Genomic DNA, 144179 nt, shown 5'->3' on the forward strand with positions numbered 1-144179 from the left:
TATTTAGAGAGAGGGAAAAAGAGGGAGAAAGAGACAGAGAAAAACATCGATCGGTTACCTCTCATAAATGCCCTGTCTGGCAACCCAGACATGTACCCTGATGTGGAATTGAACCAGCAACCTTTTGCTTTTCATGACAACACCCAACCAACCAAATGAGAAACACCAGTCAGGGCTAGGAAGACTCTTAATATTTTATGCTTTCCTTCCCGGTTGTGCCTTAATTATATTTACTTTTAAAAATCCTTGTGACTTCTGGCCAAGATGGAGGTGTAGACAGACACTCTGTGTCTCCCTCTACAATTAAGAAGGAATACAACTACCTCAAAACTAGAAATAACAAGAAGTTCCAGAAAATCAAACTGCATGGAGGTCCAGCAAACAAAGATATAAAGAAGAAATACTCATCCAGATGGGGGGCTCGGAAAGGATGCAATGTGGTGGTGGCAGGAGCGGTGGCAGCAGCGGCAGGCCAGCAGAAAGCACAGCCACACATTTTAAAAAGTCAGGAGGGACACCTGGGGAGTGTTCTCAGCTCCTCACTGGACCTTGCAGCTCACAGTCCCAGTACCCAGGAAAATCAAGCCTCATTGCTTCTGACTGTGCAGACCAGTAGGGGTTGAGGTGGAGGCAGAAACTGCAGGTCTCAGCAGAGTTCTCTTGTTTAAGGGACCCACTGCCCTAGAACTTCCGCAAACCCACCCACTCTGGGAACGACAGCCAGGGCAGCAGCTAGAGGGGCGCCAGTCCAGTGTGGAAGTGGGAGAGGTGCCTGGAAAAGGGGTGAGTGCTGAGCGGGCGGCATTGTTCCCTCTCGGACCCTTCCCCCACATACAGCGCCGCAACGTGGTGAAACAGGTTGTCCTATACTGACGAATCCCTAAGGCTCTGCCTCTTACAACGTAACAGGAGTGATAGCTCTATCTGGGATGCAGAGGCAAACAAACACAGGAGCCTGTCAAGATGAGGAGACAGAGAAGTATGGCCCAAAAGAGGGAATGGATCAAGGTTCCAGCGTGAGAACTAAGCGACAAGGAGATAGCGGAGGGTCCCGGGCAAGCTGGATCCAGAGGGGACCACACCAGGATGCATCATGACTGAGATGCCAAAGGTGAAAGATAAAGACAGAATCCTGGGGGCAGCAAGAGAGAGGCAGAGAGTTGCCTACAAGGGGATGCCTATAGGACTATCAGCTGATTTCTCAGAAGACACTGCAGGCAGAAAGTGACTGGCAAGCAGTATTCAAAGTGATGAAAAGCAAGATCCTACAACCAAGATTACTCTATCCAGCAAAACTATCATTTGGAATGGAAGGGCAGATGAAGTGCTTCCCAGACAAGGTAAAGCTAAAGGAGTTCATCATCACCAAGCCATTATTATATGAAATGTCAAAGGGACTTAAGAAAAAGATCAAAACTATGAACACTAAAATGACAACAAACTCACAACTATCAACAACTGAATCTAAAAAATAAAAACAAAATCCAACTAAGCAAACCAGAATAGGAACAGAATCATAGGCATGGGGATCATTTGGAGGGTTATCAGCTGGGAGGGGAAGGGGGAGAAATGGGGAAATGGTGCAGGGACTAAGAAACATAATCGCTTGGTGCAGAATAGGCAGGGGGATGTTAAGAATAATATAGGAAAAGGTGAAGCCAAAGAACTTACATGCATGACCCATGGGCATGAACTAAGGGGGATGGGACTGCTGGAGGTAAGGGAGGTACTAGACAGGGGAGCAAATGGGAAAAAAATGTAACTACTGTAACAAACAACATAATCGATAAAATATACTTAAAAAAATTCTGTAAGATAGATCAAACATCAGCAAGTATAAAAGCAAAACATGATATTTGAGAGAATTAGCCAACACATGCAGGGAAATTATTAGTAAAAACAAATATTGTCAGTGAATTACAGTTTACTAAAAGTAAGTGAAAAATCCATTCTTTTTACATCAAAAAGAGGAGAAAAAAAGAAATTTCCTTAATTCTAAGATGTAACTACTACCAACAAAGAAAAGCCATAAAGAATAACATATATTGTGGTTAACTGATTTTTAATCCAAGTTTTTAGTTGATTATTAAGAGAATAATGTCCCAACCTCTGAACTCCACCTTTGCTCAATCAATATAAGATTTATTTGATGAAATGTTTTAAAAAAGAAAATGGATATGATGATGATGAAATTGATAGCAGGATTTAGATTGAGTTAATGCAAAATGATTTATTGTGCTCCCCATTTCTTCATGACTATAATAGCACATGTAAATGCAGAGACTATTTTCTCCTATCTTGAAAATGGCCGCTAGGTACTAAAATCTCTCTATTGATCCTATTTTTCATCTTCTCTACACTGACAAGCTTTTCTAAAGAGTGACCCACACCTGCTCTTGCATTTATCTGGCAGCTGATATATTTTTTAACCCACAGAAATCTGATAACTAAAAAGTACTTATGAAGGTCACTAGTGACCTTCACTAAATTTTCCTGATTTATGGCAGGACTTGTCACCTGGAACCTTTCCACATGGAGCTTCTCTGACATTGTGCTTATTCTGATGTCTCTGGTTATTCCTCACTGTCCCCTTTGTAAGAACCCTCTTCCTCTTTATGGTCCCTATATATGATCATTCTTGGCAGGCCAATCCTTGACACCCTATTACTAGTAAGGAACACATGTGACAGACCTAACAATGAATCTTCACACACCACTGAGTTGTAAGTCTTGGTTGAGAATTGCTGACTATAAGATAAAGTGCTAACTCATTATCCAGCCTTCAGAGCTCACCACCTGCTTGGCCTGCTTTCCAACATTTTTACAAATACCGCTTTTGACGTATACAAGCCCTGGACCTTTACCTAGATGAGCCTGGTTGCTAGCCTCATAGATTCCCTGTACATCATATCTTCATGACTGGTGGAAGTGCTGAGACACAGGGAGGACCACAGCTCAGCTGTGCAATAAGTCACTTTAAAAAATTCTCCTCGGTATCTAACACAATTTACTTACTGCACAGTTTAGTTGTATTTAATGACTGGTTGGTGACTAGTATGACAGCATCAGGTTTATAAAATTGCCTCCTTTGATGAACTATTTTTTGTAAACTTTGCCAGTATAAGATAATTTGTGATAAGCCCTAGTTTTTATGTACTTATTTATTATTTTATTTTTTATTGTATTTCAATTACCATTTGTCCCCCTTATACCCCCACCCCCCTGTAATCACCACACTGTTGTCCATGTTCATGAGTCCTTTTTCATTTTTGCTCAATCCTTCCACCCCCTAAACCCGCCCCTAGAAAAATCATACCTTTTAAATTAAAGTAATACAAAAAAATCCATTTCCTGTAATGAGTCATTATCAAATGATTCCAGAAAAATGGTTCTTCGAAATTTATTCTACAAAAATAGTTTAAGAGTTGGAGAAACTAGGGTAGGCTTACATTATTGTGTACTAAATTTCACCCCCTCAGATTCAAAACAAATCACCTGAAAAAGGCGGGGGGAGTCAAAAGTGGGAAGTCCGGGGTCTGATTCAAGGCCATTGTGAAACTTCAGGATTCCTACTGAGGAACTCAGCTTGAAAGAGCTACAATTATTTGTCTTCTTTTAAATGAGTCTTTTTAAATTTTGGATTGTACTTGTATAAATTGGTATGATTGTTTTGAGAAGGAAATTAAAGTCAACCTAAACTGAAGGGTATATACAGATGACAATGGCCCCTCACCTCCCAGCTTCTCTCAGTAAAGCATCCAAGTCATGTTTTGAAGGCGTGCAGACGTAGCAGGAGGGAGTTGACTGTTTAATCAATGCTCTCCTCTGAGGAATATAAGGATCTGATCCACTGTTGCCCTCCTAGGAAGCCAGGAATGGGTGCCCTGAACTTCTGATTCAAGGGGGAGTGGCAGGATGGAGCTGGGACTTGGGGAGAGTGGAGTGGGAAGCAGAGAGGGGAAGTGAGACAGAGGGCTCTTTCATGTGTCCACCTGAGATGCACACCCTACATACTGGAAGGCATCCTGATTGGCGACAGGCAAGAAATATTGGAACTTTTCTCAGGACTCGATGATGGACTCTGTGTGAATGGACACTTCACCGTAACACCTGCACACCCTTCCAGACATAATGACAAGTTACATATGTTTGAAAATATATGTTCCATGCCAATAGTTACAGGGAAACTGAGTGATACTGTCATCACCATGACACAGGATTTCATTCAATATATGTATGTTTACCACGTGCATACCATGTGGCAGGCGGTGGGAACTAAGGGAAGAAAGGAAAGAATAATTAATCATTGTGCTAAAGGGATGCTTTTCCGTCCCATCTCCACATCATAGGTCTCAGAGTCGTGAACTCCTTAGTACAACGGCGGTTTCACATGTCTGTGATTACTTGATTAATGTGTCTCAGACTGTAGACTCTCTGAGAGCAGAGAGCAGCATCTTTTTCTTCTTCACCATTGTGTCTTAGCTTAGAGCTGGGCACAGTTTCTAGCATTTGGCAGGGATCCAATAAATATTGTTGACTAAATGAATGTCAGGGATACACGAACCTTTTGTAGGGGGGAAGTATTATCCCATTTTATAGGTGTGAAAACAGCCATAGAATACCCAAGTCCACACAGAAATAACTGCTGAAGAGAGGATTCCAAAACAACTCAGCCTGACACCCCTCCTCTACCATGTCACGCTCCTTCGCCTGGGTGGAGGGGCTCAGGCTGGTGAAGGAGACAGGTGGGAAAACCTACACTGGGTAAATAGAAGCAACACGGAAGAAGTATGAACCGGGGCTGTGAGGCGTGCAAAGATGGGGGTCCCCAACTCTGCTTAAATTAAATCCCGCCCACCGAGAGGAAGCAAAACTATGAGTGCATCAGCTCGTACACCCTGCTTAGATTCCAAATAGAGAGGAAGGTGAAAAGAGTTAGGACGCCCTGGGAGGGGGGATGAAGGGGAAGGGAGAAGGAAGGGGTGTGAGAAAGAGGGGCGGTAGCAGTTCTTCCCTGCGTCGTGTGTGTCGCGGGGAGGCACAATTCTGGTCCCAGTGGCGGGTATCAAGGTGTTTCATCAAATGGCACTTGGCAGCTGCGCGGGATAGTTCACCTACACAGGTGGGATGTCGACGCCGAGCTGTTTCCCAGACGGTGGCTTAAGAAAATAACCTCTCTCTCTTTGGAAGGGCGAGTGGAAATAACGTGTGTGTGGGGGGGAGGGGCGTCGTAAATAAGAGATGTTAGATCTCCGAAGAGAATTACAGTTCAACAACCATGGCTATTATTTTCATCGGGCACCATTTCGACACCTCTCCCTTCAAGTCACCCAACCCTACAACGAGATTTATTTTCCAATAAGCGAAATCCCCGCCCGCCAACTCCGGGCCTCTGGGATGAGAGCTCAGTGGGAAACAGCAGCTACGAGGAGAGGCTATTTTGGGTGTGGGAACACGGCGGGAGGAGGGGCAGCGCCGCCAGGCTGGGCGCGGGCGCGCGGGGAAAGCCTCCAGCTCCGGCTGCCACGGCAACCGCGTCCAGGCAACGCGCCTGGAAGCAGCTTGGGCGGCGCGCGGCGGCTCGCGCCCCTGGGAGCCGCGAACCCGGCCGGGCCGCGCGCCGGGCCAGGCGGCAGGCGCGCTCTGATTGGACTGCACTCCCCGCGGCGCGGGCTAGCAGCCGGGCACCCAGCACAGCCCGCGCCAGCGGCCACCGCACCCAGCCGCGCCCGCGAGGACCTGGGGAGCCGCGGCACGCCCGCCCCCCGCGAGGGTGAGTGCCTCGCCCGACTGGGCATCCTGCGATCCCCGGCGGTGGGAGATCCCCGGGATTGCCGTTGACCTTGGGGCAGCCCCCGGGAGATAGGCTTGGGGAAATAGAGACGCGCGTGGCCCATGTGACATGCTGCTGGCGAGAGGGTTAACTGCATACTGACGCGCAGGAATGAAGTTGGGCGCCGAGCGCAACTGGCATTGCATTTTTTGCGGGGGCTGGAGAGAGGTTGCATGCTAGCAAACGAACAGAAGCCCCGAGGGACTGTTTGGAGGAGCTGAAGTGGTGCATAGATTGCCAGGGGATAGTGGTTAAGTTAGCCGTCCCACTGCTCAGAGCTGACTGACCTTGGATAGGTCAAACTGCCCCCCCGGCCCCCACCATCGTTAAAAGGAGAGGCTTGGATTCTTTGCAGTTCCACAGTGCTGTTTTGCCATTGTACTATGAGAGGACAAAGGGCCCCTAAGTACTGGCTCTGCAGGTACAAGATAGACAGAGCTTAATCACGTATATTGCATAAGGATTTCCATTAATTGGCTCTTAAGTGACAAGAAATGTTATAGTTTTATGGAAGATTATGGAGAGAAAGCAGTTGGTGGTCCAGAGAGTAGCTTCTCAAGATGCCCGGGTTAAAACCTCTTGGGTGCTCTAAAGTCATAAACAAAATCAGGGTTAATACTCCTGAGTTCTTTCCTGTAGTTCATCTAACAGGAAACTTTGTGTTTGAACAAGTAAAATCAAAACCCAATAGTGGCAGGCAGCAGCAAATTAAGTGAGTCATTTCTTCAATGTGCATGAGGTTGTGTGTATGTGTGAGTGAATGGTGCTCGGGAGCGCCTGGCTGCGTGTGATCACACTCTCAGCTGATTGTCTGTGTATGTCAGTGTTAGAAATTATTGCATAGGAGTAACCAGAAATAATGCTGGAATAATTTCAGTTCACAGAAGTGCATCTTTGTCAGAAGCAGGGGCAAACATTTTGCAGCTCACTCTTAAATAACAGTTGGGTTTGTGAAAGTAAACATACTCTTTATTGAGATCTATCCCTAGGATTTGCATATGTCTTGGCCTTCAGGGCTCTCGCATGGAGTGTGTGTGTGTGTTTGTGTGTGTAGGTGCTCCTGAGACCCAGCAGGCTCTAATACTGCTTCTATTTTTAGCATGGGCTGGTGCTAAAAAGACACTCAGGCCCCTTTCTATATTTTCGGTTTATACACTTCCCTCTTGCAAGGAGAAAGAAGGGTGGAAATTCCTGGTCCCTCTCAGGGCTCCTCTTCTGGTTTTCTGCTCAAAGCTATCCTTAATAGTTGTTCCAGTCTGATTTCATCTGTATAAAAATGTGGGTGGGGAAGAAAACATTTTCAATGTTAATGAATAAGCTTCTGCAAGCTTGTTTACCTGAAGGTTTAATAATCTTTAATGGTTTACATGTTAGAAATCTGATAGCATCCAGAGAGAAAAATTCTTACTGCCCAGGAATTCCACCACTAAACCTACAAGCCCCTAATGAGTCACACGTCTTTGCACCAGGGACCCTCATGAACTAGTCCGCCTCCTTTCTGTGTAGGTCACTAACCTGTGTGTCTCCAACCTGCCTTTCAGTCTCTTGTTTCTTACATCCTGCAGCCGTACTCCTGTTTTTTTATTTTTCTGAGACCGAGTCCATCCAGCTCCTGCCTCTCCCTGAGCAAGAGCCCTCTCCAATTGCACCGGAGTATGGATTGGCTCCCCCTGCTTCTCAGTGCCACCTCCAAACTGTGAGCCCATTCCTAACAGTCTTCCCTTCAGCAGGTGATGCTGCCTACTTGAGCTCCACACCCTTCTTGTCTTCTGGATGAGTGCTTGCCACACCTGGCGGCTCCTCAGAGTCACCTGGAGCGTTTTGAGAAATGTGGGTCTTGAGACTCTCCCAAACATACCAAATTAGAATCATCAAGGCGGGCAAAGACATATGCATCCTTATTTAAAAAACAAACTCAAAAATAAGAAGGAAGAGGAGGGAAGCTGAGGAGAGAAAACAGTTCCCTCAGTGACTCTGATATACACCCAGGTTTGGGACTCACTTCACCTGATACTACAAAAAAAGTAACAAACAAACCAACATGAGCAACTAGGTTGGTTCTCTTTTCTTCCTTGTCTCTTGCCACGACTTTGGGGTTATGTTGAGGCTTTATTCATTGACCTTGAAATTCCTCAAGGTCCTCAACATCAGCTTTCATGACTTTAGTTTCTGCTTCCCTCACATCTTATTTAGTCTTGGGAGTTTTTCCACCTTTAAGATCTGGGCTTCAACTTGGATTTCAGCCTGGTTAGCTGATTTTTCTCCACCTACTGCACCTAATTTCAACCATCAGTGAGGACTCTGGTCCTTTAATTGCTAGCTGCTCACTCCCTTTATGACTCTATTTCTCTACTTGAAGCTTCTATGTTGCCAGCCATTTCAGTTCTGTCTGGAATCCCAGAATCTTTTGTCTTAACATGTTGGACTTCTCATATTCCAGTCCTCAATCCAAAATCACCCTCATTATCTGCTTTTTCTTCTCCCAGCCTGCCAAGTTATCTAGGAGAAAGTCACAAAGACCTTCAGACTGATTCCATTCAAAATGTATGCTGGCTCTATTCTAATTTCACCTGGCTCTACTCTAATTTCACCTAGGTCTTGCTTTTTTATGAAAAAAAAAAAATCCCTTTTTTAAAATTAATTCTGCACTGCATTTTTCAGAGGTTATGCGAGACTTTTCCATTCCTTAAATTTCTAGTCAGTTTCCTTTCAGGAGATAGCCTTTTTTTGTTGATAAGATTAAGGATGTCCACATCCCAGTTTACTGCCCCCTACCTCAGTAAAAGCGCCCAATGTACCCTCCTCACCACCCCAAGCATTTTTCTTTGTGCATTTTGTTCTTTATTTTCTTTCTCTAAGGAAGAAAATGTCTCTCATTTTCCTCCCCAAATTAACCCATATACACTCCACACTCTCCAGTCTCTGGAGTTCTTCCCTCCCTTCTTGCCTCTTGTAGAAACTTACTCCATTTGTCATTTCCTTTCTTCAGTTTCTTCTGTTCCTCCTTCCCCTGCTTCGACTCCCCCACACCATGTATTCAACTCATCATTCTCATAATAAAAGAAACTGTGCTGGAGTCCCAGCCCTGTCCAGTAGAACTTTCTGTGATGATGCAAATATTTTATGTCCCCGCTGTCCAATATGGGAATCTCCAGCCACAGGTAACTACCAAGCACGTGAAATGTGGCCAGTGTGACTGAGGAAGTGAATTTGTCTTTTTTGTCCATTTCAAATGAATTCAAATTCAGTTTAAATGGTCACACGGGGCTGAGGGCTACCGTGCAGGGCAGTGCAGTTCTGTGCTGTGCCCTGTGTTGAACTCTCCTTGGTCTCCCTCCTTGGACTGCCCACCCACTTCTCTGTCCTCACCCTCACCTTTCTGTTGAAACTGCTTTCTTGTAGGTCTCCAGCGGAGGGGTCCTGGTTGCAGAGCAGAGGCCTGTCCCTACCTTGATTTCTGCCCCTGTGCTGCTGGCAGTCACCTTCCTCCCAAGCTTCTCTCTTTTCTTGTCTCTGGTTCTCTGGGTGCAACTCAGACCTCATTCGTCTCCTTTAGCCTCCTGACTTCTGAACGTGGGATCCTGGGGAACCGTTTCTCTTCCATTGCTCTCAGCCAACATTAGTTGTTCATGGACACTTAGTTACCTGCTGCCATACCAAGCACTGTGGTGAACTTGTAGTATGTACTTTAATCCTCGCTCCAACTCTGTGAGACAGTCTTATCATTCCTGCTTATGTAGTTGAAGAAAGCGAGGCAGAGACAAATGAGAACAATTTAAGTAAGTTGCCAGTTGTTAAGAAGCAGACCTGAAAGTGGAATTTTGGCAATATGACCTTAGAGCCCCACTTTTCTCCAGGTTTCACTCAGGCTTTCCAGATACCTTCAAATCTACACATCTGGCTCTGCCCTCTCCCAAATTCCATTCAGAATCTGCTACCCAGAAGCCTGACTTTTTTGTCCTAGCTTCCTTAATCCTTTTTCCTTAAAAAATTTTAAAATTTGAAACAATTCCAATTTGCAGAAAAGTTGCAAGAATAACTTAAATAATTCCCATATATCTTTTGTCCAGACTCTACAAATATGAACTATTTACCACACTTGTGTTATCCTCTTATTTCTATCTCCACACACACATGCACATGTGTATACACACATGCACACATATATATGTTCTTGTAATTTTCTTGAACATTTCAGAGTTAGTTGTACATGGTCCCCTTTACCTCCTCACTTCAAATACTTCAGTGTAAATGTCCTAAAAAATAAGGACCAAGTATCCAAAATCAAGAAATTAACATGGATTCTGTACAATTATCTAATTTATAGACTTTAAGTGTTACCAATAGTCATAATAATGTCTTTTATAGCAAAAGGGGGGGTAAATTATTTTTTAAGTCTCTTCCTGGTCCAGGATGCAATCCAGGATCTTGTGTTGTGTTTGTTGTTGAACCTCTTTCGTTTCCTGTTATCTGGTGGCTTCCTTGGTTGTTCTTTGTCGTCTGTGACCTTGACGCTGTGGAAGGGTGCAGTCAGGTTATTCTGTGGAGCACCCTTCAGCCTGGGTATTTCCAGTGTTTTCTCACTATAGACCAAGGTAATCTGTTATTAGGGAGGCATTCTGCGCAGGAGACACCATGCTCTTCTCAGTGCGTCCTTAATGATTTTTGTGCTGTCGTTCTTCTCTCTGTCACCTGCGATTGATTACCTGGGTTATCGCGATCACTTTTCTCCTCTTCTTCACATTCCCACATCCAGCTGGTCGTTGGGTGTTGAGGTGCTATGCCCCTTGCACAGCCTCCCTCACAATGCCCCTTCCTTTCTTGTCCTACTGTCTCTCTCCTGTTTCAGTCTGAGTGCCGTCCCAGCCTTATCTTTCACTGCTTACCAATAGGAACCCATGTACCCAGTCATTTTCATTAGTCAATACTTCCTCTGCTTTGTCCACCCTCCACCCTTTCTCATCTGCCCTGCATTTCCCTAACCCAACCCCTGCTCCTCAAATGCTTTGATGGCCCCATTCAAACTGAGCCTGCCTTCCATCCAGAGGCAATGCTTGGCCTGTGACTCTCGTGGGCACGTACCAGCCTCTCCAAGCTTGCGATGTGGCCTGTTTTATTTTCCAATTGAATTGAAGCTCCTGAGTGCGGGGGCAGTGTCTTGTTCAGCCCTGCAAGAGGCTCAATGAATATTTGTTGACTGGACTAAGTTACTTGATTAAAATCATTGAGCGAAAGCACAGGATGACCATAGAGTTGTCTGCCAGCACCTGGTACGTGGTCGTGGCTGTGAGACCCATGCCTTCCTCCAAAGGAAGGAGGAAGAGAGGCTGGTGCTTCAAAACGGGCCTTTTCATGAAAGGAAGGGTGATTTGGAAAGGTATTTTCATGTTGCGAGCACATACTTTATTGTAAAGAAAAGAGTGGAGACATGTAACATAGCATATTAAAAATGGACTGTCTATTTCTTCACATCCCAAATGAGCAGCTGAATGTGTGAGGAGCTGTTTCTCAGGCTCACGTCCTCCCGTCTCTCTCCTCTTCATTGTGTGACCCACTACCCGCTTCCCCTGCTTGCCCTCCTACCCGCCTGCCCCCCCGCGGCTGCCATTCCTTCCTCCTTCCTCCTTCCTCCTGCACCTTTCTCCCCTTCTTCATCTTACTCTTCCTGCCTGTTTCTTTCTCTTAATACCATTTCCTCCCTCTCCTTATACTGATTATTTTATTTTTTGATGAATTAGATGTGGCTGTGTGTCCTGGGTTTTTAACATAAAAGCAGCTGAAAGAAGATAAGAAATCCATCGCTTTTTGTTAGTCTGTGGTTTTTTTGTTGATGGTCCCTCCCCCTTCCCAGGGCTCTATGGTTCTCAGTATTTTAAAAACATAGTTATCAGTGACAATAAAATGGTAATTTGATTACCTTTCTGGTACACCAGGAAAGTTACTGGGAATGTGCTGGCTGACAGACATCAAAAGGCCTGAATTTTTCAGTCTCTGTTCAGGCAAAATTGGCATCTGAGATCAGAAATCAGATTTGAGGGTGATGAGTTGCCAAGGTTATTAGAACAACAGTATTCCTTTCCAAGATGTGCCTGTACTTGCTGGCTGGTGGTCAGCTTTCTTCCCTTTTCGAATGCTTTGCGCAGATAACATCTTCTCTGGATGGAGTAGCTACAGAAGTGAAGGCAAGAGATTCTGCCGCTTAGCTGAGTGGAGCTTCGATAAAAAACGTGTTTGTGTGGGAGAGAGTGTGTGGGGGCTGCTTTTGCATTATGGAATTCTTAAAATTGTTTAACCAGGAAGATGTTATTCAGATACCCCTGGTGCGTTCAGCTTGTTTTTGTTTATTTCAGATTTCTTTTTCCCCCATTTTTAATTATCTCTGGAAGGGCTCTGTAGGCCTCCCCTGCTCCCTCTAAAATAGTTATAAAATTAATGCAATGGGCTCAAGCTGTTACTCCAAATAAAGAGTCTCTCATAGCCCATGTTCAGTGGAGAAGTTCAGCCCCTCCCACTGTGTATGAGGAAAAGGGCAGAGGCTGGAGGCTGGGTCTTTCTTCCAAACCCAGATCCTTAGCTTTTCAGTTAGAAATTCATATAGGGTATAACCCAGAAGTCACAATCAGCACTCTGTCTGCATGAGTATACAAAGTCATGCCTCCTCTCCTGTACATGATCCTTGGTGCGTCTGTGGGTATTGGTAGTTTGGTAGGTAGAGAGTGTGCATCAGCTTTTAATACTGTTTTTTCCCGTTTTAGCTGTTGCATTAGGCAAATTCCTTTTTTAACATTTAGTGTCTTCTCTGATGCTGGAAAGGAAAGTTGCCAAATATAGCTGTTGATCATAATAAAACACCCTAACAGTAATATTAAGGCACTGGTCTTTGGGTGAGGGTGCACACATGGGCCAGTGCCCTACAGGGCAACCTGAAGCAGGCTGCCTAGCTCACAGCTAGAGGGAACCTTGAGCCAGTCATCGATAAGCCATTTGAGCAGAGTAACTCCATAACTAAAATAATGAGCCTCACCAAATTAGAAAAACAAGCAAACAAACAAATATTCAGGAGTGTCTGTGAAGAGATGTTGTGCCGGGTTACATAGGGGTTATAGACTCATACGGCATGTGGTCCCTCCTGTCCTAAAGCAACTCAGTTGGGGGGCATAATCCATGAAATGTTCAAATAACAAGAGAAGATTGAAATAGCATTTTAAAAAATAGTTACTAATAGGTGGGAACAAAGACCAATCTGTTTTTGCAGGGGTTCTCTTAAAAACATTGATGTCATTCTAAGCTGTAGAGCAGATTAAAACATCAGTGGCCATTGGGTTCTATGGGTCTGGATGATTCCAGCCCTTTTGTGACTCCATCTGGGCCTGTCAGAGGCTTTATGTATGAAGCAGACTTGCCAGGTCCCATCAGTCATGCACTAGTCCCTGCACATGCAGTAGTCCCTCCACTGTCCATCTTGAGAGCAATTTGAAGTTGGTTTCTTTCTTTTTCATGGGTGAGAAATATAGCCATCCTTCATTTTTCTTCATTCAACAGAATTCCCCTTGTAAATGTGACAGAGTGGAGGAGAAGGAAGACAGGTCTTGCAAAGAGGAATTAAGGTCATTTTCACAGAAGGCATTAGACATCTGCCTTGGGATCCTAGAGAGGGATTCACACTGTCTTTCCCTGGCACCTCCGGCTTAGCGTGTGCAGGCAGGTGGCTGACACTGACAGCAGCCTGAGCCCCCAGGCCTGTACACGATATCTGATTCCCTGATTTGGGGGCAGTCCAGGGCTTCAGTGAGGCTGCTGGGCTCCAGTCTCATTATATGCCCAAGGAAATGGGTAGAAATTAACAGCAAACTGGGTGTCAGTCGTTCAATCAATAGAGTCTCAGTTTGGGAAGTCTTGAGATCTGTTGCACAACAATGTACATATAGTTAACACTACTGTACCATACACTTAAAATGTGTAAAATGGTAAATTTTATGGTATATATTTTTTCCCAAGCTTTATTTTTATTTATTTTTTAAATCCCATTTTTTTAAATTAAAAAAAATTGATTGATGTTAGGGAGAGAGAGGAAAGAGAGAGAAAACATTGATTTGTTGTTCCACTTACTTCTGCCTTCATTGGTTGATTCTTGTATGTTCCCTGAGTGGGAATCAAACCTGCGACCTTGGCATATGGGGGTGATGCTCTAACCAACTGAGCTAGGTGGCCAGGGCTGAGCTCCTTACCTTGGGGAGGAGGAGGAGGACGAGGACGAGGAAAGGGCATGACAAGGATGGAACTTAAAATTTTGCTGGGTTCTTTTAAATTCCTAAGTTACAATGTTTTCACCACCTAAATTGTGGTTTCATGGAGCAAAGGTTTGGTTTCCAGACTCTGATTATGGTTCTATATGGTACTATAAATCTCTCTTCAAATCTTGTTCTTTTAAGAAAACTTAACATTATAGCTAGCATGTAAATATTTTCTGTGTTACTTCATAGCCTTTGTAATCATTATTTCAAATAGCTATTGACATTCTTTTGAGTGAATGTGCCATGTTTTATTAACTACTCTTTTACTGTTGGACATTTAACCAATAGCCATTTATAGAAATACTACCATCTAGATAAGATCACATATTAAATACGGATAAAATGCTTTCAGGGTAAAGATTTGATGAAGATAAGTTACAATTGCCCTGTAATTCTGATTTTGTGGTCCCCAGAATGTCTTGGGCAAGATCGAGTTCTGAGCATGCCCTAGAGAGAATAACAATGTGACCAACTCCCTCTGAGCTCATGATCTTTACATATTTGTTGTTGTTGTTGTTTTATAACCCTGGCTGGTTTGGTTCAGTGGATTGAGCGTCGGCCTGCGAGCTAAGTGTCGCTGGTTCGATCTTCCAGTCAGGGCACATCAGAGAAGGAAAACTCTGATTCCAAAAAACCTCCGCTGCCTTGCGGCATACCTCTTCAGGGGAAAGGCTAAGGGAGTAAACCCCGACAGAAAATCCAGAGCCGGAGTCCCTAAGGCGGTTTGACGTTGTAGTCAACACCGGCAACTCCTGCGGCGCACCTGAAGCCAAGCTGTATTGACTCCGTCTTTCCCTTGGACCCTTCAGCTGAGAAGAGAGGGGGGGTCTGCTGCATGGGCAACAGCAGACCCTCCATATCACCCTGCCCAGGCTCTGTAGCTTCAGCTTCACTGGAGAGGACACTCCAGCGCCATCGCAAGATGTCGATTCAACACGGGAGGAGACAGATACCGTGTCACTCCCGAGTCGGACTGCACAGCCATTCTCGGCGGTGCAGATAGACTCTTAAGAAGCTACACCATCGTCTCTCGAGACGGACGGCTGCCGACGACGATGTTGTTTTATCCTCACCCGAGGATATGTTTATTGATCTTAGAGAGAGTGGAGAGACAGAGATGGGAGAAAGAGAGAGGAGGGGAGAGGAAGAGAGAGAAAGGGAGAGAGAGAGGGAGGAGGGAGTGAGAGAGAAGGAGATCAGTTGCCTCCCATACACACCGAGACTGGGGATCAAACCTGCAACCTTTCAGTGTATGGGACTATGCTTCAACCAACTGAGCCACCTGGCCAGGGCTATATATATATATTTTTTTTAAGTGGGGTAGGAAGAAGTAATTTTTTTCTCTGTCTTTTTAAGTGATATAATGAAAAATTAATTGAAGAAGTAAAACATACTTTTAGTTGAAGCCCCGTGTATTTTTCTGTATGATCCCCTCTATCTCCCACTCAGAGATTATACTCTGATTTGGTGTAGGTCATTTTCATATTCATCTTTAAATGTTACAGATTTGGCATATTATTGGCATAATTTAAACCTTTTTAAAATTTCATCATAGTGTCCATATCCTTCTTCAGCTTGTTTTACTTAATATATTTGTGAGATTCATTCACATTGGGACTTGTAATTCTAATTTATTTACTTCCACAACTGTTCTCTCATTGCATGACTATTTCACAGTTTATTCATCCATTTGCTTAATGTTGGGTGTTCAGTCCTCCCTAGCCCACTTTCACGCTCTTAGAAACAACACTGCCTTAAAGTATTCTTGTAAGTGTCTCCTTGTGAACAAGTTTGAGAAGGTTGGGGGGATTTCTTAGCACTGGAATCCATGGGTCATTGGATTTGTGCTCCTTTAGCTTTTCTAGATAGTGAAGATTGCTGTACAATGAGGTGGTGCCTATCCTCATTCCCATCTGGTGTTCCCATTGTTCCATATATTTTCCCATCAATACTTGGTCTTGCCATTCTTCATTTTTGCCAACCTGATGGGATGAAGTGGTATCCCTTGTGACAAATTAGATTCATTTTATAATTTGCTTCTCTGGGCCAGAATAGAGCCACTGTTGTTAGGAGAAAAAAGAGTTGTTAAAGTTCTTATTCTGTCTTCAATATTCTTTCTGATATGTTTTTCTAAGCAACACAATCATTTAGAAATCTATTAAATGACTCAAAAGTTAGATTATAAAATAAATAATTAAAAATACATTTAAGATATTTCTAGTAAGCAGAACTATATCCCATGTGATTTGGCATCAGAATCACAGCTGACACAAATGAAAACTGAGTACAGACGACTACCACTTGGCTGGTCTCTGCTGTATTTTGTTGGTTAAGGGTAAGTCACAGAGCCCTGGCTGGTGTGGCTCAGTTGGTTGGAGCATCATCCCATAACCGAAAAGTTGTGGTTTTGATTTCTGGTCAGGGCACATACCTATAGGTTGAGGATTTGGTCCCCTGTCCGGGTGTGTAGAGATCCCCGGTCCAGGCATGTATGAGAGGCAACCAATCAATGCTCCTCTCTTACATCAATGTTTTCCTCTCTCCCTTCCTCTCTCTCTAAAAAACAATGAAAAAAAAAGTCCTTAAGTGAGGATAAAAAAAAAAAAGAGTACATGACAGGTCATACCTAACTCAAAAGGGAGAGGATTAAACAAGATGTAAACTCCAGAAAGTGGAGGTCACATCGGAGTCTGTCCCCCATGACAGATACCACATTTCAGTGTCATTGTCATTTAGACATTCATCACTATCAGGACCAACAGAGATGATCAGATTTTGGGAGACCGGCTTACCCAAGCTGGGTTCCCATCGAAGGTGTACAGTATTCCCTCACTTACCACGGATATTACGTTCTAGATCCCCCCGCGATAGGTGAAAATCTGAGAACTAGAAACCTTACATTTAATTTAGTATTTATATATCTTTTAAGGCTTTTTAAACCCTTCCCACACACTTATAAACCATTCCCATCCCTTATTAACCTTTCCCACTCCCTTATTAACCTTTTCCACACTTTTATAAACACTACTTATGTTCTTAAACATATTCTACACCCTTAAACCTATGTAACTTTAACAACATACTTATACAGTACTGTAAAATCCCGTGATATAGCAAAAAATCCACGATAAATAATTAAATAAAATATTTTTAAAAATCTCGTGATACAGTGAGGCCGTGATAAGTGAACTGGGATATAGAGAGGGACTACTATAATTCCAGTTGTTAATTCATGATGAGAAAAGTAGCCAGCAGATAGAATGGTACTTGAGTTTGCTGACTCCCGCATATTTCCTTTTTATGCACATCCACATGGGAAGCAAAACGATGTGCTTGGTGAGTTTGGGCTAAGGGCAAGAGCTGTGAGTTGGATTATTTTAGGGTAATATCAATCGACCATGAGAGCTTATTCACCCCTCTCTATTACAGAACTCTTCCCGTTGCCCTGGATTCTTAGGTTCTTGGACACACTGATAAATTTTACGTCTTCAAACTCTGCTTTTACTCCACATGCTGTGCATACCATCCCTCTTTCTGGTGGCACATTCATTCTCTAGTCAGAATATAATTCAACTGATTAAGTTCAGCATTATGAAATGACTTCATTTCAGTCATGTATCCTTAAGATTCATTCATCCAGGAAACATTTATTGATCAGCTATCATTTGCTAGGTGTTTGGGATACAGCTGTGGACAATATAGCTCCTCATGGAGCTCACAGCATAGAGCCAGAGAATCACAAGTGTGCTGTTGCCTTGTTTTAGTTGTGAGTCCCAGCAGTATCTTGGAGTATTCTTAACACATATGCTGATCTCATCCTTTTTAATTCTTCATAGTTCATTGTCAGAGTCTCACCATCTGCCCCATTGACGTTTTATACCATCTGTGTCATTTCATAGAACAAAAGAAAAGAAACCAAAAAGTTGAACTAACCCAAGATTATAAGTAGTATTTCAGTGGAAATGTCTGTGAGTCAGGGGATGCCTAACAATCATGGTATATCCATTCAGTGTGATATTTTGCAGGCATTAAAGCTGTGATGTAATATTGACATGGAAAGATGTTTACAATATAGTGTCAATTAAGAAGTGCAGGGTATACATAGTATTGAGTATGGTTTCATTTTTTTCAAAAAAGAAAATCATAAGTGGTAGGGCAATGGATGAAAAAGATGAAGAGGAATGTAGTCAGTAATACTGTGATAAGTTTGCACAGTGACAGATGATTACTAAAATTAGTGGGGTGATCACATTATAAGGTATAAAAATTGGTTATATACCTGAAACGAATGCAACTAATATAATATTGTATACCAACTATACTTAAATTAAAAAAGAGAAAATTATATGTATCCTGAAGAGAGATGTTAAAAATGTAAATTGAAATAAACACCAGCAATTTCTGAATGGTGGTTTTCACTTTATTCTTTATATTTTTATGTACATCCTAAAACTTAATATATTACTTTATTAATCACAAAAGGCATTTTTAAGTTTAATAAAAGAAGTTTCTTAAAATATTCCAAATTTCTTCATATAAAATATATGTTGCAAATCTTTGCGGTTATGTTTTTTTTTTTTCCATGTATGTGCTCTAGTTTAAAAAATACAAGTGATGATAGCATTGCGTCAGTCCATCTGTCTCCTCAGCACACAGTGATGCTAGGAGGAGCAGCTTTGGTCAGACGAAAGGGTTACAACAAGTACCCCACACAGTAAACCATATAATAGCTCTTTAAACAAATGAGTACTACTTGCAGAACCTTCTATATAAAGTTTTATTTTTAAAAATAGATATATTTTCTATTATTAAGTGTGATGAAGGGACATTAACCCAGGAAGGGAAGGGAGCCAGCTCTTATGGAAACATATCCAGTGCCCCGAGGCCAGGCACTGTCTGGATACCCCTCAGCCTCCCTGTGGGTAATGCCTGGTGATGGTCCTTCTGGGACACATGATATTGGGCCAGTTGAACACTTCTAAGCCTCAGTTTGCTCTGGTTAAAAGGAGGTAATATTAGTAGTCCCTTCACAAATGATTGTGAGGATGAATTCAATCCATGCATGTAAATGGACTCCGTGAGTGCCTAACACAGGGTAAACACTCCACAAGAGTAAGCGGCTATTATTTATATGGTCCCCACCCCGACTCTCTGAAGCCAGCCTGCGAGGATCACACAGTTGATGGGGAACCCATGATTCAAATAAGTGCCTTTCTGACCCCACCACCCATGTTTTCCGAGATAGAATAGTATATTGGACTGAGGTTATGAAAAGAGATAGACGGAGGGAGAGGAAGGACAGTACCTGGAAGGGAAATGGATAGTGAAAATGGAAATGTAAGAAAAGGAAGCCAACAAAGGACAGTGAGTGGAGAGCAATTAGTGGTCGGCAAAGAAAAAGAAAATTGGAGAGGAGGTCAAGAAAGATTTGGGGAGAGAGAAATAAAGAAGCTCAGGGGACCCTTCAGCCCCCCCCCCCTTAGGCCCTGTCTCATCCCTCTGCCAGCTGAATCCCTCATTGAGGATCTGCTCTAGCCACCTCTCACCCCTTCTGACTTCTGCCTGCCCCAGATACTCTGGCAACGTGGGCCTTGAACTCCCTGATTGCTTCTCACGGCCTCAGGACAGAGCCCAAAGGCCTGGGCTTGGTGTTAGAGATAAGTTCAGACTCCCACCTGTCTTTCTAGACAAACTGTCAACTGTTCTCCGCCCTCCATCCTTTCACTCTATTTTTAAGTGTAAGGAAATAGGCTTTTTCTCCCCCATCACCAGAGTACAACCACTTTATTCATAAATGCTTCGCCTATTTTTTATTCTGACACTCATCAGAACACATCAGTGTTGTATTTTAATAGTAAACTGAAAAACTAACTTAATTTGTACATGGTTGGATTTAATTTTTCAGTAAGATTGCCATTTTAATATATTAAATTCATGTATCATTTACAATAAAATGATACTACAAGAATTTCTACCTAGTGTCATTTTACTTATATAATAACTGATTGGCATTAATGTCTCCTTTTGTCATTGAAGTATATTCATATATATATCAAAATCCTCATAATCATGAATAACATGGATAATAGCATTTCCCTGAAATTCTACTGATATATTGCATATTTAGGGCAATTATGATTTTTATTTATTTTTTATTTCTTTCATTTCTTTTCCCTGCTTTACCTACCTGTCTCTTCCCCAAATTTCCCCCAATTATTTAAACTCATCAACTGGAGATTAATATTATAACAGTGAAACACAGTACAATCAAAATAGTATGCAACCCAGAGATGCCTAATAATGTTGTAGATCCACTACTAGAGCCCAGATTTATAAATGTACAGGAGCTGATGGCCTCAGGCAGGTGATCCAGAATGGACAATGGGAGGATCTGGAAATGACCTTTGAGAAGTTATTTAATCCAGTGATTTAGTTATTTTTAATCCTTATCATCTATCGTAGAGATCCCATTGTTCTGGCCAAGAATCATAATACTAACCAATCAAGTGACCTAACATAAACATTCATGAAAAAGAGCACCAATTCTGAAAAGATCTGAGTGTGTGTCGTGAACTCATGCCATGCGGCATTTCCCCCCATAGAAAGCGCTTAACGCTTGGTAATAGGAAAGTTTGTTATTGAAAAGCAACCTCAGATAATGAATGGTGGATAGACTCCTTTGTCAGAAAGCCGATGTGGCTGGGCTTCTGTAGCTCATGCAGGTTAATTTCAGATGGATGAAAGGGGATTCCAAAAGTCTCCCTTTGTGCACAGATATTATATTCCATGTTAATGATTGGGGTGCAGTCTCAGGAAAGAACCACACTTTTAAACTAAGCCATGTTGTCTGATGCCTTTATTGCTGCAATTTCTGATCCTGGAACGCGAATCATGCTCTTACAAACCTGTGGGGTCCTTTAGGTCAGTTCTATGTCTATTAAGATTTGAAAGGTACCCTTAATGAGTATTTGGTTTAGTAAGAAAAACAGATCGCTGAACAGCTAAAAATGATGATGCATTATAAGTAGTATACAACAGACAAAATAAAGAGCTGAAGAAATGCAAACGAGGGAGCCATCTTACTGGGCTGAAGGGTGGGTGGGGCCTTAAAGGATGAATATGAGTTTTCCAGGCCAGGGAAGAGGGGAAGGGCGTTTCTGTTTGAGCACATAGGCAAAGGTCTGAGGATGGCAAAGTGCATGGCATGTTCAAGGACAGTGGTGGTGTTACAGAACCCCTGGGCTGCTCCAGTTGAAAACAAACCCACGGGCTCTTTAGTTAGGGGCCCGATTGCCCGCCGCCAAAATTATAACTCTCAATACCAGAGTTTGGTGAAAAGAAAAAGAATTGTTTATTTAACAGTTATATAGATTTAGTTATTTGCAGATTTCTGTTGTTAAGTCTTATGCTCTTTAAAATACCCACAAACACATATCCTTGCCTCCCCCACTTCCAAACCAGGCTAGTTTTAGAAAAGTTAGAGAAACCGCTTCCCTACTTTCCAAACACAGTTCAGCTTTACCAGCAGCTGCCAATCACTCAATTCTGATTGGGGAGGTCCTTTCTGTGCTGTGGTGCCCTCCAGCTCTCAATGCAGGACCGCCTGGATTCTCAGCCTCCTTGCAAACTGCCTTCTTCCTGCAAATCGCATGGATCTCCTCTCCTCAAAACCGCATGGCAAGAGCCTCTTAAAGCAGCCTGGAGACCCCTTCTCCGAGTCACATGGAGAAGGCCTCTTTACCAAGCCACGTGGAGGGAGCACACAAGAGAGCGAGAGAGCGAGAGCCCCAGACCGAGCGCGTGAGCGTGAAAGAGCGAGCTAAAATGTCCACAGCTGCTTATATATCCCTGACTGCGTCATCTGACGCAGTGGGCGTTGCAAACCGTTCTGACCATTCACAGACCCTTATGTAGGCTCTGTGTGCTTTCCATACCGTCCCCCGGTTCAAGACTCCTCCCATCTACCTGAGGCTTTGGATGCATTAAAGCCATTTTGCATAAAAAAAGACACTAGCCACTGGCCTCAGGCATGTGGAGGCATTCTGAAAAGCTGCTTCCTTCTCCCCATCCCCCAGCTGCAAACTCTGGGGATTTTTGGAACACCCCTGTTTCTGTAACAGTTTCCCCCCTCTCAGACTTAGACCCTTTATAATCTTATAAAGGACAATGGGCGAAGGTCTCATGCTCCTCTAACTGCTTCCTGCTGGACGTGGTCGTTGTCCTACCTACCCTTGGGTCTAGAAATCCCTAATAAGAGTGGGGATGTAGGGGAGGGTGGCCTTCCCACATGGGGAAGGATCTTGCAGAGTCCAGGTCAGTTGGCTGTTCCTGGGTAGCAGCATGCTCAGTTTCCAAGGGCTGGCACTGCTGGACAAGCTGGCATCCTTGTCGTATTCTGAGGGCAACAGATTTGGCAACAGGGTTAAAAAAAAACACAATTCAACCTACAACCACTATATACAAAAGGCAGGAGTTAATTTTTCAATGTCCCACATTAGAAAAAAGAAATGGCTTCTTTGGAGGAAGGTGTGCAGGGCATGTCACACCTGTCCAAAGCCTTTTTTGCCCACTATACTTAGCTTGGGCTGAGGGGTATAAATTTTGGATTTCCCCCCTCTCAGACCTCTGGGCCCTTTCTGTCCAAGCCATTAGGACAGAAAAGAAAGACCAGTTTTAAAGTGAAGCCCGCAGACCACCCCATACTTCACCAACTCAACCACTTAGTTCAGCCAAACCGTTGAGTCTCAGGAGGTGGCGATGCAGATGGGCTTCTTAGGTGAGGCCTATATGTACAGATAATCACTCAGGTAGAGATCATAGGCTTACGCCCTATGAAAACAGAAAGAACATGCATGTTAAATCACACAACACAATTGACAAACCAGTTTTCAAACTTGAGAGACTGTCTTATTGTTAAGACATCCACTTGCAAGGCGCCTGACATTCTTCTTGCCTGTAAATTAAGCATCCTTGATAATGTCACAGACTTGGTTTAACTTTCAAATGAAAAACAAACTTTATAGACAGCTGCACTGAGCATTGTGATTTTCCTTGAGTCACAATTTTTCTCCTTAAGATCACCCTCCTTGCCAGTAAAGGGACTACATTAAGTCCATTTATAATTTAGCCTGTTCATTTGCATAAAAACAACAAGAGCAGCAGTGTTTGATCACATATGATCCGTAAGTCTACTTTGCTGGACTTACGCAAGGAACCTTCATGTTGACTTTTGTCTGCCCATCAGGGCACAGAAGCTGAGCCACACACCTGCCATTCAGCCTTGCCTGCAAACACCTGCTTTCCCAAGTCCTTTGGGTTTCCCATTGTGCCTTAGGTTCTTTCTAGCCATCCTTCAGGAAAGCAACCTTCGTTCCTTCCCTGGAAAGACTGCCATGAACCGCAGAACCAACCAAGGTGTCAGGCCTTTTTCCTTCTGGGCTTCCCTTAGCTTCAAAAGTCAAGTCCAGTTCCTCAGGGCTTTCTGGTGACAACCAGAGCCCAAGCATGCCTCCTTCAGGCATGTCATTCCAGTCAAAGTCTTGGTTAACAATACCTTTATTAACAACTGGTCTTTTTAGTTTTATGCAAAGAAACCTAATGTAATTACTTACTCCTTTAAATTGCCAAATTCTGGAGGGATCAGATAGGGAGAAAAATACACAGTGTGAAGGAAAATCCTTGTCCTTCTAATATTCCCTAAAATTGCATTTTCATGCCTTATACTTTCTTTTGTTCACTTTTCTACATGTGAAGTTTTCTTAACTTTCTCTGGGAAACCTCAATTTTCCTTTCAGATTATATGGCCAGTACCAATACAGAGAATTCCAGACCTTCCATAGGTCCCCAAGAATTCTAGACCTTACATAGGTCTCCAGTGGCTAATGCCAAACCAATACAGGGAATTCCAAATGACCTTTCATAGGTCCCCAAAGGCTAAATGCCAATCCAGGGAATTCCAGACGACCTTTCCTAGGTCACCAATGGCTAATGCCAATCCCAACACAGGGAATTCCAAATGACCTTTCATAGGTCCCAAGGCTAAATGCCAATCCAGGGAATTCCAGATGACCTTTCCTAGGTCACCAATGGCTAATGCCAAACCAAAGAATTCCAGACCCTTCCAAGGCCTCAGAGAATTCTAGACCTTACATAGGTCTCCAGTGGCTAATGCCAAACCAATACAGGGAATTCCAAATGACCTTTCATAGGTCCCCAAAGGCTAATGCCAAACCAACACAGGGAATTCCAACTGACCTTTCCTAGGTCACCAATGGCTAATGCCAATCCCAACACAGGGAATTCCAAATGACCTTTCATAGGTCCCAAGGCTAAATGCCAATACAGAGGTACAGTAACCATACAATTAGACCACAAGTAGTTGAGGTTTCCCTTTTCCCAGGTTTAAAAACTTTCACAACCTTTCTATATGTTTACCCATTCAGATTTAACCATAGCCCATTTCCAATTCTTTTCCACACTGTAAAGGACTCTACCCAAACTCAGTATTTGGCAGCTAAAATTCCCTAGATTTGTAGATATTTTGCAGTTTTCTGAAGCTTAGACCTTGCAAATACCTCTCATGCAACAATGACTTGAATGTTTAGACATATACCATTTTGCAAACAAAGCACATCACCTTAAGAGCATACCTAACCCACCATTTTGCCCACTTCAAAGATGGTGGCAGCATTACATGCAGCATCTTTGAAGACAGTGGCACCCATAAGTACCACCCACAAGATGGTGGCAAACCCACGTGACTCATCCACCATGGTGGAGCACTCACGTGGCGTACCCAAAATGGCAGTATACCTATGAGGCTCAGTGTCCAAATCACAACCTTCATGCGGGCTCTGGAGGGAGAGACCCATTTCTCCTCCTGAAGAGGTGGAGTCATTGGCTTTGTAGTCACTTCAGAGGCCATAACCAAAAGGCGTGCTGAGAGGGAAGTCCCTTGAATCTGCAGACGGGTGGGCACTGCAGAAGCCACGCTCACCTGCAGAGGGGGCTGCGCCCCAGGAGCCTCCGATGCCTCTACCTGCGGAGGGGGTGGTGCCACAGGAGGCGCCTTTACCTGGGCGCAGTTTGGCGCCAAAACAGTTCCTTTGTCTCCCGGATTTAGAGAGTTAAAGAGGGCTACTTCTTCATTTTCCCTTTCTTCCGGCGTTTGACTCTCAGGAAAAGGCTTTTTGGCCTCTTCTTCCCTCTGCACCATTATTTGGCCCTCTATTTTTGCTAAGGTCTTATTATGCAACTCTACAAATGCATCTAGATAATAAACATCTTCCCAATTTCCCGATTGCAAACAGTACCTCTTTAATTGATTAATCACATGGTAATTCAGAGAACCATTCACAGGCCACCTTTTCTTACCATCCAGAATGTACTCAGGCCAAACAGTGTTACAATAATAAATTAACATTTTCTTAGTCATAGGATAACGACAGTACATATCCCAATTTTCCAAAATTCTCTTCAGTGGACTGCACTCAGGGGCTTGCCAAGAACTGCTTTTATTGACCCAGACATACATGACAATGGCTATAACCAGAAAAACCCCAAAGACCAGAAAGCATATATACCACTCAGGGATCCATAGTTCTGTTACTTCCAGGAATTCTCCTAATTGGACAAACAAATCTAGTATCCACGATGCCATTATTTCAGAAATACTTCAGAAATAAGTTTTAGCAAACAATCTTACTTCTCTAATCCCTTCTCAGTTCTATTTTCTTTTCACCACACTGGCGTGCTTAGGCGGTCGGCGTCCTCAGAGGGTGTCTCTCAAGGGGGTCGACCTGCCACGGGCAATTATTAACGTCCCGTCTGCGTCGCCAAATTGTTACAGAACCCCTGGGCTGCTCCAGTTGAAAACAAACCCACGGGCTCTTTAGTTAGGGGCCCGATTGCCCGCCGCCAAAATTATAACTCTCAATACCAGAGTTTGGTGAAAAGAAAAAGAATTGTTTATTTAACAGTTATATAGATTTAGTTATTTGCAGATTTCTGTTGTTAAGTCTTATGCTCTTTAAAATACCCACAAACACATATCCTTGCCTCCCCCACTTCCAAACCAGGCTAGTTTTAGAAAAGTTAGAGAAACCGCTTCCCTACTTTCCAAACACAGTTCAGCTTTACCAGCAGCTGCCAATCACTCAATTCTGATTGGGGAGGTCCTTTCTGTGCTGTGGTGCCCTCCAGCTCTCAATGCAGGACCGCCTGGATTCTCAGCCTCCTTGCAAACTGCCTTCTTCCTGCAAATCGCATGGATCTCCTCTCCTCAAAACCGCATGGCAAGAGCCTCTTAAAGCAGCCTGGAGACCCCTTCTCCGAGTCACATGGAGAAGGCCTCTTTACCAAGCCACGTGGAGGGAGCACACAAGAGAGCGAGAGAGCGAGAGCCCCAGACCGAGCGCGTGAGCGTGAAAGAGCGAGCTAAAATGTCCACAGCTGCTTATATATCCCTGACTGCGTCATCTGACGCAGTGGGCGTTGCAAACCGTTCTGACCATTCACAGACCCTTATGTAGGCTCTGTGTGCTTTCCATACCGTCCCCCGGTTCAAGACTCCTCCCATCTACCTGAGGCTTTGGATGCATTAAAGCCATTTTGCATAAAAAAGACACTAGCCACTGGCCTCAGGCATGTGGAGGCATTCTGAAAAGCTGCTTCCTTCTCCCCATCCCCCAGCTGCAAACTCTGGGGATTTTTGGAACACCCCTGTTTCTGTAACAGTGGGTAGAGTGGTGTGGAGGGGCGGTTAGAGTTGACTGGAGAAGGTGAATTGGTAAGAGTGGCCAAGGATGAGGCTGGAGCAGCAGGTTAGGTCAGGGCGTATTGAGAGTCACGCAAGTAGAGACAGTGTTGGAGTGTGGAGGAGAAAAGGTGTGGAACGATCTCTATTTTCTACTTTGAAAAATCTTACTCATTCTTCTCGGTGCTTCCCTGACATAGCTGCTAACCAAGAAAAATGAAGCCCTCTCTTTTTCTTCCCCATGTGTTTCTTAATGTTAATTTTTTTTAATTGAGATATAATTGACATATAATATTATATCAGTTTCAGGTGTACAACATAATGATTTCATAGTTGTATATATTGCAAAATCACCACAATAAATCTAGTTGACAACAGGCATTATTATTAAAGTGTTTTTTATATGATGAGAATTTTTAAGATTTACTTCCTTATCAACTTTCAAAAAACAATACAGTATTGTAAACTACAGTCACGTTGCTGTGTATTACATCCCCATGAATTACTTCTTTTAGGACTGGAAGTTCGTACCTTTTGACCACTTTCACCAATTTTGGACCCACCAAACCCTGCCTCTGGCAACCACCAACCTGTTCTCTGCACCTCTGAGCTTGGGGTTTTTCATTTGTTTGTTTTTAGATCCCACATAAAAGTGAGATCATATGGTAATTGTCTTTCTCTGCCTGACTATGTCACTTAGCCTAATGCCCTTGATGTCCCTTCATGTTGTCGCAAGTGGCAAGATTTCATTCTTTTTTATGGCTGAGTAAAATTTCACTGTATGTACACAGCACGTTTTCTTTATCCATTCACGTACAGATGGATGCTTAGGCTGCTTCCATTGTGAATAACACTGCACTAAACATGGGGTACATATGTCTCCTCCAGTTAGTGTTTCCTTCGCATGTTTGTTGTTGTCGTCACTTGGTTTCTAAGCCACTTAGCCCATTGTTTCTTGATTGGTTTAGATGGCTACCTGTCCCTGTAGGCTGTGAAGCCCTGGAGGGGATTTTGTCTTCCTTGTTTAGCTTACTCAGCTACATAATCTATGCCAAGTAAATGTATCTTAGGTTGGTTTAGTCTATAGATTAATATTTCAACTAAGGTATTTTATAGCTTAAAATTATAAAGATTATACAATCCTGAATATTAACATCTTCCACACTGTCCTAATTTTACGTAGTCTAAATAGCAGAAATCATTATCTTTACTGAAGAGCTTTTTTTGCATCATAGCTTGGTTAGCATGAATCACTTTTTTTTCTTAAATGTAATTTGTTTAATTTTAAAGTTCTGTGTCTAGAAAAGTGAAATGTTCACATTGCAAAACTAAAAATAACATACTGGAGAGATGATGCCAAAACAATTGTTTCAATCAGAAATGCTTTCTGAATCCAGAGTCTAAATGAGAACTAATTACTGAATCAGATCACAGTTACTAGGCATTCATTGTTTTAAGGCAATTAGCAACAGTACTGAGAAACCTAGGTAATGAAATATTTTTAAAGCCCTCCAGTTTTATTCAGATTTCTAATGCGTTGTGATGAGCAAATAAATGTTCCTTATATGTAAAATGCAATATGAATGATTATATCTTATAATAAGGTTTTAATGAAGGATATTATTCTCCTTCTCTTATTGAACAGATTCCCTCAAATCAGAGCCCACTGACCACAGATTGTTTTTATTTAAGATTAATTTAGAAACAAGTGCTTATATTTTGATGTATAATTTACTGAATTTGCTGAGATCAATTTACTAGGGAAGTGTTCTGTAATTTCTGTGGAGACGTACAAGATTGAATAAGCCTGTTATAGGAATTGTCGTGTTTCTGTAGAGATGATTTCTGAAGCCTGAAATACAGCTACGGGGTGAGGAAACCTCAGGAAATTACATGCAACAGTCCTGGTCGGTCTGTGTCTCACAAGGCTTAGCAATATTAATTTCAGGAGCAATTTGATTTTGCTTAATTCTTCTTTTTCTATTTAGAAACATTTTGTTTATTTCATATGTAAGACATAAGGGCTTTAATAATATAACTGATCGATGTGCCAGCATAATGTATGATTCACTTAGTAACTTAGTAATATGCTTTAGAGATCACTTAAGTTCTGGTTATAACTTGTTAAATAATTTAACACTTATTTTTTCAACAGATGTGAATTATTAAAAAGAAAAATGGCCCAACGGAGCACTGTACTTCCTTCTCTTGTCACCAAGGAAAGGTATAATATATGGAAAATATGCATCTAAGGTATACTTTTTCTTTTCACCAATCCCGTGAGGGCTGCTAGTGGGTGTGATGGCCATTAGAAATGAAGCCTTACTGCTGTTCCATTATCCAAGAATGATTTTGTTCATGAGCAAGAGCAGTATTGTTGCGTATCCTTTCCAGCTCTCAATTTATAGCATACTGTGCACCATTCTGTGACCATGAGAGCTGAAGATTTCACAGTAGCCCTGCAGCACAGGTGTTCTTTTGGGCAATGGTGAAGTATAATTCTGGAGACTTCAGGGGCTGATGTCCCTGCGAACCCTTTTAAATCAGAAGTTGCAAGTTGGGTGTCCATAAGCCAATATTGGCTCATGGAAGTACTACATTGTTTGAGCTGCACCATCTTAAATATTTTTTAGATGAGTTGTTAACATGAACAAAATCAGGTGATTTCACATACAAGTCTGGATTTCCTGGCTCTTCTTGAAATATCAGATGATCTGGAAAAATGGACCTCGCATTCCCAGATGGTCAGTCATGAGTGGAGCAGAACTTTGGGTCCCTTTAGTTGAGGGATGCCCTTTCCAGTTCTCCAAAGTCCCCACCATTCTCTATTGCATCATATGTGATGTGCTTCACTCATTTATGTCACCTGCCTGACCCTTGTAGATATTTGGGCCTGTAACCCTGCTTTAGGGAGAGGAAGAAGGAGGATATGTCAGGAGATTTTGTTCATAAGGTTCATCTTGATAACACAGCTTATATTGGGAAGACATCTCAGTGTGCCCAATTCCGCCAGCCTCTTGCTTTTGAAGGTCATGGAACCTGCTACCAGCACACTTTACTCTCTGGGTACAATTGTTTAAAGATGCTGCCTGGCTCACAAAGAAAACTCTTTGGGGCAGAAACCCTGCCTGAAACCTCTCATTTAGCTTGTCGGGATAGATGATTTGCATTTTCTTCTCTGGGAAGTCTTGAATCTGTCTTTAAACACGCCCTTTTCCCTGATTAATAACCTGGGAACATGGCTTCTTTCCACAGGCGAGTTAGAACCATGCCCCGACACAGCCAGTCCCTGACCATGGCGCCCTACTCCTCTGTGAGCCTCGTGGAGCAGCTGGAAGACAGGATCCTCTGCCACGAGAAAACAACAGCGGCCCTCGTGGAGCATGCCTTCCGAATTAAAGACGACATCGTCAACAGTTTGCAGAAAATGCAAAACAAAGGGGGAGGCGACCGCTTGGCCCGGCTTTTCTTGGAGGAGCACATCAGAAACATAACTGCCATAGTGAAGCAACTTAATCGGGATATCGAGGTAAGGTGTGTGCATCTGATGTACTGGGCTCCTTTCCACAGACTAGTTCCATGGCAGGAGGTCAGCCAGTCCAATTGCCACCTCCCAGGCGGTAATGCCTTTAGACCAAAGCTGTCTATCTTGTCTATTCTTAATTATCGCCAAGGAAACAGCTTGAACAAATATCCTAGTTAAATTTATTCCAGTATTTGATGGCATGTACTGTGAGCGTTATTTCTGTTTAATCTAAATTTGCCTTGCTGATTATTAAATCACTTTGTTTTGTTTGGCTCTGAATGGAGAGAGAGAAGAACTAGTCAAATGGTTTCAAAGCAAAAACCCTTCAAATTGTTGAAGACAGCTATTAAGGCAATTACTAGGTCAGCCTTTGCTCTTCTGATTAAATGTTTCCAGGTCATGATGATTACATAGTTTATTACTCAAACAACCTAGAGATTTGAATTGCTTTCAGACTTCTCTTTTATTGTGCTTTGTTTTTCTCTGCAATGAGCCCGATAAAAGGACAATATTGCCAATTTTTAGAATTTGTAAATTTACTGCTATTTATTGAGCAATCACAGGAATTGTTACTGAAAAGCAGTTGGGGTCTCACCTGCCATCACCTCAAAGCAAAATTCCAGAGGCACAGGTTTGGTGATAAAGGAAAGGAGTCTTTATTCAAAAGCAGTCACTTAAGCCTATCAAGTCATAGCTTTAATTACTTAAGCCTATCAGTTAAGGCTAAACTAACACCTAAGTTCTCCTTTCTTTTCTCCTGTTAGTTTCTATAGGGTTAGTATACAAACTAAAACAACATAATACACAAAAACTACACAATTCCAGAGTAATGGCGGACTTCTGCCTCAGAGCCTGTTCCCTCTAGAACACCCAAAGAACAAACCTGCCACCCTCTGCCAGGCCAGCCCAATGCTAGGCTGTGTCCGGAGTTCCTTCCCATACAAAATACCGTCCATTGGAAAATGCAGGCAGCTGCAGCACCGTTATCCAGCCATCCTCGAGGAAGAAGAGTCTGAGAGGGAGCTTGAGAGCAAGAGCCAGCCAGTCCAGGAGCCAGAGAGCCCAAGCCAGAGCCTGAGAGAGAGCCAACCCAGGAGCCAGAAAAGGTCGTGAGCCAAAGTGCCAGCCCTCTTTTTATTTCTCGTTTTTGGCTCATGTGTTATTTAGAAATCTGTTGTTTAATTTCCAAATGTTTGCAGGTCTTCCCAAATTTATTTCTGTTGTGGATTTCTAATTTCATGTTGGCAGAGAATATATTTTGCATATTTTTAATTTCTTTAAATTTATTTAGACTCTTGCTTTATCAGTTATCGAAATCTCCAACTCATGTAGAATTGTCTATTGCTTCTTTCAATTCTGTCAGCATTGGGGGCTCTGTTGTTAAGTGCATGAACAGGGTGGAGCAAAATTAGGTTTACAGTTGTTCATATAGAAAATAATACAATAATTAATAAGTAATAATACAAGAATAAACTGTTTTGCATACTCAACTGTTACCTACTTTTGCCCCACCCTGTACATTTATAATTGTATATATATCTTCCTGACATATTGGCGCTTTTATTATTATAAAATGTCTCTTTGTCTCTAGTACATTTTGTCTGATATTAATATAGCTACCCAGCTCTTTTATGGCTACTATTTGCATAGTTAGTTTCTTTTTTTGCTAATTTTTACTTAACTTATGTGTAAGTAAGGTCCTAGTCTACCACACGGTTGCTAACTTTCACTCTTTTTTTGAGATTCTTGCGTATTTTTAGTAAGGACTAAGATTCACTCAGAATTGAACCCTAACTGAAGTTCATTTGTCTTTCAGATTCTAAAATTTCTGGTCTATACTTCTTATGATCTTTAAAGGGCTATGTGTTTGCTGTTAAGGGGATGTAGCACATCTTTGTCTCATTGGAGACTGGTGGCATCCATTCCAATTTCTTCTGGCCACAGCAATTTGATTTCCTTTTGGGATTCATTTTTCTTTCATTGGATACAGACTGGATGGCTATTAGTCAGGGCGCCTTATCCCCTTTTTAGCTAACGAGCTTTGGAGTTCATAACTCAGGCTAGAGTGTTGAAACACTCCCATCCTAGAGCTTGAAACCGGAGCAGAGTGATCCAAGGCCTGGAAAGGACTGGGGCATCTTTGCTGCAGCAGCTGTGCCTGCGGGATACTGGCCCCTGGTTTTTGCTGCCTGGACCCTGGGAAGTGCCTTTTGTGCCTTCTCAGTCAGGATCCTCAGTGGCCTTGTTGATTGTGTGCACTCCTCCTCTGTATCCTTACAATAAATTGCATGTTCCCCCAGAGTTAGCCAGAGTCAGGTTCAATGGCGGGCAACCAAAGAGCTCTAACAACATCAGAGGGAGCATAGAAAATTTAAGAAATTGCCAGAGACAATTTACTTATTTTTGGAAGGTATGTGTCTATATTTAGAGTGCTCTTTCCAATTTTATATTTAAGTGCTAAAGCAATTTTATCCCAGAGGCTGAATCACTTGCCAACCCCAAGTTGGCCCCTTCACAAAATTAAAAAACTCCAAGTTAAACATTTCATCTTGAAAGGGGTTAGAGATAGTTTAGGAGGCTGACAGCCCTCCCACACCCAAATAAATCTAGAGAGGGAGATAGATAAAATCAAAGTGATTAGGGATAAATAATGATTCTGCTCTGGTCAGTGTGGCTCAGTTGGATCTTCGTTCCATAACCAAAGGGTTGCAGGTTTGATTCCCAGTCAGGGCACATGCGTAGGTTGGGGGTTAGATCCCCAACCCCCAGTCCAGGCACACATGCAGGAGGCAACCAATCAATGCTTCTCTCTTGCATCCATGTCTTTCTCTCTCTTTCTCTTTTCCTCTCTTCCTAAAAGCAATGAAAAAAATGTCCTCACCCTGGCTCATGGCTCAGTGGATTGAGCGCTGGCCTGTGAACCAAAAAGTCACTGGTTTGGTTCACGGTCAGGGCACATGCCTGGGTTGCAGACCAGGTCTGTGCAGGCAACACATCGATGTTTCTCTCCCTCTCTTTCTCCCTTCCTTCCCTTCTCTCTAGAAATAAATAAATAAAATCTTAAAAAACTAAAAGAAAAAAAAAAAGTCAAGTGAAGATAAAAAAATAAATAATGATTCTCACGTTTCCATCCTCTCAACCAATAGCAAAGAAGTGTGTCATAAAAAAATACAAACACCTCGATGTTTCATCTTAGAAAGTAGTGTGACCTGCCCATTCTGTCCATGCCCAGCACTTCCTGTGGGTGGTGGACAAACTAGAGACTGGAGCCAATCTATGCCGGCATTACAGACCTTGGGTAACAGCAGAGTGGAACTTACCCTTTCTACCCTTAGAAAAGCCTGGACTTGATTTTTTTCTGTCACTGTAAGAGGTGATAGTGCTTTAGCTACAACCATGGGATCTAGGGAATAATTACCCCTGTGGAAGCTACTATGTACTAATCCAACGATCAGAACTATTTTAAGTATGTAATTTCCATCTTCAGCTGAGCCGTCAATGCTGTTTGATAGTTCCTTCATTCTAGGAAGCCCTCCCTGCCAGTTCTTCCTTGTCTCAGTTCCCTTTCCTTTAATGTACTTATCACTGTTACCATAGCATTTACTGAATAGGACTGACATTGTTTCTTCATGGGTCTCTTTCCCTTGATAGATTGTGAGTTCCTCAAAAAGAAGGGGACATGTCTTACTTCTCTTTGTATCATCCAGCACAATGTAAATACCGTGAATGCTTATTAAGTGAATACATGCCCAATTCAGAGAGAGGCCAGTTGCGGATTTGCTGGTAGCTAAAAGGACTAGAAGGGACAGACCCTGAGGTCATCTATGCAACTGTGTGCCTTTGCAGATGAGGCATCAGAGACCCAGGCAAATGGAGGGACTTGTTTGAGGTCTCAAGGCCAGTAAGAGGCAGTGCTGAGTCTAAACCCAGATTATTAAATTTTAACGATATACTCTTTTCACTTTTTTGCTTTGCCTTCTGGAAGTTCTTCTAGAACCCTGAGCTTAGGTAACCAACTTCCAAGTGTGACAGGCAGTGCTATTCAGCCATTCTTTGCCTTCTGAGTATTTCTACCCCTTCAGGAAGAATTCCTTCACCCTAGGTAATGCTAGCTTTGGATCTCACCGAGTTCTTCCCTGCCCCATCATTGTTTTAATGTGAGTTCAATGAACAGCTTAGATGATTTGAGTCATTAGTGTGAGAAACTCTCACAATAAAACACTGGGACACAGGACTTGAGCAGCAAAGCGAGGCATTTATTCACGAGTCTGCAGAGTCAGGTGCACCACCAGCCAGGAGCATGTGAAAGTAGACAAAGAAAACTGGTTTTATACTAATGCAATTAGCTTCCCTTCCCCTCTCCTTCTCACCGTTTCTCCATTACTTGTTAATCTGGGTTCACAATCTAATGCAATTAACTACTTAACTCAGGGTGTGATTAACTAAAGGTAATCTAGTTATAGGTCTATCTTCAATTTATTTGCAAAGTTATCTAGCTACATCTTCCCATTTCTCTGTGTTTGATGATAACAATCTTCCTCCTTTTGATCCCAGAGATATGTGTGAGGAGCTGCAGAATGTCATTTCCTCACCCCTTTTCCATGATTCATCTGTTAATTATCTCCTACCGGTTTGAGAATCACTGACTTGCTTCTTTATCCCTAACATTAGCAAACATACCTAGAAATCCAAAGTCATCAGTTATTTAGGCTTTTGCTAATTATTTTTCTTTAAGTTGTGTTTTTTTTAAAGATGTTATTTATTTATTTTTAGAGATAGGGGAAGGGAGGGGAAAAGAGTGGGAGAGAAACATTGATTGGTTGCCTCTCATGCACGCACCAACCAGGGACAAAGCCGACAACCCAGGCATGTCTCCTGTCTGGGAATCAAATTGGCGACCTTTCACGTTATGGGATGATGCCCAACCAACTGAGCCACACCTGTCAGGGCTAATTGTGTTTTTAACATAATTTTCCTTTAATGTGTTTCTTTAAGATGACTTTTAAACAAGTTACAATGCAGTGAGTTTTAATTTCAAATCTGCTATTTTTCCATCTGAAACACATTTTATGTAATGGTCATTCTTGCCTTAACTAGACAACACCCTTCATTTACATAGAATTTTTGTGGTGAGCAATTTTACAAATGAAAAGGGGATTTCCATTGTAGAAAGGGAAACTGAGAAAAATATAACTCTGGTAAAAAATTTGCACATATGAGCATTTACTTTTATGACTGGTAATAACTATACACCATTATAATGTAACAAAAAGAAATTTGGAAGATTAGTGAACTCTGATGTGAAAAACTAATTGTATGATTTTATATATGTTATAAGCCTGAGTATGCTTACTCACACATAACCAAAATTAGGAGGTTTGATATAACATCAGAACTGCAACATTGTCTGTAGCCAAATTAAAAAAAAAAAAAAGAAATCATGGTGTAGATTAAAATCTTATTTATTGTAGAGTAAATTTTAAAAGTACTAGAAGTCTTTATTTATAAGTAATATAAAATTGGGAGGATGGGTGTTATGCAAATGTAATATTTATATATTCAAAGCAAAAAGGTGTGGTAATATTCAAACTGTATTTAAATAATGTGAAAAGTTTTTTTTGTTTTTTTTTTTTTTTTTGTCTGTAGATTCTTAATGAATTTCTTCTGAAAATTGCCTGGTTCTAAAATTATTTTTATTACTGGTTTACACATATTTTTTAGTTCACTCAGTAAAATTATACTGGGTATTTGTTTTATAAAAATCTGTCTGCAGGTGACTTTGTATTACAAAACTAAAACTTAAGCCAGTCATAACATATGAAGCTCACCCTAGGCTCCTGATAGAGCTAGTCCAATTAAGTTAATGTTAATACTACATCTTGGTAAATTTGCCTAGATAAGTCTTTCTAATTCTCTGCCATATGGCTCTGAACAGAGTTGTACACAGGAAGAAAAGAAAAATATATTGCCAAACTACTAGTCTGTGTGATCATCAAGAACTAAAACTGAGTATTAATTTTTCTGTTTTTAGCCCCTACCAGTACCTAGCTCATAGTGGGAGCTCAATAAATGTTGCATTAATCAGTGCCTCCAGGGTCCTTGGCCCTTCCAGAACCCTGTAATTATTGCCCATGTTCTATCAGCAGATTCCAATGTTAAAGCAGATGACTCTTTGTGTACTAGTACACCGTAGATGCTTGATAAATGTTTAATGTATATTGTTTAAATACATTCCCACCCATGGTCTCCATTGGCAGCTTGCCTTGTGATGTGAAGTATGTTATCAGTTATTCATTTCTCAGAAACTTTCTACAAATTATCATCATCATTATAAATTTAGAAGAGGTAATGTAGTTAACTATGTATTTTGCATGTCTGGATTATCCATACTGTTTTTGATTTAAGCTCTTATCAACCCCTGGAAGCCAGATCCTGGTAAGCAGTCAGTCCATGGCCCTTTTGTTGGTGGCAAGCTTCCCTCTCTATGCCAATTTGATGGTTTGGGAAGGGGTTGGGACTCTGTGTCCCCTTAGAGCTTTGACTGTGTCTTTGGGGAACTAGGCAGTGGGGTCTGCAACCTGGCTGGTTAGAATCTGAAGACCTACTCATGCTTTATAAGGGCCACTGGCTTGGGATGCTGGCTCTGACTTATTTGGGTTATGGGAAACTGTATCAAGCCTTCATCTAATTGATTAGATTATATGTAGTTTGTTAGTTTAATGATTTTCCAATGGGCTTTCTGAACTTAGGTGATGAGTGCAGAGCTGGGCTTTACTGATATGTCAAAGCAGAGGTGTGGACAAGGATGAACAGATGAGAACTTGTACATCTAGCAGTGTCAGGGAGGACAGAATCTTGGCTACTGGACTTCATGTATTTTATCTAAAAAGAGAATTTTGGCCTGCAGCTCAGTAGGTTAGTGATCTTGTCCCATGGGAACAGGTATATCAGCAGAGGGACTTCCATGATTGTCATCTGTATTAGTCAAGGTTTTCCAGAGAAACAGAACCAATTATGTGTGTGTGTGTGTGTGTGTGTGTGTGTGTGTGTATACGAGGTCTGTCCAGAAGATATCCAGCCATGTAATATGAAAAATAGAGACATTTATTAAAGAAGATAAAAGAAACATAGTACATAGGACAATGACACCTCAGTCCCCTTCAAAGTAGGCACCTTGGGACCTCACACAGTTTTCCCAATCGCCATCAGCTTCCCCATTGTATTTTCCTAAATCTCATTTGATGGTCGAAATCTCTGCCCTTTCAAAGGTGATTTTAGTTTTGGGAAAAGCCAGAAGTTGCAGGGCACCACATCTGGACTGTAGAGGGGCTGAATCACCTGGGTCATTTGACGTTTTGCCGAAAAACACTGCACGAGACGCAATGCATGAGTGGGGGCATTGTTGTGATGAAGCTGCCAATCATCAGTTGCCCACAGCTGTGGCCTTCTGAGTCATCCAAGTAGTTTCTGCAGAGGAATGCTCAAGCTTAATGCAAAATGTGATGCAGATTTGTTGCTCTATTCGCTCAGTCATTTTGAATGTAATGGCCACACAGTACACATGCTCACTCAGCAGCATCTACCACTCCCACTGACTAGTACAGTGAAGTCATCATTGTTCACACATGCGCATTTCAGTCCTCTCTCCTTGGCTGCCAGGTTACATCAATGTCATACAAACTGTTCTCGTTATATTAAAAATGGCTGGACTTTTTCCAGAAAGACTTTTTATATTTATACACACAGGTGTGTATATATGTATATGTATATATAATTATGTATATATGTATAAAATATTCATTATAAGGTATTGGCTCACATGATTATGGAGACTGAGAAGTCCTGCCATCTGCAAGCAGGAGACCCAGGAATAATTGTTCAAAGGCCTGAGAGCCAGAGTGCTGAGAGTGTAGATTCCAGCCCAGGTCTGAAGGCCTGAGAACCAGGAGTGCTGAGGGCGGGAGAAAATCCATGTCCCAGATCAGTCAGGCAGAAATCGAATTCCAACTTCTTCCTCTTGTTTGTTCTATTCAGACTCTATGCCTGCTCCCTTTGAGGAGGGCCCTCTACTTTACTTGTTCACTTATTCAAATGCTAATCTCTTCCAAAAACATCCTTACAGACATACTGTTTAATCAGCTATCTGAGCAAGCCATGGCTCAGCAAGTTGACTGTAATTAACCATCACAGTATCCAAAATCATTTTGTGTTAACTCTACCCACTAGACTTGGCTTGTCATGTGACTTGACTCTAGGGAGTGAAGACAGTGAATTGAATGGAATTTGAGTATTTGTTCAGTTCTATTGATAGAGTTTTTTCAGTGTATTGCAATACATGAACTAATTGGTATCAGCTCTCGTTTCCATACATTTTAGCTTATCTAAGTCCATTTTTGCAGAACTTGTCACCTCTAGGCACCAGCTAGCTACAGTCTCTGAGCCTTCAACGTAGAAAACCAAATCCTGGAATGTGGAGTTAAATTAATTGATAAGTTACTCAACCACCCATTGGGAGCCAGGCATTGTTCAAGGCACTGGGGCTATAGTAGAGACCCAGACATACAAGGCCGCTGCTCTTAGGCTTGCTATACATTCTAGCAGGTTTTACAAGAGTAAATGCTAAGTAACCAAGGTGATTTCAGCCTAAGTCAAGGGCTCTGCTAATACATGGAGAATGATTGTGTGGCTATTTTAGGAAGCATGGTGGGGATATAAGGTGATGTGAACTGAGACTAGGATGACAGAAGGGGCCAGCCAAGCCAGGGTGTTGGGGAGGAGACACACAGGGAAGAGAACATTCCAGGAAGAGGGAACTGCAGGTTTCAAGGCCATAGACAGGAAGAAGTTTGGCATGTGTGAGGAGCAGAAAGAGGACCAGTGGGACTGGGTGTCATGAGCCAGAAATAGAAATGGATCATTAGCCTTGAAGGCTATCGTGGGAAATTAGGAGTTTGGAAATGGGAAGCCATGATTTATTTTTAAGCAAAGGAATTGAATTCATTCACAATCTTGGTGCTGAGGAAGTAATCGTGGATAAAACAGATAAAATTTCTTGCCCTAGTGTTGCTTACAGACTGGTTTGTGTTTCAGAAAGCTCTAGCTACTTCATGAGAAGGGATTCTAGAGGAGCAAGAATGGAGGCAGGGAGTTGGATTGGGGGCTGCTATGGCTGTCCAGGGGTGAGGGGAGTGCAGCTTGGATTGAGGGAGTCTCCTGGGACATGGAGAGAAGTGGGTGGTTCTAGATCTGTTTTGCAGCTAGAGCTGACAGGACTTTTCCCCATGTTGGAGGTGGAAAGACTTTGTGTTTAGCTCTGGGCAAGTTCTAGGGTCCCATTGAATGTCCAGGTAAAAATGCCAAGAAGGCAATTTGATATATGTGGCTGGAACTCCAGGGTGTTTTAAGTCCCTGGGAAGATTAAAAAACCATGTAGGGAGATACTACCTTATGAGGCCCTTCCCTGCAGGAGCTGGGCCTTTCTCCAGCTAATATTAGAGTCATACTTTCATTCCTAAATCCTCTTATCTAGAAGTTGGAGAAGAAAGCTGTTTCTTTCCTGGTTGTTCCTAAGCAATGCTCACCTGCCTGGATGGGTGAGGTACCTGCGTGGATCCTTTGCATAAACAGCATGAGGTAGCGCTGTGGGGCTCACCCTGGGGATGCCATTCTCTACTGCCTTTGGGAAGGGAGCTTCTTTAAAGACAGGCCATATCTTAGAGAAAATAAATGAAGACTTAGGACATCCCTTTTTCAAGGTGGCTGGCCTCTCCTCTTTGCTGGTGTGAAATGTTACTGTAGGGGGTTAAGCCCCCCACTTACCATCCTGTAGTCTTTCCTGCTGCAGCTGAGCTCTCCGAAGGCAGGCCTGGTGCACAGCACAGAGTAGGCATGCAGAAAACAGTTTCTTGAATTGAACGGAAAATAATGGAGAGTGGATGATATACTGAGTAAACACATCATGATGATATATTGTTCCAAAATGACAAATTAGGGAACATTACTGGCTTTACAGAGGGATTGCTTTCTAAGGCTTCAATCATAGAATTCCTTTAAATAGTAAACTCTCTAATGCCTTCTATTTTCACAACTTTTCAGTAATGTGAATATTGTGTTAAGGTCAGATATAATTCTTTTTTGTATTATTCAAAGAAAGCACTTCTAATACAGTATCTTATTCATCTGAAAGTTATGTGGGTTTTTCTTACTTCTAAGCATTAAAACACACACACTTTTTTTTTCTGGTTATAAAAGTAAGGTAAGCTCACGATAGAAAAGTCAAAAAGGAGGAATTTACCATAATCCTACTTAGGGATAAACAAAATATTAATATTCTAGTATTATTTTCTATACATCTTATAAGAGCTGGAATATGCTGTATATTTTGTATCCTTTCTTTTTGCTTAATATTGTACACATTTTCCCTTGTTTTTTAAAGCCCTCCTTAACCAGTTACCAGTTGCATAATAATGTGCTGTGTAGATACCTTGTAAAATACAAGGTATTTGGATTGCACTTTAAAGGCATTTTCTTGTGTACATTTTTGTCATTTTTTCCTACTATTTCCTTTAAAATTAATTCCAAGAACTATTATTGTGGGGTCAAAGGTTATGAACATTGTGAATATATTTCGATGAGTCACACTACGGAAAAGTTGTATCAGGAGTGCATTTTCAATGTTTGAGAGACATTTTAGTATTATAAATTTAAAATATTTGCTTCTTTAAAAAAGATGAAAATGGTTTGTTTTTTCATTTTTAATTTTAAATAGACTTTATTTTTAGAGCAGTTTTAGGCTTATGGCAGACTTGAGCAGAAAGCACAGTTGCCGCATGCTCTGTCCCCATGCATGCACAGCCTCCCACAATCAACATCCACACCACAGTTGTGCGTGACAGGATATGGTTTTTATTTCCTGTTTCCTGGTTTACTAGAAAGTTTAAACTTAAAAAAAATGTTGTTTAATGATTTTTTTTTCTTCTCTGTTGTGAATTGCTGTTTATTTTCTTTGCTTAGCGGTTTTTTGATGAGAAACAACTCACATGAAATGATTGGTCAGAGCCTTTGTCATTTCTACCACTTCTAACGCATTGTTTCCCCACGAATGGTCTATGGACCATGACTTCCTGTCTGGGCCCATTCCCTGGCTTTGGTTCTCTGTGAGTGAGTCCTGCGAATGTGTGTGTTTAATAAGCCACCTCAGGATCCTTATGCACCCCAAGGCTATCTGAGAACTGCTGGTCTTAAGCCCAATGATAAACAAAGGTTTGAAGCATTACATACAAAAAAAATAAGTATTCCTTTTTATTAAGTATAACTACTGAATGTTACTGCCTATTAAAAGAGAGTGCACACCAGTGCCTTTTCGTCATGGGGAGAGTGTCGGAACCAGATTAGTCACATCTGAAGTTGTTTTGGAAGAATATATTGGGATGACTCACGTTTTGTCATTCACAGGTGATTGTAACTGGCTTGCATTCTTCTTAATAGAGTGGGTTCATTCAGAGAAAGCTGGAAACTATAGCAAATAGGTCTAGCAGTTCCAGATTTCTTTCAGTGAAATATTTTTTTTATTGTCATTGTCACTCCATCTATAGTGGCTCTACCCAGGTTTCCAACAAGGAAAACACAGAATCCTCACATGCCTAATTTCTGCTTTTCACCAGGAAGTTTGAAAACTCTAAATAGTGTATGTAAGTGTACTTTTCTGCATGTGTGTTGTATTTTAAAATAGTTAAGAAAAGTGAACACAAAAACAATTCATGCGAGCATAATTATATTGTCTAATAAGGACTTCCTGTTCATTTGCAAACTGGACTGCACATTTTCAGTATATCAGAAATCATCATATTTCTAGAATAAATAGTAATAAGTAGAGACACATGATTTACGCTAAAGAAACTCTAGATTGGTGTAGGAGGTAATGGGAAGGTGACTTACTGTGCCTTCCTTCACGGTTTCCGACTCCAGTGCCACCTTCCTGAACAGTTGGGCCAGACAGGCAGGAAGGCCTGGGGGAGCCAGCAGAGATCTACCCTGGGAGATCCTGGAAGCGAGGTCCTAGACGCTGTGGTTTAGGAGTCACGGAGGGCAGGCCAGTCTCACTGCCTTGCACCATGTGACTGAGCCAGTCTTCTCTGCTCACTGGAGGTGGAGGTGAAGGCGAGGAGGGGTTGTAGAGATGGGCTATGTGCTCACTCCCTCCAGGCTGGGAGGGCTGCAGAGGGCAGGACACCACCTGGCACCTCACCTGGACACAGGCTCACCCTGGCTGCTCTTCCAGTTCATAAGCTCCTTCCACTACACCCAGGACCACCTACTTCCTCTCATTCCAATGATCATAGAACAAAAAGAAACATCGCACCTAAGGAGGCCCAGCAGACAGAAGGAGGAAGAATAAGCACAAATAAAAGAGGAAACAGGTGGACCTTGAATGAGAAAGAATTAGGACATGATATGGATGGAATGTTTGTCTCACTCCCTAAATTCACTTGTTGAAGCCCCAGCTCCCGATACAATGGCATTTGGCAGTGGGGCCTTTAGGTGGTAATTAGGTTTAAATGATCAGGAGCATGGGTTCCCATGATGGGATTAGCGCTTTTCTAAGAAGAGAAGAGAGACCAGAGCTTTCTCTCTCTGCCATGTGAGGGCACAGCAAGAAGGCAGGTGTCTGCAAGCCAGGAAGAGGGCCCTCCTTAGAATGGGACCATCCCTGCATCCTGACTCAGACTTTGCAACCTTCAGAACTATGAGAAATGCGTGTGGTTGTTTATAACCCACTCAGTCCGGTATTTTGTAAAGCAGCCCCAGCTGTCTTAGACAAGGCACTTAAGGACACCCGGTATGGCATTGAATTTCTTCTGTAAACTTAAATCTTTAAGTCAGTAGATGAAGTAGAAACAAGAATAGTTACTTTTAAGAATTGAATTAGCCCTGGTTGGTGTGGCTCAGTGGATTGAGTGCCCACCTATGAACTGAAAAGTCACCGGTTCAATTCCCAGCCAGGGCGCATGCCTGGGTTGCAGACCAGGTTCCCTGTTGGGGGTGTGTGAAAAGCAACCAATCTGTGTTTCTCTCGCACATTGATGTTTCTCTTCCTCTTTTTCTCCTTTCCTTCCCCTCTCTCTAAAAATAAATAAAATCTTAAAAAAAAAAAAAAGAAAAGAATTGAATTAGTTGTCCATGAGACAAACTAGAAAATAAATGGTTGTAACACCAGAGCCAAATACAGAAAAAGAGGAGACATGAGGGAAAAGATACAAAACTTGATCGAGGACACCCAGCATAGGAATAACAGGAGCTCCAGAAGGAGACAAAGAAACAGATGGAGAAGAAAAAATAGTAACATAGAAGAGAATTTACCTGAGTTGAAAAAAATATCTGAGACTATAGATTGAAACGCTCACTGATATCCAGGTAGAATTGATCTTTTTTTTTTTAAAGAGAGAGAAAGAGAGCCACAATTAGGTACATTCTGACAAATGATCGCTGTATCATTTCATGTAACTGGATATTGAGATACGCTTGGGACTGAGTAACAAATGCTAAAAAATTATTGAAGGAAAAGTACCACTCTACAGGAAAAATCTTAATTATAGTCCAACTGTAAGTATCAAGTTATTTTAGCAAAACCTAGTAGGGTGGGGGAAGGGCAAGAGGGGAGAAAAATAAAATCCTTCCAAGTAAGTCCCATGGGGCAGTAGGGCGAAAGCGGCTGAGGGAGGGTGGACCCGAAGATGTGCTGAGTGTCTCAGGCTGAGGAGAGGGGGCGCCCTACAAGAACAGAGCCCGGAGTAGACATGTATGGGGTTATGAGTGTTACAGAAAGGAAGGCAACCAGTCATGGAATAGCAGCGCCCAGGCACATTTTCCAGCTTGCAAGGGAGGAAAGGCAATCAATGGTAATCTGCTCAAACCAGCCAAAGTAGGGAAAAGGAGAAAGGAAACAAGAACAACTAAAAACAACATAAACTGTAAATATAAAGTGAGGTGAAGGGACAAATGAAAACAAACAAAGCAGCCTAGTGTCATGATTGAGAGCACAGTCCTGGTTCAAATCCCAGCTCTATCACTTTTGGACTGGTTTTGGTCAAGTCACTTAGCTGCTTAGGGATTTCACCACCCGGGAAATGGGGATGATAATAGGACCTCCTTCATAGGGTGTTATGAGGATTAAATGAGTTAACATACCTAAAGCACTTAAAACAGTGTCTGGTGTACAATTAGATGAAGCAAGTGTTTGCTTTATAATTTATAAAGCATAGTAGCAATGTTGGCCCTGGCTGGTTTAGCTCAGTGGATTGAGCGTCGGCCTGCGAGCTAAGTGTCGCTGGTTCGATCTTCCAGTCAGGGCACATCAGAGAAGGAAAACTCTGACTCCAAAAAACCTCCGCTGCCTTGCGGCATACCTCTTCAGGGGAAAGGCTAAGGGAGTAAACCCCGACAGAAAATCCGGAGCCGGAGTCCCTAAGGCGGTTTGACATTGTAGTCAACACCGGCAACTCCTGCGGCGCACCTGAAGCCAAGCTGTATTGACTCCGTCTTTCCCTTGGACCCTTCAGCTGCGAAGAGAGGGGGGGTCTGCTTCATGGGCAACAGCAGACCCTCCATATCACCCTGCCCAGGCTCTGTAGCTTCAGCGTCATCGCAAGATGTCGATTCAACACGGGAGGAGACAGATACTACCATGTCACTCCCGAGTCGGACTGCACAGCCATTCTCGGCGGTGCAGATAGACTCTTAAGAAGCTACACCATCGTCTCTCGAGATGGACGGCTGCCGACGACGACGACGACGACGACGACGACGACGAGTAGCAATGTTACTGTTTGGTAAGATGAAACAATAGGAAAGGCACTAAATCATATAACGAAGGTTATTATATAATGGTTATGGCCACTTATTGTAACTGTATGTGTACCAAATAAAATGGCAGCTAAATATATATTAAAAGTATTAAAAGGGTGAGAAATTGATGAATTTGTAATACCTCTTTAAAGCTGCAGAGATCTAGTAGACAAAAACAAACAAGATATAGAAAAAATGGATGATATAATAGAATCAGCAAACTCAATCTAATAGACAATTTTGAAACTTCTGCTTCTCAAATAGTTTTTTGCATGGAACATTAAAAAAAATCAATCGTGCACAAAGCAAACTTTAATACAGAGGTCCCTCTCTATATCGTGGTTCACTTATTGCGGGCTCACTGTATCGTGGGATTTAAAAAAATATTATCTTTAATTATTTATCACGGGATTTTGCAGTACTGTATATGCATGTTGTTAAAGTTACGTAGGTTTGAGTGTAGAATATGTTTAAGAACATAAGGAGTGTTTATAAAAGTGTGGGAAAGGTTAATAAGGGACTGTGAACAGTTTATAAGTGTGTGGGAAGGGTTTATAAAGCCTTAAAATATATATAAATACTAAAATAAATGTAAGGGTCCTACTTCGTGGATTTTCCCTATGGTGGGGTGTGGGGGGTCTAGAACGTAATACCCACGATAAGTGAGGGAATACTGTACATTCAAAACATTAACTATATTACAGACCATATTTTTAATCATAATCCAATGCAATTAGAAATAAACACTAAAAACGATGAAAAAACTCTTAGCTTGAAAATGAAGAAACACAATTCTAACTAATCCTTAAATCAAAGAGGAATCCAAAACTGAAATTAAAACAATAAAAAAAGAAAACATGTTACACCCAAGCTATGGACACAGAAAATAATGTACTAAAAAAAAAAGTCTTCATTATTAAAGAAATAATAAAAATAAAGGAACATTGTACTAATCTTTTTAAATTATGAAAAAAGAATAAAATGGAAGAAAGAATAATAAATATTTAAGCTGACATCGAGCAAATAGAAAATGTTTATAAAAAGTTGGAAGGGAAAGGGAGGGGAGTGTGAAGGACAGAATATAGGAGAGGAAGGCCTGGGGTGGTGGGGGATGTGCCAAAGACTAAGGGAAATGGTCAAAAGAAACGTCTGATGTAACCTTGTGCTTTTGAGGGGTTTCCTGCTACATAGGACTCAGGTTTTCTAGTCGGTCTGTCTGCCTGCCTGTCTGCCATAGGGCTTCAGGTTCAGCTTCTTTCCTGTTTTGGGCAGGCAGCACTGCAGAGTCCTGGCTAGCCACTTGCTACCCATGTGATTTTTTTTTTTTTTTTTTTAATGTCTGATGTTTCTTTTTTCTTGCTTATTTACACATGTGACTTTGGACGCATCATTTCGCTGTTTGTGCCTCACTCCTGGTGGGTAACATGGGCATCCTGAGCTCCTCCCTCTAGGGGGCCAGTGTGGATTTGGTGCATGTCTGCTCCTCCCAGTACATGCACAGCAAACCCCAGGGGTGTCCTCATCTCCATCACTCCTTTGAAGAGCTCCCAAGGTGGATGCTCCATGAGGTCGTGCCTTTAGGTTGGTCACTTAACCTTCAGGCAGTTCTGCTTTCATTTCGTGTCTCCTATGGGGCACCATTCTGCCCTCCCAGCATAAATGTTGTCATCAAATAACTACTAGAAAGACTGGCACTTGCTGTATTTACCGTGTACTACTCATTGTGTTACAGAGCGAAATGGGCTTCTTTCACGTGGCGCCTTGGTGTAAAACCCAACAGCTAGTGTTGAGGAAAACAGGTCTTCGTTTACAATATTCCAACCTGGGGAGGGCAGTGAGCACTTCAGCTCAGAGCCCTGTTCTCCATGGCCCCCAGCACTTCCCTTGCTCCCCAAAAGGCTAGAAGCCAAAACCATGCCCAGAAGTTCCCCATCCCTTATCTGTCAGCTGTCTCCTTCAGGATCTGGGGTACGATGTCATCAACCTCCGCATAACAGTCCAGGAAAACATTTGTCTTGTTGCACTGGATCACACATGGTTCTCTCTTCACCCTTACAAAGCCACATGGTATTCTCCCTTCTCAAAACCGCATGGAGAACCCAGCTCAAATGTCTGCTGCCTATTTTTAAACCCCTGTGTCCTCTGACGCAGTGGGTGTGGTACCCAGTTCTGACCATTTACAGAACCCTGTGCAGGCCCTATATGTTTTCTGTACCATTCCCTGGTCCCAAAACCCCTCCCATCTTCTTGGGGCCTTGGAAGTATCAAAGCCATTTGTGTAACAAAGACACTAGCCACTAGCCACAGGCATGCGAAGGCATCTTAATAGCTGTTTCCTTTCCTCATCCCCCAACCTGCAGGCTCTGGGGATTTTCAGAGACCCCCATTCTGTAACAATTGTGCTAAGTGCTTTATATGTATCTTATGTAATATCCACAGTGGCCTTAAAATATAGTCACCGCCCTGGATGGTGTGGCTCAGTGGATTGAGCGCCGGCCTGCACACCAAAGGGTCGCCGGTTCGACTCCCAGTCAGGGCACATGCCTGGGTTGTGGGCCAGATCTCCAGCGAGGTCCCCGGTTGGGGTCACACAAGAGGCAACCATACACTGATGTTTCTCTCCCTCTCCTTCTCCTTCCCTTCCCCTCTCTAAAAATAATAAATAAAACATTAAAAAAATAAAAAGACTATAGTCATCATTCCTGTTTACAAATGAAGAAGAGGAAGCCCAGAGAACTGTACACAGTTGCCCAGGATCACACAGTGGAGGAACCAGAATTTGGACCCGTTTGCCTGAAGCCCACTCCCCTTCTTGCTCTTGATTTATTACTTCTTAATAAATATAAGGATTGTTCAACTAAAACAATGATTGTCAAAAACCATCCTAGAGCAGTAGAAGCACATTCCAAGAGTCCAAAGTCCTGGTCTGGGCTTTGCCTCTTCCTGCAGCTGGATCTCCATCAAGTCTTTTGACATTGAGTCTTGCGTTTTTATTGGTAAATTAAGGGACTTGGAGTGGGTGTGATCCCTAAGGTCTCTCTCTCTGTCTAAGCCCCTGGTTCTCTGTCTATATCAGGTAACTGTTAAAAAGGAGCCTCTTATGAAAGGCGTTAAACATTCTTACTTAAGATGGTTTTGTGGCGTCATGTAAATTCTCAAATGACTCCCTTGTGGTTTTGTGTTGCCCAGGTTCTCCAGGAGCAGATCCGTGCCCGGGACAATATTAGCTATGGAACTAATTCTGCCTTAAAGACTCTGGAGATGCGCCAGCTGTCCGGTCTGGGAGATCTTCGGGGAAGAGTGGCAAGGTAGGTGGTCAAATGTTTGGGACTCCACTCCTCAAAGGCTATTTTTTATAAACTTTATTTTCATGGGGAATATATTCATGAAACCCTAAAGCAAATTGTTTGCATTCTCATACATCCCCTCCTTTGCCTGTAAAATCGAGCAACGGAAGTTAGACCCGATGTGACTGTGCCATGATTTCTTGTGTGTTTGCGACTGCTCTTGTGGGGAGAAACGGTGGGAGAGCTCAGCGGGCCTGTGCCGTTTGGCAGGGTAAGGGTATCGTGTTTATTGAATCCAATAATATACAAAATTGGGGCTTAACATTTTGCATGTCTTTGTTAAAAATTGCATTTTTCTTATCATTCCTTTATTATCAAATTATTTCTAATCACAGTTGTTATACAATATTATATTAGTTTCATCTGTACAATATAATGATTAGACATTTATATTTCCCAATAAGTCTAGAACCCACCTGACACCAGACAGTTATTACAATATTATTGACTATATTTGTATTTTATTTTCTGAAAGTATTGGTCCATGGTAGATTGGGAATTTTAAAAAACAGCATGGAAAATGCTCTTCTAGCCCCTCACTACTCAAATGGTGCTCACCCCACAGCATCCATAGTACCTGGGAGCTTGTTAGAGGTGCCAACAGTCCCTAAGTATGACGGGCCTCTTCTGCCCTCTGCTGCTGTGAAGAGTCAAGCACAGGTCTACATGGGAGCTGTGGAGCTCACAGGCAATTTGAATCAGTATGAGGTAAAGTTGACAGTGGTCTGCCAGGGGTGAGAGTGGAAAAAGGGGCTCATAGGATCCAAAGCCTCTTTGGAGCAGAGAGTAGCAGTGTGAGGAGGTATTTGTGCGGACGACACCTGAAGGGCCTTGCATGGTGGGCGTGTGTATTTGGGTCTGCTGGATGAACATTAGTCTAACGGCTGAGATTAAATGGAGACCTGGTTGGCCACCCTTCTGTGGTTTTCTGTCCTAGTCTGAGTGAACTCCAATTTCCTTCATATGACCCTTTGGGACAGAAATCCTACTGACCTCATCACCCCTCTTTGCCCTTGCACTGTACTTTTCAGCAGTGATCAATTGCTTGTTATTTCCAGAATGGGCCACACTCTCCTTCTTTTCTAACTTCTTTTTCCCCCTTCTTTTCTTATAGTCAGCCTTTAAAATTCTGCTGAAATGTCTCCTCCTCCAGGAAGTCTCCCCTGATACCCTACTCTCCTGATCTTCCCTAGCATTCTTTGTTCTATTGAATCTCTCTCTTGTCTTTACTGTTTTAGGGTAGAGTACCATCTTTTATTTTTGTAGCTCAAGTGTCTGGGAATAGTCCCAGGAAAACAGTAGATACTCAATAAATGCTTGCTTAGATGAGTGATCTAGAAAAATCACTTTAATAGGGTGGAAAAACTTGAATCCTTTCTGTGGAGATTGGCTTAAAAGAAACCCCAGCTCTGTTATACCTCTCAGAACAGTGAGGAGTTAGAACTTCAGAGCTGCAGGGCAGAGTAGGTACTTCATGAGAACTTTGAGGATCTTCTTGGTCACTTGAGTTGCAGTTGAAGATTAAGTGAGGCAATATATGTAAGAGGCTTAGTGTAGTGTATGGGATGGCATGAACACAGAGCAAACGGGAGCTATAGTTGTTACCTCAGAGGCAGCAGCAGTGAAATTGTCCTCATGAAATTATCCTCAGCAATGAAATTATCCTGGTTCTAATTACAAAATGAAGAAATTATCTTGACATACTTTCAGAAATTTTACATTTTTTCCTGCAGTTTCTTATTAACTGCTCCACCCAGCTTGTTCCTTCTCTGTAACAAATACTTTTACTCCAAAACAATTAAAAAGGGTGCTGTGAGCACCACACGCTTCTGCTTTGTTTTATATTTGTCTTCCCCTTATAATGTTAATGGGACTTTTAATTGTTGAAATAAACTCATGTAGAATAAAAATTCTTTGGCAAAGTTTTGGCTTTCTTGCAATGGTTGTTATTGTATTGAAGGAATATGTATGAACTTTTTAAGTGATATTCTTAAATTAGTAGGCTGCTATATTATTTCAGATTTATTTCATAGTGTTTTGGATCCATTGGTGATGTGATGGAAGGAAACAGGCCCTGTTACCGTCCCTGTAGATCCAGCTTGGAGGGGCAAAGGCAAATTTGCCATGGAGGTGAGAGACACCCTTACTGCTTCTAAGCATAGCATACCCTGAAAAAGACTTTCTCAGAGTTTCCCATTTCTCCCTAACGCAGAGTATCTGGCATATTTGGTCCATTTTTTGCCCTGTCTTCTTCATTTTTCCAAGACTTAATGGACATATTCACTTTTCTCTATGAAGTCTGCTTGCATGGTGTCAGAGCCATAGAGAATTACCTGTCTACTAAGGCAGATGTGCAAGTTCCCGCAAGGTAAGCAAGCCCGGGTGCAAAGAAAAAAAAAAAAAAAAAGATAAAATTGGACATGATCAGATTAAAGATTTTTTTTTTTCAGATTTAATGTGTTTTATTGATTAAATTATTACATTTGTGCCAATTTCCCTTCCCTCTGCTCCCCTCCACCCGGTGGCCCCCCTCCCTCCAGTTGTCCCCCCCTTTTAGATTATGTCCATTAGTTGTGCATACAGTTCCTCCCAACCTCTCTCCGTCTATTCCATTCCCTCCTACCTTGATCCCCAATTCCTATATCATCTCCCTCCCTTTCCCCATTCCCCCTCCCTGTTGACCTCCCCCCAATATGCTTCCCGTACCCACAGTTCCTCTTCCACTCTCGTTGCCTATTTAGTTTGCCTTTGTTTCATCTCCCTAGCTTCTGTTTTTTTTTTTTAAACCAGTCCCTTTAACATCTCATATAATAGTGGTTTGGATCTAATGAACTCTTTCAGTTTTATTTTGTCCTGGAAACACTTTCTCTGTCCTTCTATTCTGAATGACAATTTCGCTGGATAGAGTATTCGTGGTTGTAGGTTTTGGATTTTCATTACTTTGAATATTTCTTGCCAGTCTCTTCTTGCCTGTAGGGTTTCCCTTGAGAAGTCAGCTGATAGTCTAATTGGGACCCCTTTGTACATAATTCTTTTCTTCTCTCTTGCTGCTTTTAAGATTCTCTCTTTATCTTTAATTTTTGACATTTTGATTATAATGTGTCTTGGAGTGGTTCTCCCTGGGTCCAGTCTCTTGGGAACTCTCCTTGCTTCCTGGACCTGCAGGTCTATTCCCTTTCCCAAGTCTGGGAAGTTCTCCTTTATTATATTTTCACTCAATTTTTCAAGTTCTAGTTCATCTTCCTCATTCTCTGGCAAACCAATGATTCTTATGTTGGGCCTTTTATAGCTGTCCCAGAGGTTTCTGATCCTTTCGTTGTTACTTCCCATTTCCTCTCTCTGCATTGGTTGACTGCTTGTTCCTTCTCCATATTCCAGTTTGTTGAAATGAACTCTGGATTTTATTTCCTTTCCTTCTGTCTCGTATGCTGTTTTGTTCCTTTCGTTATGAAAGTTTTTCGCTTCTTTCATATCTTTTTCCTGCTCTTTTGTGAATTCTGTAAGCCACCTGATAACAATGGCCCAGAACTGAGCCTCTGACAGGTTTCTTATCTGTTCATCTGTCAGGTTCTCTATCTGCTGCCTGGTGAGTTGTGTTACCGGTATTTCTAAAGTTGTCTGCCTCATTTTGACAGATGCGTTTTGTTTTCTTGGGCCGGCTGTCGGGGGCAGTGCCTGTGTACGCGTCACAAATTAGCGACCGGCGCCTGTCCGCGACCTATTTCGCAGCCCTGTGGTGCTTTCTTTGGGGGCGGGGGTCCAAGATGGTTTCACACAGTTATTCAGCTAGGAGACCGGGATCCGTCCTCCCGCCCCCCTGGGCCTCACTGTTCAAGGCGATGCGGCGGCCGCTCTCCCCAGCTCCGGAGTCGCGCACCGCCAGGGGCTTGGCCACCGGGACTCCTCGCCGGGGTCGAGCACCGCCAGGGGCTTGCGTAGCCCGGACTCCTCGCCGCCCGCCGCTCCGGGTGCGACCGCAAACAGCACTGCCCACTTTAACTCTTACCTGCCCAAATGGCACCGCTGGTTTATAACTTCATATGTTGGACTTCCGTGTAGTTTTATTTTCTGGAATTTCTAGTTATCCTTTGTTTTGAAGTAGTTGTATTCCTCTATGGTTGTAGAGGGAGACCTAGCGTGTCCGTCTAAGCCTCCATCTTGGCCGGAAGTCGCCTAAAGATTTTTGGCTATCATAAATAATGCTGCTCTGAACATTCACATGTTTTTTTCATTTCTCATATATATCTCCATGTGTGTATATATGTATGAGAAATGAGCGTAATTATTGAGTAATATGGAAACTCTATATTTAATCTTTTGGGGAGCAGAACAGCCAGGCTGATTTCCAAAGTGGCTGCACCATTTTCCATTGCCAGCAGCAGTGTATGAGGCCTCCAATCCCTCCACATCCTCTCCAGTACTTATGTGCCTTTTGATTATAGCCAAGCCAGTGGGCGGGAAGTGGCGGCTTGTTGTAGTATTGATTTGCATTTCCCTTAATGACTAATGGTGTTGAACATCATTTAATGTGCTTATTGGTGATTTGTATCTCCTCTTTGGAGAACTGTTTATTTAGATCCTTTTCCTATTTTTAAATTGGGTTATTTGTCCTTTTATTATTGAGTTGTAGGAGTTCTTTATATATTCCAGATGCAATTCTCTTATAGAATATTTGAAAAAAAATCCCCATTCTGTTTTCATTTTCTTAATTGGGTCCATTTAGTTTAAAAAAACATTTCTATCTCTTTATTCATATTCTCTATCTAATGAGACACTGTCATAAAACATTTCTTTACTTTTTAAAGCATGTTTCTTTTCTTTCCTTGATTATCCTATATTTATAGTGGCTGCCTTGAGTTTCTGTCTTTTAAATTTGACATCTGCTTTCTCACAGGCAGGTTCTTTTATCTGCCCCACCCCCCCCGGTATAGTTCACATTTGTCTGTTTCTTTGCATGTCTCAGAATTTTTGTTAATAAGTGGGCATTTGAGGTAATATGTTGTTGCAATCTGGTATACTGACACACACATTGGGGTTTGTTTTGTTGTTTGTTTGTTTGTTTGTTTGTTTAATGACTTGGCTGGACTATTTTAGTGCTGTTTCCTCCACAATGTGAAGAAGCCTCAGATGTCACTTCTCAGAAGGTACAAAGTCACCCTGCGATGATAGTGGGTTCAGCAAGGCTCTCTGTCTTTTTCCCTGATCTTTTATTAAGCTGCCTACCTCTGTTGGTGCCCCACCCAAATCTTAGGCTCCACTAATTGCTGGTATATTGCTACTACTGTTTTTGACAGTGCCCTAGAACATAAATTGCTCTATGATCTGATTCAGTTAAATTATTGCCAGCACTTAAGGGCTTAATGATGTATATATACAATAATTATGTGTGTATGTATATATATATAAGTACATGCATACACACACATACATGTGAATTATTATAATATGGAAGATGAGAAAATGTTTTAAATGTCATTGCCTTTGATGTGCTATGTCACAAGCTGTAAGAGAAGTTCCCCTTAAGCATGTTGCCCAAGTCATAACCTATTGCTAGACCTTTAGGACCCTGTTGGACTTTGACCACCTCCCTGGTATCCGAGAGCCTGTTGGCCAAGTGATAGAGTCATTCCGCCACCTGATGGTCACTGCTAGGAAATGCACCTGGGAGATAACTGCCCGAAAGACTGGAAAGGAAAAGTTGGAATCTGTAATATAAAATATCAAGGATGAAATAGGACAACTGATCAGATTCATTGCAAATTCTTGTTTAACTAAAGTTATTGAGCATGCATGCAGCTAAGTGAGAGTGCTGAGGCTGTCTTGTGTTTTTCTGAAAAGACAAGAATGATGTCTTTGATTCAGTGCTAGCTAAAGTAGCAATATTGCTTCCCCCTTCTTTATATGTATATTATATATGATTATATATGTAAATATATATTTATGTATATAATTTCCAAACATAAAAATATTCAGGATCCACCATTTGTTAACATTTTGTCTCATTTGTTTTTCTTTTTTAAAAATACTTTATTTATTTTTAGAGAAAGGGGAAGTGAGAAAGATAGGGAGAGAAACATTGATGTGAGAGAGAAACATCATTTGATTGCTTCTCATACTGCCCTGACTAGGACCTGAACCCACCACCCAGACATATGCCCTGACCAGGAATTGAATTGGCGACTTTCGCTTTGCAGGACGACACCCAACCAACGGAGCCACATGGGTCAGGGCAGCCCACATTTTGTGTCTCCATTTCCTCAACTTCTTTTATTCCCCACCAAATCTGAATTCCACTCCTATCATTCTATAGAAACTGCCCTTGCTAAGGTCACCAGTGGCTTTTTAATTGTCAAATAATTAAATGAATCTTTTCACCTGAACTGACCAATTTACATGACATGTGACCAGTTTCTGTAACTGCTCTTTAAAACTCTTGTTATTCCATTGGCATTTCTATTTTTCTTTTTACTTTTTAAAGTATATTTTATTGATTATGTTGTTACAGTAGTCCCAATTTTTTCCCCCTTTGCTCCCCTCCACCCAGTACCCTCCTTCTCTCCAGCAATCCCACCCCCCTTAGTTCATGTCCGTGGGTTGTGCATATAGGTTCTTTGGTTTTACTTTTTTCCTATACTATTCTTAACTTCCCCCTGTCTATTTTGTACTAATGAATCATGCTTCTTAATCCCTGTACCATTTCCCCATTTCTCCCCCTTCCCCCTCCCAGCCGATAACCCTCCAAATGACCCCCATACCTATAATTTTGTTGCTATTCTGATTTGCTTACCTGGATTTTTAAAAATTTTTAGATTCAGTTGTTGATAGTTGTAAGTTTGTTGTCATTTTTGTTGTTGTTGTCATTTTAATGTTCATAGTTTTGGTCTTTTCCTTAAATAAGTCCCTTTAACATTTCATATAATAATGGCTTGGTGATGATGAAATCCTTTAGCTTTACCTTGTCTGGGAAGCACTTTATCCGCCCTTCCATTCTAAATAATAGCTTTGCTGGATAGAGTAATCTTGGTTGTAGGTCCTTGCTTTTCATCACCTTGAATATTTCTTGCCAGTCCCTTCTTGCCTGCAGTTTCTTTTGAGAAATCAGCTGACAGTCTTATAGGCACCCCTTTGCAGGTAACTCTGTTTTTCTCTTACTGCTTTTAAGATTCTCTCTTTATCTTGAACCTTTGGCATTTTAATGATGACGTGTCTTGATGTGGTCCTCCTTGGTTCTAGCTTGTTTGGGACTCCCTGTGCTACCTGGACTTGTATGTCTATTTCCTTTGTCAAAGTTGGGAAGTTTTCCTTCATTATTTTTTCACATAAGCTTTTGATTTCTTGCTCTTCCTCTTCTCCTTTCGGCACCCCTATCATTCGGTTGTTGGCACGTTTAAAGTTTTCCCAGAGATTCTTAAGCCTCTCCTCATTTTTTTTCAATTCTTGTTTCCTCATTCTGTGCTGGTTGACTGTTTTTTTCCCCTTATATTCCAAATCATTTATTTGAACCCAGGTTTCCTTCCCTTTACCATTGGGTTTGTGAAGATTTTCCTTCGTTTCATTTATCATAGTCTTCACTTCTTCCCTTACACATTTGCTGTACTCGAGAATATTTGTCAAGTCTGTGAGCATCTTTATCGCCAGTGTTTTGAAATCTGTGTCTGTTAGCTTGGCTATCTCCCCATTTGTTAGGTTGGCTATCTTATTGTTGCTCAGTTCTCCCACTGGAACCTTGATCCGTTCCCTCTTTTGGACTATACTTCTCTGTCTCCTCATCTTGACAGGCTCTTGTATTTGTTTGCCTCTATGTATTAGGTACAGCTGTCACACCTGCTATGTTGTAAGGGGTGGAGCCTTAGGTGTTCGTCAGTGCAGGCTGACCTGTTTCACCACATTGTGGTGCTGTATGTGGGGGAGGTGTCTGAGAGGGAACAATGCTGCTTGGTCAGCACTTGCCCCTTTTCCAGGCACTTCTCCCACTTCCATATGGGACTGGCGCCTCTCTAGTGTTGCCGTGGCTGTCATTCCCAGAGTGGGTGGGCCTGAAGACGTTCTGGGACCATGGGGACCTCTAAACAAGTGAGCTCTGCTAAGAGACCAGCAGTTTCTTCCTCCTCCCCCACCCCCACTGTCTGCACAGTCAGAAGTAATGAGGTTTTATTTTCCCCGGCGCTGGAGCTGTGAGCTGTGGGGTCTGGTCTGGTGCTGGGAGCACTCCCCAGGTATCCCTTCCTACTTTTTAAAATGTATGACTGTGCTTTCCACTGGCCTGCCGCTGCCTCCGCTGCTGCCGCCACCACACTGCATCCTGTCTGCCCTGGCTCCGCCTCTCCTACCTGTCTGGATGAGCATTTCTTCTTTATATCTTTCTTGGATTTCCATACAGCTCGATTTTCTGGAACTTCTAGTTGTCTCTAGTTTTGAGGTAGTTGTATTCCTTCTTAGTTGTGGAGGGAAACACAAAGTGTCTGTTTATGCCTCCATCTTGACTAGAAGTCCTCCATGAGTATTTATAATGACTTGTTCAGCAAGGTCCCAATCTTCCGAGCACATTTGTCTGAATCAGATTATAATGAACAAGATGTCTAATGTAATCTCCATCAATAATAGCAAAATATACACATAAGCTGCATAAGCTTTTGGTAATGCTGGCATAAAAGTTTTTTAAAATTTCTAGATGGTGTAGTGTATGTACTGAAGAGCTCAAGTTCCCGCTATACTATATTTGAGACATTCTGCAAATAGTTACTGAGAGAATGAATGAATTGTGGGTGGGGTTCCAACCAGAGCTTCTTCACTTCTACTGTATATTACCTTGAATCTGACCTGACTTTCATGACAGTGATGTGAGCCCACATGTCTCCAGCTCTGGCTTCCTTGTACTCCAGCCTCATTTCTGCTTTATGACAGGTCCAGGCAAAGATAGTATGATAGTGCCTATTTCATAAAATTGTAACATTTTTGAACATGGATGTTGATCAAAATATTTTCTTTGTGTAATTGTTTTTTTCTGACTATAAAAATTATTTGTATTTATTGCAGGAAAGTTATACAATTTAGAAAAATGAAAAATAAAATAAAAATCACACATGGTTCAGAGATATTTTGCATGTTTTCTTGTGATATTTTAATGACTATCTGCATTAAGTTTCGCTCAAGAAAACAGAAAGCACTGTAAGTATTTTAGCAGGAAGGAATTTAATACAGAAAAATTACAGCTTGTAAAATCATCAGAAGATCCGAGGAAGCAACGTGCAGGAAACTTAATTGGTTTTCAGCAAAATAGGAAGTGTGAGGATCACAGAAAGGAGCCGTTGACCTCAGCTGCCCATAGCATGGAAGGAAATGATTTTCAGGAGTGGGCCTAGAAGTGGCTGCAACCTCACATCAGCAGTTTACCCATGTGTCTGTCTGTACTCTGCTGCCAGAGGAGAACAGGGCTTCCCCTTCTCTTCTACTTTCAAATCTTGCATCAGTGCTTTTCATCAGTGGAATCTAAATCAGAACCGTGCTAGTAAGGGAGTCTGGGAAGTGCAGTTTTGGGGCTTCTGCCCCAATGATATACAGAGAGCATTCACAAGAAGCAAAAAATGCTGTGTCAGTTCTGAGCGACCCTTTCATACAGCTGCTTTCCCTTGTATCTTCCAATATGTCTTTCTAGCTCTCTCATCATTAGTTAATCTTCATCTCTTATTCTAGGCAAAACGAACACCCAGATATATTGTTTGAAGTTCTGCCTACTGTGAGGGTTTCCCTCCTATAATACCCTTCGGACCACTCCTGACTGGGCTTTTAAGTGTCAGCTATTTTCTAGAAGATGCCAGCATATTGGGTGTGACCAGCTGCAAATCAGACCTGACTTTTTCTCCTTCAGTCCACTTGGTCATCAAAAACTCCTCAAGAGGCCACGGGTGTTGAAGGAAATCTAGTACAGTAGCAGCACTAGGTGCCTTGGGAGTCTGGACTTGTAATTTATTTATGCCTTTATGACCTGCTCAAACTTGATGTCTGGATGTACCCCTTCCCTTCGGAGATGGAGTGCTGCTTAGTGCCCACCTATAGGGCTTGGTGTTCATATGGACCGCCCAGATTGCATGGTCACTTCATGTCCCAGGACTGGGCGTGCTGTCTCTACCAGAGCCCAATAGCAAGCCAGCAGGCACTTCTCAAAGCAGGAATGATTGTATTGGAACAGGGATGACTTTGCTCTAAATCCCTCAGGGTCCATTCTGTGACTTTCCTATTAGGTCTAGATAGAGGCTAGTACACAGCTTTTCTGCCACTGATAGTTTGAGTACTATTGGAACTGCCGTTTTCTTCCCAAGGGGAAGAGCCGTTTTCTTTGCCCCTTGGACCAGCCGCAGGGCTTTCCCCTGCTCTGGACCCCCCTTAGAGTATACAGCCCTATACGTAATGTGGTAAAATGTTAAGAAGAGCACTTTCAAATATGGTAGAAATTGCCTCCAAAATTCAAAGGGGACCCAGACTTGAAAGGGCCGAGGTGGTTCTAGAGAACGACAGACCACATCTGGCCCATGCTATAAGCTTTTTGTAATTGGGCTCTCGCTGTGTAAACGATTTTGTCGTCGTGAGCATTGTAAAGCCTTGCCCCTTTCATGGTTACATCCCTTGTCTTATTAAGTACATCCCTGTGGTTTAACTGAAAAACCATAATGAGGGCAGCTCTCTGAGTTAATCTGAACCTCTGTTAAAAGAATGACTCATATGCAGTTTCTTTGAGTAGAGTCATTCATTTTATAGTATGTAAGGAAGTTTTGGCTCTTGTTTTTAAACTTTAATGAAAATCACCTGTTATTTGCCTGGACAGGTGTGACGCCAGCATAGCACGACTCTCTGCAGAGCACAAAACGACCTACGAGGGGCTTCAACACTTGAACAAGGAGCAGCAAGCTGCCAAACTTATCTTGGAAACAAAAATCAAAGACGCAGAGGGACAGGTACGACCCATTTCCAGTACCCAGTTAGAAGTGGTCATTGTTCTGAGCTAAGAATAACACGGCTAGCTATTTCTCACAGGAGAAACTAGCTAGGGCACCCAGAGGGAGCATCACCGCCTCCCTTTGCTTCATCCTTCCTTCTCCATCACCGGAGTGGCGCTTCCTGTGCATGGCAGCCAAACCACCGAGATTTTTTAGTGCAGTCCTAATTAAAAAATTCTTTCCTCTCATTTTTAAAACAATTAATGTATCCCAGACATTCTAAATCGTAACTCCAGAGCTACCTCTCGCACATGTAAGTGATCCGCATTCTCACATGCCAGTCGTCCCAGTTTGGGGTTCAGGAAAAGGGGGCTCTGTTCACCGGGATTCACAGGATGTGCTGCCTCATCCCATAGTCTGTGTGCGGGAAAGAATTAGGGCAGAGCCAGAGGACAGGCTGGCTAATGAAACTTTAGAGCGTTCCACCTTGAAATTTACAGAGTAATTTCACAAGGCAAAATTCTTGGCATTGTACTGTTTGTTTTTTGGCCAGTTAAAATGTTCCCTTTGCCAGAATGGGGCCTGTGTTTGTAGGACTTTGCCCACAGTATGTGCTGTACTTACTATTCTTCATTTAAAAAGGGACTATTCCAGTAAAATGGGGCACCTGGTCACCTTATTGAATTAAATCTACTTGTGTCTTAACTACATCCAATAAGTGTCTACATTTGCTTCTGTGAAAAACACAGGTATTATAAAACCATGAAAAGAAGAAGAAAATGACAAGTTCAATAATTTTCATCAAAGAATGAGTGAGGATAGAATTATTAGATCAGAAAATAAGCGCTAAGGACACATTAAGCTTTCTGGTAGCTAAGCCAAGTAAAATGCATCTAGAAATCCATAAAAATATTTTTTTTTCTTTGTTCTGGATCTGATAAATACTCATTCCATGAATCTTTAAGTAAGGAACATTGAACATTATAATTGCAGAAAATAAAGACATTTCATATAGCACTAGTTTTATATTAAATGTTAGTAAAAAGATAAGGCAAATGGGTAGGCAGTGGGAGAAAGGAGCAGGAGGAATGTAGTTTACAAGTTATATTTTCTGGTGACTTAACAATATGGAGGTAAGTCTGGGACCTTAATGGGTTTCGTAAGCCGTGAGAATTCCATTCTCTGTGACTAGCAGCTACATTAATGGTAGAAATTTCAGGATAAAAGTGGCTATATTTTGCGCCAGCAGGGGGTGGTAGTGTTCGTGGGCAGACACTGGGCTTGCTCATCAGAGGACTGTGAAGTGCTCTGTGCATAGTGGCTTTTGATGGGAGCGTGTGAAAGGAAATGGAAGTGGACAAATGAGGTGAACTCATAAATGAATGTATTAAATTAGAACAAGTCTTCGTCTCATTTGTCTAGAATATAGCTTACTAAATGTTTTCTGAAATGACCTCTGAAAAGGTTTGATGTGGTATGAGAAGCAAAGTCTCTTTTGCAGATTTCTCAGCTTTTGAACAGAGTGGACTTGTCAATATCAGAGCAAAGCACCAAACTGAAGATGTCCCACCGAGACAGTAACCACCAGCTTCAACTTTTGGATACTAAGTAAGTAATTGACCTATTAACTTTTTTGGGGGGAGACGTTCTTTATGAACTCAATACTACATATTTTTTTCCTCTTGGTTTTTATTTATTGCATAAACAAAGTGAAAATAATACTGGAAGTTCAAAGGAAAAGTTTCCATGTAACATGCTGTCACTTCACCTTTCTAATATTTTGGTTTTTGTGGTTGGATACTAATCCATCTATTTGTGCAATAAATAGTTGCACGCTAGCCTAGGTGCTGAGGGTCATTAATGAAGAGAAACAGACTCTATTCCTATCCTTGTGAGGTTTATAGTCTAGGAAGTTGATGAGCATTCATTAAATAATGACTAAAATAAGCATTTGCTATATTACTTATGGTGGTACGTGCTTTGAAGGAACGGGACATGGTGTAGAAGCTGAATAATGGTCCCCCAAATATCACCATGTAACCCCTGTGAATATGGTACCTTGCATAGCAAAAAGGGACTTTGCATATGTGATTACAGTTTTATAATTTTATAAAAAGATATTATTTATTTTCAGAGAAAGGGGAAGTAAGGAAGAAAGAGAGGGAGAGAAACATCAATCGGTTTCCTCTTGCAGGCCTCCAACTGGAGACCTGGCCCACAACCCAGGCCTGTGCCCCGACAGGGAATCGAACTGGTGACCTTTCAGTTCTCAGGATGGTACTCAATCCACTGAACCACACCGGCCAGGGCTGGTTACAGTTTTAAAATGGATAAATTATACTGCATTATTTGGGTAAACTCAATGTCACCCTTCACGTCCCTCTGAGAGGGAGTCAGGAAGGTCAGAGTCACAAGAGAAGACCACATGACATGGCAGCAGAGAGGGGAGTGACGTGCTGTGAAGATGGGAGGAGGGGGCCACAAGCTGTGGAAGCTGAAAAAGGCAAGAAAATGGTTCTCCCCTCAGAGCCCCCAGAAAGAACCATCTCTGCTCACATCATGACTTTAGTCCAGTGAAACTGATTTCAGACCTCTGGCCTGCAGAACTAGGAGAAAATAAATGTGTCATTTTTAGCCACCACGGTTGTGGTCATTTGTCACAGCAGCCCAGGGAGCTGATGCAGTGGTGCTATGAGAGGGAATAATGGAGGCCTGGTTGTGGGGTCTTCCAGAAGAGGCCGTGCTTGAAGGAAAAGATGAAGAATGAGCAGAACTCACTAGGTAAAGAATGAGGTGAGAACACAGGGGATGGAGTAGCCTGTCTTGGGAGAAATGTGACCCTGGTGGGTGTGGCTCACTTGGTGGAGCATCATCCTGTAAACCAAAAGGTTGATAGTTCTATTCCCGGTCAGGGCACATGCCTGGGTTACAGATTCATTCCCTGGTCAGGGCATGTAAGAGAGGCAACCAATCGATGTTTCTCTATTTCTCTTTCTCACCCTTCCTTCTCCTCTCTCTAAAATCAATAAACATACCCTCGGGTAAGGTTAAAGAAAAGAAAAGAAAAGAAACTGCAAGATGAGAAAGTGGCTAGAACAGAGACTGAGGGGAAGTGAGGGCTGGAACAGAGATGTGAAGGTGGAGAGGAGGTGGGCCAGCTTGCAGGGCCTTGTAGATCACAGTCAGGCCTTTCTGTTTCCATCACTAAAGCAATAAGGAGCCACTGGAAGACTTTAAGTAAATGAAGTGATATCAATGGCCTTGATTGCAGTTGGAAAGGGATCACAAGGGGCTGAAGCAGAGATGGAGACATCAGTTGGGGGCACTGTTTCAGTAGTCGAGGTGGGAGGGGTCTGCACTAGGGTGATTAGAGCTCTCTAGTTAGTACCCTATACTTGGTTACACTTTCTCATGCCCTTATAGTGGCCCTTTAGACTGCCCTTGCCCTCAATGAAACGCACCTGCTGCTCTTCTGCTCAATCACAAACCAAACACCTTTCCCTATCATGAAGCTTCATGAGTTGAGTATCTTCCTGCCAACACAGTCAGTATTGACTGTATATGTATATGTGTGTGTACATACATATATGTATATTTGACTTAATATATTTTTTAAAGGTGACAACAGTATGGAACTTTGTTAGAGGCTGGTGGAAAGTTTAAATTAATCATTCTCCTGGTACTTACATCTCATTGCCTCCATGGTTAACGCTGTTTCAGGGTTATTGCCAATTCAACAGGCTTTACTTGCGAAAACCACCTTTCCTTTCCTATAATTATCTTTATTTATATCTTATATAATTATTGAGTTATATCACCATTTCTCATAGAGCCTACAAGTTAGCCAAGCATTGAAAGATCCTCCTATCCTCTTTCTTCAATCACACGAGAAGAAAATAAACATCTTAGTATTATTTTTCTTCTGTGACTTATTTCCTTATGAGATATTACGAGTGAGTGGACATGAACATCTTTATTTTTCTTCCTACAATTTAAAGTCTAGAAGTCTACACACAAAGGCTATTCACAGAGGGAAGGAGACAAAGCTTGGGGCCTCTGTGAGACAGAGGAATGCACTGGAGACCCAAAAGGTGAAATCCCAGTGGGATGAACTAGGAAAACCCCATTCCACGGAGAGGGCATCGGGACACCTACCTGTCTGAATCTTGGCTCTGGGTAGAGGAGTGAAAGATAATCTCTTGAAAATTCAGGATCACAACACAACCTTTATATGGATTTAGAACTATAATTCACCTTTCCCAAGTGGCTTGAAGAAAACCACAGTGAATAATTATCTTAGAATGATCCTGATTTGGTAGTGGCCTGAAATTCCTGGCCAAAGCAAATGCAAATCCTCAGTGTTCAAGTCTTCCCACAGACAAACGAAGTGCTAAGGAACATGGATTTATAATCAAATATTGTAAAATAACGCAGGGAAAAAAGTCACATAAGTAATCAAATCAGAAAAAAGCAACAAAAAGTAGAATCAGAATTCTGAATACTGCATATATAGGAATTACTGGATAAAATAAGTATACACATGTATATGTATACACGTATGTATGTGTATGTATACATATGTAAGCGTATTCACACACATATGCATTCACACATTTTGAAAGTATGATTAAGGGATGAGAAATTATCAAAAATGACCCATCAGAATTTAAACAACCAAATAGGACTTCTTCAAAATTTAATAATAAAAAATGAAAGCTGTAGCCTCCGACCCCACCAGACCAGGGAGTCTGAACAGTGACCCCAGGCAGCCTGGGAGCCCAGCCTATGACCCCACCTGATTGCTGAGCATTTCCAGGCAGGGAACCCAGGCAACAAACCTGCCCAAATGCAGAACATGGCCTGCAGCCCTAAACGGGGGAGTGCAGACAACAACTCCACTGACTGTAGAGCACAGCTTCCAGCTCCATGCAACTACGAGGTACAGCTGGTGGCCCTGCCTGACCAGGGGGCCTGGCCAGTGACCTCACTCAACAGAGGAGCACAACCTGAAGCCTGCTAAGTTGTGGAGCATAGCCTGAGGCCCTGTCTAATCATAAATCCCAGCCTGTAGTCCTGCCTGAACTTGGAGTCCAGCTAGGGGAACATCTGCCTGGGAAACGCAGCATGGGCCCCACCTGATCAGGTGCAGCTGTGGAGCCCAGGCTACAACCATGCCGCAACTTAGAGTCCAGCTAGGGGCAACATCTTGCTGGGGTGCAGATGTGCACCTCTTGGGGCCCCACCTGATCAGATGCAGTTGTGGAGCCTTGCCTGCAGCCCTGTCCAATCATGGAGTCCAATCAGCAGCACCACTGTGCTAGGGGACACAGCCTGCAACCCCACCCAACCAGAGGCAATTTCAGAGTCCTGGCTCCACAGGACTATGCAGCTCACCCAGGAGCCCTGCCAGGACTGGGACCCCAGCCAGTAGTGCCCCCTACCTCAGACCGTGGACAGCAGTGCTGCCCAACTAGAGACCTAGCAGACATATACAGAACATTCCATCCACTAGTAGCAGAATACACATTCTTCTTAAGCACACACACAACATTCTCTAGGACAGATCATATGTTAGGCCACAAAACAAGTCTTAACAAATTAAAGAAGATTGAAATAAAGCCAAGTATCTGTCTTTTCTTTCTTCCTTCCTTCCTTTCTCTCTCTTTCTTTCTTTTTCTTTCTTTCTTTCTTTTTCTCTCCTTCCTTCCTTCCTTCCTTCCTTCCTTCCTTCCTTCCTTCCTTCCTTCCTTCCTTCCTTCCTTCCTTCCTTTCTTTCTTTCTTTCTTTCTTTCCCATAATAGCATCAAATTAGAAATCAATAACAGGAGGAAAACTGGAAATCAAACAACCCATTCCTGAATAATCAATGTGTCAGAGAATATCAAGAGGGAAACTTTAAAATCTTGAAATAAATAAAAATGGAAACACAACATACCAAAACTTATGGGATGATGCAGCAAAAGCAGTTCTATGAGGAAAGTTTACAATGATAAATGTCTACATTATGAAAACAGAAAGATTTTGAGTAAACAACCTAACTTTATACCTCAAGGCATTAGAAAAGAAAAACAGACTAATCTCAAAGATAGCAGAAGGAAGAAAATAAAGCTTAAAGTAGAAATAAATGAAATACAGAATATAAAACAATAGAAAAAAAAATGGAAAAAATAAGCAAAACTAATGGTTGGTTGGTTTGAAGGAAAAACCAAACAGACAAAACTTTAGCCAGGCTAACCAAGAAAAAAAAGAAAGAGGACTCAAGTAAATAAAACTATAAATAAAAGAGGAGACATTACAGCTGATACCACAGAAATGCAAAGGATCATAAGAGACTCCTGTGAACAATCATGCCCACAAATTGGATAACCTAGGAAAAAATTGATGAATTTCTGGAAACATACAATGTACCAAGACTGAATTATGAAGAAATAGAAAGTCTTAACAGACCCATAATAATAAGATTGAATCAGTAATCAAAAACCTCCTGACAAACCAAAGCCCAGGACTAAATGGCTTCATGGGTGAATTCTACCAAATATTTAAAGGATTAATGGCAATCAGTTTCAAACTCATCCAAAAAATTGAAGAGGAGGGAACATTTCCAAACTCATTTTATGAGGCCAGCATTACCCTAATATCAAAGCCATATACAGACACTACAAGAAAATATCCCTGATGAACATGGATGCCAAAATTCTTAACAAAATACTAGCAACCAAATTCAACAATACATTAAAAGGATCATATACCATAGTCAAATGGGATTTATCCTTGGGCTTCAAAGATGATTTAATACATACTAATCAATCAGTGTGTTGTATCACATTAACAGAACAAAGGATAAAAATCATATGATAATCTCCATAGATTCAGAAGAAGCATTTCAACATAATTTCATGATGAAGGCTCTCAACAAACGAGATATAGAAGGAGTGTAATTCAACATAAGTAAGGCCATATATCTTAAGCCCACAGCTAACATCATACTCAATGATAAAAATCTGAAAGTTTTTCCTCTAGGACCAGGAACAAGACAAGTGTGCCCACTCTCACTTCTGTTCATCATAGTACTGGAAATCCTAGCCAGAGAAATTAGGCAAGAAAAATAAACAAAAGACATTTTATATATATATATATAATTATCCCTGTTTGTATATGACATGATCTTATATATAGAAAACTCTTAAGGCTGCACCAAAAACTGTTAGAATAAATGAATTCAGTAAAGCCGCTGTGTTCTGCGGTCAGTCTTCCTGGTTATACGGGGTTGCAAGGTGTGCTCCACAGTTGGGCAGAGCGGCTGGCTGGGCTTCCTGCCTGGGTGAGGCCAAAGAGCTTTGTTTGTAATGACCCGAAAGTTGTACTTATCACTTCTACAGATGTCCCATTGCCCAACTTCATCATATGACCACCTAACTGCAAAGAAGGCTGGGAAATGTAGTCTCTGGCTAGGCAGCCATGCACTCACTTTACATTTGAGGGTTTCTTAACAGGGAAAAAAGAGGCAAACAGATATTGCAGATAATTAGGGGCTTCACCACAATGGGTGTTTATTTTATTATTATGATTCAAGACACATGTATTCTTTTGTGCTTTTATTACATTTCATAATACAAATAATAAAGTAATTAAAGGAAGCAGCAAGTGTAAAGTGTTATTTTAAGGTATTTGGAACCGGAAAGGAATAGATGAATGGAAGATTGGGTTGTTTTTTCTTTTCTTTCAATTTTCTTTTTTATTTAAATTAGAAAATATCTTTATGGAGGCAAGAGTAATTTGGAGAACATTAGAGAGAAAGGGAGCCAGGCTCCAGTTCTGGGAGATAAAAGGGAGGAGGAGAAAGAGCCCAGGGGAGGAGTGGAGTCTGGAGGGGAACCGGAACAGTGTCCTCTGAGCCAGGAGCCCTGGGGGACCCTCTGGACTGCAAAGATGAGCATCTGGTGTGGCTTGGTGTGACTCTGTGACACCTCGGTGCCCACAATGGCAGCTTTTCATGGGCAGAAAGTATTATCAGGTGCTTTTTCTGTTATATTCTCTTCCCCTCTCCCCTCCGCCACATAGTGCTAAATGCCATTTCTAAGAAAAGGTAAGCATGTAATTCTGAGTGAGCTCAGTTTAATGATGACATGTTTGTGAGACTAAGGTTGCTTGATGTCATTTTGAAATTGTTTGACATCTAACTTGCTGTCTCTTTTATTTCAGATTTAAAGGTACAATTGAGGAACTCAGTAACCAGATTTTATCTGCACGGAATTGGTTGCAACAGGAACAAGAACGGATAGAAAAAGAACTTTTACAAAAAATTGATCAGCTTTCCTTGGTTGTTAAGGAAAACAGTGTACGTATTGAAGTTTAGCAATAACATGGTAAAATTACTTGGTGCAAGTCTGCAATGTTTGAGTAATTAATACCTAGTAATTTACCATTGATTTATTTAGCACCACATTAAGCTGTTCACTTTTGTCTTGTCTTAGAATCCATTTGTGTAGTTCATATTGATTTTTTGTATTTGTTATAAAGAGATGGAGTACTTTGATTTCTTTTGGTTAACAAAAGGCTAAGTAGAAAATTTTAATATTTTCAGCAAAGATGAATTTAAGCAAAGACTTTAATGAACCAAATTGCCCATCTGCTTTTCTAAACAAAACAAAGAATTACAAACTTCAGCCTAGCTTGTTTTAATTTCATGATCTGGTAAAAACAGTCTTGACTAGATTTCCCCCTCCAGGCCCCTCAATCACACTATAACAGTATGAGATGTCATGGTGCAACATGTAAAGAGAATTCACTGTTTTCTTTTCCAGCTTCCTTCTCCCTTTACCCCACTCTCCCATAGGACTAAGATTGCAGAACTCCTCAAAAACGATATTGAGAAAACCTTGCCTATGTAGTAGTCAAAATCAGTGGGCTCTGAAACTGGTACTTGGCAGGCAGTTTTATTGGTCTGGTTATTTAGCCTCAGCATCCCCTTCTCCCTTCTCTTTTCTTGCACTGCTTCCTCTGGTCAGACTCTGATGGAGCAGAAGTGACTGGGGAGGTCTGCATCTCTGGCTCTGCTCTCTCAGTGCCCAGCTGTTGAATTGCGGACTCTGCACGGAACGGCACTGTGAGAGCTTTGTCATGCCATAGCCCACTCCTGCAGACACAGATTCCCATAAAAATGAAGTATTGGGAACCAGGAGGAGAAGGGAAGGAAATATTTACTGTATCAAATATTTCTTTAGGTGTCCTATCAGACCTACTGATTGATTTACTCAGATTTATGCTAATACATTTGTAGGCTCCTGGGTCTTTGGATTGCTGTTATTTTTACATGTGTACTGGCCTAATAACTAACAGTAAACCCTATGATAATCGTGGCTTTAATAAGATAAAAGCTTATTTCTCTTTCATATAGAAGATGTCTGGGTATAGGAATTGCAGGGCTGATGCTGTAGCTTGTCAGTCCTGAGCAACCCAGGATCCTTCTGGCTTAATTGCCCATCCTAGAGAATGACCCTTGTTCTCATAGTTCAAGAAGGCTGCTAGAGCTCCAGTCATTATGTCTGAATTCCAGGAAAAGAATAAAAAAAGGAAAGGGCAAGGATATGACTTGGCTGTCTTTGAACTTTTCCTGGAAGCTGCCACATACATTTGAACTTGCATCTCACTGGCCACAGCTTAATCATATGGCTACCCCAAACTCAGGAGACAGTAGAAAATGTCATCTTTATTCTGGGTGACCCTATACCCAGCTGTAAATTGGGAGTCTGTTAAGGAAGAAAAGGATAATGGATATTAGGGTGACCGACGAGCAACCTCTGCAATTCTGTACCCTGCGGACTGTTGTTAAATAGTATTCTAGCTGATGCAAATGCCACACAGACTTTCTGTTTTGGAGTAATTAGGTGCAATTCTTACCCTGGATCTCAGGGAGCCAGTGAAAGGGACATGGAGAGGAAGCTCAGCCAGATGTCAGCCAGACTCGACAAAATAGAAGAGAGTCAGAAGAGGCATATGGAAGTGCCGAGAACGAAGCAAGAAGAGGAGAGGTTGCACGGGCGAATCAGCAAGCTGGAGTTACAGATGAGTGGGGGCCTGAAGGAAATGAAAGCGGAAGTTGACGCAGGTAGGCCAAAAAGAAAACAGCTCTGTAGTCTATTTCCTATTTGATCTAAAACCCAACTAATCAGTATTCCCCTACACCTCCCGTGAACCTGGTAATGGTGAAAACAGTGAAATGTCCTTAAGTGATTTTCTAAGTAGCTATTGCTGTATTGATTAAAACATTGTTTTAATTCGAAGTACCTGAAGAACCACCATAACAGGCAAGCAAATGGAATGAAAATTGCTTAGCTTGCAATTGACGTGCACTTTCTTTAGTGCTGCCTACAGATTCTTTTCTGTTCATAGCCAAGGTTAATATGTCTCAGAAATAAGCACATATCTTTGAAGGGCTCTGAAGGCATTATTTTATTCTGCTGGCCGTATACCACCATGGCAATGAATGATTCTCCTCTACTCAAAAGTCAACAGGGCCCATTAACTCACGCTTGTTTAGAAGAAAATGTTAGAGCTGATTTCGATTTCTGAAGTGCTGTCATAAAGGGAGAGAATAGATTTACACACTGAGTGAGGAATACAGAACTGGAACTAGTAAGCAGAAGTTACCCGAAGACAGCTTTTAACTTCTATGAGGCAGAAGTATAGCAGGTCCTCAAATAAGGTCATTTCACTCAACATCATTTTGTTGAAACTCATTTATGTCAATTAGCCTATGGCAAAATTGATTTTGTTATTGTCATTTTGCTTAAAATCACAGAACTTATTGGTAAGTGAGGACTTACTGTATCCTTCATTAACAGGTCCAAAAAAACATTGGGGGCTTTGTGAGCTGGAGGGCTCTTTGTCACTGAAAGCATTCATTGGAAGCTGGTTGATCATGGTCAGAAAAGAGAAAACAGTCTTGTTAGTATGAGAAGGGGACCTGAATGATCTTCTAACTCCTTCATATTCCATGAATCCATAATTTTCTTCTGTGGAGTTGCTGTACTTTGGCCATGTGGAGATAAAAATACTTAGTTGTCCCAAGAATAATTTTGTTGTTACCACTAAAGTTTTTTATTCTATTTAAGTAGAAGCCACATTAAATTTATGAGTTGAAGAACTTGTAAAGATAAAAATTAATTTTCTTTCTTGGTTTTTGGGCTATTAGAATTTGGTATTTGAATATTTCATCTGTGTTTAACATTGTGTCATTTCCTGAGTGAATTTATTATCATTTAATCAACATACCATTGAGGTTTTTAATATTTAGCACCTAATAAGAAAGGCATATAAACCTTTTTAAAATTAAAAATAGATTTTTCTTACAAAATTAATACACTTATTAATAGGAAATCATAAAACATAAAATATTTTTTAAATACTCATACCTTCTTTAATCCAGAGGTCATTTTTATGTATATCTTTCTATACATATAGGATCTACATATATGTGCTTTTTCAATGACAGCTCATGCTATGCAAGCTGATTTATAACCTACTCTTTTATTTAGTAATATATATTTCCATTCAATAAGAACAGTATTTTTAATAAGTAATGTCTGTACCATAAGTCATGTTTCATGAATTGCCACATAAAGAAAATTTTCTGAGAGAAAACTCTTAATTGTACTAATGAAGACAGACCTTTCAAACATTTATTAAAAAAAAAACAATAGGAATATAGAATAGTATGAAATTCTCTTTTGATGGGGAATTTTTTCTTTTTCTATAATTTTATTTTTATTTTTTTTATATGTGTTTTATTGGTTATAATATTACATTTGTGCCAATTTCCCTTCCCCCTGCTCCCCTCCACCCGGTGGCCCCCCTCCCTGCAGTTGTCCCCCCCTTTTAGATCATGTCCATTAGTTGTGCATACAGTTCTTCTCAACCTCTCTCTATTCCATTCCCTCCTACCATGATCCTTAATTCCTATATCATCTCCCTCCCTCTCCCCATTCCCCCTCCCTGTTGACCTCCCCCCAATATGTTCTCCGTACCTATAGTTCTTTTTCCACTCTCGTTGCCTGTTTAGTTTGCCTTTGTTTCAATTCCCTAGCTTCTGTTGTTTCTTGTGATGCAGTTTTCATTTTAGATTTCGTTGTCTTGATCCTCCTTTTTCTAAACCAGTCCCTTTAACATCTCATATAACAGTGGTTTGGATCTAATGAACTCTTTCAGTTTTATTTTGTCCTGGAAACACTTTCTCTGTCCTTCTATTCTGAATGACAATTTCGCTGGATAGAGTATTCGTGGTTGTAGGTTTTGGATTTTCATTACTTTGAATATTTCTTGCCAGTCCCTTCTTGCCTGCAGGGTCTCCCTTGAGAAGTCAGCTGATAGTCTAATTGGGACCCCTTTGTACATAATTCTTTTCTTCTCTCTTGCTGCTTTTAAGATTCTCTCTTTATCTTTAATTTTTGACATTTTGATTATAATGTGTCTTGGAGTGGTTCTCCCTGGGTCCAGTTTTTTTGGAACTCTCTGTGCTTCCTGGACCTGTAAGTCTATTTCCTTCCCCAAGTCTGGGAAGTTCTCCTTTATTATATTTTCACTCAATTTTTCAAGTTCTAGTTCATCTTCCTCGCTCTCTGGCAAACCAATGATTCTTATGTTGGGCCTTTTATAGCTGTCCCAGAGGTTTCTGATCCTCTCATCGTTGCTTCCCATTACCTCTCCCTGCATTGGTTGACTTCTTGTTCCTTCTCCATATTCCAGTTTGTTGAAATGAACTCTGGATTTTTTTTCCTCACCATCTGTCTCGTATGTGGTTTTGTTCCTTTCGTTATGAGTGTTTTTTGCTTCTTTCTCATCTTTTTCCAGATCTTTTGTGAATTCTGTAAGCCACCTGATAACAATGGCCCAGAACTGAGCATCTGACAGGTTTCTTATCTGTTCATCTGTCAGGTTCTCCATCTGTTGCCTGGTGAGCTGTGCCACCGGGATTTCTATAGTTGTCTGCCTCATTTTGACAGATGCGTTTTGTTTTCTTGGGCCGGCTGTAGGGGGCAGTGCCTGTGTAGTCGTCACAATCCAGCGACCGGCGCCTGTCCGCGACCTATTTCGCAGCCCTGTGGTGCTTTCTTTGGGGGCGGGGGTCCAAGATGGATTCACACAGTTATTCCGCTAGGAGACCGGGATCCGTCCTCCCGCCCCCCTGGGCCTCACTGTTCAAGGCGATGTGGTGGCTGCTTTTCCCCAGCGTTGGGGTCGCGAGCTGCCGGGGGTTCGACTGCAGCCGGGGTTGTTCTCCCCGCCGCTGTCCCTGGTGCGACCGCAAACAGCACCGCCCCCTTTTGCTTTTACCTGCCCAAAGGGCGCTGCTGGTTTATAACTTCATATGTTGGGCTTTCGTGTAGTTTTATTTTCTGGAATTTCTAGTTATCCTTTTTTTTGAAGTAGTTGTATTCCTCTCTAGTTGTAGAGGGAGACCTAGCGTGTCCGTCTAAGCCTCCATCTTGGCCACTATAATTTTATTTTTAAATAACTTCAAATTTAAAAATCTAGGAACAGTCCAAAACTCTATATACCATTCATCTAGATTAACCAATTGTTAATATTTTGGAAATTTGTTTACTCTCTTTCTATGTGTGTGTGTGAATATAACTTCTTTTTCTAAATCATTTGGGGATATATTGCAGAAGTTATGATGCCTTTTTATCCCTTTATTATTTCAAGCTATATAGCTTAAGAACAAGGGCATGCTCTTAAATAACTATAGTGCAGTGTAATATTGATGAAATGTTTCTCAATATTCAAATTTCAACTTTCACCATTGTTTTCTTTATAGCAAACCTCCCCTGGCCTAGGTTCTAATCCAGAATCACACATCATATTTAGTTATCACGCTTCTTTATTTAGTCCCTTTTAATATGGATCAGTATACCACCATGGCAATGAACGGTTCTCTTCTACTCAAAAGTCAACAGGGTCCATTAATTCACACTTCTTTAGAAGAAAATGTTAGAGCTGATTTTGACTTCTGAAGTGCTGTCGTAAAGGGAGGGATTAGATTTACATGCTCGTATTCTTTAATGTTGACGTCATTAAAGAATATAGTCCAGGAATTTGTGGAATGCCCCACAGTTTGGGTCTGTTTGCTTCCTCTCAATTAGATTCAGCTTGTAAGTTTTGGGCAGAAATACCTCAGAAGGCACGTGTCCTTCCCTGGGTATCTTATTAGGGGGTATACGATGTTGGTTTCTCCCAGTATTGGTGAATTTAGCTTTGATCGCTTGGTTAAAGGGTTACTGCCAGATTTCTCCATTGTAATAGTTCCTTTCCCCCTTTATAATTAAAAAGTAACCTGTAGGGAAATACTATGAAACTATCCTGTTTCCCATCAAAGTTTTAGCCCAGTAGTTTTAGCATCTATTGATAATTTTTGCCTAAATCAGCTGTGACTGTATGCTGTAGAATTTGATAAAGCATTAAAAAATATATTAACTCTTGTGAAATTTACCTCTTCTGAAAGGATTTACAGCCATCTATGAAAGCATAGGATCCCTCAGGCAAGTTCTCGAAGCCAAGATGAAACTGGACAAGGACCATCTGCAGAAGCAAATCCAACAGATGCAGAAGTTGGAAGCTCCCATGTGAAGGGAGTTGGGACAAGGACCACAAAGGTGATTTCGCCAGCTGGTGTGGGAGTTAGAGACTTCTGTATCCAGCTTGTTGTAGTACTTGGAATTGTTCTATTCATGCGTGCATGTGCCAAGAAATGTGTTTTCATGGGTCTAAATGTTCACCTTGAGTCTTGAAAACACTCTATCTTTAAAAGTATTAAATACAATTTTTATGACTTTATTCCACTTCTCTAAATTCAGTGGGATATCTTCCCCTCACTCCCTGATTTGGAAAGGCTTTTATTCCCTTCACTTTATGAATGAAAAGACTTAATTTCCCTTCAATGCTTGATGCTCTAGCCAAGACCTTACTATTTTTAAAATGTCATGGTGATTTTTTAAATTAAGAAACTGATGAATTGCCACAGAAATGTGTTGCCCCTCAGCCTAAATTAAGAGAATGTCCTGATAGATTAGAATTCAACCTTTGAGTCAATATTTAGATTTTTATTATTGTTGTCTGTACATTTCTTATGTGGTTATCTTCTTATAAATCTTCTGTCTTTTGTAGGGGGAAGGGACTTAACGTTTGGAAAAAATCCACCACTTATATAATGAAAATAGTTTAAAAATTGATAACTGCCATATAGATTGAAAATTAAAATGGAAACTTAGGACAATTATATAGATAATGCAAGGCACAATATCCACATTGACCACCTAGTTATATCAGGTTTTAATATTGAAACTATTTTTCAATTATCCACAGCCTGTATCGTGATAGCCATATATTTAATAATGAAATGGTGGTTAATAGTTTGTTTATTGCACAATTCATTGTTCATTAATCATAATAAGATGTGAGAATTTTCCAGGCTTTATGATCTCCTCTCTAAATGTTTCCAAAATTGGCTTAAAGTGCTAAAGTTTATATATACTTACTGTATTCTTGTGCCTTGGTTTTATCATGTCAATGCACTGTACCCTACAAGAGTTTTGTGAACAAAAAAGAGGGCATGATAACACTGTATCAGAATTATGGTGTAAAAATGGGATCCTATGTATTTTTTAAATTCTAAATTTCATCACAGTTAAGACATTAACCATTCAGTATTGTTAATGAAATAGAAATTCACACTTTTGTATGGACAGAGAATCGAATTGATATTGCATTTATAACGCTGTCAAGAAACTGTCATTTTGAGCAACTTTGTAATGATGGGTGTTTTATTTTCAGTCGCCTTTTGGGATTAGTCATTGAATATTGGCTCCAGTGCTGTCTGTTCACCTGTGTATGTAAAAACTGGTAATAAGACACACACCGTTCTAAACTGTGAGGGTACCCAGGAGAAAGAAAACAGGAATATGTTTAAAACATTTTTTTGTTGTTGTTTGCTGAGGACTCAGGAAAATCAAAGCATTTTCTATTTTTAGGATAAATCATAAATGAAGTATCTAACTGGCTATTACTGTTTACCCATATAAAATATGCTGCTAAAGTCCATAATATTTTACCCTCAATGGCTTGACAAAAAATTTTTAAATTTGGATCTGAGAAGTCATATAAGGAATATATCACCCAACATGTATTCCCATTTGTCATGAATCTTTGCATTTTAATATAGGAAGACTCTTTCCACTTATCAATGAAAAAAATGGTTTAGTATGCTTTTTTTGCAATGAGAAAATGAATTTCTTTTTTAGATACAGTAACCATGTTTAGGTCAGCTCTCCAAGTTTTAAGCACAAGCCACAGCACAGAGAGCCATGGCCCCTCCAGCATCTCCTTCCTCGGGGGTCTCTGAAAGAAGAGCATCAGCACCTGGAAGAGGGGGACAGAGGAGACCCGCTGAAGAATGGCAGACGGGGTGGTGACGCTTGGCTGTCCACTGAGTTGCTCGGGTGCTTCTGATGCTGCCAACTTCACAGCATGAGCTCTGGCTACATGTTGCTGTCACCTGAGGAGTCCACAAAGCTACTGGTGCCTGGGCTGCCCCTCCCTTGGCCCCCCATTAAGTCAGAACCTCTGGGAGGTGGGATGCAGGCCTCTCAGTACGTATCAAAGGCCCTGGTGGTGATTCACACACTGGGGAGGTTGTGAGCTTATTCTTATCACCAAAGTTTAAATGAGAATCAGCTTCCGTGTTCTTTCCTTTACCAGAAATTTTGCAATAAAAAGAATAAAATTTCCAAAGACTGTGGTATATGATTTTTAAAAGTCTTTTAGTGTGAGGTAAAAATTATGCCATAGGAAGTGCTTCTCCTGCCTTTCTGTGGAAACCCTGCGGTGGTGGAAATAAAGTGCTATAGTCCTGGCAGACCTGCTGGGAGCTGGAAAGACATGGGAAGGGGAGCTGCTCCATCTGCAGGCAGCCTTAGGGAGGGGCCCTGTGGTGTGGCAAGGGACTGAGGCCCTCAGTCCCTAGCCTGAAGTGAACTGACACAGATAGTGTACCACCTATGTTCATTACAGCATTATTTACAATGGCCCAAAGGTGGGAGCAACCCAAAGGCCCACTGATAGATGAATGGATCAGCGCATGTGGTATATACATACAGTGGAATACTATTCAGCCACAAAAAGGAAGGAAGTGCTAACACATGCTAGAGCATGAACTATTATGCTAAGTGAAATAAGCCAGTCACCAGAAGACAGATATTGTATGATTCCACTTGTATGAGGTACCTAGAATAGTCAAATTCAGATAGTCATCATGGGGGTGAAGGGGAGGCAGAAAGAAATCCAGAAGTTGTACTGCACCTACTGGGTAGACCAATCGTGACCTCCCTGGCGTAGTGCCTCCTCAGCAAAGGCTGAGTAAATCTAATGACTGGGTCACTAAAGACAGCCAAACCAAACAAACCCCTTAAAGGTCCACCTCAGAGAGATGGGACATAACAAAGACCTGGGGGCCAAGGACAAGATGATGATACCAGCATCTAAAGAGGAGAGTTGGTGTAATGCAGGACCTCTCTCTCTTGGCACTGATGACATTGGGGTGGGGTCATTCTCTGTGGGGGCTGTCTCGTACACTGTAGGGGGCTGAGCAGCATCCCTGGCCCCACCCACTCAATGCCAGGTGCATTCCTTAGTTGTGACAACGCTGCAATGTAAGTTATTGTTGGATAAAAGAACCACATTGTAACAGGTATGACAGCTCTACCTAAGACACAGAGGCAAACAAACACAGGAGTCTGTCAAGATGAGACAGAGAAGTATGGCCCAAAAGAGGGGAAAGGATCAAGGTTCCAGTGGGAGAACTAAGTGACGAGGAGATAGCCAACCTAACAAAGGAGGAGATAACCAACCTAATAGATGAAGAGTTCAAAACATTGATGATAAAGATGCTCACAGACTTGACAGAAATGCTTAAGTATGGCAAATGCATAAGGGAAGAAGTAAAGGCTATGCTAAATGAAACAAAGGAAAATCCATATAAAACCAATGGTGAAGAGAAGGAAACTAGGGTTCAAATCAATGATTTGGAACATAAGGAAGAAATAAACAGTCAACCAGTACAGAATGAGGAAACAGAATTGAAAAAAAATGAGGAGAGGCTCAGGAACCTCTGGGACAACTTTAAATGTGCCAACATCCGAATCATAGGGGTGCCAGAAGGAGAAGAGGAAGAGTAAGAAGTTGAAAGCTTATGTGAAAAAATAATGAAGGAAAACTTCCCAAATTTGGTGAAGGAAGTAGACATACAAGTCCAGGAAGCACAGAGAGTCCCAAACAAGCTAGACTCACAGAGGACCACACCAAGGCACATCATAATTAAAATGCCAAAGTTTCAAGATAAAGAAAGAGTCTTAAAAGCAGTAAGAGAAAAGCAGAGAGTTACCTACAAAGGGGTGTCTATAAGACTGTGAGCTTATTTCTCGAAAGAAACTGCAGGCAAGAAGGGACTGGCAAGAAGTATTCAAAGTGATGAAAAGCAAGGATCTACAACCAAGACTACTCTATCCAGAAAAGCTATCATTTAGAATGGAAGGGCAGATAAAGTCCTTCCCAGACAAGGTAAAGCTAAAGGATTTCATCATCACCAAGCCATTATTATATGAAATGTTAATGGGACTTATTTAAGGAAAAGAAGATTAACACTATGAACATTAAAATGACAACAAACTCACAACTATCAACAACCGAATCTAAAACATAAAAACAAAAACAAATTAAGCAAGCAACTAGAACAGGAACAGAATCATAGGTATGGGGATCATTTACAGTGTTATCAGCTGGGAGGGGAAAAGGGGGTAAATGGGGAAATGGTGCAGGGACTAAGAAGCACAATTGGTTGGTACAAAATAGACAGGGGGAAGTTAAGAATTATATAGGAAAGGGCGAAGCCAAAGAACTTATATGCATGACCCATGGACATGAACTAAGGGGGGTGGGATTGCTGGAGTGATGGGGAGTACTGGGAAGAGGGAAACAAAGGGAAAAGAAATCGGGACTACTGTAACAACATAATCAATAAAATATACTTAAAGAGAAAAAATGAACCACGTCATGTGTGGCACATAGTAGATCTGTTACAGAGCAGGGTCCCCCAAAGTTCCCTAGAGCCCTTAGTTTGGGGATTGGGCATGGGACTCAGTGGAGCACAGCCATTTTCCTGAGAAATACCTAGTTTCTTAATATGTAGATAGCTATGGCCACTCCATGGACCAAGGAGATGGGAGGGGCTTTGCCCGTAGAATGGTGACGAAAGTTTACAGGGCCTGTATAGAATTCTACAAGTGGCTGTGACTGGTAAACCACGCACTGACTGCATCACAGGCTGCAGTCAGGCATTCAAAAATAAAGTGGCGGCCATTAACCAGGGGGTACTCCATGCGGTTTGCAAGGAGGTAGAGAGAGCCACGTGGGTTGAGAGAGAGCAGAAGCACCTTACTAGCCAGCCTTAAGGTTGGGTGGGTAAGAAGGTGCCATGCGGTTCTGTATTAAGAGCTGAAACACACCGCGACACAGACAAAACCTGCCAGTAAAGCTGAACCATGCCTGGGAAATATGAAGCCACGGGCTTTTATTTTCCTAGAAGGAAATGGTACCTCTGACTTTTCTATTCTAAAACTAGCCTGGTTTGGCAGGGGGAGGCAGAAATATGTGTTTGTGGGTGTTTTAAAGAAAATAAGACTTAATGGCAGAAATCCGCCATTAATCTAAATCTGTATAACCTTTAAATAAACAATTTCTTTGCTTTTCACCAAACTCTGGTATTGACAAGAATTATGCTTTTTGGTTGTGGGCAATCAAGCCTGCAGGTTCTGCTTCAATCTGAACAACCCATGGGTTCTCTTTCAGATCCTCATTAAGTTTTTGTTGCATGAATAAATAATGATTGATGCATTGAGAAATTTAAAAATAATCATACTGAATGGCATATATTCCTTGTCACATTTGGTCTTTGTTACTACCCTGTTTTGTAAGACCTATTATTTCCATTTTGTGGTGGAACAGATTATGGATGGTCATGTAGCTAATTAATGGAGGAGCAGGGATTTGAATCCATATCTGTCTCCAAAATCCAGGCTGCCACAGTGCTTCAATATAAGCCAATGCCCAAGACATATGTGATTTGTTCAATATCCCACAGCTGTTCAGAATCAGAATTCTGTCTGGATCAGTGGCTCTCAAAGTGTCCCCAGCCCAGCAGCGTCAGCATCATCTGGGAAGCTGTTAGAAGTGCAAACTCAGGTCCCACCCCAGACCTGCTGAGCCAGAAGCTCTGGCATGGGCCCAGCAATCTGCTTTAGCACATCCTGTGCATGGTTCTAATGCAAGTTAAAAATTTGAGAATCACTGATCTAGAGCTGCACGGTAATGCTGTAGCCATTAGTCACATGTGGCCGCTTACATTTAAATATAAATTAACCTGAATTAAATAAATCTAAAAATTCAGCCCTCAGTTTCTTACCCACGTTTCAAGTACTCAATAGCCTGCAGTGGTTAGTGGCTACATGTATGCAAATATAGAGCTTTTCTATTATCACAGGAAGTTCTGGACAGCCATGGCCAGGAACAATAATATCCTCACCCTCTCAACTTGCCCTAGAAGGAGCTTTGGACCAGGGACTTCCCTCCAGCTTAATTTCTACAATGTTATGCCAGTTGTCCCTATTAGAGATGATTTCCCAGGTCTTTAAAAAAATTTTTTTAAACCAAACTTATGGTTTTATTTATTTATTTACCCCCCCCCCACTTTTTTATTGCCTTTATTGGGTGACACTCATCAACAAAACTATACAGGCTTCAGGTGCACAACTCCACAACACATCATCTGTATACCATACTGTGTGACCACTCCAAGTCAGGTGTCCTTCCATCACCGTTTATTCCCCCGTACTCTCTTCCATCTCTCTCCACCTCTCCCCTCCTCCCACAGCAATTCCCATACTGTTGTCCATGTCTGTGAGGTTTTTCTCTCTTTTTTCTTTTTTCCTCAATCCCTCCACCCCTTCCAGCCCCCAATTCCCACCAACAGCTGTCAGCCTGCTCTCTGCCTAAGGGTCTGTCTCTATGTTGCTTGATAGTTCATTCTGTTCATTAGATTCCTCTTATGAGTAAAATCGTATGGCATGTGTCTTTCTCTGACTGGCTTATTTCACTTACCATAGTGCTCTCCAGGTCCTTCCATGCTGTTGAAAAGGGTAGATTTCCTTCTTTTTTATGGCCAAGTAGTATTCCATTGTATAAATGTACCACAGCTTTTTTAGCCACTCATCTACTGATGGGCACTTGGGCTGCTTCCAAATCTGGGCTATTGTAAATAACGTTGCAACAAACATAGGGGTGCATATATTCCTTCAAATTTGTGTTTCAGGTTGCTTCAGATTCCCGGGTCTTTATTTTTAAGATTTTGTGTCATCTGCCAGTTTTGGTCAGTAGATATTGCTGCCTGGAGCACTATATTGAGAAGGATCCAGAAGCTCGTGCCAGACCTAGGGGAAGAGCCAACATGTGTCAGCCAAGGGGAGGTGGGGTGACTGCCTGTTTGCTGCATGTCTGTCAGGTTCACACAAGGACATTCCAGGGGTGCAAGCTCCCTGGCAGGGGGTGTTGGCCAGGGGATTCCTGAGTGCCTCTGATGTTCCCTGGGAAGAGGGAAGGCCTGGGATTAGGGTGAGGCCAAGTGAGACACTCACCTTGGAAAACTTAAAACTCTGTGATTAAGATAAATAATATGGTAATGCAGCAATGCAATTTTAAAATATCAACAATAATGAAAACAAATGCACGATGAACAAAATACCAAAACTAAAGCCCAGATCCAAGAGCGCTGTTGGGGCCATTTTGAAACCGAAACAAAAGAAAAATGTGTGTCCCTATATACAACTTTTATGTAATTTTATTTAAATTTTTGACATTCTGTTCATCATGGATTCTTTTTTTGTTAATTTGGATTTTTAGAAATACTCCACTAAAATATTATTTATCTTGATGACTGAGGATTTTGGCAGCTCCCCATCTTGAGATGAGTGTGTCCCTCACCTCACTCTAATCCTGGCCGTGCTCAGATGTCTATAAATTTGGAACTAACATCAGTGCTCAATTATTGTAATTAGCTCATCTCAGGCATGTCTGATTGCTTTCGATCGTCTCCGGTCTGTTTATATCCTTAATTGCCATGCTTTAATTTTCAAACTTGTGACTTAATGCTTGGAACTGGCTTGAGATACAAAGAAAGCAAACGTCTGACTCCCCTTTGGGACAAGGAGGAAGAGAGGGGCAGGGGGGCGGAGGGGCGGGAGTGAAGATGTTGGCAGGGTCCCCCTTCACTTGTCATCACAGAAGTGTGAGCTCTCACCCCACCACTGTCACCCTCTGGGAATCACTGTTCCTTGTGTGGAGGGAATAGCAACTCCTAGGGAGTCTGTTTCAATAGGAAGACCCCAGAACCAGGAGCTGCCTCACTTGAAGGGCCCTTGGATATCACTGAACTCAACTTGATCATTTTCTAGAACAGGAAACTGGGTAGCGGAGAAGTTCAAAGTGGGCTTTGCAGGTGAGTTCTAGTGACAAGCTGTAGCCATAATAGTTGAGTGAGCACCAACTCTTGCATGGGCTGGGATGTGGCAGTGAACAAAACAGACCAAAATTTCTGCCTTTATGAAGTTTAAATTCTAGTGTGAGATGGGGATGGAGATAGAAAATAAGCAAGTAAATACCATGTTTGTCAGTTGATGGCAAGGGCTTTGGAGGAAAATAAAGCGGGAGCCGAGGGTAGGGATCTCCGTACGCACCAAGAAGCCCTGGACAGAACAGTCCCTTTGTTCTTGCCCCAGGCCACTGCTAGTCTACCAGTGCCCCCCAGGCCTCCAGCGGGCCCCCTAGAAACTGGCCGGGAGCTCGCACTGGACAGGCTGTGCTGCTGCCCAAATCATTTTGGACAGGACCACATGTAACAGAACCCCTGGGCTGCTCCGATTGAAACAGAACCCACGGGCTGTTTAGTTAGGGGTCCGATTGCCCGCCGCCAGAATTATAACTCTGAATACCAGAGTTTGGTGAAAAGAAAAAGAATTGTTTATTTACACATAGTCCTGCCTCCCCCTCCCAGACCTGGCCAGTCTTAGGAAAGTCAGGAACACCGTTTCCCTACTTCCTAGGCACAGTTCAGCTTTACCAGTAGCTGCCAGTCACTCAGTTCTGATTGGGGAGGTCCTTTCTGTGCTGTGGTGCCCTCCAGCTCTCAATGCAGAACCACCTGGATTCTCAGCCTCCTTGTAAACTGCCTTCTTCCTGTAAACCGCATGAATCTCCTCTCCTTCTCAAAGCAGCCTGGCAAGAGCCTCTTCTTAAAGCAGCCTGGAGACCCCTGCCCCTCCAAGCCACATGGAGGGAGCCCACCAGAGCGAGAGCCAGAGAGTGAGGGCCAGAGAGAGAGCCTGAGAGAGAGAACCTCCTAGAACCAGAGCCAGCCCAGAATGTCCGCCGCTGCTTCTCTCTCCCTCCCTGCCTCCTCTCTCTCCCCACCCCCCGCGTCCTCTCACGCAGTGGGTGTTGCAAACAGTTCTGACCATTCACAGAACCCTACGTTGGCTCTGTCTCCTTCTTCCTTACCAGCCCACAGTCCAAGACCCCACCCAGACCTGAGCCTTGGAAGTAAAGCGGATCTTTGCAACAATGTATCCAGCCACTAGCTCCAGGCATGCAAGGGCATCCTGAAAGCTGCTTCCTTTTCCCTATCTCCCAGCTGCAAATTCTGGGGTTTGTTTTTGGACTCCCCTGTTTCTGTAACACACGTGCTGAGTTTCCTGGGTGAGACCGCAGCCTCCTCTGTTCTCCTCACTAAGTTCTCAGCTTTCTCAGACTGTCTTGTGCATCTTTACCAGTTTTCACCCCAAGAGGAAGGGTGACAGAGAGAGCTGGGCTTTCTGTGTCTGCTTCCCCTCTGGAATGGCCTTCCCCTCAATCATCCCTGCTCCTTGCTGGGGTGGGAGGCACAGGCCCTGAGAGTAAAAGAGGTGCTCTCAGCACCGTGGAGGTGGGGCTGCTTTATGACCGGGCCTGAAGTCCATGGCCCTTGCCAGTGCTAGTTGAAGGGACTGAGAAAATTCGTTCTGTCATAACAAAGCCTGGCTTTTAAAATGGGTCTTTCTGTGCTTTCAAGTTATTTATTCCGAGTTTTCAAAACTGAATGTGGACTCTTTGCATTCCTGCTGTAACCCTCCTAGTTCCCTCTGGGACAAATGCACGCTTCTGCAGAATAGGGGACAGGTGGCATGGTGGGCAAGGAATGCAGATCACACAAGTAAGTTATTAGTATATTTCAAAAATAATACCCCGTGGTATATACCTGCATGCACTCTCTCTAGACTGTGATCCACTTGAAGGCATGGTCTCACTTCCCCAAATAGTTCAAATCTAACAGAAGTCAGATGCTAATCATGAGAAGACTTGCAGATGAACTCAAGTTTCTGGTTTCCTTATGTTGTCTCATGGCTAATAGCTCCTGGTAGGACAGCTTCCTGCCCCATGCTAATGAGAAGCTCCAATTAATCGGTCCATGTGAATGCTTAATGAAAAGTAAGTTGTATTCATTGTTGCTTAATTGATGCACTTTTAAAAACTAATCTTCCTAAAGGGTCTGTGTTTGGGAAAACTTTCAAAAGGAAGGTAAAAATATTGGGGACCATCCATGCAAAGTGCTTTTATGCACATTGTCTCATTTACATGCCACTTCCAGGCAGTGTGAAAAATAAATTTTATTGAAGACCTCTCTTAAGTGTTCTAAGAGCTAGACAATATAGATTTCTCTGGCTTCATAAGACTCAGCAACAAGAAATCATTCTGGCTTAACGTCATTTTGGCTTTTTCTATGCTATAGAAACTATGGAACTATAAAGTCTATCACTAGATGGAGCAATAAGCTAGATTTGTTAAGAAACAGTGAGGAAAAACCTACGCCCCACCCCACTCTTCAAATTTCTTAAATAATGATGACCTGATAGATGTATAGGGCTTTGTCGTCCACAAACCACTTTTATCTAAAACAGTGAATGGACTAAAAGGGGGGGAACACTGAAGGGAGGGGGGCCACTGGCTGGAGGGGAGCAGAGGGAAAAGAAATTGGGACAAGCCCTGGCTGCTGTGGCTCAGTGGATTGAGCGTCGGCCTGCGAGCCAAGTGTCTCGCTGGTTCGATTCCCAGTCAGGGCACATGACTAGGTTGCACGTCAGGTCCCCAGTTGGGGGCACGAGTGAGAGGCAACCACACAGTGATGTTTCTCTCCCTCTCTTTCTCCTTTCCCCTCTCTCTAAAAATAAATAAACAAATAAATATTAAAAAAAAATATGTCAGGTTAAAAAAAACAAACAGAAATTTAAGTTAAAAAAGAAAAAGAAATTGGGACAACTGTAACAGCATAATCAATAAAGCAGATTTAAAACAAACACACAAAAATAAAACAGTGAGCCCTCATAATACTCCTGTGTTTCTCTTATTATTCTCATTCTCAGATAAAGAAACTAAAGTTACTAATTTTAATTGAACACCTACTATGTGCCAGACTTTTTAACAGTACATATCTCGTTTAATTTGGACAACAACCCAATGAGTAAAAGATTAGTGTTTTCATTTTACAAATCGGGAAACTAAATCTTAAGGAAGTTTGGCCAAGGCCATAGAGCTGGTGAAGCAAGGCTGCGCACCCAGGTCCATTGATTTCAGGTCTCGTGTGTTCCCTATGATAACCATATTAGATTCCTAAAACTTCTGGAGAGGAATTTCTATGTCAGATCCTGCATTTTTTCAGATCCACTTAGGTCTGCATTTCACAGGCCTTTACAGCTGCAGGTGGGAAGGAGGAGAATGTGAAAGGAGTGGAGGTCAACATTATAGCATCAGGGTGTAAAACTCATTCATTTCAGCCTGAAAACAAAACAAAACAAAAACCCTTTTCCTTTTCATCATTCCTCCCACCACACTTCTCAGATGTTTTTGAAACACCTGCATTAGGTGCTTCTCATTGCCTTTTGTAGGTTAGTGGTAGGTAGCTTGGCCCTTTGAGTAGGGCTTCAAGGAGTGTTCATTATTCTCAGATTGAAAATGCTGTTGCTGGTAAGATACTCTCTCTTTACATTGTGATTGCCCCCCTTCAAGTCCTGAATCCCTCTCAAAATATAAACTGTATTCTAATACCTAGAAAATAAACCAATAATCAATAGGTAATTAATAAGCAGTGTTCAGTAAGTGGCTACTACTGAGCATGTATTGAAATAAAGGAGTAGGTGGTAGTGTTTCTATTTGAAGCATTAGTGAATCAAAAAATAACATTAAACTATATGAAACACTAGTTATTATCATATAATTTACTCTCATCCCTGGCTGGTGTGGCTTAGTGGATTGAGCACGGCCTATGGACTAAAAGGTCACAGGTCTGATTCCCTGTCAGGGTACATGCCTGGGTTGTAAGCCAGGTCCCCAGTTGGGGGCGTGCGGGAGCCAACCAATCAATGCTTCTCTCACACATCAATGTTTCTCCCTCCCTCTCTTGCTCCTTCCTTTCCCCCACTGAGGGGATTGAGCTCACAGTGTGGCATGTGCCCTGACCAGGAATCGAACCAGCAACCTTTAGGTTACAGGACAATGTTTCAACCAACCGAGTCACACCAGCCAGGGTGTGTATATGCTTTTTTTTTTTTTTTTTTACTTAATTCAACCCTCAAAGTGACTTTAAGAGGTAGGTACTATCTTGGCTGTACTTTACACATGTGGGAATGAAGCACGGGGAAATTAGGTAAATTTTCTGAGGTCATGCAGCCAATAAAAGTTGGAATCAGGATTCAAATCCAGGTCTACCTGAGTTTGGAATAGAGCTCCTAACCACTGCTCCATACTGCCTCAAAAGGAGTCAGCATTGTGGATGGCTGCCCAGAGCTAAAGGGACCTCAGGCTGTGACCTGAGAAGTTCAAGGTAACAAAACATGTTCTGCCTTTCCTGGGCAGTGGTCTCAGAGGTAGGGCCTGTGCTTTAAGATGCTCTCTGGCAGAGTTCCCAACCCTGGCCACACATTGGAATCACCAGGGGAGCTTTAAAACCACTGATGCCTGGATCCCACCCTCTGGTATAATTGGTCTGCAGTGCTGCTGGGCCATTGGATTGTTTTCCAGTTTCCCAGGTGATGCTAATAAGTAGCCATGGTTACCAACATCAATTTTTTCAAAGTTTAAAGAGCATTCTATGCACCTGTGGACCTTGTTGAACGCTAGATTCTGATTCGGGAGATTTGAATGGGACGCAAGAGTCACATTTCTAATATGCTCCAGGTGATTCCAAGTAGGAACGCTGTCCTGAGTAGAAGCCTTACTACTCAAACTGGTGACCAGCAGCATCAGCATTGCCTGGAGCTTCTTAGCAACTCAGAGTCCTTGTCCCCGCCGGACCTGGAACCCACAGAGAAGGACAATGAAAGCCCAGGTGATTTTTACCGTACATTAAGGTAAGCCCGGCACAGGTTTAAAGAAGAGCATTTAGGCTGGTGAGGAAATTCAGAACTGAAGCGTCTAAGCAGACACAAGGAATCTAAGATGTTTGGCCAGGAGAAAAGAAAGAACAAGAGGAAGCAGATAAGTGCCTTGCCCCCTAAAATGAGGGAGGGGATTTTGTGTGCACCAGAGGAAGCCCTAGGAGGTCAGGAGCACTCGTTTGTCCAGCAGTACTGGCCAGCCCCCTGGGGCTGCAGGGGTGACAGTTCTTGTCTCATCCAGGAGGACACACTTCACTAATTGTGGCAGAAGGGATTCGAACATTGTAAGGCTTTGATGAGTTTGAGGCTCCCTGGCTACTTGGAAGTTCTGAGTCTACACAGTTGAAGTGACAAGATTGTTCCGTCACCTGGGGACTAGTCAGTGCCTGTGCAGCTGGGGTGAGACATATGGAAACTTGGGCTGGAAGTCAGGATGAGTGGAGTGTCTTGGGTTGGAACGGGTAAAAACCAACCTAAAGTGGAAAGGTGCCCACAAAGGGGAGACAGGTATCTCACACAGGCGTGTGTGGGAGGAAGCTCTGGAAGCTCCCAAATCTAGCCAGAGAAGAGGGACTCAGATTTGAGTGGCCTGGTGCTGGTCCTTTGGATAGCAGCACCTCTAGGAAGGGCAGGGGAACAGTAGCTCCATGGCTTCCTTGGGTGAAAGGACTTGAGTCAAATCATTTCAAGCACCGAGTCATTGTGAGGATGGGAGCCTGTGAACAAGGAGAAGCTGAGAGGCCCCACCCAGGGAAGGGCTGGGTTGGGGAGGTCTGGGCCCCCAGTGGCTCTAGATGTCGGCAGTGTGACTTTCAACATCTGCCTTCTTGGGCTTCATCTTTCGCATGACTCAGTTCCACTCTTTGCCTCTGTGTGTCTCTTGTGTCTGCTAATTGGCCCCCCAGCCTCTTTGCAGCTTCCACAGCCCCTGGAGACGGGTTGGGGAGAGGCTGAGAAGCCGTCAAGGACACCTGGCTGCAGCTTGTTGGGATCCACTGTGGCCTGATTACTAGTTATCCTAGATTAGACTGAGTTGACCTTGGGCAGGTCGCGTGCTTTCAACCTGAAAAGACTTCGCTTACATATTAAAAACCCAGGAAAATTCTTCTCTTCCACAAAGGAACGTCCTCTTTTCTATCTGTCTTGAAACATGAAGCTTTGTTTAGTAAGCTCATGTTTTCTTTATCTGGTAGAGAGAAATATTTGCGCCAGGTTTCCAGGAACCTGGCCGCTCCTGAGAGCTTGGCCGGGCCTCTCGGAAGCTTTTCCTGCCTTCTGTCACGGAGTCTTATCCAGGGTGGGTGTGCGTGGCCAAGGTCAGGGCAAAGAGGGGCGTGGGGGTGAGAGAGAGCAGGAGGAATGTGCCACGGGTTTGCTTGGCCTTCCTTAGGAAAAAGATTGCTCAAGTCTTGGGGTAGGTCTCACGGGCCTTCCTCGTGGACAGGGAGCTTCGGGCTCCCGTAGCCAGCACCTGGGAAAGGCCAGTCAGGTGGCAAAGCAGTGAGATGTGCTGTGGCACCGGAGGGACCCGGCCTGAGATCTTTCCTTGGTCAGCTTTGGGGGGGGGGGGGGAGCAGAGGGAAGCAGCATGAGTTGAGTGAGTCCCGTTAGGAACTGTGCTGTGTTCTTATGTTCATAATCTCATTAGTCCTCATAAAGCTCTCATTTCGGGATGAGAAAGTGGCCCACCGAGGAGGCAGGACTTGCCGTAGGTCACCACGCCGCGAGGCACAGGGTTGGGGTGCCTAGGGCTCTCTTCCATTCCACGGGGGGCTCTTGCAGAGCCTTGGGTGACCTGTGGGGGGCACTTCCTGTTCAGGTGCCGTAACTGCTAGGACACGCTGAAACGCTTACTTTCAGAACGGAAGAAAGGGCTATTGTTCTCCACAAGGTCATAATCCACGTTCCGGCCCCCCTGGTTTTTAATCACTTTTCAGCTGATTACTCATATAATCCCAGAAAGCCGCTCTTTGATTTCAGTTACCTTTCTGTTTGCTTTGATTTAGAGGCCTCACAAAGGAGGAACTTTCTCAGAGCTGTGTTCCATGCCACCATCCCCGCCCCTCTTTCTTATGTGACTGAGATGAAAGTCCTGTTGTGCTTGCTGCTTGAATATTTTCCAGGCCACCCTTGCAGCTCCGTTGCAGGTGATGTGTGCCACCTCTGTGTTTTAGCACAGCATAAAATGGACTTCTGAGGCTTCCTCAACTCACCTCAGTGAAGGGGAGGAAGGACTGTCACCTCAGGTGCTGGTCTTCGTCTGGCTCTTTGGTTCATGCTCTCAGCTCTGCTGACAATGAAAATCTGTGGCTCTCCCTAGAACTGCCTATGTGCCTACTACTTGCCAGGGACACCACTGAAAGTCTGCAAAAAACCATACTTGAAGGGGACTTCTTGAAGAAGATACAATTACTCCATTTTTCTAAGTTGGGGTGATTGGAATAATCTGTCAGTTTATCTGCTACTGCACCCAGCAGTCAGAGCAGTCCTTCTAGTATTAAGCCAGATGATGTCATTTCTCCACTCAAAACCTTCCAAGGGCTTCCTATAATGGTCTGTCAGGCCCTTTGTTACCTGCCCTGCCCTTCTACCACTTTTTCTTTCCCTTAAGTGCTTCTTGGCCACCCTTGCTGTTGGCTTTGGTCACATTAGCTTGTGTGCTGTTTCTTGAAGAAGACAAGCCCCTTCCTACCTCAGGGCCTTTGCACTTGCTGTTCCTCCCAATATCCGCATAGGTTCCTCACTACTTTCAGGCCATTACTCAAAAGCAACCTTTGCAGTGATGCTACTCTATAAAAATTTTCTCCCTCTCCCTTTCTTGCTTTATTATTTTCTATAAAGGTTAGCTATCTGATATACCACATATTTTTACATAATTATCTACTGCCTGTTGCTTTCTGCTAGGATTTAAGCTTCCTAAGGAAGGTGTTTTGTTTGCTTGCTTGCAGAGAACAGTGTTAGGCAATAAAAGGTGCTCAACAATACGTGCTGAAAGCGTAGATAAATAAATGGGGCTCCAACACAATGCCTGCAGGGACCAGTTTTACAACATATGAAGTGACCAGATTAAAAACAGTAGAGAGTGGAGAAGGGGAACACGCATGCTCCTCCTAAAGGCACTCACTTTAAAACAACAGCAATGACAATCATGAACAGACCCACCTGAACTAAGCCTATCTGTGGGCTGCAAGTTTGGGACTGGCTATGTCAGACCAGCCGACACCTGTGACCTGGACTTCCCTGGAATTGCTGTCAATAAATGGCTCTGTCGAGAAATGCCCATGGCTTTCCTTGAGGGATCCTCTAAGAAGTAGTCCCATGACGCTGTCATTTTGCCTATTCCAAAGACATTGTTGAGACATCCTTCATTGCATTATATCTACAGAAGAAATTTTTTCTCCTGCTGGTGTGGGGTCAGGTATGTGTTTCTCAAACCGTTTTATTTTATTTATTTTTTTGAATCAGATAGACCCTAGGATTCATGTTACTGATATATATAGTTTTCCAACTCAAAATCTAGAATTGAATTTAGATTCAATTCTAATAAGCCCGTCTTAGTAAAGGCGTATGACTTGCTGGCATGCAGTTTCTGTCAGCAGTGTTCTGTTCCTGGCTCCACTTTTTGTCCTGTCCCTTTTGCTCCTCTGCCTCATCTTTCTTATTTGTCATTTTTATTTCCTTAGTGTATTTTATGTGTGTTTTAATTAAATCTTCTTTTTAGGATAAGCATAGGTGTAAGTAAATAAGTGAGCTGAGTATAACCTGCCCAGAGACAGACAGAAGGAAAGGAGAGGGAAGAGGCTGAAGAGGAGGGTAGACATATTTGGCGATAGAGGGCAGAGCTTTTTACAAAGTGGGACGAAATCACTCTTCCCCAGGAATTAGATTCCACCTCTCACTGTGGAAGACCAAACCTCAGGCAAGTCAAAGAACATTCCTACAGTGGCCTGGCTGACACAGGTGCTACGTTATACGTGTGTGGAAAGTGTAGCCGAAAGCAAGCCCGGCTGCCTGCTGCTACGAAAGCCAGTGCTTGGGAGGCAGGTGCCAACGTCAAGAAAAGTGGTTTATTTTCAAGTGCTGGCCACCTGGAAGATGGGGGACTCACGTCACAAAGCCCACCTCCACATCTTGGTGGAGGCAGAGGTTTTTATAAGGAGGGAGGGGGTTGCAAATTTCTCTGCGTGCAGATGAGCAAAGTCCATTCCAATAAGCCAAGTGATGGTCTGGTGTGTGTGATCCTGGTTTGCCATCCTGCCTTCACATGATCCTGGCTTCCTGTCATTCTGGCTCCATGGTTGAAGGTCAGCACATTTCCTGTAGCTGGGATATCTGAAGGTTGGAGTCTGTATCTTTTGAAATTAGTTTCCAGGACTCTTATACAAACATGCTGTTCATCTACAAGGAACATATTATTCAGAGTCAACACTTGCACAATGTCAAAAGAATGGTGGGGTGGGTTACAATTTCACACTATTATAATTTTCCAGTTACAAAGCAATTACAGCTCCTCCCATTTGGTGGACTGGGAGTGTCTAAATAGGCCTTTCTCACGTACAGGTCCTGGGCCCCTCTAGTTTCCTCATGACTCATAGACACAAATGGGAGTCCACCCAGCAGGGACTTCTCAGTAAGACAGTCACTCATTGTTTATTCTGATAGACTCTCCCATTTTTCATGTCTCAAGGACTTGATATTTGTGGTAAAGAGAAATTCAGTCACATGCCTGAGCCACACATGTTGGGGACCCTGACAACAACCCTGCCACCAGGATTAGAGCCCCAGTGGGGTTATCAGAGGAAGTAGTCATTCCTCTGATCTGACTCCATCTTCCCAGGAAACACTCCAGTGTTTCCCAGCCTCTGTGATCAGCTAATGCATTTATTCCGAGCACAGAGTAAATGTTTAACTTTGCCTGCTTTATCACCATTAATATCTGTATTTAGTCTGCTACCTGTATTGATTCTGTGTTCCCTTGTTGGGAGAATGCTCCCCCTTCCCTCCTGGAAAGCTTTAACCCTGAACATTGCCCAATATAACAATTAACAGCTGCGTGACTCACGTCTCCCTGTCAGCTCTGGACAATTGAAGTGAATTACGATCTCCTCTTGCTCTTCTTTTCCTGCTTTCATTACACATGCACACACACCCCTCTCATTTTAAAAAGCACACTCTCAAAAGATGGGTGACCCACCCACCTACTCAAGTTTTTCTGTTTTTTTCTTTCGGCAGGTAGCTAAGTAGACTAATTTAACTCATTATTCCACCTCCCTATGGTCAGAATTCAGTCAAAATAATGTGTATGGAGCACCTCTATTGTGTACTGTCTGTCCTATGTACTGGGAATGCAGCAGTGAGCAAAACAAACTCTATTTTAAAAAAATCCCTGGCCGGGTGGCTCAATTGAAACCTCATCCAATACATCAAAAGGTCGTGGGTTTGATCCCCAGTCGGAGAGTGTCCAGGAGACACATTGATATTTCTCTGTCTCTCTCTCTCTCCTCCCTCTTCCTCCCTCTCTTTAAAAATAAATAAAAATTAAAGAATTAAATCAATAAAGTCATATCCTTGGGTGAGATTAAAAAAGTCTGTAAGTTCTAGCCCCCTCCAAATGAGACCGCACAGTATATCCTGTTCTGTCCTGGCGTTTCTTCACGTACTAATCCAGGTGGGTGCTCTTTTCACATTCATACACACACTATATCCCCAGTCTCATTAATATCTGCATATAGTTACAAGGCATGGATGTAAAATATATTAAACAAGGCATGAAGATCTTGGGAGATAGGCAGAGTCACTGTTACTTTATAAAGGAGGTAACTCTGGTTCAGAAAGTTAACTGGCTCCCTGTTGGTGAAAGTGCTAAGCCCCAGGCCTTCGGGCTCTTGGTTCCTTATCGTTTCTGCCCTAACCAAGGAAGCAGTAGGAGGGACAGGAACAGAGAGCAGGTTCGCCTGTTTCAAAGGGGTGGGGAAGTGGTTCTCAGACTGTCAAGGGGCCATGCAGGAAAATCTCTGGTTTCTGTCAGTACATAGTCTTTTATCTTCTTAAGCACTTGCTCAAGGTCTAATCCTGGAAACTCTTAAACCATGGAGGCAGCTCAGCTGTCAGGGTGATCACCCCTTGGATTTATTGAAACAGTCACAATCTTGAGCCACTCGCCTGTTTGCATTTCTGTGTCATTACTTTGGCCAGGTGCCATGTGCTGTCCCAGGCGGTCTCCCTTCATAGAAGCAATGGGAGTGCCTGACAAAGAAGTTCTTTCTTTTTACATGTTTTATGTCCTTAAAATGGATGGATCTTAACTTTTTCTCTACTAGAGCTTTTATGTCTGAGTTTATTCTTCGCGTACCTTATAAAACACTACCATAGTTGAATATTAGATCCTCACCTATTTCTGATTATCAGAATAGTGCATGTTCATCACACATACATGCATGCACACAATACATGTATATAAAATAGAAAATGAAAGAAAGTTTTCCACATAGTTCTCCCAGTGCAGTGAAGCTCTGTTAATGGTTGAGGTGTGTCTGTGCAAGCTTTTTGTGTGTGATGAATTATGTTATTTGTATTTCCTTACACCTCTTGCCATTGATTGACAACGGTCATGGCTATTTTCCCATGCTGTCTCATTCTTTAAAGACTCCAAATGTCTCCATTAAAATGCTTCAATGACTTCATAATCTTTTTTTTTTTTTAACTTTATAATCTTTTATAGTCTGAAACTACCATAATGCATTCATGGTTATTCTGGTTGTTTTCAGTTTTTCACTCTTAAATCTAGAATCTGAGTAAACATACCTGCATACATTTTAAAGAACTCTTTCCCTTAATCCTCACCTGAAGGTACATTCATTGATTCTAGAGAAAGGAGAAGGGAGAGAGAGCAATGTAGGAGAGAAACATGGATCAGCCGAATCAGCTGCCTCCCGTATGGGACCAAACCTGCAGCCTAGGCATGTGCCCTTCACTGCTCAAGATGACACTCCAACCAACCAAGCCACACTGTCCAGGGTCCTACACACATTTTAAATGCCCAATTATTTAACTCATCTCTTGGGGGGCTGGGGATGGATCAGACTTATAGGTTAGATGTCAGGGGAGCCAGGCTTCCTTTCCAGCTCTGCTATCTTAGATGTGTTCTTGTTCTCCTGTGAGATGTTAGAACAATCCCTCTACCTCTGGACCTTTTTTTTTTTTTTAACTCTAAAAACAAACAAACTTTAAAATATGCTCAAAAGTAAAAAGCATTTACAGTAGACCCCCTGCTGTGTGCACAGAGTCACATCTCTGAGCACCATGGAGACCCTGAGAAAGCAGAACATGTCCCCTGTCCCCTACAGCATTACAACCCTGGTGACATGTGGTAGGCTGCAAGAATCTGGGATCCTTTCCACCATCCTTCCATCCCAAAGACAGGCAGGGCCTTGATAATCATGGGGAAAAGATGGCAACTCAGAAAGAGCATCGACAAAAGCACAGACAGGTGAAAAAGTGGCAGAAATATTTGGGGACAATGAGGAGCAAAGTGGGCTAAGAGGTTTGGATGAGTTAGTGATAAAATTAGAAAGGCAATTTGGTGGTGGTAGGATCTTGAATGTCAAGGAAAGGAATTTGGACTTGACTTGATCAGGAGGCTACATGCTGTGCTGAAAGATGAGTGTGGGGTTGGTAATTCATATAACGAAATGCCTATTCTGGGGCTTGTGCAGTAGGCCAAAGGTATGCATGTATGTTTGTAAATTTGCATTGAGATAACATTTTAGAATACAATTGCTGGAGGGCACATAGAATCTGTCCAGCCCAACCATTTTGGTTTGATAAGGGAACCAGGACCCACAGGGAATGAAAGCCTTACCCCAGGGCACACACGGGTGCTCACCCTTGCAACTGTGGACACACCCAGGCTGTGCCACACCAGTGACTGAGGGAAGCTCTCACCTCACTGTCAACTTACTGAGGATCTGTAATGTGGCGGCTTGGAAAAAGCACTGAGCTTGGCAGTGAGAGGTCAGGATTCTAATTCCAGCTTTTCCCCTGGCTGAGGTTTTCAAACCCTTTCAAGTTAGCAGTTTCTATACGTAAAAGGAAGATGTTGGAGTAGAGCCTATGATTTGCTTCCTTTTTCCTCCACCCTGACAGTCTGAGTCATACTTCTATGTATTTTGAAAAGCCCTTCTGTATGTATCAGTTCATTTGATCCTTAACACGACTGTGGGTGCAGAGGGAAGAGATAATACAGAGTAGGAAATTAGGGTTTGGAGAAGCACTGAGTGACTTGTCCTGGCTTAGTCGAGGGCAAAGAGCAGAACCCAAGTTCTGGACTCCTCTTCAATGTGCTTTCCACTATCCACACCACTGAAAGAAAATCATTTCTCTTGAGCTGTCTGTTTATTAATTCAGAATTTCTCCAAATGCAATCTACCCTCATCTAAGTAGGGGTTAGCATGGGTTTGCCCCATTGAAGATAGTCAACGTTGTGGGTTAAAAATGGAGGACATAAATGAGAAAAGAACTTTTTGGAGAAAATAAACCACCTGTCTCCCTGGTGTCTTTAAATTTATGTTGTTCTTGTATTCTCTTCCAATCTGTACTCTGACCCCGTTTATATGCCTTTGTTATTATGGTTGCGTCCATTAAATTCAATGGGAAAGTATATTCATAATATCACAATCTTGTCTAATAATGTCTTTTCAATTGAAATACATGACCAATGTATTTTTTTTTTTCATTCCCACTTTGAAGTGTCTGTTAGCTGAAATGATACACATGTAGCATTCACCGGCAGTTCTGTGTAGTAATAACAAACCACCATGCTTGTCTTGTGACACAGAGCTGTGGCCGTTGTATTTTGATGCGCAAAGTAATTCAGTGGGAGGGAAAAAAAATATGCAATGCAAGAATAAATTGAATGAGTTGTTTGGTATTTTAAACCAGCTTCTTGGTTAACATAATTTTAGAACTTTACAACCAGGATTTTCTTTTTTTAACACTGAAGCCATAATATTATTTAAGACGTATACGAAATTCTAATGTGCCCAACTGCCCCACTGTATTTATTTTATTTTATTTTTAATTACAGTTTACATTCAGTATTATTTTGTATTATTTTCAGGTGTACAGCAGAATGGTTAGACAATCATATACTACTTTACAAAGTGATCTCACTGTCCTGGATGGTGTGGCTCAATGAGTTGAGTGCCATCCTGCAAACCAAAAGGTCACTGGTTTGAATCCTAGTCAGGGCACATGCCTGGGTTGTGGGACAGGTCCCTGTGGCTGGGGACATCTGAGAGGCAACCAACTGATGATTCTCTCATGATATTTCCAGTACCCACCTGGCACCATATATAGTTACTACAATATAATTGACTAGAGTCCCTCTGTTGCACTTCACATCCCTGACACTATTTTATAACTACCAATTTGTATTTCTTCATCCCTTCACATTTTCTCAACCAGGACCTTTTTTGAGAAAGGAAGATACAACCCCAGTTGACTAATCTAGAAGCCAGGAACACAGTACTGACTTGTTACTTGTAGGGCTTTGGAAACTGGTCTATTACTTGGGTTATACTTTTTCCTGATATTTAATAGGGGAACTGAACCATCATGATTCTCCTTTGTCTTGAAGTAGGACTGATGGCAGACAGAGGCACTGTTGATATCTTTGGCATTTGGAGGACATAGAATAAGGATAACTTGAAATAATTTCTTCTGGACAATAAATTCCTAATCTGGTTACTGGGAGATTCAAATTAAAATACTAAGCAAAACTGGTAAACAACAATGGACTGTTCAATAAATGATAAGAAAATAGTAGGTTATAATCTGGGAGAGTATTAAGTTGGATCCATATTTTACGTTGTTAGTGAAGATAAACTCCAAATGGATTAAAAATTTAAATGTGAAACTGATAGCCCTGGCTGCTGTGGCTCAGTGGATTGAGCGTCGACCTGCAAGCCAAGTGTCACTGGTTCGATTCCCAGTCAGGGCACATTACTAGGTTGCATGTCAGGTCCCCAGTTGGGGGCGTGAGTGAGAGACAACCACACTGATGTTTCTCTCCCTCTCTTTCTCCTTTCCCCTCTCTCTAAATATAAAAATAAATAAAAAAATAAAAAAATAATTAAAAAAAAATAAATGTGAAACTGAAGTCACAAAACTACTAGAAGAAAACATGAGAGAATTCCTTTATATGCTTAGAGCAGAGATACACCTTTCTAAACATGACTCAAGAGTAGACTCCAAAAATAGGAGGCATATTAGTTTGACCACATTAAAAACAAACCAAGGAACACTTCCAATTGGCAAAACAACATACATTGTAAGAAAAGACAGTATGCAAATGGCAACCTGAAGAAAAATAGCTGCAACTCATATCACAGAGGAAGGGCAAAGGGGAAATACTTTCCAGTATGGAAAGAATTCCTAGAAACTGAGAAGAAAAGGATTAAAACTCAAAAGAAGGATGTGCAAAGAACGTGGATAAACAGCTTATAAAAAAGGAAATAAAAATGGCTCTTAGCCCTGACTGCTGTGGCTCAGTGGATTGAGTGTCGGCCTGCGAACAAAGTGTTGCTGGTTCGATTCCCAGTCAGGGCACATGACTAGGTTGCATGTCAGGTCCCCAGTTGGGGGCGCGTGAGAGGCAACCACACAGAGATGTTTCTCTCCCTCTCTTTCTCATTTCCTCTCTCTCTAAAAATAAACATTTTTTTAAATGGCTCTTAAACATATAGAAAGGTAGGGTTCAACCTTATGCATAATAAAAGATAAGTAAATTAACACTATGTTGAATGACCAGATTGACAAAAATTGCCAAGTTTGATAGCACACACTATTTATTACCAAGGTGGGGGATGAGGGAGGGGACAGGCATTTTCATACATGGCAGGTGAAGTGCAGGTTGGTTCTAAATTGCCAATATCAATCAAAATTACAAATGCACACACTCTTTGTTACAGCAGTTCAGTTTTGGGGGCTTAATCCTACAGATATATATGTGAATTCATATAAAATTATGCACATGCAGAGTTATTCATTGTGGTATTCTTGGCAATAGCAAAAGATAACCCAAATGTCTTTCAGTAGAGGACTAGCCATAGTACTTAGATGGAAAGGAAAACTAAGCACCTGCAAAAGAGACTATTTACTTGGATCTTTTGTTAACTAAAAGACAAAGCAAACAAACAAAACTTAAACAACCAACAAACATCAAGGTGGAGAAAAACAATATATTTTATCTTGTGTAAAAGAAGGGGTTTAGTAAGAATACAAATTGATATGTGCTTGTATATGCATTAAAAAAAAATCTCTAGAAGGATACAGAGGAAACTAATAAAAGCAGTATTACCTCAGAGAGAATGTGGGAACTGGGTGGCAGAGAAAAATGAGTGGCAGCAGGACTTTTTACTGTATACCTTAAAAACCACTTCTACAATGAAATATGACACATAAAAAAAAGCAGAACATATAATGTTTTGCTCAATAAGTTATAAAGTGAATGCCATGAAACCACCACCCATCCAGGTCAAGAAATAGAACACTACATCACCCCATGAGCCCTCTCCTCTCCATCACAACCTCTCCCCAAAGGCAGCCACCGTCCTGATTATTACGATCATCACCTTTTTGCTTTATAGTTTTATCACCTAGGTATCTCTAAATGCTGGTGTTTGTGGTGGTACTGGATTCATGTTACATATCCTTTTGTAATGAGCTTCTTTGCTCATTTTATTTGTTAGATCCATTCATGTTGTGTGTAGCTATAATTTGCTCATTTTTATTGCTAGCTATGTTATTCCATTGTGTAAATAACCGTGATTTATAGCTCCATTCTACTGTCGGTAAACATTTGTGGGTTTTTTTTTCCAGCTTGGGGGTGTGATATTGTGATTTATAAGAAGTGTGTGTGTGTGTGTGTGTGTGTGTGTGTGTGTAAAATGGCTAGATTACATCTTAGGTGTATAACTTTTTAAAGAAACTGCCAAGTTGTTTTCCAGCTATCTTTCATTCCCATCAGTAGAGCATGAGAGTTCCAGTTTCTCCACATTCTTAGCAGTGCTTGGTATGGCCAATCTTTAATTCTGACCATTTTAATAAGTGTGTAGTGGTATCTTGTGGTTTTAACTTACATTTCTCTAATGACTAATGATGTTGATCGTCTTTTCATGTGTTTGTTTGCTTTTGCTATCCATTTATTTTTTTTGGTGAGGTATCTTTTTAAAAAAGTTTTATGCTTTTTTTAAAAAAAGATTTTGTTTATTTTCAGAGAGAGAGGATGGGAGGGAGAAAGAGAAGGAGAGAAACATTCCCAGGCGTGTGGCCTGACTGGGAATTGAACCTTCCAGTTTGCAGGCCAGTGCTCAATCCACTGAGCCACCCCAGACACAGCTGAGGTATCTTTTTGTATCTTTAACCCACTTTTAAATTGTGTTGTTTATTTTCTAATTGCTGGGTTTTGAGAGTTCTTTATATTTTCTGAATATAAGTTCTTTTTAAATATATTCTTTGTAAAAACTTAACTCCAATCTGCGACTTGTCTTCTCATTCTCTTAACATGTCTTGTGAAAAGCAGGAGTATTTAATTTGATGAAGTCCAGTTTATCAAATTTTTTTCATTTATATATTGTATAATACTTTCAGTGACAGACTTAAGATATTACTGTATTAGGCAAGATCATAAAGATTTTCTTCTATGATTTCCTCTGGTCATGATAATTTTAGATTTTATACTTAGTTCTATAATTGATTTTTGAATTAGTTTGAAGTATGTGTTCAAGGCTTTTTTGTGTGTTGTTTTTTTAATGGATCTTCAGTTGTTGCAGGATCATTTATTTAAAAGATTTTTCTTTCTCCAATGAATTGGCTTGGCAAGTTGAATTTTTAAAAAATCAATTCATATGTATGTGGTATTTTCTGGACTCTTGTTCCATTAATTTACTTGTCTGTCTTTATGCCATGTTATGCTATATTGATTAATTTCTTAAGTCTTGAAATAAGATAGTGTTAGCTCTTAAACTTTGTTCTTTTTCAAAGTTGTTTTGGCCAATCTGAGTCTTTTACATGAATTTTATCGTCAGTTTGATAATTTCTACAAAAAAGGCAGTTCTGATTTAGAATGCAACTGATTGCATTGAATCTATATACCAATTTGGAAAGCTAATGTCAACTGGTGCTTTTACTCTTTTGCTGATAATCTTGGGACTTTACAGTTCTTTGAGTTCATTTATATCCCACCTGACTTTCATGCAATTGTCATAAAATATTTTAGTTCCATGTGTATTTTAACCCCCACAAGACATTGCCGTTATGGTTTATATTCTTAGGCTTATTGTTTTGTTCTTGTTCTTTCTTTCATAGCTGTGCTTCTACATGGGATTGATTTTTCCAGCCTGAAGATCACTCTTTAATGTTTCTTTTAGTGCAGTCAGCCAGTAACATTCTCAGTTTTTGTCTAAAAATGGTTTTACTTTCATTCTTGAAGGATAATTTCATTAGTTATAAAATTGTAGGTTGGCAGTTATTTTCTTTCAGAAGTTTGGTGATAGCTTTTCATCATCTTCTGGTTTCTATTATTTAAGTTGAAATGTTAGCTCGTAGTCTAATTGTTGCTTGGAAAGCAATAAGTCTTTTTTTCTCCAGCTGCTTCTAGATTTTAGGATTTTCTCTTTGCCTTTAGTTCTGTGCAGTTTTCCTAGCGTATGTCTCAGAAAGGTGTCTGTTTATTTATTATGCTTGGGTTGACAGAACTTCTCAAATCTGTCCGTTAATGTATTTTATCAGTTTTGGAGGGTTTCAAGTAATATCTTGGCAAAGGCTGCTTCTACCCCATTGTCCATCTTCTCTCTCTCTCTCTCTGGCACTACAATTAAACATACAAGACCTTTAACTGTATCCTTTTCCCCTCTTACCTCCCATCTGCATTTTTCATCTTCTGACTCTCTGTGGCTCAGTGCAGATGTTTTCTTCAGAATCAGTGGTTCTCTGGAGCCTGCTCACACCAGCTTACAAGAACCTATTAAACTGTGTCTGAAGAAAGTTTGTGAGCTGGTTGTTAAACCATCAGTAACTTGAAATGGGACACGGAATGGAGTATTTATACCAGGGAAATTGGCAAACGCTATGAATTAGGGGTTCCCCTATGAATTTCTACTTGATGCATAGCATTGTTAATACAGAAATATGTTTATTCAAAAAGCTTAGAAAACTAGATGTAGCCTCATTTACTAGAAGTTTTATTTAATGGAGATTTTTAATGTTTACTACACATGGATAATTTATTTTTAAACATTAAACTCATACCTTTAGAACAAAGTTACACTAAAGTTACGTAACATATAATGTATCTTTCACTGAGCTTGATTGTATGACATAATCTTGGTGATTAACATCAACTGTCATTGTGAGAGCTGCATCTGAAAACAGTGCAGGAGATTGGGTAAATGAGTGCTGGCCTAATGAGAACTGGATTTTTAAAAATGTGTAAAAAAGTTTCAATATTACCTTATCTGTTGTAGCCTAAACAAAAGAAGAGAGAATATGGTGTGGCTGGGAGTTGGGGTTGAGGAAATGTTACCTCCCCCAATAAAAATGTTTTATTTTATTCTAGATAAATGAGAATATGACAACTTAAATCAATACTATATTGCTGCTGAGCTGATAATGAATTCCTCTTTTTAAAAAGATTTATTTATTTTTAGAGAGAGGGGAAGGGATGGAGAAAGAGAGGGAGAGAAACATTGATGTGTGAGTTAAACATTGAACAGTTGCCTCTCGCCCGCCCCCAACTGGGGACCTGCCCCACAACCCAGGCCTGTGCCCTGACCGGGAATTAAACCAGTGACCTTTCAGTTTGCGGAATGATGCTCAACCCACTGAGCCATGCCGGTCAGGGCTAGTAATAAATTTCATAATAGTAAAAACCTGATTGATTACTGTCATGCTACTGATATCAGTGATAGCAAATGAGCTCCAGCTGAAGGTTGTAATAAACCCTGAACTAAGAAATTTCCCAGAAGTTGGGAAATAAACTGTTGTTTTATGGATTGCAAACATTTTACATGAAATGACTCTCTTAGAGAGATAACTTACCTTGGTTCAATAAAAACAAGGATGGGATTGTTTACTACCACTTAATTTTTTTTTTTTTTTTTTGCTCCCCAAGGACTCTGTCAATGGTCTGAACTTAGTAAAAAGTGCCAGCCTTATCGAACACTCTTACTTTTTGTTGAAGTATAAAAATCACTCAAAAGTCACCTGCCATTGTAGAGTAATATTTTGTTTTTTTATTTTATTTTTACTGATTAGGTGTTTGTACAAAGATGTGCATAAATGCACTAATATACTTGCGTGGGCATAGTGTTTGCACATTAAATATACCAATTCTAAATTGAGAATAGCATACGTTTACTCACATAATTATAACTATTTTCTTAAGTCTAATATTTTGAAACAGCCTAAAGGTGCTTCGGGATCACTTTCAGCCATTCACAGCCCAGCCTGTCACGGACCCCCACCCCAGTACCTGCATTTTCAATCTCTATCTCTTTAGCACTTTTATAAATTGAGAGACAATTTTAAGGGACAGTGAAAAGTATGGGGGATGCCATCCACCTTTTCTGTTTGATCCAACTCGTAGATCTGGTTTTTATCCCTGACTGAATTACATAAAGCTGGAAGTTAAGTGGCTTCTCTTGGGAGTCCTTCAAGATCTATGAGTAGTCTTTCCAACTACTCCAGTCTGAAAAGAATAGGCAGTTTCTACTACATGCATTGCTAGGTGATCTTTTGTGTATCCAACAGATTTTCATTTCAAAACTGTATCATTACCAAGAAGAGCATACCCTCACTTTTGTGGCATTCCTAACACAAGCACCTAACATGAATCTAATCATGAGGGAACTTCTGGCATAATCCAAGGTAAGGGATATTCCACAAAATAACTGCCCTGCACTCTTCCAACATTTCAATGTCATTAAATACAGAGACTGGGAAAATGTTTAAGATTGAAAGAAGTTGAAAGAGCTGTGACAGCTAAATACAGTGCATAATCTAGACTTTTCTTTTGCTAAGTACTTTATGAGGACAATTGACAAAATGTGAATAAGGTCTGTGGATTAGATCATAAAAAATCTGAGTCTTGCGATGTTCTGTTTCTGGACTGATTAGTGGAGAGCATCTTACCTGTACATAGACCCAGCCCTCACTCCTTGCTGAGTCCGTTTGCATGCTAGACCTCAGCCGCATCAGACCCTGCCCTGCGAACGGCCACACTGGGCACGGTAAGGGTTATGTGGATGATAACCTTTCCAATCCTGAGCCTTGAGCAGTGACTCAGCAGCCTCTCCTTGGTGGCTGTTGACAGAGTTAACATTCTGCTTAGTCACCAACTTTTGCAATCTTTGTCAGAACAAGATGAGGGCCTATGGGGAGAAAGGCTGGTCACAATTTGCTTCTCTCTGAATAAAAGGCTCTGTGCTTAAAAAGAAAAAGCATTGTTTAATGTTACATCTTCAGATTTCAGTAATTGTCCTGTGGTAATTTAAAAGAATGTTCTATTTTTAATAAATACAAATTGAAATACCTAGCAGGAAAAATGCACCATGTCCGTAGCTGACTTTCAAATGGTTCAGAAAGCAAACAAAATATATTTGGGGAATCTCACTGAAGAATATAAGGGAATTCTTTGTCCTCTTTCTGCAAATTTTCTGTAAGCCTGAAATTGTCACAATAAAAAGTAAAAATGAAAAACTGCATTATGATGTAATACTCCTGAAGAAATTTAAGAAAGAATGGGGAATCCATATTAAAGTTAAAATTTTATTATGAGGAGTCCCACAAAGGTGGTGACAGATGTGGGGACACCAGTGCTGCCCAGGCAGGTTTCCGCACGCAGAGCAATGACAGCCATCAGTGCCACAGCCCACCCCTTTGCCTTACTGCTCTTTGATGTAGGTTATAACGTGAAATTATTAGTACATACTGAGCACCTAATTTTATGTTAAACAATTTGCCCATATTATTCAGTTTAATGTTCACAAAGTGCTTCTGCTTTGGGGAATAGCTAAGTGTTTTAGAACGGAGGAAATATTGCATTGATATTGATAGGTAGAATTAACAGGACTTGATGATATATTGGCATGAGGAAACAGTCGGTCCCAAGAATGACTCCTGGGATTCTCATGAAAGCCATTTCCTAAAGGGAGACCTGGAAGAGAAGCTGACTTGATTGGGAGGCAGGCTGACTAATGGAAGGGATATCAGGAGCCTGCCCTGCCTGGTATGGCTCAGTGGATTGAGTGTCAGCCTATGGACCAAAGCATCATCAGTTTTGAGGCTGACCTGCCCCACGTTTGGGCACCAGATGAGGCTGAGTTGCCTCCAGTGTCCCAGCTCAGTTGGAAACTACTCTGTCCAGCAGAGGTTTCATGAGCACAGCGGAACAAACTTATCCAGGACACTGTATTTTTTCTGGGGGAAAAAGGAGGTGGCTGTTCCTTCTAGTGGAGAAAGTGCAAGACTTTCATCCCTCATGCTTTTTATTGAGAAGGGTACGCATGGGAGGTTACAAGGTCAAAATTCATAAATCATCAATAGCTTTTAGGCACCTGGATTAGCTGACAGTTACAGATTATAGATATCAATATAGAGGGCACAGTGACCAGTCTGTATTAGGGTCTATTGAACATCTTGATACCACACTGGCATTAGGTGCAAGGTTTCATACATTCCTTGCTAGAGATTGCTTATAGTTCTCGTCGGCAGCCGTCCGTCTCGAGAGACGATGGTGTAGCTTCTTAAGAGTCTATCTGCACCGCCGAGAATGGTTGTGCAGTCCGACTCGGGCGTGACACGGTATCTGTCTCCTCCCGTGTTGAATCGACATCTTGCAATGATGCTGGAGTGTCCTCTCCAGTGAAGCTGAAGCTACAGAGCCTCGAGAGACGATGGTGTAGCTTCTTAAGAGTCTATCTGCACCGCCGAGAATGGCTGTGCAGTCCGACTCGGGAGTGACACGGTATCTGTCTCCTCCCGTGTTGAATCGACATCTTGCAATGACGCTGGAGTGTCCTCTCCAGTGAAGCTGAAGCTACAGAGCCTGGGCAGGGTGATATGGAGGGTCTGCTGTTGCCCATGCAGCAGACGCCCCCTCTCTTCGCAGCTCCCGGGGCAGGGGGTGGAGGTGGGCAGGGAGCCTGGCTCATGGCTGGGGCTACAATTCCTGAAACCACAAGGAACGGTTCCCCACAAGTTCGATTTCAGGTAAGGGCACATGCCTGGGTTGCAGGCCAGGTCCTGAGTTGGGGGCGTACAAGAGGCAACCACACACTGATGTTTCTCTCCCTCTATTTTTTCTTCCCTTCTCCTCTCTAAAAATAAATAAATTAAATCCTGAGGCCACTACCTTTCAGAAAGGAGGCTCGGGGCCTGTGCAGCATGGATGGTGAGCTGCTTCGTGGCCAGCCCACAGGTAATGAGAACCAGGCAGCAAGCAATTGTGGCAGACTTTCTAAATCTCAGTTGTAAGGGCAGATAGGGAAGTTGACTTTTCCATCTGATGGAAAAATGTGTCTGTAGGGGAACTATCTTTCAATTTTCATATGCAAGGAGGAGGAAACCAGATGTCTCATGGCCTCTACCATCTGTGACTAGATTAATGCACCTCAGGAGAAGTGCAAGGGTCACCGTCATCGGCAGCCGTCCGTCTCGAGAGACGATGGTGTAGCTTCTCAAGAGTCTATCTGCACCGCCGAGAATGGCTGTGCAGTCCGACTCGGGAGTGACACGGTATCTCTCTCCTCCCGTGTTGAATTGACATCTTGCGATGACGCTGGAGTGTCCTCTGCAGTGAAGCTGAAGCTACAGAGCCTGGGCAGGGTGATATGGAGGGTCTGCTGTTGCCCATGCAGCAGACCCCCCCTCTCTTCGCAGCTGAAGGATCCAAGGGAAAGACGGAGTCAATACAGCTTGGCTTCAGGTGCGCCGCAGGAGTTGCCGGTGTTGACTACAACGTCAAACCGCCTTAGGGACTCCGGCTCCGGATTTTCTGTCGGGGTTTACTCCCTTAGCCTTTCCCCTGAAGAGGTATGCCGCAAGGCAGCGGAGGTTTTTTGGAGTCAGAGTTTTCCTTCTCTGATGTGCCCTGACTGGAAGATCGAACCAGCGACACTTAGCTCGCAGGCCGACGCTCAATCCACTGAGCCAAACCAGCCAGGGTGTAACAGTACTGGTATTAATATGGTTAGTTATCAGGACACTCCAGCGTCATCGTAAGAGGTCGATTCAACACAGGAGGAGACAGATACCGTGTCACTCCCGAGTCGGACTGCACAACCATTCTCGGCGGTGCAGATAGACTCTTAAGAAGCTACACCATCGTCTCTCGAGACGGACGGCTGCCGACGACGACGACGACGACGATATCAGGAATAATACCCAACATTGACTAAACACTTACCATATGTCAGGCTCTGAAACTACATTCCACTTAACAGGTACAAAAACCCAGTAGGAAGTAAGTGGTCTTATTATCCTGTTTTAGAGGTGCAGGTACTGAAGCTTATAGAAATGATGCAATTTGCTCAGGACCTGGAGAGTGATAGAGCTAGGACCAGAGCACAGTTGTATCTAAGATTCAGGCTGTGCTTGTAAACACTCGCCAGCCTGACCTCCCTGAAGCCTGTTAGGACTGGGAGGTCGGGGGTTGGGGGGAGTAATAAGGACATAAAAGAAAGAAAAATGAGTGAGTTGCTTGAGGACAGTTTATTCACAGGTTCTTTCCTGCCTAGGCTTTTTCCTCACCAACAGCTCCCTGAATAGTTAATTTATTAGGAACCTTGGCCCCACAGAGGGGCTGCTTGTCTTGTAACAATCGTCTGGGTACCTGCAATTTTTACCTAGCTGAAGGCCATTCCTATTGGACACCTGCAATTACTTGAAAGTTCTTCTGCAGAGTTCAAATCAGCTTTCACCCAGAAAGAGAACAATGCTATCACTGAAATCTCATAACTTGAGGAAAACTTGAAGAGGAAACCTCATGATTCAACTGAAGTTTCAGTAATCTAGCTGAAGGCTGCTGGGAGAGGGAGGTGCCATGAGGTTAAATGGTGTTCAAGGTGAGCACCTACACTTGAGTGGCCTGACTCCCTCCCCCAGCCTGATGCTCCCATCCCTGGCACTGGGACATCCTTGCTGTTGTCATTGCCCTGACTCTTCCCTGTGTGCTTAGCCTTTCTTTTCTTTTTCTTTTTCCTTTTTCTTTTTAACATCCCTCCCCACAGCCTCACAGTCCCTGCAGACTGGAGCCAGGAGAATGCTACCATATTTCTGCTCTCCATTTCTGCTTTTAGACAGTGATTTGATTCCCCACCCTCTTCAGCTTCCACCAGTCAGCCACATCACCTGCTGCTTCTACTCCCAGATGGCTTCCAGATGCCTCAAGATCTTGGCCCCTGGATCCGAGGTTTGCCTAGCACTTTGTCCCCGTTGGCCATCCAGGTGTCCCCAGTGTCCAGATGAGTGACTTCTCCAGCACCTGGCTTCCCTGTGTCTTCCTCCTTTCTGCTTTAGCAATGCACTTGTACAGGTCCTCTTGCAGAACTGAAAAAACATGAAGTTTTTCTTCTCTGACAGTGACCTTTTGCCTTTTTTATCTCCTTCTTCATACACCTGCTCTACAATAGCATTTCAATTTCTGGTTCCTCAACTCTTCCTTATTCTCCCAACGCCTCAGTCCTCCTGGTTTCATTGTTTCCCTATCCAGTACGGACCTCACATTCAGCCATTTCTCTGCTCTCATAATGTCCCCCTTTCTTCTCACCCTTGCTTGTTTTTTTTTTCAGGAGCCTAGTCAGTTTCCCATCTCAGTGTAACCTACCTGCATATTTCCTGTACATGTGCCCACAAGCTGTTTAAATAGTGATGGAAAAACCAAAAAAACGAAAACATAGAACCACGTCACTTGACTTTATTGCAAGGTTATGTGGTCAGTCTTTGGTGGGATCCTAAATGCTGTTTGATGATTTTTAAAAATTTACCCTTACTTACTCTCTACCTTATTTTTTCAAGCTGTCTAGAATTATTTTCATCTGCAACCTCATTCTTTCTTGTGCCACCTTCTATTTCTCTCAGAAGACTGTGGCATCAGCTCTCCTGTCCCTCAGTACAGTATCACCACTCCCTCATGTATTCTCTTTAACTCATACCTCCATGTCTCAAAGGAGGAAATAATCTGTCCTTTTGCCTGAGCCTGTCATGTCCACTCAAGCACTTGTATCATCCTCTTTACCAGTAATCACCCCTTTTCTGTTGTATCTTCAATCCCCCCCGCCCCGGTCTATCACTATTTAACCCAAGCATCCTTAATTTTTAAACACAAACAAACCAATAAAACCAATTTTCCACTCTGTATCTCCTCAATGTACCTTTCCATAGCACATTGCTTAGACTTCCATTGAGCATCTGTTTCATTCTGACTTATCATAAGCTGGTTTTATGATTTGAATCTCCTACTCTAACTTCTCAGTTGCAAGGATATTTAATCAATTTTGTATATTTCTCTACCCTTGCCCAAGACTAAATGATGGAAATAGCATATATTCTTCTCTATGAATAATTGGCCCATTGAGTGTGGCCCTGATGTAAAACAACCAGGTCATGGGGTCCTGCTGGAACCTGCTGAGGTCCCTTGTGAGATCTGCCCCTTGTGTGACAACAGGTGAGCACTGGGATGGAGGCAGGACAGCTTCATGTTTTGGTGGAAATGATTGCAGGAAACTACAGTGAAGTGGCACGTTTGCACGGAATCATCACAGGACAGGAATGCTAAGGCATGACTTGGAATCAGTTTCTGTCCTGACTACTTTTTATCATCAGCCAGAAGAGGAACAGTCACATCACCGTAGTATTCGTTGCAAGTGTTCACTTCACAGGAGTTGCTGAGACAGAGAAGTCTCAGTAGTGGGAATAATCCATTTTAGCACATTTGGAAAGAATGAACCTTTAAATGCTTCAGGGAGGCAGGTGTGTTGAGCTGGAGAGATGTAAAAAAAAAAATAATAATACAACAGAGCATGTATTACGTCAATTCCAGAAATGTAAATATCCTGGATAAACAGTTCTTTTTATTGTGAGAAACAAATGAAGGAATTAACTAATTCTCTGACTCAACAGATTTTATCTGAGTTCCTGTTATGGGAAGGGCACTGTTCTGGGCACTGAAGACATAGCAAAAGCAAAAGGCAGTCCTTGTCCTTCTGGTCAAGGAAGGTCTGGTTGAGGAGGGACATTTGAGGAGAGACCTAAATGAAATGAGGGCTCAAGCACGAGGGTATGCCAATACCAATATAGAGAATTACAAACAACTTTCCCTAGGTCTCATTGGCCAATACCAATACAAAGAATTCCAGAACAGAACAGAACAGAACAGAGGCATCCGTTCTGCCTCCAGTTCACTGACTGGTCTCTTGGCAGAGGCGTGCCCTCTCACCAGTTTACAGACAACCTTTCCTAGGTCTCATTGGCCAAAACCAATACAGAGTACAGTAACCATACAATCAGACCACAAGTAGTTGAGGCTTCCTCTTCCCAGATTTAAAAACTTTCATTATCTTTCCATATATTTACCCATTCAGATTTAACCATAACCCATTTCAAATTCTTATTCTTTTTCCACTGTGAAGGACTATACTCAAACTCAGTATTTGGCAGCCAAAATTCCCTAGATTTGTAGAGATATCCTGCAGTTCTCTGAAGCTTAGTCCTTGCAAACACCCTGTCATGCAACAATGACCTGAATGTCTAGACATATACCATTTTACAAACAAAGCACATCACCTGAAGAGCATACCTAACCCACCATTTTGCCCACTTCAAAGACAGTGGCAGCATCATATGTGGTGTCTTCAAAGATGGTGGCACCCGTATGTACCACCCAAAGATGGTGGGAAACCCACGTGACTCATCCACCATGGTGGAGCACTCATGTGGTTTATGCAGAATGGCAGTGCACCCATGCGGCTCAGTGTCCAATCCACAACCTGCATGCAGTTTTGGTTCAAAGAGCCTAGGGGTTCCCTCCTTTCCTGAACCTGTTTTCTTACACCATTGTGGCATTCCTGGCGACCAGTGCCTTGAGCTGGGCTGAAGGGTGGTTCCCTGATACTGGGAAATCCCCACAGTCGTGCTCCAGGGGTCAGTCTGCCCCATGTGTCTGGGACCTGACTACAGGTTCCATTAGTCCCATCTGGGCTCACCAAAACTGTTACAGAGCGAAAGGGGGTTCTTTCGTGTGGCGCCTTGGTGTAAAACCCGACAACTAGTGTTGAGGAAAACAGGTCTTTATTTACAATATTCCAACCTGGGGAGGACAGTGAGCACTTCAACTCAGAGCTCTGCTGTCCCACGGGACCCAGCACTTCCCTTCCTCCCCAAAAGGCTAGAAGCCAAAAACATGCCCAGAAGTTCCCCATCCCTTATCTGTCAGTTGTCTCCTTCAGGACCTGGGGTACGATGTCATCAGCCTCCATATAACAGTCCAGGAAAACATGTGCTTTGCCCTCTCAAAGCCATACGGTATTCTCCCTTTCAAAGCAGTATGGAGTTCTCTCTTTCCTTTCCAAGCCACATGGATCTCCTCTTTCCCTCTTCTCTAAAATGGGTGCTGCCTATTATTAAATCCCTGATTGCATCCTATAACACAGTGAGTGTGGTAACCAGTTCTGACCATTCACAGAACCTTGCGCAGGCTCTGTGTGCTCTTTCTGCACCATTCCTTGGTCAAAACCCCTCCCATCTCCTTAAACCATTTGCATAAGTAAGAAACTACCTACCATCCATAGTCATACAAAGGCATCTTAAAAGCTGTTCCCTTTTCCGCATCCTCCAACCTGCAGGCTCTGGAAATTTTTGGAGACCCCCACTCTGTAACAATAATTTAATCAATGTGAATAGTATTGATGTAATTATCTTACACATCCACTAAAATAAACTATTTCCCACACCCCTGTACCCACCTGAGGGAGCATGGGCGGGTCATAGGACACATCCCCACAAATTTCAGCAGGATATGACAACCTCTCGTTGTCATATAAAAGTTCTCTGCTGTTAGGGATATGAAGTGAACATATTCTCTCTGGGGTACTGTTTGTCATTTGACTTTGCTTGTGGTGTCTCTTGCCATACTGAAATATTTTACTTTTATACTATTAAATCTCAGGGCTTTTAAACATTTTATTTTATAGCATCTGTGTTTCTAATCCTCCTCTAAAAGATCACATTTCTCCTTACGTAAGATATTATCCTCCATTTTCTTAATATTTTATTTTTAGTTATACTTTTATTTGTATAGCCATATTTATAGCATCATTATTCACAATAGCCAAAAAGTGGAAACAATCCAAATGTCCACCAATAGATGAATGAATAAACACAATGTTATGCATATATATATCATTATATATATATATATATATGTGTGTGTGTGTGTGTGTGTATATACATATAATTTAATATTCTTCAACCTAAAAAAATGAAATTTTGGTATAAAAGGTCATCTTTCTGATTGCTTTGTTCAACATAATTTCTTTATGTCATTGATGAGGGAAAAAGAATTGATTCCTGGCCAGGGCCATTGTCTGTATGGAATTTGCACATTCTCCCATGTCTGCCTGGGTTTCCTCCCACCTCCCAAAGCTGTGCACATGGGGTGAACTGGCCTGTCTACATTGTCCCAGTCTGAGTGAGTGTGATGTGTGTGTGAGTATGTCCTGTGATGGAAGGGTGTCATATCCAGGGTGGGACCCACCTTGCACCCTGAGCTGCAAAGATGGGCTCTGACTCCTGCAACCCTGACTGGAATAAGCAGGTCTGAAAAGACTTGTCTTATGTTTTTATTACTCTTTTTTTTCTTTTTTTTAGGTTTCTTTTTTATTTTTTAGAGAGGGGAGAAGGAGGGAGAAAGGGAGAGAAACATCAGTGTATGAGAGCAACATCAGTTGGTTGCCTCTCACACATCCCCAACCGAGGACCTGGCCTGCAACCCAGGAATGTGTCCTGGTTGGGAATAAAGCTGGTGACCTTTAGGTTCTCAGGCTGGCACTCAACTCACTGAGCCACACCTGCCAGGGCCTTTATTACTCTTTCTTAAGTGTATGTATAGCTCACATTTATTTTAATGTTTAATATTAGAAGTCTTTTGGGTCTTTATTGAGAGGTTTGGTAATGTTTATGTGACTAGAAATACATTTTCCTAATATCTTAAAAGCCATATTTTTATTAATTTGAAAATTATTTTATATATGGCATGAGGTAGAGATCTAACTTTATTTCTTCCAAGTGGATAGCCAAATATGCCAGGCTCTTTATTAAATAAGTCTCTTACTGGACATATCAATATATGTTATTCAGAAACAAAAAATAATGAAGTTGGAGTTTTCTTAAATGTCAAGCTAGCTGAACACTAAAAGCCAATCACTCCAGAAATGTTCTAGAGAGCTTACTAAATGCAAAACTCTGTGAATGATACCAACAGGAGTACAGTGTGCTTCCCTCTGCTAAAGATAGAGTATGTACATTTAAATAGCCGTTCTTGACAGCCAACCAACCTGGAGTCTGCAAAATCCTTCCCCATGTGGAAAGGCCACCCTCCCCTCCACACCCCCACTCTTATGAGGGAATTCTGGACCCAAGGATAGGTAGGACGATGATCATGTCCAGCTTGAAGCAGCTAGAGGAGCATGAGACTGTCGCCCATTGTCCTCTGTAAGATTATAAAGGGTCCCAAGTCTGACGGGGGGAATTGTTATTTTTTTATTGTTATAAAAAATTAATTAATTAATTAAAAAATATATAGGAAAGGGAGAAACCAGAGAGCTTGTGTGAGTGACCCATGGGCATGGACTGTGGGGAGGGGGATTCCTGGGGGAGGTGAATGCTGGGCAGAGGGGAGCAAAGGGGAAAAAAATGAAACTATTGTGACAACATAATCAATAAAATATACCTAAAATAAATAAATAAATAGCCCTCTGTTTTCACTTCTTTTGCTGGCCCCTCAAATAATAGAGTCAGAGATTCCACTCTTGGTCTTTGTGTGTTACAAACTCTGTTAACCGTCAGGTATGGCCTCTACCCCCCGTCTCTGCTGACAACATCCCAAACCATTCCTTTCCCAGGTTCCAGATATGCACGTCCCAGAGTCACTTCTAACTCGAGATGAAGTACATCTGCTGTCCCCTCTCCTCACTGCCTCCCAGCTCACCTGTTCCTGCTCCTGTGTCCCCTAATTTCTCTTATCATTCCCCTAAAGGCTTGCCTTGGACTTGTTCTACCCAGCATGATTTAATTCAGTCCCTACCAGAACAAGCTGTAGGTGGTCCTATCTTGGAAAGAATAAAGGGGATATAAAAATTTTTTTCCCTTTTTTCTAAACTATCCACATGGGCTCAATGTGTCAACCTCTCAAACAAGAATAGCAAAATGGAGCCCTGGCTGCTGTGGCTCAGTGGATTGAGCATTGACGTGCAAACCAAGTGTCGCTGGTTCAATTCTCAGTCAGAGCACATGAGTAGATTGCACGCCAGATCCCTAGTTGGGCGTGAGTGAGAGGCAACCACACAGTGATGTTTCTCTCCCTCGCTTTCTCCTTTCCCCTCTCTCTAAAAATAAATAAATAAACACATAAAATTGTTTTAAAAAAGTCTTAAAAAAGAATAGCGAAGTGCTTTAATTTCTGGATGCTGTCAGGATTCAGATTCAGGACTTGGCAACTTCCTTAATAACTCTAAGCTTCTGTTTTCTCATTTGTTAAATTGGAATAGCAACAGCAGTTTCATAGGATTGCTATGGGATTAAATGAGTGAAGCATTTTGCAACATCTAACCCATGAAAATAATTCAACAGATTTTAGTTAGCTAACATGGAGAGCAGATTTTATTAGCAGGATAGTAGTCCCCTCCAGAGCCCCTCCACATTCTCAAATTTTGAGAGCACCAAGTAATGATTTGTTGACTGACTCAATGAATGATGGTTTCTCTGGGACCCCGATTTACCCATTGCTTCTTCCCAGTATCAGAAATTTCTTCAAAATGAAAGAAAAAGGGTTGAATTAGATCTCAACACAGCATTTGATTAATAATAACATCTATAGAGCACTTATTTTTCTCCAGTACTGGCTGTACTGCTCATATATTCATTTTTTTATTGTAACTCTGTGAAGTAGAGACTCATTCTTGAGAAAACCAAAGCACAGAAAAATTAACTAACTTTAAGAAATTGTGAAGTTGGGATTTGAACCCAGGCATTCCGAGCCTGCACCAGTGTCTGAAGCACTGCATTGTATGGAGCCAGCAGGGTGTGCACTGCAGTGGTCCTGCCCTGGCTCCAAAACTCCACAGTTGCTGCATCAGAAGGGGTGGCTTCTTCATCCCTGGGTTTAGTCACTCCTAATATCAGCGCTTTAGATAATGTGGAATGGCTTCTTAATGGCCCAACATCTTCACCTCAGCTTCGTAAGGCAAAGTTTACTGAAACTCATATATGGCAGGATATACTAACTTCCTTCACTTGAAAGTATCAATGTCACTTCTGTGTGGAAACATTTACTTCTTCCTCATGATCTGAACTTTTTTTTTGGTAGAAGTAAACATTATTTCAGAAATCTCTATAACCATATGACTAAGGAATAGTATTCCCGTTGTGTACATTAGGAAGCTGAAGATCAGAAAAGTTCTTTCCTAGAACTTGGTTACATCAGAAGCAATTTTGGGCTAGGGAACTTGCACTGGAAGTACTGGAACTGGACTGGAGGGAAGACTACGCTGTGGAAATGGAGAAGTGCTAACATCATTATCCTGAGGGATTTAGAATGCTGTAGTCTGCCAGGGTGGGGAAGAATTCCTGCAGCGCTGTGGGAGGTGACAGCTGGGTGGGTGTTTTTATAATTTATTATTTGACCAGGAGGTGCCTATCCACTTAGTTCTTTCTTCTTGGAAAGCAGATGGACATAAAATTTATTAATTTATTAGCTCAAGGCTATTGAGTGGAACACCTTAGTTTGTCTAAGCTCTCAGCCAGGCCCAGCCCATGGGAACTTAAACAAATAATTGTTTAAACCTAGAAAATAGAATAACTAGAGAAATTGTAATCCTTGAATGATCAGACTTGGAATTTTCCTGATGGTTGATTTTTATTGCTTTAACACAATGAAATTTAAGACCAGACAGCCAGCCCTGGCATAGCTGTGTAATGTGCGGTAGTTTGTATCAGGACGTGTGTGGTGCCTCCTGTAGTGTTCTTCTTCCTCAAGCTTGCTTTAACTCTTCAGGGTCTTTTTTGGTTCCATACAAATTTTAGGATTGTTTGTTCTATTTCTGTAAAAGAAAAAAAAAATCATTGGAATTTTGATAGGGAGAGCATTGAATCTGTAGATTGCTTTAGGTAGTTTGGACATTTTACCAATATTGACCCTTCCAGTCCATGAGCATGAAATAGCTTTTAATTTATTTGTATCTTCATTTCTTTCATCAAAGTCTTATAGTTTTCAGTGTATAGGTCTTTCACTTCCTTGTTTAAATTGATTTTGAGGTATTTTATTCTTTTTGATATAATTGTAAGTGCTATGTTTTCTTCTTTTACATATTTATTTTATTAAAAAATTTAATTACAGCAGACATACAATATTGTATTAGTTTCAGGTGTACAACATAGTGATCAGACATTTATGTTACTTATAAATTGATCACCCCAAAAAGTCTAGTACCTATGTGATAGTTTGTTAATGGTGTATAGAGATGCATCAGATTTTTATATATTGATTTTATATCCTACAAATTTATTGAATTTATTTACTGGTTTAACTGTTTTTTTATGGAGTGTTTTCCATATATCATATGATGTATCTGCAAATAATGATAGTTTTACATCTTCTTTTCTAACTCGAATGCCGTTTTTAAAATGTATATTTTATTGGTTATGTTGTTATAATAGTCCCAATTTTTTTCCCCCTTAGCTCCCCTCTGCTCAGTAGCCCCCTTCCCTCCAGCAATCCCACTCCCCTTAGTTCATGTCCATGAGTCATGCATATAAGTTCTTTGGCTTCACCCTTTCCTATATTATTTTTAACTTCCCCCTATTTTGTACCAACCAATTATGCTTCTTAATCCCTGCACCATTTCCCCATTTCTCCCCCTTCCCCTTCCCAGCTGATCCCCAAATGATCCCCATACCTATGATTCTGTTCCTATTCTGGTTTGCTTAGTTGGATTTTGTTTTTATTTTTTAGGTTCAGTTGTTGATAGTTGTGACTTTGTTGTCATTTTAATATTCATTATTTTGATTTTTTTTTTTCTTAAGTAAGTCCCTTTGACATTTCATATAATAATAGCTTGGTGATGATGAGCTCCTTTAGCTTTACCTTGTGTGGGAAGCACTTTATCTGCCCTTCCATTCTAAGTGATGGCTTAGCTGGATAGAGTAATCTTGGTTTAAGTCCTGGCTTTTCATCACCTTGAATACTTCTTGCCAGTCCCTTCTTGTCTGCAAAGTTTCTTTTGAGAAATCAGCTGACAGTCTTATAGGCACCCATTTGTAGGTAACTCTGCTTTTCTCTTGCTGCTTTTAAGATTCTCTGTTTACCTTTAATCTTTGGCATTTTAATTATGATGTGTCTTGGTGTGGTCCTTTTTGGGTCTAGCTTGTTTGGGACTCTCTGTGCTTCCTGGACCTGTATGTCTATTTCCTTCACCAAATTTGGGAAGTTTTTCTTCATTATTTTCTCACATAAGTTTTCAATTTCTTGCTCTTCCTCTTCTCCTTCTGGCACCCCTATTATTTGGATGTTGACACATTTAAAGCTGTCCCAGCTGTTCCTAAGCCTCTCCTCATTTTTTTCAATTCTTGTTTCCTCATTCTGTACTGGTCAACTGTTTTTTTCTCCCTTATGTTCCAAGTCATTGATTTGAACCCCGGTTTTTTTCCCTTAACCATTGGTGTTGTGTGGATTTTCCTTTGATTCATTTAACATAGCCTTCACTTTTTCCCTTATACATTTGCCTTACTTAAGCATTTCTGTCAGGCCTGCGAGCATCTTTATCACCAGTGCTTTGAACTCTGCATCTGTTAGGTTGGCTATCTCCTCATTGCTTAGTTCTCCCACTGGAACCTTGATCCGCTCCCTGTTTTGGGCTATACTTATCTGTCTCCTCATCTGGACAGGCTCCTGTGTTTGTTCGCCTCTGTGTCTTAGGTAGAGCTGTCACTACTGTTGCATTGTAAGGGGCAGAGCCTTAGGTATTCATCAGTACAGGGCAACCTGTTTCACCATGTTGCGGTGCTGTTTGTAGGGGAGGGGGCCTGAGAGAGAACAATGCCACTTACTTAGCACTCGCTCCCTTTCCAGGCACTTCTCCCACTTTCGTATGGGACTGACGCCTCCCTAGCTGTTGCCCTGGCTGTTGTTCCCAGAGTGGGTGGGTGTGCGTACGTTCTAGGGCTGTGGGGGCCCTTTAAACAAGCGGACTCTATTGAGAGACTGGCAGTTTCTTCCTCCACCCCAACCCCTACTGGTTTGTACAGTCAAAAGCAATGAGGCTTTATTTTCCCTGGTGCTGGGACCATGAGCTGCACAGTCTGGGTCTGGTGTTGGGAGCGTTCCCCAGGTGTCCCTCCCAACTTTTTAAAATGTGTGACTGTGCTTTCTGCCAGCTTGCCGCTGTCTCCACTCCTGCCACCACCACACTGCATCCTCTCCGCCCCAGCTCCACACCTCCTACCTGTCTTTATATATATTTTTGTTGAACTTCCATGCAGCTCGATTTTCTGGAACTTCTGGTTGTCTGTAGTTTTGAGATAGTTGTATTTCTTCTTAGTTGTGGAGGGAGATGCAGCATGTCTTTCTAGGTCCCCATCTTGGCCGGAAGTCCCCTTTGAAAATCGTTTATTTATTTTCTTGCCTAATTGCTCTGGCAAGGACTTCCAAATACTATGTTGAATAAAAGTTGTGACAGTAAACATATTGGTCTTGTTCCTGATTTTAGAGAAAAGGCTTTCAACTTTTTATCATTGAGTATGTTGTTAGCTGTAGCTTATCATATATGAGCTTTGTTATGTTCCTCTCCACCCACTTTGTTGAGAGTTTCTATCATATATGGATGTGGGATTTGTCAAGTGCTTTTTCTGCATCTATTGAATCAATCATATAATTTTTGGTCTTCAGTTTTCTGCAGTTCTTAAAAGCAAAGGATTGTTTTACATAACTGCTGTACAAAGATCAAAATTAGAAAATTAAGGACTGATAGAATACCTAATTATACTTTTTATTTAGTTTTTACTAATTGTCCCTATAATGTGTTTTATAGAAAAAAGAAATCCAAGATCATACATAGCATTTAGTTATTATTCTGTAATCTTCTTTACTCTGGAAGTTTCTGAGTTTTCTTTTATATTTCATTCCATTTTTTAAAAAGTTTTATTTTAGTTTTGATTTTTTAGAGTGAGGGGAAGGGAAGGAGAAAGAGAGGGAGAGAAAGATCTATATGAGAAAGGAACATCCCTTTTGAACCTATAACCCAGCCATGTGCCCTGATGGGGGATTGAACTGGAAACCTTTCGGTTTGTGGGACGACACCCAACCCACTGACACACAGGGCCAGGGTTAGAACAACAATGGAGTCATTCCTCATGCCTCAGCCTTCATTTTACTAATTTTTCAGGTTGGTTAAAATGACTCCATTTTATATATTCCCTGTTTTCACTCTTTCTTCATATGGCTCCAACTCCTGGGGAGTTAATTCACTGGATACATAAGGACAAACAAACTAATAAGAAAAAGGCAAAACATACAATAATAGCCAACATGAAAGTAAAAGAAAGTACTGGGTGGGAACTTGCTGCTAAACAAAGCTCAGATTTGTGTCAATCGAGCTTCAGCCTCCAGCCTCACAGCCACCTAGAAAAGGAAAATTTATTCGGGGGCAACAGGAAGTCCATCAAAGACCTCTGATCCCCCAGAAAGTAGTCAGTATGGGGAAGGACAAGACCAAGAAACCACAGAAACCAGAGGGTAGAGTATGAAAGAGGTTTTTTATTTTGTAAATCAGTATCATCAGCTTCCTAAAGAACTTTTACCAAAATGGATTGATTGTGAGAGTAACTAATTTAAGGGATGTGTCTCTGGTTCTGGTTTTGGTTTTGAAGCTACACAATGGAAGAGCATGTTTAGGTTGATGCAGGTTCTACAGCTCACTGTGGAACAATCACAGATCGCTGTACCTGATCCAGACACACAGAAAGTTATTCCTGAGGGAACAGCCTGGTGGTCTGGATAAAAGCTACCGTAAGGTCTGTTTACCTTGAGATGGGGTACTGTTTGGCCCCTCCTATAAATGCCAAGTGAAACACCCCTGATAAAGTTGACATGCTTTGTATGCAAGCTTTGCGGGACCGGACTGTCTATATGATGTTCGCCCATGGAATATGCCCATTACCCAGGTTATGATTAAGGCTGCCCCTGTTGCATGCAGCTTTATTGCTATAAAATGGAACAGTTAAAGACAACAGATGTGCGATCTCAGCTTCCCCTCTTGGGTATTACAGAAGCTAATAAAAACATTACATTAATTAACAAGAGAATGAAAAGAGGCAGAGGGGAGAGTTGAGGGGCTCTTCCCAACATGGTGGAAAACTTTAAAAGGTTTAAGAAGTAGGAAGTAAGAAAAAAGCAAATATTGATAGGGACAAAAAAAAAATAATAAAGGAAACAGGGGAGAGTCACCGGACTCAACCCAGCAGGGTGGATTAAGAAATAGGATTTCATTCATGTGGAATCTAATGAACAATCTGAACTAATAAGCAGAACATAGACAGACTCATTGAGAGCAGGCTAACAGTTGGGGGTGAGGGGTGGAGGAATTGAACAAAAAGAGAAAAGAACTCAGGACTGGGATAACAGTGTGGTGATTGAAGGGGGAGGGGATCAGTGGGTAGAAGTGGAAGGGGAGGGTATAGGTGTCACCTGTGATGTGGTCTCTTGGTTCAACAACCTCAGTTCTTGATTTTGGCAAAGAAAGAATTCAGAATTAAGAATTCTAGCTCAAGAGGAAGTTTACTTATCATGCAAAATGAAAGTACGCTCAAAGATTCAAGCGGCTGCTCAGAGAGCTGCCTTGGCCTTTTAGAAAAAAAGTCACAGAAGCAGAAAAAGTGAGCCAGTGGGCTGCATGGACTCAAGAAACAAGTTACCAAGGCAGAAGAAGAGCTCTTGGAGAAAAAAAGCAAAGATACACACCTTGGGGAAGAAGGTAGGGAAAGCTCAGACATGAGAAAGAGAGAGAGAGTGGGGGGGGGGGGGAGAAAAGAGAACTTTGCCTTAAGGGTTTTTATATGTTTTCTAAAGGCAGGCATTTTAGGGACTATCTCGGGGGAGGATCTCAATAGACTATTCATCAGCTTTATGGTGTGTCTTGTCACAGTCATGGTCTCTACTGATTGGTTGGCCCTAGGGTAGGGGGTCATTGAACCTTGCATCTCATCCTGATGCCAGCCATGGCATTGCTTCATATGGTTTTGCTTCTTTTGCGAGCCTGTAGCTGAACACAACTGAGACCTAGGTGTTATCTCTAGTTTGACTGAAACTCTGTCTCTGTGGTCAATAAACCCAAGGCTTTGTTCCTTCGGTGCCGATCAGAACTTCATCTTCCTGAGGGCTTAGTGCTTAAGGGAGTGGTTGTGCAAGTTTGCAAGTTAAGGAGGCGGATGAGTCAGGGTGCTGGATGAGGCCAGTTTGAATCAGCTGTCTGTCTCAGTTTCCCCATTCCACATGACAAGGAATTTTCCTAGGTTCTTACTATTGTTACAGAACCCCTGGGCTGCTCCAGTTGAAAACAAACCCACGGGCTCTTTAGTTAGGGGCCCGATTGCCCGCCGCCAAAATTATAACACTCAGTACCAGAGTTTAGTGAAAAGAAAAAGAATTATTTATTTAACAGTTATATAGATTTAGTTATTTGCGGATTTCTGCTGTTAAGTCTTATGCTCTTTAAAACACCCACAAACACATATCCTTGCCTCCCCCCCTTCCAAACCAGGCTAGTTTTAGGAAAGTTAGAGAAACCGTTTCCCTACTTTCCAAACACAGTTCAGCTTTACCAGCAGCTGCCAATCACTCAATCTGATTGGTGAGGTCCTTTCTGTGCTGTGGTGCCCTCCAGCTCTCAATGCAGAACCGCCTGGATTCTCAGCCTCCTTGCGAACTGCCTTCTTCCTGCAAACCGCGTGGATCTCCTCTCCTTCTCAAAACCGCATGGCGAGAGCTCTTAAAGCAGCCTGGAGACCCCTTCTCCAAGCCACATGGAGAAAGCCCCTTCACCACCGAGCCACGTGGAGGGAGCACACGAGAGGGGAGAGGGGAGAGGGAGAGGGGAGAGGGAGAGGGAGAGGGAGAGGGAGCCAAAAATGTCCACAGCTGCTTATATATCCCTGACTGTGTCCTCCGACCATTCACAGACCCTTACGTAGGCTCTGTGTGCCTTTTCCATACCTTCCCCTGGTTCAAGACTCCTCCCATCTACCTGAGGCTTTGGATGCATTAAAGCTATTTTGCATAAAAAAGACACTAGCCACCAGCCTCAGGCATGTGGAGGCATTCTAAAAGCTGCTTCCTTCTCCCCCCAACCCCTAGCCGCAAACTCTGGGGATTTTTGGACTCCCCTGTTTCTGTAACACTATCATGCCTCATAGAGACTTGTGCCTGGGAACAAAAATATCAAGTAGCTAGGCAGCCAAGTTATGACTAGGTGGTCCAAAGGAGTGCCAGATAAGCTGACCTCAAGAATATCACCACACCTCCACTCCCTACCCAGAAATACAGGGTAGAATTGGTCTCATCTCCTTTCTAACTGAATGCTTAACCTACTGACTCACATTCACAGTTGATCAAGGTCTGACCACTATATGCCCTTCCAGGGTGGCGATAGTCTGCCATCTTGTCCCTGAAGGTGCAACGTCATTGTCAGAACATGGAGGCAGCTAGAATGCACACCTGGACTTTTGGTACATGCTAATCAACCTGGCCCTGGATTTAGCCCTTCCCAAAGATATGCTGATGGACTTAGCAGTTCCCAAAAGACATGTTGATGGACTGAAACCATTCCCAGGGGAAATAGTAATGAACCTAGCCCGATATGTTAACTAACCTGGTGTGTGTGTGGGGGGGTAGGGGTGGGTGAGTAATCATATGTAAATGATCTACTGTATATGTTGATAAGCAAACTCACCCTCATCAAAATGTGTGGTTGACAAATATAAAAAAGGTGCCTCCAGAAGTGCAGGTGGGACTCCTACGGGCCCACGGGGAGGATCGGGAGTACCCATTCCCTGTTCCCCATTCCCCTTGCTCCTACAGGCCCCTGAGTTAGTCTGGGAGCTGCCTCTCCCCTTCCCCTCCACTTCCACCCCTTTTCCCTCAATAAACCCATTGCCTGATCCCACAGTGGTCTCAGGGTGATTTCTCAGAGCAAGGCTGCCCTGACAGTCATTACCAGGAAACACAGCTGGAAAAGGAAGTCACTGGGCCCTGCAAATGGAAACTCCCCCAAGCCTGCCTTTAAAAAAGCCAACTTAGTCCCCAGCTTGTAAAAGCCAAGCAGAGCCAGCCCTTGAGCCAGTTCTTCTGTGCTGCCTCCGTTGCGCTCAAGCATAAGCTTAATAAACCTGTCTGGAAATTTCTCTGGAGTTTCCTCTCAATTTCTATCTTGGGGAACCCAAGAACCCTAACACCCATAACAAAACTGAAACCTGTTGATTAAGTCCTAATTGAGGCTATAGTTGGGAACATAAGGGTTAATGCTGTGAAGGTAAAAGTTTGTAGGCGGACTGGTAAGTTCGAAACAAGTATTATGTGAAATGGTTGCCTCTGTTTAACCTGACCATGTATGGGGATAGGAACTTCATCCGACTGGGGAACATTTCCTCCACCTAACATTATAACACAGAAGGCAGGCAAATCTGTCCTTCTAGCTGTATTAATTGGCTTTGTTCAATGAGGAGTGCCTGAGCCCACGCAGTATAGTATAGAAGGTGGAGTGCTGGTGGGGATAGTCCCCCTGTGATAGCGCTTTGCAGTGCACAGACTGGGGCTGATGGTGAGAGCCCGTGAGGACCTCCCAGTGATGACTCTCGGGACTTTGGACCAGAGAATGGAAACATCTAATGGGGATGGCAGCGTCCAGAAGAGTTCTGTAAGAAAAGGCAACTGGTTTATATGGGACCATGCCACAGGGGGAATGCAAGGAGGAGATAGTTACAGGAGAGGCATGGGGCCTCTTCTCCTAGGACTGACTCTGGAAACTGTGGGAGGCTGTAAACAGCTCTTATCTGACCCAACAAAGTGCTGTTTGGTGTGAGGATGGCAGTTCCAAGGTGAATGGACATCCTTTTGCTTGGAAAGCTGCTGTATTAAGACCATACAGATGGAAAGATTCTGTAAGATTTAAAGAAGGTGAAAATAGAGCAGCTCATTTGAGCTGAAATACATGACATTTTCCTCACAGAGACAGAAGCATTGAAGAGTGGTAAAAAGCCCCAATGTTTGGTTTTGCCTGATTCACGGGCAGTGGCCAGTGGCCTTGTAACAGAACCCCTGGGCTGCTCCGATTGAAACAGAACCCACAGGCTGTTCAGTTATTAGGGTACCGATTGCCCGCCGCCAGAAGCATAACTCTCAATACCAAGAGTTTAGTGAAAAGAAAAAGAATTGTTTATTTACTGGTTATATAGATTTAGATTATTTGTGGATTTTTGCTATTAAGTCTTATTTTCTTTAAAACTCCCACAAACACATAGTTCTGCCTCCCCCTGCCAAACCTGGCTAGTTTTAGAAAAGTCAGAGATACCGTTTCCCTACTTCTCAGACACAGTTTACCTTTATCGGCATCTCCGAATCATTTGATCCTAATTGGGGAGGTTTTTCCTGTGTTGTGGTGTCCTCTAGCTCTCAATGCAGAACTGTGTGGAGTTCCCAGCCTCTTTGTAAACTCTCTTTTCTTTACAAAACTGCAAAGCTGCATGGTATATTCTCCTAGAAGTGTCTGCGGCTTATTTTTAAATCCCAGACTGTGTCCTGTGATGCAGTGGGCATGGTAACCAGTTCTGACCATTCACAGAACCTTACGCAGGTTCTGTGTGCTCTTTCTGTACCACTCCATGGTCCAAAAACCCCTCCCATCTTCTTGGGGCCTTGGAAGTATCAAAGCCATTTGTGTGACAAAAACACTAGCCACTAGCCATAGGCTTGTGAAGGCATCTTGAAAACTGTTTCCTTTCCCCATCCCCCAACCCGCATGCTCTGGGGAATTTTGGAGTCCCCACTTCTGCAACAGCCTGGCTATATGCTCAGATGGGAGTGCAGTGGAAACCCCACCTGCTAAAGGGATGCGCACAGCCCTATGGAAATTCGAGAGGTGCATTCAAATAGAACATGTCAATGTCCTCCAGAGCTCACTCACAGGTTTGGAAGGGGACTGGAATCAGCAAGCAGATATCCCTGCGACCTCCCTTAAGGGGCCACCTGAGTCCATGCAGTGAGTGGACATGTGGGCACTGCAGCCAGGCAGAGACTGGCTGAGTTTAGACTCAGTTCTCTTGCCCCTTGAGGCACAAAATGCCAATAAGAACTGCTCTGTCTGCCAGCAAAAGAGACAGAGTACAGATGGTGGTGTGGCAGTTCCCTGGGGGGAGGGCCCTGACCGCAGCTGGCAAGTGAGGCTGATGCTGGCAGCCCTGGGGGACTACCAGTGGGTCTTGGCAGCAGTGGACGCTGATTCTGGCCTGGGCTTTGCTTACCCTCTGGTAGATGCAATTGCTCAGAGTATCGTGAAAGCACCTGAACAGGAGATATTACACCGATGTGAGTGTTGAGCATGATCTCTTCAGACCAAAGGACACACATTACAGCCCATGATGTCCAACAAAGAGCGGAGAGATTTCCTCCTTGAAGTAATAGTTTTAACAGAGAACTGGAATGGGCAATTTCCTCGCTGCCTGTCAAACATGGGGGAGGTAAAAGCATGAAGGGCTAGCTTACACGCCTTCAGGAGTGTGTGCTCTCACTCAACACTGAACTCAGGAAGGCCTAAAAGAATGCTCCCTCTATGTAGATTTCTGTTGTTTTTTTAGTGTATCTGGGGAAGAGGCGATGGGGGAGAATGCTGTTTTCTTTCCTTCCCACATCACCTAAAAAAGTTTTTTTTCTTTTCCTACTTGACACATTGGTCAGAGGACCAGGGCTGAAAGTACAAGGCTATAAACAGGGATGATTCGTAACCAAGAAACTGTATCTGCGTTGTTGTTTTTTTAACTTTTGTATCACAATTCCTAAGGGTCTAGTGAGATAGAATGTGCCTTCAGCCCATCTGACAAAATTGAAATTATAGTGAATTCAGCTACCTTGTCTGATGGTCAAGATAGCCTACCACTCTGCACCTGTGTTGTACCTGGTCCACACAGGACTGACCCCAGCGGGCAGCACTTGCTGGTGGAGCGTTGCTGCCCACAGTGTAGACCAGGGCAGGGAGGAATCCAATAACCCTTCCAAAGTGAAAAAGTTTGGATATAAATAGAAAAAAAAAGAAAAAAGAAAAATAGTAACTACGGGTAAAGGGATGAATCATGCATTATATAATGAGAAAACCCAATATTAATTTAACATCTTGAAAAAGGTTCCATGCAAGAGAGTGATATTGCCTGAAAGGGTGCAGCCATGCGTTACTGAGACCTCTCTTGCTCGTGGAAGCTGACCAGATTAAATGGAAGCCTGCAAACCTGAGTGGCCTCGCCCTGGGAAACAATTTTGTAGATGATGTTGACCTGGATAGTTAATGACGGGGATTCCAGTTACCTGCCAGTACCTTTTGACTTTGATAATGGTTTTGTTGTAAGGAATCTGTATTTGAAGACCAGAGGGTGAACTGCAATATTGTAATTTATGAGAAATAAACGTTTGGCCCTGGCTGGTGTGGCTCAGTGGACTGAGCGCCAGCCTGTGAACCAAAGGGTCACTGGTTGATTCTCAGTCAGGGCACATGCCTGGGTTGCAGGCCAGGTCCCCAGTTGGGCATGCTAGAGGCAACCATACATTGATGTTTCTCTCTCTTTCTTCCTCCTTTACCCTCTCTCTAAAAATAAAAATAAATTAAAAAATTTTAAAAAGAAATATATAAATATTTGGTCTTTGTTCACAATTCCTGGCTCCAAGCTCTCGGAATTCTTGGAATTTCCTAAGTGTTGAGAGTGAAAAAGGTATCTTTTGTGATGTTAAGAAGGAGACTTTTGGAAAGGACCAAAGGAAATGGGCTGGTTGCCAGGGGAAACAACCCAGCGATTAGAGGGTTGGAACTTTCAGTCCCGCCCCTCTGATGCTCCAGGGAAGGGAGAGGGGCTGGAGGTTGAATCAGTCACCAAAAGCAGGTTAATCAATCGTGACGACATAATGAAGCCTCCACAAAAACCCTAGAGAATGGGGTTACAAGAGCTTCCTGGGGTTCGGAACACGTGGAAATTCGTGGAGAGTGGTGCACCTGGATCGGGCATGGAAGATTTGGACCACTTCCCACATACTTTGCCCTTGCATCTCTTCCATCTGGCCGTTCCTGAGTTACAAATCCTTTTACAATAAACCAGGGATTTAGTAAGTAACATGCTTCTCTAGCCATGCCAGCAAATTCATTGAAACCAGGAAGGTTGTGGGGACCTGTGTTTTGTAGCCAATCAGGAGTGCACGTAATAACCCTGGACTTGCAATTAGCATTCTGAGTTGGAGGGGGTCCTTGGGACCTCTAATCTGGCCAGGTGGTCAGAAGCACAGGTAGCCTGGGCTTGCCTCTGGAGTTTGTGTGTTTGGGGAGAGGGCAGAAGAAACAGTCTTGTAAGACTGAACCCCTTAACCCATGGAATCTGATGTTTCCAGGCAGATGGTATCAGGATTGAGCTGCATTTTCAGACACTGCTGCTGTTTGAGAATTGTTTGTTGGTGTGGTGAACCCCCATCCCAGAGCGCAATTGGGTCTGAAAACTTAATTTACCTTTAAATGTTAAAGAGTAACAAAGTTCATTTTTTAAAAAGAAAAAACAGTGAAAAATCTATGAAAAATGTGTCCTATAAGACATGTTGTAAATGATCACGAGTTATCTTCTCTTGCTAGAAATACTTGTTTTGGAACCGGTGAACATTTATCCAGCTTTCAGATCTATCAGTCGCTGCTTTTTGATACCTGCAGATGAGGGAGGTGTTAAAAATGAACTTGCAAGAAGAAAGGACAGGGTGTGGGAAAGCCTGCCTGCCCTCTGCCCCAGAAGCAGTAAAAGCGGCGGTCACTTCCTTCGCCAGGTTAGCCTGGGAATTAAGGATGAAGGAGCCTCACTGCTGAGTGAAGGGATCTTGAGTTTATTCTCTGAGCCCATGCAAATGGAAGCTCCTGGGAATTTGTTTTTAGCAGGGACGATCATCTGAAAACGGGAGGGGCCAGATGGGGGCAGCCGCAGAAGCTGAACCCAAGCAAGGAGGAAGAGTGGTTGAGGATGGAGAGTTAATCGAGGAATCCCAGGGCCTTGGCAATTGGCTAAAAGACAGTTTTGTTCACTGCTCTGTATATACTCAGCACCTGGCAATAATTGCTGCTCAAACGTTTGACCAAATGAGAGGATTTACATCAAAGGGAAGAAAAGCAGAGGAGCCTAGGGCGCCGTTTAAGAGTCTGGTCTGGAAGCCCCAGTGTCATGGTGGCGTGGGCAGATATTCGGGACTATGGAGCTAGAGCAGGAAGGAGGGAAGGTTGTTTAGACTGGGTCTCCTGAGGTGGCCCTGGGCAGCTGTCTTTCCCTAGTTCTGTTTTCTCTGACCATTACCTCTGCCCTTCTGCCAGTTTCCCCAAATTGCATCAGAACATCTTTTTGGTTTGGGTTTTTTTTTTTTTTTCATTAAATGTATTTTGAAAAAGAAATTTACTGATACTTCCATGCACCCTGGAAAAATCTCATAGTCTTGAACAGCAATTGCGGTAAGATCTTAATAAGACCAAAGTCCTCAGTAACTGGGGAGGAGTGTTCTGTTTAATTAAATTTTACTGATGTTCTTCATGTTAGGGAGAAAACCTTTAAAAAGTACTCAGGTGAAATATTTATAAAAAGGAGAGTCTACTTTCCTTTGAAGGCAGATGGTTGACTGTTATCATGAAAGAAAATTATTTAAAACTTGAAAATGAGGCCCTGACCAGTGTGGCTTAGCTGGCTGGGCATCATCCCATAAACTGAAAGGTCCCATTTCATTCCTAGTCAGGGCACATGCCTGGGGTGCATATGAGAGGCAACCAATTGATGTTTCTCTCCCTCTCTAAAAACAAACAAACAAACAAACAGCAAAACAACAACAACTTGGAAATGAGGGGAAAAATGTTAAGGTTCTTACATGGTGAGGCCCAGAGGAGCCAAGTAAAAATTCATAGTGAGGAAAGTGAGTGTATATATATATATATATATATACATATATGTGTGTGTGTGTATTTTTATTTTTAAACTTATTGATTGGAGAGAGAGAAAAACATCAATATGTTGTTCCTCTTATTGATGTATTCATTGGTTGCTTCTTGTGTGTGCCCTGACCAGGGGTCAGACCTGCAACCTTGGCGTATCCGTACGACACTAACCGACTGAGCTACCCAGCCAGGGAAGGGGAATATTGTTAAAAGATGTTGGTAATCAGGTTGAATGTGCACTGGACAGTCCCTGGAAATTGACTTTGTGAATAAATTCCAAATGTTATCCCATTCCCTCTTCATTTCCATTGCAAAGTACAGGGCAGAAAACGTCCACTAATAGGCATGGAGAAGGGAGAGCCAATTAATCCAAGTATTTTAGGCCTCAATCAGCACCTTCCCACAGCAGTCCTGATATGCTTTCCTTTGGCATTAGGGTCTTGCCTGATTTATCCCCAGAGAGGTCTGGCTTCCTTATTCTGCCCCTCATTTGATGTATGGCTTGTTTTTCCTCATGCTCCCATAATTAATTTTGTTTGCTTCTCACTATGTTTCTGCTTTCTTCCAGCACTCTGGCCTTTCAGAGGCATGTCCATCTACTTTCACAACCTTTTTTTTTTTTTTTTGATTCTCCAACAGAGCACCAAGTGAGTTAGTCTCTTAGTTGAAAAAAATGTTTTCCCACATGTATAATTGGATCAGTTTGGTGTTAGATGCGATTTATTTTTGCACAGTTGCACAGACTACAGTATGTATTATATCCGCTGTTTGCGAATGGGAACCTGATTAGAGCCCACAAGGGTATCTTATTTAAATAACACCCCAGGTAGTAGTGGCCTTTGCTACTCAGAACGTGGCCAAGATTAAATGCTTCCTAACAGAGGTAATAAAATCTTGTGTGTAATACCAATTAAGATTTGGCTTGTTTGCTTTCTCTTTTATGATTAGGTTCTGGTTGTCCCCATGAAAATTATTGACTGGTATTTACATATCCAAAATCAAATGTCTTTTTGGAACTTAGTGATATGTCATTTCCCAGGCAGCTGTTTCCTTAGGTCCTGAACTCATTCTCCCTCCTCCCCTGTTTCATTGATATTTGGCATTTCCCAAAGTGCGAAGCCAAAAGGTTAAAAGCTTTAGTTCAAAGCATAGATGTTTGGTCCTAGCAAAATCATAGACTTCCTACTTCATTCTTTACATCAAAATATATTTTAGGTGGATCCAAAATTTAAATATAAAAAAACCCATAAAACTTTATATCTCAGGAGCCAAAAGGAAAAATATAGATAAAGTTGACCACATAAAATAATAGCAAACTTCTATATATCAGTGTCATATCTAGGAAAGAACTCCCTAAATCCAATTCAAAATCAAACAAAACAATGGGATGAAATATCTACAAAACCAGAATGAAGGGAAGATAACTGATAAATTTGGAAAGTTCTTACAAATTAAAAAAATTAAAACTAACAGCCCCATAGAAATGATTAGTAAAAAATCAACAGAAAAGAAATTTAAGAAGCACAAATGACCAAAAACATTAAAAATGAGGCTCAAGCCTACTAATAATCAAAGTAATGCAGTTGAAAGCCATAGTGGGGTGTTATTTTCCATCTATTGATCGTGGAAAAGACAAAAACAAAAGATAATTTTAGGTGATGATGGGGGGAAACCATACTTTTGTAGTAGGTAAAACCTGTGGGTAACATCAATGATAAAAATTAAAAAGATGCATAATCTTTGACCCAGAAATTATACTTCTAATAATTTAGTCTATAAAAATAGTTGCACAAATAGCTATATGTAGTTTTTTTTAATGTAGTATTTTTTATAATTAAAATATACTGGAGATAACTTCTTTTACATTGATAAAAATTATTAACAGTGAATGACTTTCAATGTATATTCTAAAGAGGAAAAGCAAGTTTCAAAAAGGCAGGTAAAATATTATCTAATTTTTTTTTTGGAAGATTATATTTGTTGACTGCCAGTGACATACATTCTGGGAAGTTCCTACAAGAATACCATGAATCAGTCACTAGGTTGCTGAATTACTATCTTAGAAATGAGTGATTGTCCCTACCTTCAGGGCTGGGCAAGTTCCCTCCATTTATTCACTTTATCTCTCACTCATTCCGTGAACATTATGCACCCCAGGCAATGAGTGTGAGGTTAAGCAAACTGACTCTGAACCTGGATTGCCTGCATGTGGACACATCACATGGAGCTCTTATCTTGGGCAAGTTACTTTCTTCCCTTAGATTCACTCTACCTCCTATTTTGGGTGGAGAAAGTTAGGCCCAGTGAATAGAAAGGCTGCTTCTGCCCTGGCTGGTGTGGCTCCGTGGATTAAGTGTTGACCTGGAGCCCAAAGGTCTCTGGTTTGATTCCTAGTCAGGGCCCATGCCTGAGCAGCTGGACCATTTGAGAGGCAACCGATGGATGTATCTCTCTCACATCAATGTAACCTTTTCCCTCTCTCTAAAAATAAATAAATAAAATTAAAAGAAAGGCTGTGGAAGCAGATCTAGTGGAATGGATAAGGGAGTGTGCCTGGGGTTAGACCCTCTCAGGGTATAAATTCTGGCCCAAATCAGAATTTGAGTAAGTTACTCAATGTCTCTGTACCTCATAGGATTTGTTATGAGGATTCAACGTAAGGGGCTTATTGCCTGGCACACAGTGAGTATCAGTATATGTAGCTTATTATTATTTGTGAGACACTAGGGATTAGTAAGTGGACAAGAAAGCATAGTCCTTGTCCTGAAGGAGTTTACAACATAGTGGAGAATAGAATGTGGGAACGTTCTGGATGTTACAAGAGCAAGGAAGAGAGTGTCTGGGAGTCTGCCTAGGGGAAGTCACAGCCAAACTGAGACCTGGAGGTGGCAGAAGTGGGCATTACCTCTGGGTTGATGGACGAGCCTGAGTCAAAGTCCAGAAGTCAGGGAGAGAGCCTGTTAGTTTCCAGAAACTAAAAGAAAAACAGGAGAATTCCTGAGCACAGACTGGGGCAAGGACAGGTATTGTGATCTTGAGGCAATTATGCTGGATCTCTAGCCTGGCTGTTCCTTCATTCTTACTATTTGCCTGACCAGCTCACCCATCAGTTATTAGCCTATGTGCCCCACCTCCAGAATGTCTTTCAGGAATCCCAGCTTCCCACAGAGCTTTAGGTCTACTTGCTACAGGTAGCCTTGGAACTTTTCACACGTTGTTGTTACTGCTTGTTTGTTGCTCCTCCCTGCTAAACCAAGAGCTACATGGCCACATTTGCATGGCACTGGTTTACCAATGCATACCTGTTAGTATGTTCCAGATATGGATGAAATAACAGAGGCAGGGAGAGGATCAGGATAAAGGGAGCTAAAATTTTCACATGGGTTCTTGAATTCCACAACCATTTCACCGTGGATTCTAGCACACTATCTGTTACCCAAAGTGATTGCATACCCAGGCCAGATCTGGGCTGCAGTTGCAGGCCTTGCCTGGCCAGGGCCAGGGCAGGAAACATGCTCAAAGATGAAGCTCCCCTCTCATGAGCAGAAACTGCGGTATTTGAAAGGTACTGAGGGCCAGCTTCAGTCTGTTTGGCCTCTCATCTATTTAAGTCTCCACTCTCTGCCTTCCTGACAGGTAGGTGTGGGTGACAATTCAGACTCACCTCTGGTTCCTACAGTCTCATGCTCATCCTCTTCACCTTTTCTTTGCCCCCCCGCCCCCCATGCCTGGAAGGTAGTCTCTCTCTCTTTCTCTCTCTGGGGCCCAGCACATTGCCTTACTGGTCTATGTTTGAAAGATGGCAACGACCATAACTACACAAGTAAAACTTTTGGGGTCCAGAGTGTATACAGCTGTTAGGACCTTATGGGCCAGGACAGCATAGAGAAGGCCCTAGAAATAGTTTTTAAGATCAAGAAAAGAGAACTAAAATGTACTGTGTGTTTGTCATTCAATGCATTTTTATGTTTTCATATATTAATTGGTATGTGGTCATTTTCCTTGAAAAGATATGAGTAGGTGAAGTGACCTGTGTTAGATGATGCCAGTGTTTGATCATCTTGTTTAAATTAAGTTACTTTCATTATAATATTCAATTTTACATTCATAAAAAGTTATTTCTACTAGTATCCAGTTAGATGTAAATGTACATACACACACACACAATCTACTTTCCTCAATAAAGACCAGTTCTGTTCACACAGGTCTGCAAAGAGGTAAAAAAGTAAAAGCATAGTTAACTTCTGAAATAAAAGAGAGCACTATTTATTTTGTTTCTTGAGATGATTCTAAAATATCTTTTTTAAAAAAGTATAATGCATATGCATTTTAGATAAATCGTAAAACTGAGACAAAAAGAGGAAACTGAAAACCAGGAGTAATCACACAACTCTGTATACTGTGGTTAATGTTTTAGTGTACTTCCTTTTCAGACTTTTTCCTGAAATGTGTTTTTAAAAAGCAAAAAATGGTGGTGGTGGTGGTGGTGGAAAGGGAAGTGGAGCTCCTGTTCGGCACTCTGCAGGCTTTAGAATAGCTTCTCTTTACTCCCCTGAAACATGTGCCTTTTTCATATCTATGATTCTTAGTGCCCCTGCATTAGGAAATAGCTACTACGTGTGAGTTAAAAATTTGTGGATGAGTGCTCATGTCAGAGACCTGAAAAAGTAGTGGCTAAATAAGGTAGAAATGTATTTCTCTCTCATAAAGATGAAACCCAGAAGTAGACGGTCCAGGAATGGTGAAGTGGCTCCCTGGCATTACTATCTTTCAGGTCATGACTTCCATTCTCAATGTTGCTTCCAGGTCCTAGACAGTGCTGGAGGTCCCACCATTACACCGGCATTCATGAGAATGGAAGAAAGAAGGGAAGCCCTGGCTGGTGTGGCTCAGTGGTTTGAGCACTGGCCTGGAAACCAAAGGTTGTCAGTTAAATTCCCAGTCAGGGTATATTGATGTTCTTCTCCCTCCCTTTCCCTCTTTCTTAAAAAAAAAAAAAAAAAAGAGAGAAAGGAAAGAAGGGGATAGACTCTTTCTTTTAAGGAGTTTTACCCTTTCACACTTTCAATTATATTTTTGTTTATGGCTTCCATACAGTCAGATCTGTTTCTTTTTGTTTATAATGTTCTGGTATGATATTAAAAAGATCTTCTTGATTTAGGTATCATAAAAATATTACATATATTTTTTGGAAATTTTAGAACTGTCTTTTTAGATTTAAATTTGAAATGTATTTATACTGTGGGTTAGGGATCTTTTTTTTTTTTCCAAAATGCTGCCCTCAGGGAACATTTTTTGTAACTCGTATCTCGTGTTGTGACCACTGGCCAAGATCCTTCTCATTTGTTTGCACTTGTATTTCCATTATATGCAGTGCATATCTCTTTTTGCACTTGCGCATGGCATTATTATAATCTATTTTCAAATATTTCCCCCACACAAGACTGAACACCTTGAGTGTAGGGATTGTCTTAATCAACTTTGTATCTCTAGCTTTTAAAACTCAGCAGCTTCCTCAATCAACAGTTGTTAAATGGAATGAATGCATAAAATGCTGCTGTGTTACATTCCATTTAGAAGGTCATTACTTCCAATGACACAAAAGGAAGCACCTTAATCTCATTATTAACAGGCCTCCAAATCTTCTGAGAATTTCCTAAACAAAATTAATCCCTTTAGTGCTGTTTGGATTTCAATTAGCCTCAACTCTGTGGCACTGTATTTTTGTGTATAGCTTACCTCAGGGAGCCTCTATGCATGTATTCCAGTGACTATTAGTAAGTTATAGTTCCAAGACTCCAGGACTTGGGGGACCCTCCCTGGAACACTGAGGAAGCTGTTCATTCAGGAAACATTCATGGTGACTCTGCCATCTGCAAGTTCTCATCTAGCTGCTGTGGGGAGGCAAAGCAGAGTCTGGCATGGGCTTGGCCTTCATGATACCACAATGATGTCAAGTACATTTTGACCAGTTTGTGAGGTGGTACAAAAACATGGATGATATTGCCATTATTGCATCTGAAAAATGTTCTCTTGCCTACTTTCAGAATTTTCCTCTCTAATAATGACGTATTACAGCGAATTAGTCATTATTGAGTTCTGAGGGGTTTCTTTCTTTTTTCTTTTCTTCCTTGAATATCTTCTCTTTTACTCCAGGGCACTTGGAGTGTGTCCAGTTGGGTCCATAGAGAGAGGGGAGCTCAAAGGAGGGGCAGGGATGATGATATAGGGGTGTTCGATTGGTTGTCCTCCGATTCATGTGTTAGTAGGTCTGCGACTAATAGTCGGAACAGGTGTTGGCTGAGTCCCCTGCTGGCCAGAAAACCGCAGCTGAGCATGAGCTTCGTTGTACAGCCCTGAGTGGGAACAGGTTTGATCACATTGGATGGTTTAACCATGTCTCATAGCCCCATCTTCGCTAAGAGCTCACTGACATAGAACATTAAATAAGGTCTGGGCTCAAAAAAAACACAAAAAACCCTACTTCTTCCTCCTCTTCAGTCTCTTTCAAACCCCAGCGCAGTAACATTAACTTGGTTGTGCATGCTTATTTATTTTCACGTCTTGCTTCTTTGAGTCACGGTCCCTCTGCTATAGCAGGGGCTGCATAAACAATTCTTGCAGGAAGAAGGCAACACTGATAGTCTCGGTCATTATGCTGTTGTCTTCAGAGGAAGTTCACCCTCCTGGACTGTGTGTGCTTCGCGAGCCGCCACCTACTGGGCTCTGCCAACAGGGGGCGCTGGAGGGAGATGGTGAAGCTGGAGGCGGGGCTTCCTGTTTGCTTCCTGTCTACTTCCTGCCTCTGTGAGCATCACCTTGCCTACGCTTTGGAGTGTGGTTCGTTTTACGTAGCAGCACCGAGCCCAGTTTAGGGAGAGAGCAGACGGAGACACCATCCGCCTCATTGGAGGTCTGGCTCAGCCTCGGGGGCCTTCCTCTGAGCTCAGAGCACTCAGTAATAAATGTGTAGTGTCTCCATCACAGATCTCTTAGTTTCACCTTGTTGGCATCTTTCTTCCCAAATTCTAAGTTTAATAATTTTCATTTCTTCCTCTATTTTTCCACCCTAGGGGTGGTAGCTACTTTCAGCAATTGCTACTTCCCGAATAATTTAGTGTCGTCTACCGCTTCCCACCACACACATCTACACACATCTTTTCTATTATTTATGTAACAACTTTATACCTAGTTAAGTTCTTTACATTAAATTTGCTATTTCAGATATTTGAACAGGATACTGCGTTTTTGGAGGGGTGGTTTGGGAGTGAGGCGGTGAAGCACACCGTGTCCAACGTCAGTGGCTTTGGAGAAGGCATTTTCCACCCTGTATCGCCAAGAATACCCCACGAAGCTCTCACTGAAGTCCAACTGCCAGGAACTCTGGACTGATAGATAGTAATGAGGGAGATCTACGATCTGGAACCCTGTGGATATTTCTACAACGTAAAGATTATAGTCATGGAAAGCCAGGCAAATGGGTTTTTTCGAGTAGTTGCTGTTTGAAGAACAAACTCTGGTTTTCAATGACTTTTTTTTTTTTAAGTAAATAAGCAAAACAAAACAAAACGAAACAGTCCTTGTATGTTTATTGTTTCACTCTTGTAATGTTGAGGGAACTTAAGAGGAGTGACACTTGGAGTCCAGGACAGAAGAAGGCAAGGAGCATACCTATGTGTTTCTGTGATTCTTTGTTAAAGGGGACAGGAGGGAAAGCTTTCAAGTTCTTGCATCAGCATTGACAGGTTTTTATGAATTGTTTTATGTCAGGAGAGCATGGATATAAACTGGGCTGTCCTGCTAGAGATAGGTGCTTGCCTACTCAGATATTGGCAACATTTTTTACTGCCCCACTCATTTCCCTGAATGACTTGTTCATGAGAATATGTTCCTGAACAACAACTATATCTGGACTTGCTCTCTTATCTGAGGGCAGGAAGCTGAAAGGTGAATGACAAAGCCACTTTGCTGCTCTCTGCTTTACAGAAATTAAGGAGGAGCCTGAGACAGTTTCTTGGATGCCCTGTGAATATCAGAAACTATATTTTGGAGAAGCTAAAAGAAGACCAAGGGATATGGGGTTTACATTTGCTTGCATGGAACCCAACCAATCATCCCTTGCAAACAGAAACAAACCGTGGCAAGGAATCTTCCCTATTTAGGAAAGAAGCTATTGAAGGTGAGCATTTTCTTAATTTTTCATTTTTCTTCTTCTTAGATTCTCATAAAAATTATTGCTAAAGAGGATACACATCTTATGCTTAGGAAGAGGATGCAAAAAGGAAAAACAATCATTGCTGGATGTATCACATTTTGTTTCTCTTTTATTTTTAGGATTTTTATCTATAGTATCTGGTTTTCTCTGATGGTACTTGGTACCCTGCATTGTTTTGAAAGGTAGCTGTGGTTTGGTAGAACAAATATGAGGCTTATAGACAAAAACCAAACCAAACAAACAAAACAAAACAAACAAACAAAAAACAAGGGGGGAGAAGAACAGGGCAGTCCCAGAGTTGCTTCTTATAACATATGTGATATTTGGCAAGTTATTTAGCTCCTATTTTCCTATCTATAAAAGGCCTAATGAAACTACATTAAATGGGACAATGCAAAGATATATTTCTGTCCCATTAAAAGCACTCATTTAATATTGTATATGCGTAGCTCTGTGTCTGTATGTAAATATATTTTAAATTTGGATAGTCTAAGGGTTATGTATATAAATAAACGCATTTTTGGACTATATCCAATTTTTTAAAGAACATTTTTTAAAAAGGGTGGTTAGATATTATATTTAACCAATTAACTATAGATAGTGAAAACATTCTAATATACAAATTACCAAATAAGAGCAATTAATGCACTTTTTCCTTTAAAAGGTCTTTTGAATTTCTATAACTGAATCTGAGAGTCTGGATTTCATGGTCTTTCTAGACTGATCAGAAATTATAGGCCTAGATAAGAGCTATGTTAGAAACAGTGTGGTAAGGGGTGGGGAGAAGAATGGGGAATGAAGGGTGGGGACTTCCTCTTACTAATGCCACCTTTTCATCAGCAGGTGCTCAGTTCCAATTTCCTTTTTCTTTCCTGGTATGGAGGTGGAGCCAGGTCCTAAATGTAGCACACTCATCTAATTGTAGAGTCAGGTTATAGACCTCGATCAGCATGCCATGTGTAGGGAGTTCCTAGGTGGGCAAGTCTCAACTGAGGATATTTATTTAGAGAAGAAATATGTTTTTCCCATAATTTTGGAGTTGCACTTGATGTTCCTAGGAACACATTCAGGGTTAGTTTGTAACTAAAGGCATTTTGTTCTGTCCAAGGATGCCATCCTCCTCCTCCTTCCCTGTGCCCAAACTCTACTGATCTCCCATGCCATGAAGATGATTTGGTGGAAGAAGAGACTCTGCTGGAAGCATTGCCTGTGGGTCCTGGGCTGCTATTTGCTGCTGGCTATTGTTGCTCTGAAACTTTCTCTCAGACCGAAATGCAACTTTGATTCACTGGATGTGGAGTCCAGGAACTTTCAAAGCAGGCACTGCAGAGACATCTTGTACAAGTTCCTGAGGTTGCCAGCAAAGAGATCCATCAACTGTTCTAGAATCATCCAAGGGGACAAGGAAGCAGTGATTGAGGCCCTCCTGGACAAGCTGGAGGTGAAGAAGAAACGGGAGCCTTTCATGGACACCGACTACCTCAACATGACCCGAGACTGTGAGCACTTTAAGGCCAACAGGAAGTTCATACAGTATCCACTCAGCAAAGAAGAGTTAGACTTCCCTATTGCATACTCTATGGTGGTCCATGAGAAGATTGAAAACTTTGAAAGGCTGCTGAGAGCTGTGTATGCCCCTCAGAACATATATTGTATTCACGTGGATGAGAAGTCCCCAGAAACTTTCAAAGAGGCAGTCAAGGCAATTATTTCATGCTTCCCAAATGTCTTCATGGCTAGTAAGTTGGTTCGGGTGGTTTATGCCTCCTGGTCCAGGGTGCAGGCTGACCTGAACTGTATGGAAGACTTGCTGCAGAGCTCAGTGCCATGGAAATACTTCCTAAATACATGCGGAACAGACTTTCCTATAAAGACCAATGCAGAGATGGTCCTGGCCCTCAAGATGTTGAATGGGAAGAATAGTATGGAGTCAGAGGTACCTACTGAGGCCAAAAAATCTCGCTGGAAATATCACTATGAGGTGAAAGACACAATATACATAACAAGCGAGATGAAGGGCCCTCCCCCTTATAATTTGCCTATGTTCTCGGGGAGCGCCTACATTGTGGCTTCTCGAGGCTTTGTCCAGCAGGCCTTAGAGAACCCCAAATCCCAACAACTGATTGAATGGGTAAAAGATACCTATAGCCCCGATGAACACCTCTGGGCCACCCTTCAGCGCGCACCATGGATGCCTGGCTCTGTTCCCTACCACCCCAAGTTTCACATGTCAGACATGACTTCCATTGCCAGGCTGGTAAAGTGGCAGTACCATGAAGGAGACATCAGTATAGGGGCACCTTACTCACCTTGCTCTGGGACCCACCAGCGGGCTGTCTGTATTTATGGGTCTGGGGACCTTCACTGGATTCTTCAGAACCATCACCTGTTTGCCAACAAGTTTGACCCAAAGGTGGATGATAATGTTCTTCAGTGCTTGGAAGAATACTTACGTTATAAGGCCATCTACGGGACTGACCTCTGAGATATCCTTAGAGTGTTGCTATCTGCGGGGCAAGGACATGTGCAAACATGCCCAGAATGTGCTGGGACAGTGTGGGGTGGAAGGCCAGGTTCTCTGGAATCCACAGCACCCCGCAGGGTAAAGGGGCCGCTATTGGAGTGTGGGTAAGTAGATCTGCTGCGCTGCAAATCACTGCCCTGGATGAACACTGACTTATCGCAGCCCACTCCCAACAACCCCTCCACTGACTTTCCCCCAGAAGAAGAACCTGTTATCCGGGAGAGTCAAGAGGGAAGTTTATGGCAAGGGCCCCTGGATTTTAGCTGAATGCTTGGTGTCCAGCTTTTTCAGTCTGTGGAGATGCCATTCCTAATTATTCCAGGCTTGGTAGTGGGGAGGGGGAGTTTGATGGAAAGAGGGTCTTCTCTTTTATACTATGAATTTTAAAATAAAGCCAGAAATAAGACAAAAGTGTGAGACTTTTTCTCATTACTATTGGTGATGTTTAAAATCTCTGAGGGCTGGCAAAAGACTCCCCATTATTCCAAAAATGGTCACGGCAGGATGTGAAAATAGCAGATTCAAAAAGCACATAGAGGAACAGAGCTGGTGCTTTCATTATTGAAAGCCCTTCTCAGGTGTTTCCATTGCCAGATCCATGACTCTTCTGTATGGGAAAAGGCAGGGTAATTTAACCAAATTGATTACTAAATCCTTATGGGAAAATTAACAGCCCTAATTTTGCCAGTTTCACAGCCAAAGGTTAACGTTCCATAACAAAGATAATAACTATTTTAGGGAAGGTCACCATGTAATTTATTGTCCAACCTGGAACACATTTAAAGGGGGAGGGTGGTACAACTATTAAAATTATGTTGGAAAGCAAGAATAAACTAGGACCGTTCAGCTAACCCAGGAAGTCTGGTTATTTCACATTTAGGCCTTATTGTGTGCCATTTGAATGATGTTCCCATTGATATGTCATGATATTGTTTCTTCATTTCTGATTATGGCTCAATCAAGTTTTGCTCTCATAATCAACTTTGTCTGGGACCTGTGTACTCTGACATAGTTGTAACAGTGTCTGACACAGCGAATTTTCTATTTATAAGGGAGCAACTGCTTTATGGAAGGTTGTACATTTTTTTTGGCAATGGGCATTGCCACCACCAACTTACCTGCATCCTAATATGGAGACCTCTTCCCCTTGCTCCCAGCCCCACCACGGAGATGACTGAGGAAAAGTCATACTCAGCAGAAGAGCCCCTGTAAGGTCTGGCCCCAGGAGTGGCCATCAGGGGCCTCCACTGCTGCCGTGGGAAGTGGGCAGAAAAACTTTCCTGAATGCAGGTGTTCTAAGAACTCGGGTCTTTGGCCTCATGGTCAACTTCCTCTGTAGATTTTCATGTGAAATAAATGATGGTTTTTAATGGAGAAACTAAAATGTGAACTTGTCATTTTGGGGGAACAAGTTGCTGGGATTTTCCAAGCATTGACTTTTTTTTTATAGAAATATTCAAATGAATAGGAAGTGCTCTTTATTTAACAAGGTCTTCATATCAGAAGGGTCAAATTTCTCCCTCATTTGTGTAGTTTACTTTAGAAATCATACAATTAAACCAACACATTTGCTGATTTTTTTCTTCCGTCTGAGTCACATTTGTTTCTTTAACCTTTCTCTGAAAGGAAAAGTCTTGTAAATGAATTGAGCAACTATGCTTCTATTACCAGTCACAGTTTGAATTATCTCCCTAATTTTGATTTGTGGGCCATTGATAAGCATTGTTTTAATAACTTTTGATGCACACTCTGCCTATTATAATCTTTGTTCTCTTGACTGAGCATCGTTCTTGACCCTGTGGACATATAGGAACCAACAAAACAAGCAAAACTTCCCACTCATGTTCTTCACATGCTAGCTTGAAATGGACTCGTCGTCGTCGGCAGCCGTCCGTCTCGAGAGACGATGGTGTAGCTTCTTAAGAGTCTATCTGCACCGCCGAGAATGGCTGTGCAGTTCGACTCGGGAGTGACACAGTATCTGTCTCCTCCCGTGTTGAATCGACATCTTGCGATGAAGCTACAGAGCCTGGGCAGGGTGATATGGAGGGTCTGCTGTTGCCCATGCAGCAGACCCCCCCTCTCTTCGCAGCTGAAGGGTCCAAGGGAAAGACGGAGTCAATACAGCTTGGCTTCAGGTGCGCCGCAGGAGTTGCCGGTGTTGACTACAACGTCAAACCGCCTTAGGGACTCCGGCTCCGGATTTTCTGTCGGGGTTTACTCCCTTAGCCTTTCCCCTGAAAAGGTATGCCGCAAGGCAGCGGAGGTTTTTTGGAGTCAGAGTTTTCCTTCTCTGATGTGCCCTGACTGGAAGATCGAACCAGCGACACTTAGCTCGCAGGCCGACGCTCAATCCACTGAGCCAAACCAGCCAGGGTCTATAAACAAAGAAGTAGTATATATACACATTAGAAGAAGAAGGTGCTGGAGAGGAATTGAAGGAACTGCTAGAGACCTTAGGAGAATGGGGTGGAAAGGGAGGATGCTTAAAATTTTAAAGTGTGGCCATGGAGGCCATTAATGGAACTGTGACATTTGAGTAAAGATCTGAAGGAGATGAAGGAATCATCCATCAGGATCAGTGGGGTAAGAGCATTCTAGGCCAGGAGGAAAGACTTGACAAGGCCGTGAAGTTTGAGGAACAGCGAGGAAGCAAGTGTAAATGGAGCAGAGTAAAGCGGGGGAGGTAGAAGGGTTCAGAGTACAGGGGAAGATGGCTGTTGTGAAGGCCCTTGGAACCCATCACATGGACTCGGTCTTTGAGCAACATAAGCCACTGGAAGGTTTTGAGCTGGGGAGTGGCATGATCTGATTAACATTTTAATGCTGGATTGAGAACAGACTGACGGTGGTGAGGGTGGAAGCAGAGGCCAGTTAGGAGGCCGTGGCAATAATCTTGGCACTCGCCATGGTGGCTTGGGCCAGGATAGTAGTGGAAAAGAAAGATTCTGGAAGTGTTCTTTTCTCAAGATTATTTCCTTACTTTTAGAGAGAGTGAAAGGGAGGGAGAAGGAGAGTGAAAGAAACATCAGTGTGTGAGAGATACATCGATCAGTTGCCTTTCACATGCCCTCAACATGGGACCTGGCCTGCAACCCTGGCATGTGCTCTGACTGGGAATCGAACCGGTGACCTTTTTTTGGTTCGCAGGCCGGTGCTTAATCCACTGAGCCACACCCTCCAGGGCTGGAAATATTTTGAAGATTCAATTTGAGAATTTGCTGACAGATTGAGTTTATTTATTTATGAGAGAAATGGAGGAGTCAAGAATGACTCCAAAGGTTTTGTCCTGATGATCAATTGGAAGGATAGTCACCATTAACTAAGACAGGAAACCTGTGAAAGTAGGTTTTGGGGGAAGATTAGGAGTGTGATTCCAGACCTATAAAAATGGAGATGCCTATGAGACTTGTGAGTAGTGATGTGGAGGAGACAAATATGACAGGAATCTGCAGTCAGGTGAGAAGTGGAGATGTTTATCTGGTGTTCATCAGCTTATAAATTATCTAAAGCCATGACACTGGAGAATTCCAGAGGAGTAAATATACATAGAAAAGCCCCCAAATGAGTCCTGGGGCTCTCCAAAATGCAGAGGCCACAGGGACAAGGAGTAGCTAACAAAAGGAAGTGGGAAGGAGCCGCTAGTGCGGTAGAAGGAAAATCAGGAATGTAGTGTTCTGGGAGCTTGCGGGAGAAAGTGGTTCAGGAGAGAGGGGGGTGATGACTGTGCCTAAGGCTGCTGAAAATCACTTAAGGTGAGTGTAACCCCAGAACCACCTCAAAATTCTCCTGTCTTGTTTTTAACAAGATACTGAGTTACCTTTCAGAGACAACAGACCAAAACCACGTCATGCGGCTGAAGCCTATTCAGAGGAGAACTTTGATCTCCAGCTGCACCCCAAACCAAACTCTCATAACTGGCCCCCACCATGGAACCAAAGGACCGAGACTAAACCAGAAGTCGAACCCTGGAATCCTTCCAAAAGCGAAGGGTCTATAGTCCAGGAAGATCCGATGCTGAAGCCCCTCACCGTATCTTATCATAAATGGCCTAGTTCTGAAGCTCTCCAATCAGACCCTGCATGGCCAGCGCTTCCACATGTCAGCCTGTTCGCCCTGACCCCTAACAGCAATCTCTGTTATTAAAATCCCTTGAGTAAAAGCCATCGGGGACTTCGGGTTTTATGCGATAGTGTCTGGCAAATAAAACGGTATCCATTGCAAACATTGGTGTTCAGTGTTTGCTTTTGTTGTACATATTCACTTTTGGGTCAATAACAAGATAAAGAAGTAACTATTAAATTTAACAATGTGAAGTGACTTTGATAAGATCAGTTTTTGTGGAGTGTGGAGATAAGAACTTGATTGAGCCCTGGCTGGTGTGGCTCAGTGGATTGAGCGCTGGCCTGCGAACCAGAAAAGGTCACCAGTTCGATTCCCAGTCAAGGCATATGTCTGGGCTGCGGGCCAGGTACCTAGATGGGGGCGTGCAAGAGGCAACCACACATTGATGTTTCTCTCTCTCTCTTTCCCACCCCCCTAAAAATAAATAAATCTTAAAAAAAAAAAAAAAAAAAAAGAACTTGATTGAAACCCTGGGAGTGGGCAAGGAGATACCTGATTGGTGATGTTACTCTTACATCCGGCAGGGGCAAAGGAGACCAGACAAAGTCAGTCCTTAGTTCATCCTCGCTTGATGTCTGTGTTGGTGGCCAGAGCTGTTTGATGCCTGGGGCACATAAAAACAAATACCCCCCATCTCCCCCAAAACCCACAACTTGATTGAGTTTGGGGAAGAAAGATGTGAGTTGTTTTGAAAG

General features: G+C 42.2%; 2 protein-coding genes across 4 annotated transcripts; both read left to right on the plus strand.

The window, feature by feature from the left end:
• Window positions 1–5603: 5603 nt before the first annotated feature.
• FAM81A (family with sequence similarity 81 member A) lies at window positions 5604–76317 on the plus strand. 2 transcript variants are annotated; one of them, XM_090272014.1, is made up of 9 exons: window positions 5604–5773; window positions 29037–29105; window positions 30137–30410; window positions 48441–48559; window positions 59421–59550; window positions 61034–61140; window positions 67735–67870; window positions 69445–69640; window positions 74033–76317. In XM_090272014.1, the coding sequence occupies exons 2-9, from the start codon at window positions 29059–29061 to the stop codon at window positions 74155–74157; spliced, it is 1134 nt and encodes a 377-aa protein (XP_090128140.1). In that variant the 5' UTR covers window positions 5604–5773; window positions 29037–29058; the 3' UTR covers window positions 74158–76317. The 2 variants fall into 2 exon arrangements, with proteins under 2 accessions (XP_090128140.1, XP_090128141.1); XM_090272015.1 differs by lacking the exon at window positions 5604–5773 and having other exon boundaries at window positions 29043–29134.
• Window positions 76318–126580: 50263 nt separating this feature from the next.
• Window positions 126581–139560, plus strand: GCNT3 (glucosaminyl (N-acetyl) transferase 3, mucin type). 2 transcript variants are annotated; one of them, XM_090270683.1, is made up of 3 exons: window positions 126581–126777; window positions 136607–136799; window positions 137944–139560. In XM_090270683.1, exon 3 carries the CDS (start codon window positions 137998–138000, stop codon window positions 139318–139320), a length of 1323 nt encoding a protein of 440 aa, XP_090126809.1. In that variant the 5' UTR covers window positions 126581–126777; window positions 136607–136799; window positions 137944–137997; the 3' UTR covers window positions 139321–139560. The 2 variants fall into 2 exon arrangements, with proteins under 2 accessions (XP_090126809.1, XP_090126808.1); XM_090270682.1 differs by lacking the exon at window positions 126581–126777 and having other exon boundaries at window positions 136430–136799.
• The last annotated feature ends 4619 nt before the right edge of the window (window positions 139561–144179 follow it).

This window comes from Furipterus horrens, unplaced genomic scaffold, assembly GCF_987537825.1.
Source record: "Furipterus horrens unplaced genomic scaffold, mFurHor1.1.pri manual_scaffold_3, whole genome shotgun sequence".
NCBI classification, from domain to species: Eukaryota; Metazoa; Chordata; class Mammalia; order Chiroptera; family Furipteridae; genus Furipterus; species Furipterus horrens.

Bases quoted from the DNA above. Each gene is read 5' to 3' on its own strand.
- FAM81A (XM_090272014.1), top strand. From the start codon at position 29,059: ATGGCCCAACGGAGCACTGTACTTCCTTCTCTTGTCACCAAGGAAAG. The intron at 30,411-48,440 runs GTAAGGTGTGTG...TGTGTTGCCCAG, and splicing joins AACTTAATCGGGATATCGAG to GTTCTCCAGGAGCAGATCCG. The intron at 59,551-61,033 runs GTACGACCCATT...TCTCTTTTGCAG, and splicing joins TCAAAGACGCAGAGGGACAG to ATTTCTCAGCTTTTGAACAG.
- GCNT3 (XM_090270683.1), top strand. From the start codon at position 137,998: ATGAAGATGATTTGGTGGAAGAAGAGACTCTGCTGGAAGCATTGCCTG.